This window comes from Natator depressus, chromosome 14 (assembly GCF_965152275.1).
Source record: "Natator depressus isolate rNatDep1 chromosome 14, rNatDep2.hap1, whole genome shotgun sequence".
Classification (NCBI taxonomy): Eukaryota; Metazoa; Chordata; order Testudines; family Cheloniidae; genus Natator; species Natator depressus.
In genome coordinates, this window is record NC_134247.1 from 29,195,634 (window position 1) to 29,337,430 (window position 141,797).

General features: G+C 53.9%; 1 protein-coding gene across 1 annotated transcript; it reads left to right on the plus strand.

Annotated features, from left to right (window-relative positions):
• The first annotated feature begins 25,839 nt into the window (after positions 1-25,839).
• On the plus strand, positions 25,840-114,409 carry LOC141998841 (C-type lectin domain family 2 member D-like). Its single transcript, XM_074971817.1, has 4 exons — positions 25,840-25,846; positions 26,081-26,268; positions 30,827-30,930; positions 114,259-114,409. Exons 1-4 carry the CDS (start codon positions 25,840-25,842, stop codon positions 114,407-114,409), a joined length of 450 nt encoding a protein of 149 aa, XP_074827918.1.
• Positions 114,410-141,797: the final 27,388 nt, after the last annotated feature.

Below are 141,797 nucleotides of genomic sequence, written 5' to 3' on the forward strand. Positions count from 1 at the left end.
TGAATGCTTTTTCATTGTTCTCAGATCCAAGGGTTTGGGTCTGTGGTCACCTATGCAAATTGGTGGGGATTTTTACCAAACCTTTCCCAGGAAGTGGGGTGCAAGGGTTGGGAGGATTTGGGGGGGAAAGACGTGTCCAAACTATGTTTCCCAGTAAATCCAGTTAGAGTTTGGTGGTGGCAGTGGATATTCCAAGGGCAAAGGATAAAATTAATTTGTACCTTGGGGAAGTTTTAACCTAAGCTGGTGAAAGTAAGCTTAGGAGGTTTTCATGCAGGTCCCCACATCTGTACCCTAGAGTTCAGAGTGGGGGAGGAACGTTGACACCCCTTATTTATTATTATTATGATTTTGTATTACTTCAGCTCTTAGGAGCCCCATGCCTGGACCAGGGTTGTGCTAGGTGCTGTACAAACCCAGAACACAAAGCCAGTCCCTTCCCCTTGTGCGAGAGTGGCACTGTTAGCCCCATGCAGGATTGATGGTAGGAATCATTCCTTTTGAGGTGGGTGAGACTGGAGGAGGAAGGTAGCTGGGTCCATAAGCGTGTGCCATGAACACAGCTGTGCAGGAAAGGAACAAACTGTGGATCAGGGTTTTAAAAATCAGTGTAGAATAAAGGATTAGATGAAAAGCAGATGATGCTATAAAAGGAAATGCTCTGCTACATAATGCATAATTAGCCTGCGGAACTCATTGCCCCAGGATGTTGTTGAGGCCAAGGACTTGGCAAGATTCCCAGAATAATTTTATTTGGATGAGGTGAGTATCCAGAGTTAGATACTAAAGGTTGTTTTAGTAATCACTAAAAAATTTGGGAAGGGCTGTAAACCCTCATGCTTCAGGGCACGATCCAACCTAACGAGGGTCAGGAAGGAACTTGCCTTGGGAGCACTTTTCAGAATTTGTTCATGCTCTGGGAGTAGCAAGACTGGTTCTCTCTTTAGGCAGCAGGAGTGTGGGAGGGTGGGGCCAAAAACTGGCTTTACCCAGCAAGATCCAACTTACACTCGCTCCCAGTAGGGAGGAAATTCCTACCTGCTATGAGGCCACAGTTAAAGAAAACATGGGTGCAGTTGCAAGAATATGAAATCAGGTCACATAGAATATCAGGGTTGGAAGGGACCTCATCTAGTCCAACCCCCTGCTCAAAGCAGGACCAATCCCCAGTTTTTGCCCCAGATCTGTAAATGGCTCTCTCAAGGATTGAACTCACAACTCTGGGTTTAGCAGGCCAATGCTCAAACCACTGACCTATCCCTCCCACCCCCTCTCCTTCTGCTGACACACATGCACTCTACATGCCTGTCTATAGAAATCTGGGGTACATCATGTTTGCTGGAACTCCACCCCTTCCATTCCACCCCAGTTACAGACGTTTTGAGCTCCGGGTCCCGGTACAAGTGTCACACCTGTCCCCATCTCTCATCAGCCTCACACACTCCACTCTCTAAGCTCCTCCTGGTCTCCTCTCTCCCAGGCCCAGATCAACAAGGTATTTAGGCTCCTGACCTCTATTGATATTATGGGACCCTGTCGCTCCCCCAGGGATGCAGAGCTGCCTGGCATCATTCACCTTCTAGCCTGGCCTGGCTCCTGGTGGAGTTAGTCCCTCCCTAGCAGAAGGGGCCGCGGCCCGTGCTGGCACTGAGCCCCTCGTCACAGTGGTGGAGCGGCCCACGAGGCTAGGGCCGCGACTGCGGGCGGTGCTCGGCGCTGCTAGGGAGCCGGGCCCGGCTTGTCGTAAATGCTTTAGTAGGACGTGAAGATGTTTGAAGGGTTCTGTCAACCAGGGAGCGCGCACTTTCCCCTAGAAAGTGACTGAAGTATAATGGAAGAGCTGATTTTAAATTGCTCTTAGCGAGTGGGGCTGATTTGATCGTGGGAGCGGCTCCTAGGGAGCTGGAGGCGACGTTACGGACCCCACCGATCGCCCTGGGATCGTTGACCCGACAGAGCCAGCTGCGAGAGCAGCCCAGCGGGCTTCAGCCGAAGCCGGGCTCCTGGCGGGACTCGCTTTTAGCCCGCTTCAAGAGCCCCCGATCCTGTGCGAGCCGGGCTCTGTTGGCCTAGGCTCGGGCTGCTTTGGCACTCCGGCGGCAGATGGAGGCATCAGCTTCTCCCCCTGCCCAGGCAACGCAGCCCGCGGGGCATCCTCATGGCAGCAGAGCCAGGCCCAGTGTCTCTGGGGGGAGGATTTCGCCTCCCTGCTCCTGCTCATGCGAGCAGCACAAGTCTCTGTGCGCTCTGCCTTCTCCCCTGGCCGTGCTCTGCCTTTGGATTGCACCTGCTGCGGTGCTAAGGGGAGGTGCTGCTGGGGGTCAATGTGGGGCAGCAGCCGGTCAAGGGGCCAGTGCCCCAGCTCCAGGAGGACCCCGACAACAGCGATGTGGAGGAGATGGGGGGACGGGAGGAGGAGGAGATTCAGAAGTGGGGGATTCCTGGGGCCTCCTCGACTTGGTCCCAAGAGGGCTGGCAGAATCCTCCAGCTGTTCTACCGTTCCAAAACAGATGATGTCGGTCAATATATACTGAGCAAACCCCTGCGAAAGGAAGGCAAGAAACTCTGGACCAAGGCTCCTAAGAACCAAACATTGCTAATTCCCTGAGTGCTGCCCGAGAGACTCAGACTTCTTGCTCTCGAAAAGCAACGCACTCAGAAGGACGAGGAGGAAGCAGCAGAATATGCAAATCTCTTGGCCAAACGACTGAAGAAAACCAACAAAAACCATCGGAGCAGAGAGCCAAGATACATCGACTGTCCTCATTGAAAACCTTGCTATCAGTGCCAGACTCAAGGCAAACGTCAGAAATAATCATTAAAAATATAAACAGTTCAGACTGTGTAAGAGGTTTTCTGTTCGGGACCCCCTGGGGACGGTCACTTGACACGCTGACATACCACTGAGCCTAGTGTTCTGGCAGCAAGGGCACCCCTTAATTCCCTCCTGCTGAGCCAGACTGTCCAGGTCTCCCCCAGCTCAGACCCAGAGACAGGGCCTCATCTCTCTGCAAAACACAGACAGTGAGATCCGCTCAGCCAAGGGGACACACAGGTAAAAAGGGACTTGCCAGTGTTTTTCCCAGGAACTGAAATTATGGGGGGTGTTGGAATATTCCGGAGGTGCGGGGGGCGTGAGGGCCGATGAGGGCTGACACAGTGAGGGCAAAGGTGGGCTGTATGGCACCATTATAAAAACTGAAAAATGTTTTGTGACCATTGTATTAGATTTAACTCATGTTTTAAAATCATCACAAAAATTAAAGTTGGCTATTCAAGCCTACATCTACATCTGTCTTGGTTTCTTGTGGTAATTTGGCACTCTTTGGTGTCTTCTTGTGTGTCCGTTGCTTCCAGTCCTTCATTACATGCGACATGATCGGGCAGAAGGCGACTTCTTTCAGAACACAAAATTCTATTCAATGAGGAAAAAGAACGCTCAGCTGTAGCTGTTGTGACTGAGATTAGCAAAAGATGAATTCCTACTTCTTTCATCCTAGGAAACAGAGCACAAAAATTGGGTCGAACCACTAGTGATGATGAAGAAGTTGAAGTTAAATCTTCATTCATTCATGGTATGATATTCCATTCTGTGTTCAAAATTCTCTCTTCTGTCCTGAGCACACGGCAGCCCCATTGCTGGGAGTGCCTCACTCCACTCAACTGTCGATGTTTTATAAGACAGGCATCTGTAAAAGCTACGTGGAGGTTGAGTAAAATCCAGAAATCTCCACTGTAGATTTGTAAGAATCAAGTCTGTGTACTTTTTCACCTGGCTTAACAAACACTTCTTGTCCTCTTCACTTATGGAGTCAATATAAGTACCTTCATTAGTCAACTTCTGGACTGAAGTCTTTGCTTCCAGATTTTCAATGGATATCTCTGATTGATCCAAGGATAGTTTCTAGTGCTGGACAGAGATCTACTCCTGTTGTAGCAGTTGCCTGGATGACATTGTTTAATGACCCAAGTGGTTTCAACAGTAGACTTACAAGAGAGAGAATGGCGAGAGTCTTCTCTGAACTTAGGCCTCCTCTACCATATGCAATTAGGTCGAATTTAGCCGTGTTAGGTCGCATTAAAACTCAATCCGTCCACACAACCAACCCCGTTTTGTCGACTTAAAGGGCTCTTAAAATCAATTTCTGTACTCCTCCACAGCGAAGGGAGTAGCAGTAAAATTGACCTCACTGGTTCGAATTTGGGGTAGTGTAGATGCAATTCGACGGTATTGGCCTCCGGGAGCTATCCCAGAATGCTCCATTGTGACCGCTCTGGACAGCACTTTCAACTCAGGTGCACTAGCCAGGTAGACAGGAAAAGCCCTGGGAACTTCTGAATTTTATTTCCTGTTTGGCCAGCATGGCGAGCTCACCAGCACAGGTGACCATGCAGTCCCAGAATCGCAAAAGAGCTCCCGCATGGACCAAATGGGAGGTACTGGATCTGATCGCAGTACGGGGAGAAGAATCTGTGCAGGCAGAACTCCACTCAAAAAAACAGATCACCAACATGCATGTGAAAATCTCCCGGGGCATGATGGACAGAGGCTACTCCAGGGAGGCACAGCAGTGCCACATGAAAATTAAGGCGCTCAGGCAAGCCTGCCAAAAAACAAAGGAGGCAAACGGATGCTCCTGGTCAGAGCCCCAGACATGCCGCTTCTATGATGAGCTACATGCACTTCTACGGGGGGACCCTACCACTACCCCACCTCTGCCTGTGGACACCTGCAAGGGGGGAGTCTCACAGAACAGGGAGGAGGATTTTGTGGAGGAGGAGGAGGAGGAGAGTGCACAGCAAGCAAGTGGTGAATCCGTTCTCCCCGGCTGCCAGGAACTGTTCATCACTCTGGAGCCAATACCCTCCACAACCTCCCAAGGTGGGCTCCTGACCCATGAAGCCGGAGAAGGCACTTCTGGTGAGCGTACCTTTGTAAATACAAGTTTCAGAGTAACAGCCGTGTTAGTCTGTATTCGCAAAAAGAAAAGGAGTACTTGTGGCACCTTAGAGACTAACCAATTTATTTGAGCATAAGCTTTCGTCAGCTACAGCTCACGTGAGCTGTAGCTCACGAAAGCTTATGCTCAAATAAATTGGTTAGTCTCTAAGGTGCCACAAGTACTCCTTTTCTTTTTGTAAATACAGTAAGGGTTTAAAAGCAAGTGTGTTTAGTGATTCATTTGCCCTGAAGACTTGGGATGGATTCACGGCCAGTACAGCTACTGGAAAAGTCTGTTAATGTGTCTGGGGATGGAGCGGGAATTCTCCAGGGACATCTCAATGAAGCTCTGCTGGAGCTACTTTGAAAGCCTTTGCAGAAGCTTTCTGGGTGGGGCAGCCTTATTCCGTCCTCCATGGTAGGACACTTTACCACGCCAAGCCAGTAGCAAGTCGTCTGGAATCATTGCAGCACAGAGCATGGCAGCGAATGCTCCTGGGTTTTGGGCACATTCAAGCAACATTTGTCGTTTATCTCTCTGTGTTAGCCTCAGGAGAGCGATATCATTCATGGTCACCTGGTTGAAATAGGGGAATTTGTTTAAGGGGACATTCAGAGGTGCCCGTTCTTGCTGAGATGTTTGCGTGTGGCTGATGATAGCCACGCGGTGGGGCGAGGGGTGAAGCGATCATCCCAGAGAATTGGGTTGTGGGGGTGTGTGTTGTGTTGCACATCCACCTGAAAACTGCAGGCTCTCCTTTTCAATGGCCAACCCACCAGGCATTGCTTGGTGTGGGACAGGAGGGCACCGCAGTTCGAAAGCATTCCCACATGTTAGGAAGGCGGAAGAAGCCGAACTCCGCGTGCCCCTTGGGATTACCATGGCAACCTGCAAGCCAAATTCTGGTGCCCAGCTGCGTGTGATGTCTCACACCAAACCAGCAGGCACTCAATATAACAGGCAAAACGCGACCTCCTATCGAAAGAACATGTGCTGTGTGGTTTAAATCGCTTGATTCACTCTGAAAGAGTCTCCCCTTTGTTCTCTAAATCTGCTCTCCCTTTTTTTCCTCCCACAGGTGCAAATGTTTCTACGCTCCCCCTATCATCTCCATCCCAGAGGCTATCCCAGATTAGAAGACAAAAAATCCGCACTCGTGATGACATGTTTTCCGAGCTCATGCAGTCCTCCCTCCCCACCACAGTTAGGGAACCCCACTGCAGCAAAGCCATCCACTATGACCTGCACATTTCCCAGAGTCACTACCCTTGATAGCAGCAGCTCAGTGATTGCGTTGGCTACTTGGATCCAGCAGCCCCCAAAGTTGATTTGCCCACTCCAAATTAATTCCTAACTGACCGGTAGCAGTCAGGCGTTGCAAACTTCCACAGGGCTATCGCCACTCGTTTCTCAACTGTGAGGGCTGCTCTCATCTTGGTATTCTTGCGCTTCAGAGCAGGGGAAAGCAAGTCACAAAGTTCCATGAAAGTGCCCTTACGCATGAGAAAGTTTTGCAGCCAGTGGGAATCATTGCAGACCTGCAACACTATGTGGTCCCACCAGTCTGTGCTTGTTTCCCAGGCCCAGAATCAGCGTTCCACGGCATGAACCTGCCCCATTGCCACCATGATGTCCAAATTGCCAGGGTCTGTGCTTTGAGAGAAGTGCGTGTCCATGTCCTCATCGCTCTCGTCACCGCGCTGCCGTCGCCTCCTCGCCTGCTTTTGCAGGTTCTGCACATACTGGAGGATAATGCGTGAGGTGTTTACAATGCTCACAACTGCAGTGGTGAGCTGAACGGGCTCCACGCTTGCAGTACTGTGGCATCTGCACGGGTCATCCAGGAAAAAAGGCATGAAACGATTGTCTGCCGTTGCTTTCATGGAGGGAGGGAGGAAGGGAGGGGACACTGACGACATGTACCCAAACCCACCTGCAACGATGTTTTTGCCCCATCAGGCATTGGGAGCTTAACCCAGAATTCCAATGGGCAGTGGAGACTCCAGGGACTGTGGGATAGCTACCCACAGTGCACCGCTCCGAGAATTGATGCTCGCCACTGTACTGTGGACGCACTCCCCGATGTAATGTGCTTAGTGGGGGGGGACACAATCGACGAAATAAAGTTGGTTCTGAAAAATCGACTTCTATAAAAGCGACCTAATTTCATAGTGTAGACATACCCTCAGTAACAAAAGTAGTCCCCCAGCCTCACTACTTAGATCTGTCCTCTCTTGGTGGATACTTTCCAAAGCCAGTCATAACGGTTGCAGTAATTTTAAGACAACTGCCAAGAATCACTCATGAGAAAGCCAGCAGGTTTTCCCAGGTTGGACTCATTTGAACTTCAATCCCAGGGTATCTTCTATTTGTTTCCAAAATGTTCAATCCTTTTGGACTCTTGCTGAAAAAAGAGTATAAAAAAGCCATGAAATTTGTGGCTTTTTAATGTCTTGGAGATTCTGCAGCTTGTACTAGCGCTAGTTGGCGTAGATGGCCTCTACAGTGTGTATAGGAGAGATGAGGGTGACACTTTTCTCTGAGCAGAGCTTGTACTCCACTATGTCTTCCAGAGAAGTTTGTAGCTCCATCAAATGCACAAGCAGCCATCTCTTTGGGGTTCAATTGACAAGCATTTAACTCTTCTAAAATGTCACAGATGCAGCTGATGTTTCTTCTATAACCTGAACATCTAGAATGCATCTACTGGCCTACCAGAGACATCAAGATAACATACGCAATGACTTAGTACTTGATGCCTATTTGCATTGGTGCATTCGCCAGCCATGTATGCTCATATTTTGAATATGGTGAGAGAGTTCTTCACTTTTTCAGCTCCTGAGTCTTTTACTTTTGCACCGCATGCTTCTAGAGAGTCAGCTGAGCTTTTTGCAGAAAGAAAGTGAGCATTTGCCAGTCTTGTTCAGAACCAGTGTCCAACTTCAGGATTAACAAGTGACAATGCGCTTAACATAGGCCTCTAGTTTGTAGTGTGTGGTATCTCGTGCTTAAATAGAAAGTATGATGCCACAGCCATGTTGGTTCACATAAACTGAGTTGTGTCTCCAGCATTCTTAACAGCCTTCTTAAGTTCTTCTAAAATTGGCTTTGACAGTGACTGGCTTAGAAGGCTTTCTGCATGTCGACACAGTCCAGAGGCAGCCTTTTCATGTCGATTGTCAGTATTGGCGTAGCTGATCTGTCTGGCAAACCAAGCTCCTCCACTTCTACTATGACAGGTTTCAGAGTGACAGCCATGTTAGTCTGTTTGCACAAAAAGAAAAGGAGTACTTGTGGCACCTTAGAGACTAATCAATTTATTTGAGCATAAGCTTTCGTGAGCTACAGCTCACTTCATCGGATGCATACTGTGGAAACTGCAGAAGACATTATATACACAGAGACCATTAAACAATACCTCCCCCCACCCCACTCTCCTGCTGGTAATAGCTTATCTAAAGTGATCACTCTCCTTTACAATGTGTATGATAATCAAGTTGGGCCATTTCCAGCACAAATCCAGGTTTTCTCACCTTCCGCCCCCCCCCCCCAAACTCACTCTCCTGCTGGTCATAGCCCATCCAAAGTGACCACTCTCTTTACAATGTGTATGATAATCAAGGTGGGCCATTTCCAGCACAAATCCAGGTTTTCTCACCCCCCCCCCCCCCAAAACACACACACACAAACTCACTCTCCTGCTGGTAATAGCTCATCCAAAGTGACCACTCTCCCTACAATGTGCATGATAATCAAGGTGGGCCATTTCCAGCACAAATCCAGGTTTTCTCACCCTCCCCCCCCATACACAAACTCACTCTCCTGGATTTGTGCTGGAAATGGCCCAACTTGATTATCATACACATTGTAAGGAGAGTGATCACTTTAGATAAGCTATTACCAGCAGGAGAGTGGGGTGGGAGGAGGAATTGTTTCACGGTCTCTGTGTATATAATGTCTTCTGCAGTTTCCACAGTATGCATCCGATGAAGTGAGCTGTAGCTCACGAAAGCTTATGCTCAAATAAATTGGTTAGTCTCTAAGGTGCCACAAGTACTCCTTTTCTTTTCACTTCTACTATATAAATCCATGACATGCCCACATCTTAAATACTGCATGTAGTTCTGGTCACCCCACCTAAAAAAAGAAATATTGGAATTGGAAAAGGTACAGAGAAGGGGAACAAAAATGATTAGGGATATGGAACAGATTCCATATGAGGAGAGAAGACTGGGCCTTTTCAGCTTGGAAAAGAGACGACTAAGTGTGGATACAATAGAGTCTTATAAAATCTGGATTGGTGTGGAGAAAATGAATAAAGAAGTGTTATTACCCCTTCATTTAACACAAGACCCAGGGTCACCCAATGACATTAACGGGCAGTACGTTTAAAACAAACAAAAGGAAGTATTTCATCACACAACGCACAGTCACTTTTTTGCCAGGGATCTTGTGAAGGCCAAAATTATAACAGGGTTCAAAAAAGAATTCGATCAGTTCATGGAGGATAGGTCCATCAATGGCTATTAGCCAGGATGGGCAGGGATGCAACATCATGATCTGAGTGTCCCTAGCCTCTGTTCGCCAGAAGCTGGGAGTGGACGACAGGGGACGGATCAATCGATGATTCCCTGTTCTGTTCATTCCCTCTGAAGCACCTGGAATAGTCATTGTCGGAAGACAGGACACTGGGATAGATGGACCACTGATCTGACCCAATATAGCCATTCTTACATAAAAAATAATTATAATAAAAAAAAAGTTTAGTACAGAAACTCCCCAAGATAATGACCTCTTGAGATAGCGATGATGTGAGATAATGACATTGGCAAATAACGCATTTTAAAAATCTTGGCCTACTAGGGAACATATATTTATGTAAGTTTCCCAGTCACAAATCTAGCTTCTGGAGAAAAGTCACTAAAACATAGTCCAGTGCTCTGGCTGCTGTTGTTTGTCAGGCCACCCTTCACTCTGTTGCTCTGCCCTGATAGCCCTGCGCTGTCACCTTCTGCTGCCACCTGCCACTGTGACCTCTGCGAGCTGGTCTCTCGCGGTTCCACCCAGCTCTCAGTGGGGGAACCTCGCTGCTAGTGCAGGCTGGGCCGTGTCTTCCCACAGCAGGTCTGAGCACTTAGACCAGATTCTCAGACATTTCAGCTGCAGTGGTCACTGAACAGAACAAAAGACTCTGTATGGAGCCTAATCAGCTCTGTCTTTAAACAGTGGAGAGGGACAGGTCCCCACCTTCTCTCTTGATGCCCTCAATCAGCGCAGGCTAAGTACAGTTCTGCTGCCCTTTACTCATGCAATAAGAACAACAACCTTTCATCCCCCCCCCACCCCCGCAGTCAAGTGATTTGTAACCCAGCCCCAGCCAAAATCTATCACTTGGGCAACACAGCTCTGTTTGCTGGATACCGAGGTAGATTAGGTGTGAATGTAAATACAATCTGGTCCTGTAGCCTTTCCCCCCACTCCCCAGCTCATCACTAGCTCTCAGGGAGAGCTCATTTAGACTTTGCTTACAAATCATCATTTGAAATTACTAGGTTGGCCAACGTCACTGAAATGAATGCGCTGACATCGCCACCAAAAACAACAGCTGTATAAGGAAGCTAGTCTATGTTCATACTTTTCAAATCTATTATATTTTTTCCGGTTTCAGAGTAACAGCCGTGTTAGTCTGTATTCGCAAAAAGAAAAGGAGTACTTGTGGCACCTTAGAGACTAACCAATTTATTTGAGCATAAGCTTTCGTGAGCTACAGCTCACTTCATTGGATGCATTCTGTGGAAACTGCAGAAGACATTATATACACAGAGGTATTTTCTCATACACTCTATATGCTTTTAAAGTGGGTATTAATGTTTCAATTTCAATTCAAATTTCCAAACAATCACTAAAGTGGCAACGCTGCAGGTAACTAGTTCCCAAAACTTGGGGGGGGGTGTTGGGGAAATTCGGGGGGGGGGGGTGTAGGGAAATCCCTGCCCCCAGCTTTCTCTGTGAAAGCTGGGGCTGTGAGAAGGAAGCTGGCATTATTTCTAATCCTGGAGCTGTGCTCCACCCATGCGGTGTGGACCGGGAATTGCACCTTTCCACGTTGCTTTTGAACACACAGTTGCATGAGCTGGCTTTCAGCACCCCCTACTATAAAACCAGATCGAGCCCGCTTCCCTTTGCCCCCTTCTATCCCCTGTAAAAAGCAGGCAGCAGAATCTGATTCCAAGTAAGGGCAGGCTGAGGACTGCAGCTTCAGCAGATGTTACCGAGCATGCTCAGGACAATCTAAGCAGCAGATTCTGTCAGGGAGCAGTTTTTTGACAGGACACCTGCCCCCCTCCCATGGGTGGAGTCTAGAGGGGTGGGAGGGGGTGTGGGCGTGAGGTGTTGCAAATTTTATTACAATCTTGGGCGAAGAAAAGACAATTTCCAGGGTGAAACTGGGGTGGCCAAACCTTGGGGCGTTGGCGAGATCCGATGTCGTCGCTGTAGCCGGGGTGCAGGTTCCTGGCGTCGTTAGCACTGACACAAGGTTTACTCTGACTTGGACAGGAAACCTCAGGGGGTTGGGGCATTTTTTATTGTGCAGGGGGGATCGCCAGCCTGAAAAGGCGGGAAACTGGTGGTCTGCATGATGAACAGAAAGGCCGAATGGAGGGGGGGAGGAGGGAGAGGCTAATGGGGAGGGGCATGTTCAAGGCCGTGAGGGAGAGGCTCGGTGTGATGGGGAGGATCCAGGGGCACCATTTCAGATTTTGGGGAGGGGGAACTCCAAGTCCATGAGGGAGGGGGGAGAGGAGCAAACGATGGGGGTTTGCTTCTGCCTGGTGGTACAAAACTATGACCACCCCGGGGGAATCAAAGTATGAAACCTCTGGGGAATTCAACTCCTTCCCTATGGGGTCCGTCCCCTTTTAGGGGGGCCGAGAAAAGGCAGCACAGAAGAGCTGCCCCTCGCTCTCCTGGGCAGGGTAAAGGGAGCCGATGCCAGGGTGAGTCTCTCCCTGTGGGTTCTTGTGCTATGGGAAGTATTAGTACAGGCTGGGCTGGGCCTGCCCAAAACTAAAGGCCCTGTCCCTTGACAAAGGGGGAGGAACCAGTAAGTCCAGGCTCCAGTTGATAGTGGGGGACAACAAAGGAGAAAACAGGAATGGGAGCCTGGTCTCAGGTGGAAAATCAGGGATCCGGAGGGGGACGCCGAGCAGAGAACCCCCGACAGCCCCCACTGCTCCTCCAAGGCGTCCAGGAGTCAGTGGGCACTGCCCAGAGGAACTCTGCCCGGAGACAGGAGCAGACAAGGGACCAGAAATAGGCCCCACAGTCGCAGGGCAAACCCCATCCAGCTTTCTGCTCCTGGAGTGACAGATGGCCGTCAGGCCAGCGCCAGGAGGTGGTTGAGGAGGGGATCTTATGGCTTTGTGGGGCGGCCGGGGCATGTGTGCAGCTCAGGAGGTGCAGGGAGAAATGCAGAGAGGTTCTGGAGGAGCCGGAAGAGAAGCTGCAACAAAAATGCCGTGTGCCTGGGTCTGGGTCTCTGTCTCCACAAAAGGGAGAGGCACCGGGGGAGCTGGGGAGCTGTGCCAGGTACACACCCCTGCTTATGGCTCCAGGGAGGAACCACCAACTAGTATCCTCGGCTGGCCGTGGGGCCGGACAGCGGTACTGGCCCCCCGGGGTTCCTCACGCTCTCAGGGGGCAGCAGGCCCTGCCACCCGCTGTTGAAGCAGGACGCGAGGGCGAGGACATGGGTGGGGTGAACATGAGAGGCTACAGATGTTCTATGGTGCAGTTTGGAGGTGGAACGTCTGGCTGTTCTCCAGCCGGATCAGGTGGAGTTTTTCCTAAGGGGAGAATTCAGGTTAGATACACAGGGACATTGGGAAGATAAATCCATCCAAAGATTGTGAGATGCTCCCGTACTACAGTGATGGGGTGCGGGGGACCGAAGTGCCGTAGATCGATGTATAACCTTGTCTTCACAATCCACACCCTACCTGGCCTCTCTCATTCGCTATCACCCCTAGCAGGAGCTCCCCGTCAACATTTGCAAAGCCTTCGCATTGCCCTCTTTCAAATCGCTCCTCAAAACCTCTCCTGTGCCGGGAAACCTAAAACCAACTTGACACTGGTTAGGTTACTGGGGTGTTGAGACCACAGCCTCTATAGAAATCCATGGTACGCCCACATCTCGAATACTGCGTGCAGATGTGGTCGCCCCATCTCCAAAAAGATATATTGGAATTGGAAAAGGTTCAGAAAAGGGCAACAAAAATTATTAGGGGTATGGAACAGCTTCCATGTGAGGAGAGATTAATAAGACTGGGACTTTTCAGCTTGGAAAAGAGACAACTAATGGGGGATAAGATAGAGGTGTATAAAATCATGACACGTGTGGAGAAAGTAAATAAGGAAGTGTTATTTACTCCATCTCATAACACAAGAACTAAGGGTCACCAAATGAAATTAATGACAGGTTTCAGAATAGCAGCCGTGTTAGTCTGTATCTGCAAAAAGAAAAGGAGGACTTGTGGCACCTTAGAGACAAACAAATTTATTTGAGCGTAAGCTTTCGTGAGCTACAGCTCAATTCATCAGATGCATGCAGTGGAAAATACAGTGGGGAGATTTTATATACACAGAGAACATGAAACAATGGGTGTTACTGTGAGAATGTGAGGCAGCAGGGAGAGGGGAGTGTTGACCTGGGAATGTGCCCTGGGGATGGGAGACCTGAGAGCCTGTCACCTGAGCCAGGAGGGGGAGGGGGAGGTGACACCTCTGCCCAGGAATGTGAAGACAGGCTGCGGAAGGGAGCCTGCAGGGGGGGTTTAGTTTCAGTTTGGGGCTGGGTGGAGGAACGCAGGGAACCCCAGGACTCTGCTCCCCCAGAAGGACTTGACTGAGGAGTCCTGGGTGTCCCCACAAGCTCTGTTTTGGACTGTGTTCCTGTTGTCCAATAAACCTTCTGTTTTACTGGCTGGCTGAGAGTCTCAGTGAATCCCAGGAAAAGGGGTGAAGGGCCTGGACTCCCCCAGACTCCGTGACAGATGGTGCCCCCCCCAGCCTGGAGAGGGGAAGAGGGAGGGGGAGGGGGAGGGAGAGGGAACAGAGCCACCCCGCCAGCCCGGGGAGGGGGAGGGGGAGGGAGAGTGGACGGAGCCCCCCCCCCAGCCCGGAGAGGGGGAGGGGAAAGGAGAGGGGACAGAGGACCCCCCCCAGCCCGGGGAGGGGGAGGGGAGGGGACAGAGGTTCGTCTCAAGCTTTTGTTTTTGTGCCATTGGTCGGGCTGATTCTGGGAAACACCATATGTAACACCAGTTGGATAAGAGTCTTTGCAGCCTGCGGTTTCCAAAGGTGCCAAGCTAACCACAGTTCACTTGACATCATGTCCAAATGTCAACCAACGATCCTCCTTGCATTTATGCTAATAAGGCTCCTCTCTCTCTCTCTCTCTCTCTCTCTCTCTCTCCATTGGCCAAGAGCGCCAAAAATGGGCGGGTTGTGGGGTGGAGTCACCGCGAGGTTTAAAGCGCAGCCGGGCGGAGGCCGCTGAGGCTGGGCAGGCTCCGGGCGCGGACGGTCGTTGCTGAGCCGGTGAGAAACGTGCAACCCGCGCTGGGCTCATGGGGGGAACGCCGGGACACGGGGGGGCAGGGGCTGGAACCCCCCTGAACCCCCTCCCCGCCTGAACCCCGACTCGTGGGTCGCTCCCCCTAAGGGACTCCCTCCCCCTCTCCGCGCTGGGGGGCGGGGGGGCTCTCTGTCCCTCACCTCTAATTCCCAGGTTTCTGGTGCTTGAGTTTTGCTGATGCCCACGTCCTGGAAGGGAAGGAGCTGTCCCTGCCCGGCAAGCCAGACCTCTGCCTGCATGAAGTCTCTGCTGTTTAACTGATTTCAGATTCCTGCCCCTGGTTGGAGCTGAATTCACGCTGCTGCGGGGTGGCTGGGGGAGACAGTCTCTCAGAGCCCCACAAGTCTTGTCCATCCCAGCGGCCTTTCAACCCTCTGGCTCTCTGTCTGTGCATGCTCAGTGTAGTCCAGGGGTTCTCAAACTGGGGGTCGTGAGGTTATTATGTGGGGGTCATGAGCTGTCAGCCTCCACCCCCAAACCCTGCTTCATCCCCAGCCATTATAACAGTGTTAAATATATTAAAGTGGGTTTTAATTTATGACGGGGGTTGCACTCAGAGGCTTGCTGTGTGGAAGGGGTCACCAGGACAAAAGTTTGAGAACCACTGGATAATCCATTTGGTTCTTGGGCTGGAGACACAAACCTAAAAGGAGACGCACACGCTTTTGTGTCTCCTGTTCTCCTTTTTGCTCCGGCTGGTGGGGCTGCAGGGGTAGCTGCTGCCTCTGTCCCAGGCTGGGTAGGGGGAAGGGAGGGACAAGGACCCTGGGCTGGAAGCACTGGGAATGAATTCTCAGCCAATCAGATTGTGGGGCATGACACCAGGAGCATGGGCGAGGGTATGAAGCCAGAGAACTGGGTGGGGAATGGAGGGGCAACAGCTCCGGAGCCCATTGGGGTGGCATTGGGACAGGGGTGCTTGGGAGAGACACCACTGGTCACAATCCTGTAAGTGGGGACTGGATGAACACGAGTGAACGTCACCACGTGCCTGAGGGATTCCAGCAGGCCAGGGCCAAGGACTGAAGTGAGATCCCTCTATCTGGTCCCTCCAGGGCCTGGTGAGGGGATATAAGGGGGGAATCCTGATACGGGGACCCCACAACTGGTTCTAAACAAAGAAGGCAATGTCTTGACTGACAGGTCTGGGAGGAACTGTCCGAGCTCCCCTTAGAGAGAAGCTTGCCACGTTCAGACAATCTGCATGGGGCCAGGAGGTGACCAGCCCTGCAAACCAGCTGCGCAGCCACCCCAGAGGGTCCTGATCCCAACCCAGCGCTCTCCTGGAACCCAGGTGGATCCAGCAGCTTCTCCCTCTGCCGGGGCACCGTAGCCCACAGGGCATCTTCATGGCAGGGATGGGTCTGACACAGTCCCAGGTACCGCACTTCTCTGCCCGGGACGGGGATGGGGAGAGGCTAAACACGGACCCTGCAGGGCTGAGCGGCAGCAGGTGGAGCTGGCTGGTCCCTGTGCGGATCCCCCGATTAGGATCTGCTGCAGCTGCTCTTTGGGGGACAGGGAAGGGGCCCTATGGCCAGGCAGGGGGCGCAGCTGTGAGTGCAATGGGTGCAGGGGCTGGAGTTGCGGGGGAGGTTGTGGGAACTGGGGTGGGTGAGATGGGGGATGTCACAGCAGCTGTAACTAGTAGACTGAAATGGTTCAATTGACTTTTTTTTAGGAAAAATTGGGTGTTTGATTCAAGGCAAGTTTTTCTGGAAAGTGTCGGCTTTAATAGAAAACATTCACTGTCTTCCTGGAAAATTCAAAAATCAAAAATTGTTCTGTTTTCAATCATTCTGGACTAATTTTTTCTGATTCTGGTAGAAGATTTTGGCGGGGTTGGCCATTTTTGTCAGAAGTTTTTCTTGTTCTAGCCCTCCTGGATGGGGAGAAAAGCTTGAAAAGGTGACCCCTAAAGGCTCCACCACCAGGAGATCAAGAACAGAACCCAAAGTTGTTTTCAAAATCTCATCTTGTTTCAGCCAATCTGATGGTTTTGCGGGGCTCTGACTTGTGATTTTTGGTCACTGGGGGTTGGCCACATGGGCTAGAACCAGCTTGGCCAGGATCCAGATGTTAACCCCGGTGTAGAGGGCCCTGGCAGTGGCCCATATCCAGCAGCTGTGGGGGACAGGAGAGAGCTTTGATGTGTTCCCTGAAGTTCAAATTAGCAGGAGAAGCGGCCGGGGAGACGCATTCTAAACTGGGGGATCAGTGACATTCAGGGTGAGGCAACTGTGACGAAGTGGGACTGTTCTTAATGTTTCCTCTGAATAGTGTGGGGGTGCCTCAGTTTCCCCTAGGCAGTTCTTAAGTATGTAGGTGGTGGGATAAGGGTGTACGATCAGTGCAGAGCCCTAGAGGGCAGGTGTGTGCAGGGGTCTGGACAGAGAGAATGGCCGACACCCTGTTTCCTTAGCAACTAATGGCCCGGGTCCTTCCCCCCTGCAAGGTGAGAGCTAAAGGGTGGGAGAACAAAGGAATCAGGTGACCTCCTGGCCCGGGAAAGGGACAGAGGAGGAGGGGCTGGAGGGAGTTCCAGTTTGGGGCTGCTGGGGAGTGGAGTGAAGGGCAGACGTGGTTGTCTGGCTCACTGCCCCCCAAAATGGACCCAGCTGAGGGGTCCCGTTCTCTGCACCTACAAGCTCTGTTTTAGACCATGTTCCTGTCATCTACCTCTGTTTTACTGGTTGGCTGAGAGTCATGTCTGACTGCGGAGTTGGGGGGCAGGACCTTTTGGCTTCCCCAGGACCCCGCCTGGGTGGACTCGCTGTGGGAAGCGCAGGGAGGGGCAGAGAGGATGCTAAATGCTCCGAGGTCAGACCCAGGAAGGTGGAAGCTGTGTGAGCTGTGTGTCCTGCAGACAGTCTGCTCACAGAAAGGAGACTTCCCCAGAGTCCTGACTGGCTTCATAGGGAGAAGTTCCAGAGCGTCGCCCAGGGACTCCGTGAGAACTGGTGGTAGCGGTGGGATGTACTGCACCCCATGGATGGCACTTCCTGCACTAAGTGACTGAGGAGCAGTAACACAAAGGGGGATTGACGAGGACCAGGTGTGCCGAAGGCTCAGAGAGGAGCGGTTTCGGGGGGCGGTTAACCCCTGGGAGTGTGTGATCAGCGAGAAGGTCTGTGCAGTAATGGGGTCCCCCTGGGGTGTGCGGTGAGCAGTCTCAGGGGCGGAGGAGCCTGTGGCTTGGCCCTGGGAGAGAGAAGGACTTTTGCAGTAACAGGGTTCCCCTGGGGATTGCAGCGAGCGGTCCAAGGGGCGGAGGAGTCTGCAGCTCGACCCTGGCAAAGAGGTGGTGACCTCGAGAAGGGCTGGCACACTAGGGGTTCTCCCTGGAAACCGTGGGGAGCTGAGAGCACACAGGCCTGTGAGTCCGCAACAACTTGGGAAGAGCGGAGTGATGGCCTGTCACCTTCTCCTTAAGAAGGATATTGTAACCCTGTGCAGAAAGAGGGGGTTGAGCATTGGAAAGTTCACCAAAGCAGAGTTAATTGTGCAGCTGGAGGAGGATGACCGCTCTAAGGGACAGATTCCTGACCCCAAATGGAGCTATAGCAGGATCTGGGAGGAGCTGGAGTGGTAGCCAGGCATCACCAAGACTCCAGTCCCCAACCAGAGGAGGGTCTTCACGATCGGGTTCCCCATCGGGGGATCGGAGAAGGATGGGATTGGAGCTGAGTCTGAGAGAGCAAGAGGACCGTGAGAGACAGCGAGAGCCCGAGAAAGAGCTGCAGAAGCAGCAGCAGCATGAACTGGCGGTGGGGGAGCGGAGAGGCCTAGGCCTCCCAGGGGTGAGTGGGGATAGACCCAGGGGTGCCAGCTCCACAGGGAACCTCGAGACTAAATTGCTGCCCATGGCTAAGGGGGGGGGGAATGTGGATGCCCACCTCACTGCCTTTGAGCAGGCTGGCGATTTGAACCAGGGGGACCCTGCGGAAAAGCCCCAGTGTCTAGCTCCCTTGCTGGGTCCCAAGGCCGTAGACTCCGTCAGCCAGATGGGTGGGGAGGTGGACAGGCTCCCACTCCTGACCCCAACCTATATGTCTGTGTGAAGTTTCCTGGGGCCAGGCCCCTCGGACCTCCAGTGGGAGTGGAAGGTGACGGTCAATGGGGAGACATTCCTGGGACGGCGAGGTCCTGGGACAGAGAGAACTGTTGTCAGGCCCTGGGTAGTGCAGCCTCAGATGCTGAGGGGCTGGGTGAGCTGGGTGAGGGTCCCAGGGATGAAGCCCCTCGCCCTGCCTATGGCCCAGATCCCTGTGCAGACCCAGGAGGGGTCGGGCTGGCTGGTCGTTGGCGTTCTCCAGGATATCAGCTGTGAGACCCTGTTATGGGGTGACTGTGTCTCTTTGGGACAGGATCCAGGCCCTGTTCCTGTAACTGCCAAGGGTTTGAATTTGAATCCAGGGAACCAATCGGCGGAGAGGGAAATGGGCAGTGAAAATGCAGATGACCTGGCTGGCAGCAGGGAGGAGCTGCTAGGCTCAGGCTACCTGCCTGCCTGTAACCAGCCCCCTGGGGCTGGGTGGGACAGAGAGATGCTCCCCACCCCCTTGCACACCAGAGAGGGGGCTCACACTGGCTCTGATGCAGTGAGGAAAGCAGCGAGCTTGCTGCCTACCCTACTGGGACAGTAAGGGCAGTGTTGAGCACAGTGGAAGCTGAGACCCCAGCTGAGTGGGGGGAGACACAGGCAGGGCATCTGTTGGGAGTGGCAAGGTGCTTGGTAAGGAAAGTCTGGATGAGCCTAGGCAGCCTTGTGAGCTGATGGCTGTGTCTAGGCAGCAGGGTGGGAAGGCGAGGAGAGTGGAAGATGAGTGTCCGTGGACCTTACCTGTTAGCTGGGTGGAGAATTGTGACAGTGAAGGAAATATGCCTGTGTCTGTCAGGGGTATTGACTTGCCTATGGAGGGAGCTACCCTGATCTCCAAGCAGTTGTCTGTGACCAGCCTTGTGTGCTGGGACAAGGGGAAAGAGATCCCAAGCTGTGGGTCTGGGAAAGGAGAAAGTGTGCCCAGCTCTTCTTTGTCTGTGGAGCAGACAGAAGGGGCCTTTCAGCCTGTGACGGTTGAGGGTCGTGCAGTTGTCTCAGAGCTGGTTCTGGATTCAGCTAAAGCCCAGGAAGGGAAGGGTCCTAAGTTTGGGTCTGCTCGGGAGAATGGCCCTGTAACTAGGTCGCATCCAGTCAGTGTCTCTGTAAAATCCCAGAGCCCAGACAATTCTGGTGCTTGTGTTTTGCCTGTTGCTTGTGTGTGGCAAAGGGAAGGAGAAGGCTTCTGACCTTTCATCTAGGAAGTCTGTAAGTTTGCCTGAAAGGGGATTGGGTAGGAATCCGCCGGATGGGCCAGAGGTGATTCTGGACGTAAGTGAGACCCAGAAAGAGTCTGGTGTTGCTCAGGAAAGTGTTCCTCTAGAGCAAGCCCTTGGTGAAGAGGGTAAAGGCAGAATTTCTGTGAGGGGTGAATTGTTGCACGGACAAGCCCTAGGGAAACGAATCCTTATGGAGTCTTTGCAAGGAGTTTACTGCCACTGAAGGGTGTGAAAGGGATTTAAGCAAGAAAGTCTCTGTTCCTAACAGCCAGAAATGTTCTGTTGTGAATGAAGCCACTGACTTTCCTGTTGAAAGATCCAGGGTGGAGAGCTTCGAGAAGGTCTCAGATGGAGTGAAAGCTGTTAAGAAAGTTAAACAGTCCTCTAACCAAGTGGCTGTGTTTGGCCAGCCTGTTGGGGAGACAAGGTTGTTGAGAAAGGAATATCTCCATGCGACTTCTGTCAGTGAACAGTATGTGGCCCAGGTCAAGAGGGGGGCTCTTCACCAATAGAGCCTGAATTGCACGCCTCCAGACTGGAGCGCTGTGAGAAGACCCAATTCCAGTTTGACCCCCAGGGGTTTTGGGGTGGCCAAAGGGCACAGGCCGCATAAACCTTCCCACATGCAGCCAGCGAGTGCTATCAACCACCCCCGACCTAAGGGAGGGCGTGAAACTGGAAGGCTCTGGGGTAAATCCCACCAAGGAACGGGAGAGATGCTGGGGCATCCATGGGAACATTGGTGGCTTCGAACTTCCCCAGGTCACCGGCTAAAGTGACCCCGCTCAGTTCGATCTCGAAGGGGGGAGAGATGTGACGAAGTGGGACTGTTCTTAATGTTTCCTCTGAAGAGTGTGGGGGTGCCTCAGTTTCCCCCAAGCAGTTCTTCAGTATCTAGAGGGTGGGATAAGGGTGTATGATCTTTGCAGAACCCTAGAGGGCAGGTGTGTGCAGGGGTCTGGACCCAGACAATGGCCGACACCCTGTTTCCTGGCCACTGATGGCCTGGGCCCTTCCCCCCTGCAAGATGAGAGCTAAAGGGTTGAAGAACAAAGGAATCAGGTGACCTCCTGGCCCGGGACAGGGACAAAGCCCAGAGGAGGAGGGGCTGGAGGGGGAGTCAGTTTGAGGCTGGCTGGGGACATGGAGTGAAGTGCAGACGGGGTTCTCTGGCTCACTGCCCCCCAAAATGGACCCAGCTGAGGGGTCCTGTTCTCTGCACCTGCAAGCTCTGTGTTAGACCATGTTCCTGTCGTCTAATAAACCTTCTGTTTTACTGGCTGGCTGAGAGTCCCGTCTGACTGCGGAGTGGGGGGGGCAGGACCCTCTGGCTTCCCCAAGACCCCGCCTGGGCAGACTCGCTGTGGGAAGCGCATGGAGGGGCAGAGGATGCTGAATGCTCCGAGGTCAGACCCAGGAAGGTGGAGCCGGGTGAGCTGTGTGTCCTGCAGACAGGCTGCTCCCAGAGAGGAGACTGCCCCAGAGTCCTGCCTGGCTTCATGGGGAGCAGCTCCAGAGCATCGCCCAGGGACTCCGGGACACCCCCAGAGCCCGGAGAGCGGAAGAGGGAGGGAGAGGGGACGGAGACCCCCCCCCAGCCTGGAGAGCGGGAGGGGGAGGGAGAGGGGACGGAGCCCCCCCCCCAGCCTCGAGAGGGGGAGGGGAGAGAGAGGGAGAGGGGACGGAGGCCTCCCCCCATCAGCCCGGAGAGGGGGAGGGGGAGGGGGAGGGGACGGAGGCCTCTCCCCCCCTAGCCCGGGGAAGGGGAGGGGGAGGGGACGGAGGCCTCTCCCCCCCTAGCCCGGGGAGGGGGAGGGGGAGGGGGAGGGGACGGAGGCCTCCCCCCCCCAGCCCGGGGAGGGGGAGGGGGAGGTGACGGAGGCCTCCCCCCCCCCAGCCCGGGGAGGGGGAGAGGGAGGGGGAGGGGACGGAGGCCTCCCCCCCCCAGCCCGGGGAGGGGGAGGGGGAGGGGACAGCGGCCTCCCCCTCCCCAGCCCGGAGAGGGGGAGGGGGGGAGGGAGAGGGGACGGAGCCCTCCCCCAGCCCGGAGAGGGGGGAGGGGACGGAGCGCCCCCCCCAGCCCGGGGAGGGGGAGGGGACGGAGCGCTCAGTGGAAGCTGGCAGGTGGCTAATGAATTCCAGTAAAATGTGACCGAGGTTTAAACTCCCCCTGGTGGGCGGGTTGCAGGGTTGCGGGACAAACTCATCTCTGGCCGCCCCCCCCCCTCCATTGGCCACAAGCGCCAGGATGGGCGGGGTGGGGGTGGAGTCTGCGCGAGGCTTTAAAGGGCCCCGGAGCGCGGGGGTGGAGCCTCGCAGAGGACGGGGAGGCTCCGGGCGCGGACGGTTGCTGCTGAGCCGGTGAGACACGTGCAACCCGCGCCGGGCTCGTGGGGGGAGCGCCGGACACGGGGGGGCAGGGGCTGGAACCCCCCCGAACGCTCCTCCACCCTTACCCCAACTCGTGGGCTGGGCATCGTCTCCATTCCCCCTCCCCCTCTCCGGGCTGGGGGGGCTCTCTATTCCCCCACTCCCCCCTTTCCCCTCCCTCTCTCCGAGTGGGGGGGCCCCTCTCTCATGTCTCACTCCCCCGCTCTGCCTCTGTCCCCCCCCTTTCTCCCTCTCCGGGCTGGGGGGCCCTCTGTCCTCTCTCCCTCTACTCTCCGGGCTGCGGGGGGGGGTGTGCCTCCCCTCCCTTTTTCTCCTCTCTGGGCTGGGGGGGCTCTCTTTTTCCCCCTTTCTTCTCCTCTGGGGGCAGGGCCTGTCTTAGGTGTCTGGTGGCTCTCCCCACCCCTCTGCTCTGCTCGCTGGGGATGGGGCACCTGTGTGCAGCATGGAGCTACCTGGGTCCTTCCCCTCCCATGGCCCCAAGCCGAGGGGGGGGGGGCATCAGCGCACTGTTGCCCCCTGTCCCCTGCAATGTTGGGAGGCCCCAGGCTGGGCTTCCCACAGGCATCCTGCCCCTGCCTGCGTTCCCAATGAAAAAGGGGGAAGGAAAGGGCCACTCCCACAATTTCCCCGCCCCTCCCCATCCCCCTCTGGTGGAAGTTTTGGACATGAAGTTTTAATGGTTCTGTCGCCCACTGGGTGGGCACTTGGCCTTAGAAAATTACTGAAGTGTAAATCGATAAGTTGATTAAAATTGATCATTTCAATTGAGACGTTGGACTTGGTGATTTAATTGCCTTGATTTTACTCAGTCCATCCTGGTTCTCCCCCCCTGCCCACCAGCTCCCCACTCCTGTTAGGATTCTCGACTTGCTCTCGATTGCAGGAGGTATGTGTGGGGAGGGAGGGTTTTTTCCTCCTGTCAACCCCAGCTGGGTGCCTGTCACGCGTGGGTGGTGCGCGGCGGGTGGGGTCCGTAGCAGATCAGGTCTCTGAAGCCCTGGGGGATGGAGGGGCCGATGGCGTTTAAGGGGGTTCAATCATCATGGCACCGCCTCTGGCTGGGGGTTGGGCTGTTGGGCAGGGAATGAGAAACCACAAATCGTGCCCCCCTCCCCCCCCCCCCGCCACACTGACCTGTCCTGCTGGGTCCGTCTCGACTTTCAGATTGGCTGGAGAGTCCGGAGCAGGGTGTGCGGGGAGCCAGGGCCAGGACCCCGGCCCCAGCTCGGCTTCGCTGCTGCTGAATCGGACCCAGTGATAGAGAGGAGCCGACCCCAGCCCAGCGTCTCCAGCAGAGTGTGTGGCCTGAGTGTGGCTGAGAGAGACAATGGGGGGGCCAGCAGCTGGACCTGCTGGGAGTGAAGAGCCGCTGCAGGAGTGGCCTGTTGAGGGCCATGGACACCTGGAGACTGGAGGGGAGCCAGGTAATGGGGTGTCGCTGCCTGGGAACAGGCTGGAGAGAGACACTGAGGCTGCCCAACATGGGGCCAGGCTCTCAGTGGCAGCAGCCAGTGCCCAGCAACACCCTGTCTGTGGGCAGGAGGGACTGGATCACCCCCAGGGGGTCTCAGGGCACCGATCCCTGGCTCACAGCTGCTGTCTGGCTCACACAGCGGTGGCCGTGGGGCCGTGCAGGGCCCTCCTGGGCTGGGTGTGTCAGACCCCCTGTGACAGCCCTGGCCCATCTCTGCTTGGTTCGTTCTCCCCCCTTCTGCTGTGTATGGCCAGTGTGAGACCCCAGTGTGCGGGGACAGGGGCACTCGGCAGTGTGGGCCCAGCCAGCGCTCGGCAGGGGGCAGAATGGGGGTGGGGATGGTGGGGGGGCAGTTGGAGCAACTGCCACCAGGACATGCGGGTCCTTATCTCTGTACCCCTGAGCTCACCAGGCCTCCTGGCAGCTGGGCTGGGAGTGCCCAGGGGAGGGCACTGGGCTGAGGGGAAGGAGGGGCTGTTCTGCCAGCCCCAGCCTGCCTGACCCTCCGGGCTCCTCTCCCAGAGTTTCTGACGGAAGGAGCAATCGACAGAACGGTGCATGTTCGAGTCCAGTGGTTCTCAGCCTTTCCAGATGACTGTCCCCCTGTCAGGAGGCTGATTTGTCTTGCACTCTGCTAAGTTTCATCTCACTTAAAAACCACTTGCTTCCAAAATCGGACATAAAAATACAAAAGTGTCACAGCCACTATTCCGGAAAAATTGCTGACTCTCTCTGATTGTTGCGTATTTAATTATGAAATAGATCAATTGGACTATCAACGCTGTACCTTTTCATGTATAGTCTATCGAGCAGTATAAGCGAGTCATTGTCTGTATGAAATTTTAGCTTGTACTGACTTAGTGCTTTTTATGTGGCCTGTCGTAACACGAGGCAAATCTCTCGATGAGTTGATGTGCCCCGTGGAAGACCTCTGCTTACCCCCAGGGGTACATGAACCGGTGGGTGAGAACCACTGTTCTAAGGCAGCTCCAGTCCTGGTGCCGTGGGGGAGACGTGTCCTCGTGGCCCTGCCTGACAGGTCTTTCTGTTTCAGATCCTTGTCCTAACTGCAGGAAATGTAACTATAAGACATGTACAATTGTGCTCGCAGTCGCCCTCGCAACCATGTTCTTAGTTCTCATCATTGTCCTGGCAAGTGAGTTCTCACCCTTCCCTTCCCCCTCTCTGCACATCCCATTCCCCCTGGAGCCACCACAGTCAGTCTCTCCTCCTGGCCTGTCTGGCTTCTGCCCCTGGGACAGAGGATTCCTGGGGGATGTTCCTCCAAGACCCCCCTCCTGCTCCCTCTCAGACCCCGACCCCCCTCCTGTTCCCTCCCAGACCCCTGCATCTGGGCACTCTCTGTGTCGGGACTGACATTAGCTTCCCCCAGCCCATCTCTGAGCACTCTGGGTCCAAGTCACTGTTGCCGGGCCCCAGGCACGGTCACTGATACCCATGCAGAGTGGGGGTGATTGACGGTGCAGGGCAGCAATGAGCTGGGCCCTCTGCCTGCAGCGTCGCCCTGAGGTGCCAGCCTGGCCTTCCTGCATCCCCGGGTGGTTCCCAGTGCTGGGCAGGTGCTGGCGTGTCACTGAAATGAGCTGTGGAACGCAGTACCGACACCTCCCTTAACGCAGTGTGAAACCCACACATTGGTGACCTCGGCAGGGCAGGGTCTCATCGCGCTGTTGACTTCCCCGCCTGCACAGACAGCGTGTGCGAGCGCAGATGGCAGCTGTTTGTGGTGACCGTGAACCTGGCTGGCTGCGCTGGACAGGCCGGGCAGCGGGCGTTCAGTCTCCTGAAGGGAAGGGAGTTTGTTCCCATCTTCATCTCAACCTGCCTCTCCAGGGAAGCAAAGCGCAGAGCAGGGGGAGGGGGCAGCAGTCCAGGCTAGCAGAACTCCTTGGGGTACTAGACCTGGCAAATCATGTTGAAGTTAATCTCCTACCCATTAATTATTGCCCCCCTGCTGGCCCCCTGGTAACTGTCCTCTCCCTCTGCGGCTCTCTGCCCACCCCGTGTTGTAACCCTGAGCTTGGCCCCAGCTCTCTGTCCTGGGCTTCATGGCATGAACGGTTTGTCAGCTGCATCCCTGTTGAGTGTGAACCCAAGAGAGGGAGAGCAGAGTCAGATAACCCCCCTCTGGGGCTGGATTCCCAGCGTCCTCCTGGCTCCCCCACGGCCTTTCAGTACCCACCCTGGTTCGAGGGGTCTCAGAAGCCTGGGGCGCAGGGGCTGATCTCCCCATGTTCTCCTCGTTGGCGGGTGGCTGGTCTCGCTCACAACACGTGTCGCTGTCTCATTCTCAGTGTGGAGACCTAAGCTTCCGTCAGTTGATCTGGGACCCCCTGCTGGCCTCACGTGCCCAGACGGCTGGATCGGATACCGAGGGAAATGCTACTATTTCTCTGAGGCCGAAAGGAACTGGACCTACAGCCTGACCTACTGCTCTGCGCTCAGCGCCTCCCTGGCTGAGATCAACAGTGAGCAGGAAATGGTGAGAGATGCTCGAATTGCAACGTTCTGGTCTTGGCTCAGCAGCTGCTGCAGGAGAACCTGGGCTCGAGGAGCAGCTCTGAGTAAATGAGCTTCCAGTTGCTGAATGCCAGGCCTGGCTGGCTGGCACGGGGCACCTCTAGAGTCCATGTCTGACTGCAGGGATCACTCACTGTCAGTCCTCTCAAAAGGGATTTTCTGGACAAAAGTCAGGATATGCTTCTACGGGGGCAAAGCTCTAAAGATTTAGAGCAGGTTGCACGGCGGAGCCAAGAGGCCAGTGAAGAAGCTTGGCAACATGTGACCTCCAGAAGAAGAAGGGGGAATGTCCAGGTTCCAGCAACGCAGACACAGGTAACTAACCGCTTTCATGTTCTCTCCACAGGTACCATTGCGGAGAGTGGACCAGATGATACGTCTGGGGGGAGAAAGCAGGAGACTCCGCTGGTTGGAAGGCATGAGATGCGATGTCCTGAGGTTGGGGGTTCCACGACCACCACTCCCAAGAGAAGGAGGCGGGTGGTGGTGGTTGGGGACTCTCTCCTCCGGGGGACTGTGTCATCTATCTGCCGCCCTGACCGGGAAAACCGAGAAGTCTGCAGCTTGCCAGGGGCTAAGATTCGCGATGTGACGGAGAGACTGCCGAGACTCATCAAGCCCTCGGATCGCTACCCCTTCCTGCTTCTCCACGTGGGCACCAACGATACTGCCAAGAATGACCTTGAGTGGATCACTGCGGACTACGTGGCCCTGGGAAGAAGGATAAAGGAGTTTGAGGCGCAAGTGGTGTTCTCGTCCATCCTCCCCGTGGAAGGAAAAGGCCTGGGTAGGGACCGTCGAATCATGGAAGTCAACGAACGGCTACACAGGTGGTGTCGGAGAGAAGGCTTTGGATTTTTTGACCATGGGATGGTTTTCCATGAAGGAGGAGTGCTGGGCAGAGACGGGCTCCACCTTACGAAGAGAGGGAAGAGCATCTTTGCGAGCAGGCTGGCTAACCTAGTGAGGAGGGCTTTAACCTAGGTTCACCGGGGGAAGGAGACCAAAGCCCTGAGGTAAGTGGGAAAGCAGGATACCGGGAGGAAACACAGGCAGGAACGTCTGTGAGGGGAGGGCTCCTGCCTCATACTGAGAATGAGGGGCGATCAGCAGGTTATCTCAAGTGCTTATATACGAATGCACAAAGCCTTGGAAACAAGCAGGGAGAACTGGAGGTCCTGGTGATGTCAAGGAATTATGACGTGATTGGAATAACAGAGACTTGGTGGGATAACTCACGTGACTGGAGTACTGTCATGGATGGTTATAAACTCTTCAGGAAGGACAGGCAGGGCAGAAAAGGTCGGGGAGTAGCACTGTATGTAAGGGAGCAGTATGAATGCTCAGAGCTCCGGTACGAAACTGCAGAAAAACCTGAGTGTCTATGGATTAGGTTTAGAAGTGTGAGCAACAAGAGTGATGTAGTGGTGGGAGTCTGCTATAGACCACCGGACCAGGGGGATGAGGTGGATGAGGCTTTCTTCCGGCAACTCGCAGAAGCTACTAGATCGCACGCCCTGGTTCTCATGGGTGACTTTAATTTTCCTGATATCTGCTGGGAGAGCAATACAGCGGTGCATAGACAATCCAGGAAGTTTTTGGAAAGCGTAGGGGACAATTTCCTGGTGCAAGTGCTAGAGGAGCCAACTAGGGGGGGAGCTTTTCTTGACCTGCTGCTCACAAACAGGGAAGAATTAGTGGGGGAAGTAAAGTGGACGGAAATCTGGGAGGCAGTGACCATGAGTTGGTCGAGTTCAGGATCCTGACGCAGGGAAGAAAGGTTCGTACCAGGATACGGACCCTGGACTTCAGGAAAGCAGACTTCGACTCCCTCAGGGAACGGATGGGTAGGATCCCCTGGGGGACTAACATGAAGGGGAAAGGAGTCCAGGAGAGCTGGCTGTATTTCAAGGAATCCCTGTTGAGGTTACAGGGACAAACCATCCCGATGAGTCGAAAGAATAGTAAATATGGCAGGTGACCAGCTTGGCTTAACGGTGAAATCCTAGCGGATCTTAAACATAAAAAAGAAGCTTACAAGAAGTGGAAGGTTGGACATATGACCAGGGATGAGTATAAAAATATTGCTCGGGCATGTAGGAATGAAATTAGGAGGGCCAAATCGCACCTGGAGCTGCAGCTAGCAAGAGATGTCAAGAGTAACAAGAAGGGTTTCTTCAGGTATGTTGGTAACAAGAAGAAAGCCAAGGAAAGTGTGGGCCCCTTACTGAATGAGGGAGGCAACCTAGTGACAGAGGATGTGCAAAAAGCTAATGTACTCAATGCTTTTTTTGCCTCTGTCTTCACGAACAAGGTCAGCTCCCAGACTGCTGCGCTGGGCATCACAACATGGGGAGTAGATGGCCAGCCCTCAGTGGAGAAAGAGGTGGTTAGGGACTATTTAGAAAAGCTGGACGTGCACAAGTCCATGGGGCCGGACGAGTTGCATCCGAGAGTGCTAAAGGAATTGGCGGCTGTGATTGCAGAGCCATTGGCCATTATCTTTGAAAACTCGTGGCGAACGGGGGAAGTCCCGGATGACTGGAAAAAGGCTAATGTAGTGCCCATCTTTAAAAAAGGGAAGGAGGAGGATCCTGGGAACTACAGGCCAGTCAGCCTCACCTCAGTCCCCGGAAAAATCATGGAGCAGGTCCTCAAGGAATCAATCCTGAAGCACTTACACGAGAGGAAAGTGATCAGGAACAGTCAGCATGGATTCACCAAGGGTAAGTCATGCCTGACTAATCTAATCGCCTTCTATGATGAGATTACTGATTCTGTGGATGAAGGGAAAGCAGTGGATGTATTGTTTCTTGACTTTAGCAAAGCTTTTGACACGGTCTCCCACAGTATTCTTGTCAGCAAGTTAAAGAAGTATGGGCTGGATGAATGGACTATAAGGTGGGTAGAAAGTTGGCTAGATTGTCGGGCTCAACGGGTAGTGATCAATGGCTCCATGTCTAGTTGGCAGCCGGTGTCAAGTGGAGTGCCCCAGGGGTCGGTCCTGGGGCCGATTTTGTTCAATATCTTCATAAATGATCTGGAGGATGGTGTGGATTGCACTCTCAGCAAATTTGCGGATGATACTAAACTGGGAGGAGTGGTAGATACGCTGGAGGGGAGGGATAGGATACAGAGGGACCTAGACAAATTGGAGGATTGGGCCAAAAGAAACATGATGAGGTTCAATAAGGATAAGTGCAGGGTCCTGCACTTAGGACGGAAGAACCCAATGCACCGCTACAGACTAGGGACAGAATGGCTAGGCAGCAGTTCTGCAGAAAAGGACCTCGGGGTTACAGTGGATGAGAAGCTGGGTATGAGTCAGCAGTGTGCCCTTGTTGCCAAGAAGGCCAATGGCATTTTGGGATGTATAAGTAGGGGCATAGAGAGCAGATCAAGGGATGTGATCGTTCCCCTCTATTTGACATTGGTGAGGCCTCATCTGGAGTACTGTGTCCAGTTTTGGGCCCCACACTACAAGAAGGATGTGGATAAATTGGAGAGAGTCCAGCGAAGGGCAACAAAAATGATTAGGGGTCTGGAACACATGACTTATGAGGAGAGGCTGAGGGAACTGGGAATGTTTAGTCTACGGAAGAGAAGAATGAGGGGGGATTTGATAGCTGCTTTCAACTACCTGAGAGGTGGTTCCAGAGAGGATGGTTCTAGACTATTCTCAGTGGTAGAAGAGGACAGGACAAGGAGTAATGGTCTCAAGTTGCAGTGGGGGAGGTTTAGGTTGGATATAAGGAAAAACTTTTTCACTAGGAGGGTGGTGAAACACTGGAATGCGTTACCCAGGGAGGTGGTAGAATCTCCTTCCTTGGAAGTTTTTAAGGTCAGGCTTGACAAAGCCCTGGCTGGGATGATTTGATTGGGGATTGGTCCTGCTTTGAGCAGGGGGTTGGACTAGATGACCTCCTGAGGTCCCTTCCAACCCTGATATTCTATGATTCTATGAAAAGGAGACCGCCCCTCTCTCAGGCTAGGCTGGCTTGAGTGTCTTCTGGGTGGCATGGGGCCAAAGGGGTACTGAGATCCCAGATTGACTTGAAGAGCCAGTGCTCTTGGGTAGCCAGATGAGGATCGGGGGGCTCCTCTTAGCCCTGGCCCCTTCTGGCTGAGGATTTGGTGGCTCTACTCTCATCCCTGGCCCTTCCCAGCATCCCTTATTGAGCTCAGCTGGGCTCTTTCATTCCCCTTCCCCTGTGATGGGGAGGGGAGCTCAGCTGTTCTGTAAGGTGAGGCTTTGACACAGAATGTGGCCTTCTATGGAGAGGTGCGGGGGCAGCTTAGACCCAGCAGCACCCAAGAGCTGCTCCAGCCCAGGGCAGATTGGTGTGAGGGGCAGCTGGGTTTGGGATGGGAAAGTTTATACTGAATTACCCAGAGCTGGGCAAGAGGGAGGCGAAAATCCCCAGCCGTTCCCTGAAAACAGAGCCCTTCAGTGTATCCCTGTGATTCTCTGATGCACAGAGCCTGTGCTCTGACCCCACCTCTCCCTCTGCTGTTTTGAGGCTTTCGTGCTGTGCTATAAAGGCAAGTTTGACCACTGGATTGGCCTCCGGAGGGACCCTGGGCAGCTCTGGAAATGGGCCAATGGCACCAAATTCAACAACCTGTAAGTCCTCTGTGAATTCCCTGGGCTTTGCGTCCCTGGCGTCTGAGATAGCGAGTTCAGCCGACGCACCAGTCAGTGCTACGTACTCTGTGTATTAGTGATGGGTGGAAGCAAGTGTTGTCTGCTGGGAGACTGGCCAAAGCTTTCAGATCTGTCTGGCTTTAGTGGGGCTATCTGCGTTAAAGATGCCTGATAGTCACAAATGCTGAGTGCCTGGGGCTGCCATGAGAAGTGGGGTACAGTAGAGATGGCCCAGACGACATCCCAAGAGGGATTTCAGTGGGATCTGGGTGGGATCAAATAACCAACCCCCAGTTGAGCCGATAGCAGGGTTTGACCCTGGACCATCAGCACTGAAAGAATGGCAGAGTAGGTCACGCTGGCGGGAGAGTGGCACTATATGTCCAGGAAAGCATAGAGTAAAGAACAGTAAAAGCAGCAGGAGTATACTACTGACCAGGATGGTGACGACTGAAATTTACAGAGATTTGAGAGGCTACAAAAGCAGAAAACAGAATAATAATGGGGGTTTTCAACTATCCCCATATCGTCTGGGAACATGTCCCCTCTGGATGGGATGCAGAGAAGTGATTTTTAGACACCATCAATGACGGCTTGTTGGAGCAGCTAATCCTGGCACCCACAAGGGAAGGGGCAATTCTTGATTTAGGCCTAAGCGGAGCACAGGGTCCGGTCCAAGTGGGGAATGTAGCTGAACTGCTCGGTAATAGTGACCATAATGTAATTAAATTTAACATCCTTGTGTGGGGGGGAAATGCCAGGTGGTTAGAGGCAAAAAACGAGCATCCTTTAAAAAATGTTAGGAAAGGGATAGAGAAAAAGGCATAAAATATCATCATGCCACTGTATAAATCCATGGTACCCCCACACCTGGAACACTGTGTGCAGATCTGGTTGCCCCATCTCAAAAAGGATCTATTAGAATTGGAAATGATACAGAGGCAGGCAACAAAAATGATTAGAGATATGGAACAGCTTCCATATGAGGGGAGACGACTAAGGGGGGTATATAAGAGGTCTATAAAATCATGAGTGGGGTCGAGAAAGTGAAGAGGGAAGTGTTATTTACTCCTTCACATAATGCAAGAACTGGCAGTCACACAATTAAATGAAAAAAAAAAAAAGGAGGACTTGTGGCACCTTAGAGACTAACCAATTTAGTTGAGAATCAGCTTTCGTGAGCTACAGCTCACTTCATCGGATGCATTCAGTGGAAAATACAGTGGGGAGATTTATATACACACAGAACATGAAAAAATGGGTGTTCAACATGCATACTGTAAGGAGTGTGATCACTTAAGATGAGCTATTACCAGCAGAGGAGTGGGGTGGGGGGAGAGAGAGAAAACCTTTTGAAGTGATAATCAAGGTGGGCCATTTCCAGTACATTTCCAGGAGTTAACATGAGCGTCTGAGGAACAGTGGGGGAGCGGGGGGAGAAATAAACAAGGGGAAATAGTTTTAAACACCCATTTTTTCATGTTCTGTGTATATATAAATTTACTCACTGTTATTTTCCACTGAATGCATCCGATGAAGTGAGCTGTAGCTCACAAAAGCTTATGCTCAACTAAATTGGTTAGTCTCTAAGGTGCCACAAGTCCTCCTTTTCTCTTTGTGAATATAGACTAACACGGCTGCTACTCTGAAACCTGCCACAATTAAATGAATAGGCAGCAGGTCTGACACAAACAAAAGGAAGTATTTCTTCACACAACACACAGTCAACCTGTGGAGCTTGTTGCCAGGGGATGTTGTGAAGGCCAATAGTATAACTCTGTTCAAACAAGAAGTAGACAAGTTCACAGAGGATAGCTCGACCAGTTCCTATCAGCCAGGATGGTCAGGGATGCAACCCCATGCTCTGAGTGTCCATAAACATCTGACTGCCAGAAGCTGGGTGTGAATGGGATGGATCACTCGATACTGACCCTGTTCTGTTCATTCCCTCGGAAGCACCTATCGCTGGCCAGTATTGGAGGAAAGGACACTGGTCTAGATGGGCCATTGGTCTGACCCAGTGTGACCAGTCTTAGGTACTTACAGCTGAATGGCATTTTTAAAAAAGCCCTTTGCGATTGATGGGAAGCTGGAAAATGTGCTCAGAGGAGGCTTAGAAAACAAGTCAGTTGATGACCTGTTGTTTGATCCCAGTCAGATATTTTCACATATTCCAGCAAGGATGCCCTGATGTAGGCAGCAGTCTGTCTTTGTGATTGCATCATGAGCCCATCTGTTAGCAGGCCTGTTTGGGGTCTGTCCACTCCGCAGCTGGCACCATGCCATTGCAGAGAAACTAAATGAATTCTTTGCAGCAGTCTTCATGGCTGAGCGTGTGAGGGAGATTCCCACACCTGAGCCATCCTTTTTAGGTGACAAATCTGAGGAACTGTCCCAGATGGAGGTGTCATTAGAGGAGGTTTTGGAACAAATTGAGAAACTAAACAGTAACAAGTCACCAGGACCAGGAACTCAAATGTGAAATTGCAGGACTACTAACTGTAGTCTGTAACCTATCATTGAAATCCGCTTCTGTACCCGATGACTGGACGCCAATGTGACATTGGCTAATGTGAAGCCAATTTACCCGAACTGGGTAAACAGGCATCTCAGTGGGATGTTAACACTGAAATCTGCCACCCTGTGGGCGCCCACCCCAGCAGAAGGCTCTGGGTGCATCATTGCCATCCCATCAGAGCTCTTCTGGGGTGATGCTGGTGGGGGAGCTAAATTATTGTTCCCAAAACTTTTAAAAGCTGAGCCCCCTCCTCAAGGCAAAGAAACCAATCGTGCCCCTCACCCGTCAGCAATGTGTTAGCGACCCCACCCCCGCATTTTCATGTACTCATCTTCAAACCCCACCTTTCCCACCATGGCAAGCCCTTCCCCACGCTTCAGGAGACACTGGAGTAGATGATCATAACCTTCCCCTCTAACCTTAAGACCTGAGGGACCCCATCCTGGAGCATCTTAAAAATCCCAGTTCCCAGACTCTGGAACAGGGGCTGCTTTGCCAGGCTCACCTTTCTCCCTCCGTCAGGTTGGCCGATGGGGATAATGAGCCTGGAGATCTCATTCCCGCTGCTCTGAGTGGTGCCCATGTGCACACGACCCAACTAAGCTCTTCCTGTATCCCAGGAACGTCTTCATCTTCTGGGATCCTCATGGAAGCAGTGGGATAATTTAACTGAGTCCCTTAGTCATGGGGCCTTTCTCTCTCTTTTGTTTCAGACCCAGCGTCCTGGAATCATCTCATGGTGCATGGGGTGGTGGGGGTGCTGGTCTCACTATACCTATGTGGGTTTTGAAAAGGTAGAGGGAAAGTGTTTGCCTACTCTCGACTCGTCTTCAGGAAGCTGCTGACTCATCCGTCCCAGCAGCCTGGAAGTCTGCAGGATTCACAGGAATATGAGCTCACCGCAGTGTGTGACAGGGACGGGGACTAGGCCCAGGGAATTAGAAACAGGAACCGAGACCCAGCCCTGGAGAATGGTGAAGGAGACCTGCTCATGGAGGACAGATGCTTCACCCAGGAACCCAGAGGAAGGGATCCATTAGGTGGGGACACGGGTGTGGCCCAGGAAACTGGAGTAGCATTGCCAATCCTCCAGGATGACCGGGAGTCTGCAGGAATTAAAGATTAATTTTTAATTAAAGATTATGTAATGTGATAAAATCTTCAGGAATATGTCCGATTAAAATTGGCAACCCTAAACTGGAGTGGGGGGGAGGGACCCATTAAATGGAGACAGACTTGGGCTGGGGAACCAGCTAGAAGAGCTGATCCCTCTTACGATGCCCCTCAATGGTGGGGACTAGACTGGGAGAAACTTTTCATCTAAACCTATTTTAGATTCATCAGTTTGCGAATTCATATCCAGTCTGCTGAATTGTTCACGTCCAGCCCCTCCCCCCAGTTGTTAAAAAGTCGAAGCATTTCGTTTCGACACTTTCCAAACAAACCATTTTGATTTTTCACTTTGAAACAATTTTTTGTTTAAAAATGTCCTTCAGTTTTATTTTAAAAATTCAAAACGTTACAACCCTTGAAATGTTCCTGGGTCTTTTTTTTTTTTTTTTTTAAAAGCTTTTTGGTTCATCAAAAATTTGGAAAAATGTTTTGTTCAACCTGAAGCCAGTTTTTTTCCATCTTTTTTTTTGGAATTGCCAGTGACCAGAAAATTCTGTTTGCCCAGCTCCAGGGGCGGGTGAGGATTTTAGCGGTTATATTGTGGGTCTCTGAGTCTCCTTGTTGCTCAAAGTTTTCTTATTGTAACCAATTTATTTGAGACGACGGCAGGATGGGCAAAAGCTTCCTACAAGTGGGGGGGGGGGCTGCTGGCACCCAAACTGTGGCCTAGCCCCTGTGCCATCCCTTCTCCTTGACCCCTGGCCCTCTCAAACCGCCCCTTTCCGAGGCCCCCCCTCTTGCCGCCTTTCTCCCTGAGCCCCCACTTCATGCCCCCCCTTCCCCCCACCCCGCTCCCTTCTCTCCCTCTTCATCCAGTCACTCACAGTTATGGCCAGTAAAAAGTGGTGGGCCCTGGTCCCCCCTGTTCCGGCACCCCGGCTGAGAGTGGGAGAGGATGAAGAACTCCTTTCAAATATAACTCCCCCCCCCCGCACCTCAAAAAAGCACAATTTGCCAGCAACAGCAAAACATGCACCTAACCAACCCGGGCCAGTCCCGCTGTGCTGTGTGTGACATTCCCGTCCTGGGGCGGTTTATGTCTCTGAGAATGTGAACCCCGCAGGCCTGGGTGTTTCTCTGCGTCATGTGACCTCAGGGCTCCTGACGAGAGCCGTTGTTTGTAAATGTTTCAGTAGCAGACATATTTATCATTCATGGACAGACAGACATTTATTCATAATTAGAACTGGTCAAAAATAGCGGGGGTGGGGAGGGTCATGAAAATTGAAGAAGAAACCACTTCCCCCCCCCCCCCATATTCTTCAAACTTATTTGCAAATGTTTTTAATGATCAAATTTTTGTTTAGTTTCGGTGGGAAAAACTCCGTGTTCTCTCTCAAGTGGGCAGAGAAATCCGAAATGTTTTTTTTAAAAAGGGAACTTTTTTCAAATGATCAATGTAATCCAAAGTGGCATTTTTCGTTCAAAGGTTGCATTGTGAGTGTAAAACCATTTGGAACCAGCTCTATTACTGTATAACAAGATGAGTTTATTTGTCATGCTGCATTGTTTGGGCCAAGTTCCAAGTGGTATTTCAGTTTTTGCACAGCTCTTCTCTTCTTGCGTCTGCACCTCTCATAAGCTGTGGCCTTAATCTTGGCCCTGGAAACCCTTACGTGCATGTTTCACTTTAATGACTGCTGTGAATAATTCCATTTCAATGGGACAACTCTGAGGTCGAGTTTACACTACGGCCCTATATCGGTGTAACTACGTCATTTATTTAGTTTTCTTTCTTTTATATATGAAAGTTATTGAGAGGTTAAAGCAGGTAAAATACATGAACAGGTTCGGACAGTCCAAGTTTGTCGTGCAAAGTGACAGCAGAGATGTGGTATCTGCTAGTTTTCCAGAAGTCTCTCAGGGTTACCCAGGATAACTTTGGGGATCTCTGTCTTGCATCTGGAATGTTCCCTGAAAGTGTCCAAACAGCTCAGAGATACAGAACCATTCCCTGGATCCATTCTTATAGCTGTCTTCCCCGGAAAGCAGTCTGGCAAGTGTTCCTGTCAGCTCTTTGCTAAGTTATCTGCCAAAACACTAGAGTTTTCAGGTGCCGAAGTAGCCCTTTGAATCATGGTGAAATTATCCTCCCCGTCACCACCAAAATTTGAAATGGTGCCCCTGAGTGCACGGTACCCTACCATGCTCCCCCATAGGAGCTGCATTAACAGGCAACTCTGCAAGTTCTCTGCATGCCTCTGCAAGTGACCCCCATGCCTCTCCATTTCCTTGGCCACATGTATCCTGTCCCCATGCTGGCGGCTACTCCAGAAAAAGAGGGAAAGAGCTCACCACTGCGACCACCTGAGGGAGGTGTTGGGGTGAGATCAGCTGGTCAAAGGAGGCAATAGGGACAGAATGTGAGACTTGAAGCTCCTAGAGTGACCTCTGACCTTTCCAGATCTGCCCTTCAATCAGACACAGCGATTGTAAAGTTGAATGTGATAGTAACTAGACCCATTTTAAACCCTTCACCACACAAGACAAAGCCTGTAGGATTCATCATGAACTATTTATTTCTCCTCCCCTGGCTCCCTGCAGCCACCTTGGAGCTTTCCCTCGTCTCTCCCAGGCTGGGCTCACTTGATTGCAGGAGCTCAGCGGAGGGTCCAGCTTTGCTCTTTCGCTTCCATTCTTCACGTCTTTGGGTGGCTGCATTTGCAACAGAGCAGCCTGATGGAAACACTGAGTCCTCTGTCTCGGCAGGTGTCACGGAGTCCCTGGGCAATGCTCTGGAACTGCTCCCCATGAAGCCAGGCAGGACTCTGGGGCAGTCGCCTTTCCGTGAGCAGCCTGTCTGCAGGACACACAGCTCACACAGCTTCCACCTTCCTGGGTCTGACCTCGGAGCATTCAGCATCCTCTGCCCCTCCGTGTGCTTCCCACAGCGAGTCCGCCCAGGCGGGGCTCCTGGGGAAGCCAGAGGGTCCTGCACCCCAAATTCGCAGACAGACGTGACTCTCAGCCAGCCAGTAAAACAGAGGTTTATTAGACGACAGGAACATGGTCTAAAACAGAGCTTGCAGGTGCAGAGAACAAGACCCCTCAGCTGGGTCCATTCTGGGGGGCAGTGAGCCAGACAACCACTTCTGCCCTTCACTCCATGTCCCAGCCAGCCCCAAACTGAAACTCTCTCCAGCCCCTCCTCCTCTGGGCTTTGTTCCTTTCCCGGGCCAGGAGGTCACCGGATTCCTTTGTTCTCCAACCCTTTAGCTCTCACCTTGCAGGGGGGAAGGGCCCAGCCCATCAGTGGCCAGGAAACAGGGTGTCGGCCATTCTCTGTGTCCAGACTCCTGCACACACCTGCCCTCTAGGGCTCTGCAATGATCATACACCCTTACCCCACCCCCTAGATACTTAAGAACTGCCTAGGGGAAACTGAGGCACCCCCACACTATTCAGAGGAAACATTAAGAACAGTCCCACTTCGTCACATCTCTCCCCCCTTCGAGATCGAACTGAGCGGGGTCACTTTAGCTGGTGACCTGGGGAAGTTCGAAGCCACCAACGTTCCCATGGATGCCCCAGCATCTCTCCCATTCCTTGGTAGGAGTTACACCAGGCCCTTCCAGTGTCACGCACTCCCTTAGGTCGGGGGTGGTCGATAGCACTCGCAGGCCGCATGTGGGAAGGTTTATGTGGCCCGTGCCCTTTGGCCACCCCAAAACCCCAGGGGGTCAAACTGGGATTGGGTCTTCTCCCCAACAAGCTGGCCAAACACAGCCACTTGGTTATAGGACTGTTTAACTTTCTTAACAGCTTTCCCTCCATCTGAGACCTTCTCAAAGCTCTCCACACTGGGTCTTTCAACAGGACAGTCAGTGGATCCATTCACAACAGAAAATTTCTGGCTGTTAGGAACTGAAACTTTCTTGATTAAATCACTTTCACACCCTTCAGTGGCAGTAAACTGCTTGCAAAGACTCCATGAGGATTCCTTTCCCTAGGGCTTTTCTATGCAACAATTCACCCCTCCCAGAAATTCTGCCCTTACCCTCTTCACCTAGGGCTTGCTCTAGAGGAACACTTTCCTGAGCAACAACAGACTCTTTCTGGGTCTCCCTTACATCCAGAATCACCTCTGGCCCATCCGGCGGATTCCTACACAATCCCCTTTCAGGCAAACTGACAGACTTCCTAGAGAAAAGGTCAGAAGCATTCTCCTTCCCTTTGCCACACACAAGTTCAGGAATCTTTTCCTTCTTGCCACAGATTTCCACACCCTCAGTAGATAACACAATCACATCACCTTCCTGCTCTCCTTGTGCTGTGGCTAGGATCTCACCCTGATTAGACAGAGTTGCGACACCCTTTCCCAGCCACACACTAGCAACAGGCAAAATAGAAGCACCAGAATTGTCTGGTCTCTGGGATTTTACATAGACCCTAACTGGATGCAACCTAGTTACAGGGCCATTCTCCCGAGCAGACACAAACTTAGGACCCTTCCCTTCCTGGGCTTTAGCTGAATCCAGAACCAACTCTGAGACAACGGCACGACCCTCAACCGTGACAGGCTGAAAGGCCCCTTCTGTCTGCTCCACAGACAAAGAAACACCGGACACACTTTCTCCTTTCCCAGACACCCAGCTTGGGATCTCATTCCCCTGGTCCCAGCACACAAGGCTGGTCACAGACAACTGCTTGGAGATCAGGGTAGCTCTCTCCACAGGCAAGTCAATACCCCTGACAGACACAGGCACATTTCCTTCCCTGTCACAATTCTCCACCCAGCTAACAGGTAAGGTCCAGAGACACTCATCTTCCACTCTCCTCGCCTTCCCACCCTGCTGACTAGACACAGCCATCAGCTCACAAGGCTGCCTAGGCTCATCCCCCCACTCAGCTGGGGTCTTATCTTACCCCTTGCTCAGCACTGCCCTTGCTGTCCCAGTGGGGGTAGGCAGCGAGCTCGCTGCTTTCCTCACAGCATCAGAGCCAGCGTGAGCCCCTTCTCCAGTGTGCAAGGGGGCAGGGAGCATCTCTCTGTCCCACCCAGCCCCAGGGGTCTGGTTACAGGCAGGCAGGTAGCCCGAGCCTAGCCGCTCCTCCCCCATGCCAGCCAGGTCATCTGCATTTTTACTGACCATTCCCCTCTCCACCGATTGGTTCCCTGGATTCAAATTCAAACCCTTGGCCATTACAGGAGCAGGGCCTGGATCCTGTCCCAAAGAGACACAGTCACCCCACAACAGGGTCTCACAGCCGATATCCCGGAGAACCCCAACAACCAGCCAGCCTGACCCCTCCTGGGTCTGCACAGGGATCTGGGCCATAGGCAGGGCGAGGGGCTTCGTCCCTGTAACCCTCATCCAGCTCACACAGCCCCTCAGCCTCTGGGGCTGCACCACCCAGGGCCTGACAACAGTTCTCTCTGTCCCTGGATCTCGCCACCCCAGGAATGTCTCCCCATTGACCATCACCTTCTGCTCCCACTGGAGGTCCGAGGGGCCTGGCCCAAGGAAACTCCACACAGACATATAGGTTGGGACCAGGAGTGGGAGCCTGTCCACCTCCCCACCCATCTGGCTGACGGAGTCTGTGGCCTTGGGACCCAGCAAGGGAGCTGGACACCGGGGCTTTTCCGCAGGGTCCCCCTGGTTCAAATCACCAGCCTGCTCAAAGGCAGTGAGGTGGGCATCCACATCCCCTCCATCCTTAACCAGGGGCAGCAATTTACTCTTGAGGTTCCCTGTGGAGCTGCCCCCCCGGGGTCTATCCCCACTCACCCCTGGGGGGTCCCCTAGGCCTCTCCGCTCCCCCACCGCCAGCTCATGCTGCTGCTGCTTCTGCAGCTCTTTCTCGGGCTCTCGCTGTCTCTCACAGTCCTCTTGCTCTCTCGGACTCAGCTCCAATCCCGTCCGTCTCCGATCCCCCGATGGGGAACCCGATCGTGAAGACCCTCGTCTGGTCGGGGACTGGAGTCTTGGGGATGCCCTGGCTACCACCCCAGCTGCTCCCAGATCCTGCTATAGCCCCATTTGGGGTCAGGAATCTGTTCCTTAGAGCGGTCATCCTCCTCCAGCTGCACGATGAACTGTGCCTTGGTGAACTTTCCAATGCGCGACCCTCTCTTTTTGCACAGGGTTACAATGTCCTTCTTCAGGAGATGGTGTCAGGCCATCACTCCGCTCTGCCCAAGTTGTTGTGGACTCACAGGCCTGTGTGCTCTCAGCTCCCCACGGTTTCCAGGGAGAACCCCTAGTGTGCCAGCCCTTCTCCAGGTCACCACTGCTTTGCCAGGGTCGAGCTGCAGACTCCTCCGCCCCTTGGACCGCTCGCTGTAATCCCCAGGGGAACCCTGTTACTGCAAAAGTCCTTCTCTCTCCCAGGGCCAAGCCACAGGTTCCTCCGCCCCTGAGACTGCTCACCACAGTCCCCAGGGGGACCCCACTACTGCACAGTCCTTCTTGCTGGTCACACACTCCCAGGGGTTAACCACCCCCCGAAACCACTCCTCTCTGAGCCTTCAGCACACCTGGTCCTCATCAATCCCCCTTCGTTTTACTGCTCCCCCGTCACTTACTGCAGGAAGCGCCGTCCATGGGGTGCAGTACATCCCACCGCTGCCACCAGTTGTCACGGAGTCCCTGGGCGATGCTCTGGAACTGCTCCCCATGAAGCCAGTCAGGACTCTGGGGCAGTCGCCTTTCCGTGAGCAGCCTGTCTGCAGGACACACAGCTCACACAGCTTCCACCTTCCTGGGTCTGACCTCGGAGCATTCAGCATCCTCTGCCCCTCCGTGTGCTTCCCACAGCGAGTCCGCCCAGGCGGGGCTCCTGGGGAAGCCAGAGGGTCCTGCACCCCAAATTCGCAGACAGACGTGACTCTCAGCCAGCCAGTAAAACAGAGGTTTATTAGACGACAGGAACATGGTCTAAAACAGAGCTTGCAGGTGCAGAGAACAAGACCCCTCAGCTGGGTCCATTCTGGGGGGCAGTGAGCCAGACAACCACTTCTGCCCTTCACTCCATGTCCCAGCCAGCCCCAAACTGAAACTCTCTCCAGCCCCTCCTCCTCTGGGCTTTGTTCCTTTCCCGGGCCAGGAGGTCACCGGATTCCTTTGTTCTCCAACCCTTTAGCTCTCACCTTGCAGGGGGGAAGGGCCCAGCCCATCAGTGGCCAGGAAACAGGGTGTCGGCCATTCTCTGTGTGCAGACCGCTGCACACACCTGCCCTCTAGGGCTCTGCAATGATCATACACCCTTACCCCACCCCCTAGATACTTAAGAACTGCCTAGGGGAAACTGAGGCACCCCCACACTATTCAGAGGAAACATTAAGAACAGTCCCACTTCGTCACAGCAGGCAAGCCCAGCCGCGAAAGCCAAAGACTCCCTGAGAACAGGGGGAGGTTCGCCTGAACTCTCAGGAGTGGAGGCTGGGCCCACAGGGTAGGGTTACCATATTTGAACTTTCAAAAAAGAGGACGCTCCCGGTGGGGGGGGGGGGGGGAGTTGTAGCCCTGCCCCCTATCTACTCCCTCCCACTTCCTGCCCCCTGACTGCCCCCCCCCAGAACTGCCAACCCATCCGACCCCCGCTGCTCCTTGTCCCCTGATCACCCGCTCCCAGGACCCTGCTCTCTATCTAAGCCTTCCTTCTCCCTGTCTCCAGCTGCCCCCTCCTTAGACTCCCCCAACCTAACTGCCCCCCTAGAACTTCCCCCCTACCTGTCCCCTGACTGCCCCGCCCCCTATCCGCACCCCCGCCCCCTGACAGACCCCTGGGTCTCCCACACCTATCCAACCACTCCCTTTCCTCTGACTGCCCTCACAGAACCCCCAACCCATCTAACCCCCCCTGCTCCCTGCCCCTGACATTGCCCCCAAACCTCCGCCCCATCCAACCCCCCCTGCTCCCTGTCCCTTGTCTCCCCCGACACCTCTCCATATGCCCACCCCCTGACAGGCTCCCCCCAGAACCCCTGACCCATCCAACCCCTCCTGCTCCCTGTCCCCTGACTGCCCCTTGGGACCACATGCCCCTTCTCCAGCCCCCCATACCCTGCTGCTCAGAGCAGTGTGTCTGGGGTGCGGAGCCAGACACAGTGCCGCACTCCCCCGCAGAGCGCGCAGCTCCCCTCCCACCAGCCCCAGAGTGCTGCATTGGGAGGGAAATCATGGCCCTTTGGAGAGTTTTACAAATTCCTCCCGGAGGGCGATTTAAAACCCCAAAAGCCGGACATGTCCGGGAAAATCTGGACGCATGGTAACCCGACCGCAGGGACTCCAGGATCTGCAGCTGCTGCCACCTCTATGGTGAATCCTCCGACTCATCACCAACCAGCTCTTCCCCATTCTGCCAGCCGGCCCCATGGTCTGACCGTGCAGGAGAACAGAAACCCTTTGGGACAGCAGGAGAGTCTCCTCAATGCCGCACTCTTTGCATGGCTTCCCGCGGTCACCGGGAAACACGACTACCCTGCCCCCAGCAGTCTCTCAAGGAGCTGCCGGCGCAGTCACTGGGCACCCACTCGTAATGGTCTCGGGCAGTGGCATTGCAGAGGGAGCTGAGCAGACCGTCCCTTCTGTGACTTCCTGAATTGCTGCCAGGACGGATTCTCTTCTGCGCTAGGGAGAGTCCCCGAGGAAAAGCAGCTGTGGTGGGGGAGGGGGCAAGACAAGCTCTCCCCCTGAGCCCTTGACTAGCAGGCAAGCAGGACTCTGGGAGCCAAGGGATCGGTGTGTCTTGCTGGGAGAGCAGAGCAGGAGAGCAGAAAAGGGCATTGGAGGAAATGCAGAAAAGTCAGTGTCATGGCCGGGTCATGGGCAGCCAGACCTAGTGGTCAGAGGCAGAGTCCACACTCACGAGACAGGAGTCGAGAGTGAGCTGGGTCAGGACACTGGAAGAGCAGAAGCAAAAGACCAAATTGTGTTCAGCACCTCAAGTCAGATGAGTCACCCCAAGTCCGCATGCCAGGAAATCAAGCCTGGGGAGTGGGAGCAGGAACAGCAACACACGGTCCAGAGCCGGCGAGCAGCTCGGGTGTTCAGACAGCTTCTTGTTCCTGCTGCTGGTTTAAGGAGGTCCTGGGGGCCGATTAGCTGCTCTGGGACTCTGCCAATAGGAGCCTCAAACTGGGTCTGGTCTTCGTCAGTCCTAGGTAAGCAGTTTTTTGTAGGCTTCCAGGTGGCGTGCTGGAGGGTGGCTGCTCCCAGGAACCCTGCAGACCCGGGTTAATGACCCATGGGTCATGACAGTGAGTGATCTCTCCCCGCTTAAACCTCCTGCACGAAACAGTCTCCAGGGTCCCGGCCGCATCCTCTGAGAATAAAAAAACACAGTCACGAGGACAAATAGGCTATGGAACAGGAGCCCCCTCTTTCTTGCAACAGCCCCAAGTGCCCGGAAGAGTGGACGGTTCTTACCTCCAGGAGATGCCTGGGATCTTCCATCTAAGCCTCAATGGGACCCTTGTTTCTTGGTCTGACAGGATGAGATCATCTGTCCCCACTGCTCCCTGCACTGGCCTGGCTGCAGCACACATTTGTGTAAGAGGCTGGGCCAGAGAGATGTTACAGTCAGGGGTCCAGGCAGCCCAGAAGGAGAACAGAGGGTCTGAAACCAGAAGACGAAGCAATCAAATCAGAGGATTCGACAGAGAAGTTTTCTACCCTACAGGGACATCAAAGAAGGTCTATTAGGAAAGCTGAGATGTTAGTCTGGAAACTGCTAAGGCAAAGATTGTGACTTGTTAAGATTCAGTTTAAGTCACTACAAAGTGTGTTGTGTTTTGTTTCTGTTTGAAATTTGTCTCTTTCTCTTGCTTAGTTTCACTTAAATCTCTTCTTTGTTACTGTGCTTCCCAAAGCACCTCAGGGTTGTGTGTTTGAGTGAAGTGTGAGTCTCCAGCCTACCCAACAGGCTGAGCTGTGCCCTGTCTCTCTGAAGGTAGCGAATAATTTCTGAGCGGTGCTGGGCCCAGAGTCCAAGGGCAGCTCACCAGACATCTCCTGTGAAGCCCAAAGAGACCAAAGGAGCAGGAGAGATTCAGGCCCCACTGACCCATGGGAACTTCCCACAGAAGAGGCTACACAGGGCTCCAGACACAGCCAGCAGGATCCCTCCCACAAGCTGGGCCATGTCCTTCCGCTCCCAGCCCCACAGCTTCCTCCCCACCCCAGCCTCAGGAACCCCTCCCACCTCCCTGCTCTCCCCACCCACTCTCCAATACCAGGCTGTTTCCAGAATGGAAGCAGGTGTGTACCAGAGTTCACTCACCGCTAGATGCTGTCCAGGCCTCGTGTCACCGCTTTCTAGCTGGGCTAGCAACCCCGCTGATACTCACTCTTGCAGTTTGTTGGCTGGGAACTCAGCCCTCCAACCAGGTGACTGACCTTTACTCCACTCCTTCCTGGGTCGTGCTCCTTCCAAAGTCTAAAAATGTCTTGAACAGAAACAAGGCCTTACACTCTCGTGGGGAGTTCTCTCTCAGCCTGATTTCGGCTCGGCCTGCCCTTCTTGGGTTTCTAGGGTCTTCTATGTCCCCTTCCTTAGGGACCATGAGAGAACCCAGTCCTACCCTGGACTCCAGGTTTTGGCCCAAGGCCGTCGAATGAACAGCTCGCTCTGCTTCTGTACTTTTTCTGCTGTTTCCCCTTGTTTCCTCTCAGGTGGGGCTCACTTGGTCATCAATTTGGCCTAGCCCCAGGCTAGGCAGCCATAGGCCAAGCCACCCTCTTAGATACCCTCCTCCTTCAAATCCGGTCCAGCCCAGCCGACAGGTTTGCTGAGGGGATGGTGAAACCCCATTGCTGATCAGAAGGAGGTCAGAGTCTGTTCTCTAGGAGCTGAAGGTCTGTTTGTCCTACTGCGGGAAGTGGAGCTGGAGAGCGGAGATGTTAGGTGAAAGAGACTGCATGATGGAGTTGGAGACTGAGGGATGGGAGCCTCCTCCCACAAACGCTTCCAGGAGAACAGGTTTGAGGAGTTCTCTGGGGAGTCTCTTGCTAGGAAAAGAACAAGGGTGGCACATTGATGGAGATGTCTCTGTCCCAGGGATGGGGGAAGCTCCCAGCCAGGCTATGCAGCAGAGATCCCATTTCTCCCCCAAGAAACCCATATGCCCAAAGAAGTCAATGGTTCTTACCTCCATGAGGGAGCGGGGTCTTCCCTCTCAGCCTCTTTGAGAACTACCACTGCTTGGTTTCCTCGGACCAGGGACCTGCCCCCACTGCTCCCTGAGGTGGTTCAGCTTCTGACTGCACCCATCTGGGAGGCTGTCACACACCCCACGGCCTAGAAGACATGGGGGGAGGAGGCTCCTCTTCATGTCAGACTCTGAGAGCCCAGAGAAGGGACAAAGGAAGAATAAAGGGCAGGAGATGAAGCTAGCCCTGAGCCTCTGTCCCATCCTCACCTCCTCAAATGTGGAGCTTCCTGATATTCAGTTGGGCAGACAGTCTGTAGCTCTGACACAAAGGTCCTTCTGCGCCATATGGGGCAGGAAGATCTCTACCTGGGAGCACGGAGGATGGGATGGGGGTGAGATCAAGGAAAGAGGGGAGGGGTATGGGTGTGAGGGAAAGGGCTCCTGCCCCAGATGAAAGAATTTGGGGGGCCGAGGGAAGGACCTGGCTCTACAGAGAGGGGAGAGAATTTCTGTGAGTGCCAGGGGCCTCCATTTCCTCTTCCACTAGCCCCCCATTTACAGTGAGACAGAGCAGTACCTGCAGCAGGGAGCGGGACTTGCTGAACAGGGAGGGGAACTTTTCAGAGCATCAGACGAGCCACAGCCCTTGCAGCGCCTCGGGCATCTGGTGCAAGTGCCTGATGATGTGAAGCTGGCACATGACCTTGGCTGTGACATCCTCGTGCTGCAGGGGAATGAGAACATGTCAGAGACGGAGACACTCCCCAGGAATCAGGGAGGATTAAGGGCACCTGGAACCAGCACCATCATTTCCACCCAGCAGCTGCTCATGTCTGAGTGGTGGATTCACCCTCCTGACCCCCAGGATGGAGGCTTGCTGTCCTCTCTAGTGACCTCCAGTGCCAACCCCCCTCCTTGTCGGCTGAACTTCTGCCACCTCCCCATCCGTGCCCCTGACAGCTGTTCCACCTCCAACCCACCTGGGGACACCGCTCAAGTTCGTAGAACCCTCTCCTCCACCCCTACCTCCATCCCCACCCAGGTAGGGCAGGGAGTGGGCTCTAGCAGGGTGGCTGGGGGCAGGAGGGATTCTGGCAGCAGTGAAGTGGGATGGGGAGAGCTTGAGACCTTTCCCCAAGTCACCCCAGTGACAAAAGCTGAAGCCACAGGATGGCAGGCCTGGGGAACGGGGCAGGTCAGCAGCCCCGGCTGACTGAATCCTCCCAATCTCTCGAGAGCGGGTCCAGCCCTACCAGCAGCAAGACCAGCTTCCCACGCCCATGTGCCTCAGCCCTTCCTAGTCAGTCGCCATCACCAGTCAGTCCTTGGCCTCCCAGGCTGCCAGGGAAGGGAGTAACTCTCGATGGTGGCTTGGGTGACATGGACACTAGGCTATGCGGAAATGGGTGCAGCTCTGTGGGGCAGGAAAGGTTCCCAGAGGGCACTTAAGGGACTCTCCTGTCCTTCCCAGGAGTGATAGCAGAGCACCACATCCTAAGAAGAGAAGTCCATGAAGTCCAGAAGTCCCCACTAGGCTCCTTGCCACCAGGCCAGCGAATGGCGATCGGATGGGAATGAGGCCCCAGCCCCCACCCCAAGCTCCTGAGTCGATTGCAGCTGCTTACCGTGACCCCCATCAGTTGCTGGGCTTCCCCCAGGAGGGAGTAGACGAGCATCAGCCCAGCCTGGCTGACACGCAGTAGGGGGTCGTGGATGGCCAGCACTGCTGTCTGCAGGAAGGATCTTTTCTGCCCGATGGAGAAGAATTTTCCAAAGACCTAAAACCAAGAGGACACGAGGCTCGAGCAGATTGCCCACAGCCAGCCTCCAAGTCCCGGCGGTACAATGGCCTCTAGTGCCCCAAAGGGCGGGGAAGAGAGCTGCTGTGGCCAAGGCACTTCATTCCCCAGGAGGCTTTCAGGCTCCCAGGGCTCAGGGAAGCCCCTTTATTAAAAGGTCACACATGCTTAGGGACCAAAGCCTCCAGTGGCTCTTTCAGGAGGGCAATTTATGGCAGGGGCCAGGATGGGCTGGAAATGGATCTCTAATGTGTGTGAGCAGGCCCACTCTGCTGTGCAGGGCACAGAGACCACAGGGGACCCTGTGTTGCTTCCAGCAGAGAGATCTCCTGCACCTCAGCAGCTAGAGGAGTTTGCGTGTGTTGTGGGGGGTGAGGGGGTTGGAGCTGACAGACCAAAGGTCTCTTCCCCCAGCTAAGTGATGTCTCTAGTTGCTGGCTATGGCCTCTGCAGCTCCTTGGTTTCTTCAAGGGGAATCCAACCTGCAGCCTGACAAGGACAAGGAGACTCATGGCCCAGTCCCCATCCCAGACGCTCCTTGGAGACTTTTCTTCCGCTGCAGCAATTCAGCTTGTGGGAGGCGGGACAAGCTCACACAATCTCTTTCACGGGACGTCTGTGGAGGAGCGTTCTGTCGATGCCCTTGTCGATCGAGGAGCCACTCCAAGGCCTCCTCTGTGATGTTGTGGAAATCACCCATTTCACCTTTGACTCCAGGCTGGGGGCACTGTGTTACGGTGTGTTCGAAGGTTTGGATATTCTCACCACAGTTGTGAGACGGAGGCGGGGGGGTGTCTTTGATTTTCTACTTGTGCCGCAAGTAGCCGCAACTTGGCTCAGTGACAATGTGCTTCTTTGGAACAGTGGCTGAGGTTCAGATACTCTGCTATTCCCTGGCCGGGTCTGGAGACATGAGGGGGGCGCATGTGGTCCATATTGGCTCTGGAGCTCGCTATGTCCCCTACCCAGTTCCCAGGTTGGGGCATTCTGCTTCCTGACCGGCAAGGGAATTGGGCAAAGCCCACCTCCTTTCTCTGCTTCTACAGGGTGCAGGGAATTAAACAAGGGTCTGATCAAGCAATCGTGACTGACTGACCCAGTGCTCTCCTCTCAGACACTTGGGGATCAGCCAGGGGGACAAGGAGCAGAGAGACACCCAGAGCCATAATCCTATATTAACTCACCCACCCGGGGATCCTCCTTATGCCACGTAGCAATGCAGCCATGTAAGACACTCAAATCACTGCAACTAGCGAGGTTCCAATGTGGGACCTTTAGCACCAGCCTGTCCCACTGGTTGCTGGATGAGGAACTCTGAGCTGGAAATAAGGAGGGGGCTCTTTTCCTGTCTCCAGGAGGCATCCGCTGCAGGGAACCCAGCCAGCCACACTCCCTGAGCTGTGTCATGCCCTGGCACAGTGCCCTTACCTCCCCCACTCTGGCTGTATTCTTGTAGCCCAAGAGCCTTCTGTCCTGGTGCCAGTCATAGCACCAGAGATCTTCCGCGTCATGTATGGTCAGGCCTGGAAGAGAGAGAGAGAGAGAGAGAGAGAGAGAGAGAGAGAGAGAGATAGACTTTTCTCATTCTGGTTGCACTTTCTGTGTCCTTCCAATCCCATTGGTGGCTCCACAGTGGAGTGGAGAAGAACAGAGGCAGAGAGAGACTTGTCCTCCAGCTGGGGTCAGTCTGAGAGAACTGGTCTGGGGTCCCATTATCCACCTGTGGTCACTCATAATCCCCTATTGGTTTCCGTGTCCCAGCTGGATTCCTTACCCCTCTGTTGGAGCAGCAGTTGGTAGAGCCGGTAAGTCCCCTCCCTGGCCTGCCGGCTGATGTCCTTGTCTGGATCGCTGACAAATAGAGCCAGCTGGGCCACATGGTGACCCATCCTAGGGAACTCGGCTGAGATCTAATGGAAGGGAGAGGAGAGGGGACTCCATTAGCATTTTCCTGTCAGCTCCCTGTCCCCCCTGGGCCAGAGGGCTCCTTCCCCTTAACCCCTCTGCAGGAGATGCTGGGGGAGAGGAGCTTGAGATCGACCCTTTATTTGCTCTGCTGCCAAGGGAGCCCGGAGCTGCTTTGGGATGCCAAGCAGTGGCTGGAGCATGGGCCCCTTAAAGGCCCAGGGACAACACTGAACCAGGACAAGAAGAACTTGACTCAAGCCTAGCTCAGTCCCTGCTCTCACTCTGCCTCCCCATGAAGAACCCTCCTAAGCCACAGCCCCGGCAGCAGCAGATCCTGCAGCCTGCTGGAGCCAGCCCGCCTCCACCTGGAGCCAGCAAGCTGGGCTCGGAGCTCACTTACGTCAAACTCAGGGAGGGTGACTGTGTATCTCAGCAGGGCTGTGCTGCTACTGATAGCCCTGGCTCGCTCCTGCGACACCCTGGACACGACCCACAAGTTGACATGCTGTGGGGAAAGGAGGCAGGTCAGGCTCAGTGGCCAGGTGTACCTGCTTTGCAAATGAGCCCCCCACGAACCCAGCCCTAGGGGCCTGAAACATTCTGTGCAGGGGGGAATATCTGAGTCTTTGATGGCAGAGCTTTAGAAGGGGATACTTTCCCCCAGGACGCAGCTTGTACCCTGCAGGTCACAACTTCTCAGCGTCTCTCTAGATTGGGACAATGTTCGGGGTCGGGGCTGGTCCCATCCTCCCAGAACTCGTCATTCCTGAACAGTTCACCAGAAAGGAGACTGAACCCTCGGCCCCTCCCTGCTACGAAAATCCTTGCGGGGATGTAGGGAGTGACTGAGAACACAATCCCCCCAGGAATTTCAGAGCAGATAAGAGGGAAGGGCTGATTCCCTGGGATCCTCCTGTTTCTCTAGGAAGGAGCCTGTGTCTCTTCTCTGAGAACCATCTTCCAAATCTCATGCGGTGTGTGTGTTGGAGGGGTGGGGGAAGGGTGGGTTTTCAGACTCTCACTCCCTAAGACAGCCAGGAGCCCTGTGCTTAGTGCTCAGCAGAACCAGGCAGAGCTCTGGCTTGAAGTCCCAGCTCCTTCCTCTGTCCCTCAAGAAGGAAGGACCTCACACTGCATTGCACTGACCTCCCCAACCAAGGACGGCCCACTGGGGACCCAGCTAGGAGGACAGAGTAGAAAATGCATCTTCCAGTCTCTCCTTACCAGTCCCCCAAAGAGTTATGGTGAAATGGGGCTCACCTCCAAGATGAAGTGGAGCCTGTCTGTGTCTGGAGACTCTACCAGCAGGTTCAGAGTTAGGGAACCTGGGCCTACACCTGCCACAGGATGGGAAGAGGGGTCTCTGGGAAGCACTGGGGAGACTCCCAAACACATCTCCTGGCCTCTCTCCTTCACATCCCACTGCAGGCAATTCACAAGAATTGATGACCCCTAGACCTTTGATCCATGAGCTTAGCAGGTCTCTGCAGAGGGCCTTGTAGGCTGGGCTTCTGGGCAAAACACAGCTTATGGAAGAAAGAAAGAAAGAAAGAAAGAAAGAAAGAAAGAAAGAAAGAAAGAAAGAAAGAAAGAAAGAAAGAAAGAAAGAAATCCCCCAGGGAGGGGTAATCTCTTCCCTGCTGGAGGGAAGGATCCAACCCTGCAGCTTGTTCCATCTCCGCCACCCCACCCCTAAATCTGGAGCTCCAGCAAATCAAGGGAGCAGGGACCAAGGACCACTCTGGAAAAGTAAGAGGATGGAGGAGGAGGAGGTACCTGGATGTCTGTGGTGTCCTTCTCCGTGCCCAGGGTGAAGACGGAGTGAAGGGCAGCTCGCAAGAGGTGGGTCTCTAGGGCTGGCTCCAGGGCAGGTTTCATGGTGCTGGCAAGAGAGAGGAGCTGCTATTAGACTGTGCAGTACGGGGGTGGGACTGTCGCCAACACGGACACCAACCCACAGGGATAGAGGCACAGGCTGGCGAGAATGGAAACTGAGGCACTTAGCTCGGGAATGAAAAGGCCAAGGCGTCCCAGACAGACAGTGGCAAGACAGGAATAGCTCCTGTTCCCTGGAGCCTGCTGCCCCTCCTGTATCTGAGCCAGGGAGTGAGCTCCTCCCCAAGGCCCCTGTCATGTTATGGGAGTGAAAAGAACAGCCCTGCCAGGAGAGAGTGACCCTTCCCACCCCACCATCTCTGCCAGAGGCGACACTCTTGGCAGGTGACTTGGGAGGGACAGTGACGGTGACTCCCAGCCTTGGGCCTGAGCAGCACTGGGGTGAGGGGAGCCGGCGGGGTTGGGGGGTGGGGCTGTCTCAGTACCAGAGGTTGCCCACTGCAGCCAGGGAGTGGGCGAGGACGGCGCTGGGTGACGAGTCATCGGGAAGCTCCTCGATGAGCTCCTGTGAGAGGCGAAGGAGACAAAGCAGCGTGTGAGATTCAGGCCTGACTCACACCTCCCAGTGAGGAGATGACACAGCCAGTGCCCCACATGGCCAGCAGGATCCCCCACCACCTCCCGCTCCTCCCATTCCTTCCTGCCCATCAGACTTGTCCCCCTTCCTGGATTCCTGCTCAGCTCACTCCCAATCCCCTTCTCTCCTCCTCCCTCTCAAAACTGCCCCCATTCAGCCCCATCCCGACGACCGAGCTGGGACCAGGTGATTCCTTGTCCCTCACTCTCAGCTGCCCTTCAGCCCCACAATTCCCCCCCTGCCCACTACTGACCAATCTCACAATTTCTCCCTTCTCTTATCCGAAGTCTTGAGCCCCAGCAATCCTTGTCCTCTGCTGCCACCTCCAACACCACCCAGCCCCCACCCATTAGCCCGGCCATACCCCTGCCAATCCCATGTCTCTCTCCTCCCGCCAGCTGCAGTATGGCGTGTCTCACTCACCACGATCCTCTTCACCACAGCCGCCTTGCAGCAGCGCGGCTCCAGCGTGTCCTCCCCTCTCTCCCGTGCAGCCAGACATGTGGGGTAGATGGCCTGAAGGAACAGGAGCTGTTTCCCATCATCCTGTACCCACCAGGAGTGGGGTATAGCGAGAGAGAACCTGTTAGCTAGGGACCTTCCTGCCCCACCCACACCAGCTCCAGGGCTCAGGCCTCAATGGGGGATTGTGGGGACCCGCCCATTGTCCAAATCCCCCACCACTCCTACACAAGCAGGATCAGGAACTGGGACAGTTGTGTGGGGGGAGATGACCTCGGCTGTTGTGGGACAAACACCCTCATCTTGGGGGTCCCACATCATGGATGTAAAAGGGCCCCATTAGGGGTGGTGGATCAGGAAGGACAAGACCCTCGGCAGGGGGTGGGGATGCTGGGAAGGGACAGGGCAATCTTGCTTCCAGCCCAGGTGGGGAACATTTGTACCTTATCTCTGCACTGGAGCTGCTCTCGGATGACCTTGAGAGCAGCTTCATCTTTGACCACGTCCACCCCTTCCTCCTGCTCCGAATCCAGGGGGGTCCCTGCACCAGGGAGGGAAGGACAGGGGTGTGGTGGGCAGAGCAGGATTCAAGACCCCCCTTCCCAACTCAGGCACCCAGGGCAGATCAGGCCCCAAACCTCCCTCTCAGGGATGCCTTCAGCCCCCAACAGCTGCAGAAGCCCAGAGCAGAGCCCCCCTCCCCTGCCCAGGACTCCAGGGGAGGTGCCTGTTCCCCCCACCCGGAGCAGCAAGGACCAACATGGCAGCAGCTCTTCACGCCCCCACCCCCAGGTCCCCGTGCGGAAGGGGCAGCTGTGTGACGGCTGCTGCTGTCCGTGGGGTTCGCAGGGCTCAGGCCAGACACCTGGGCTGGGGACCCCCCCATATCCCTGGGAGAGCGTCTGGGCCCAGGGTGTTCACATCCCGTCCTCAGCCCTCCCTCAACCCAGCCTGGCTCCTCACCTGGAACAAAGCAGTGGCCTCCATCGCTCTGGCTGCTGCCAGAGGCCCAGGTGCTGCCGCTGTCCCATGCTGAGCTGCCGGTGCTGGGACAGGGACCTTCCACCTCCTGGCCGGCGGGGGCTGGAAGGTCCTCAGTGAGCGGGCAGGGCGATGCCTCCTGATGGGAAGGAGGGCTGGGCTCCTGGGGCCGCTGCTGCCCACACAACAAGCCCCAGAGCCACCCTGCCCGGCGCCCCTCCTGGGCTGGGTCCTGTCTGCTAAACCGCAGCCTGGGCCAGCTCCACTGGGGCCTGGTTGGGGCCTCTCCCAGCTCGGTGCCTGCGCCGGGAGCCGGGTTCCTTTTCCAGAAGGCCGGGCACTTCCGCCGTCTGGCCTGGACGGGAGCTGCTTCCCCGCCAGTGGGGACGCAGGGCTTGCTCTGCCCCTTGGGAAGGTGGCAGCTGCTTCCCTCAGGCTCTGGGGCCACCTGAAGAGCCTTCCTCCGGAACATCCGCAGGAGCCTGGCCATCCTGGAACCGAGCGGGGAGCAGGAGTGAGTCTGGGCTCAAGGCAGCCTTTCAACCCTGGGCCTTTTCCGTCCCTCCTCCTCCCTGCTCCAACCACACCAGCCCCCTTTGCCCCCACAGGAGTGCAGGGAGTGCCATCTACACACACGGGCAGGAGTTCATTGCATGATCTGCTCTCAACGTTCCCCCTCGTAATCCCTGCTGCTGCAATAGCCAGGAAGTCTCATCCTTTTCCAGCAAGGGGGTCAGTCCCAAAGACCATCCGTTACTCTGGACAAGCAGCCCCCTCCTGTCGTCCCAGGCCACACTCCCACCCAGGCTAGAGAAGGAACAGAACCCAGGAGCCCGGACTTCTCCTGGAAAACCATTCCCCACATCAAAGTCACAAAGATCCTAGGCTGCGGAAGACCAGGGCCCTCCTCATTCCCCATTGATTTCCAGGCTCAGCAGCTCACAGGGTCTGGCCCAGCTCAGAGACTCTCAGCCTGGGAAACAGTGTCCCACAAGGGAAGGGCTGGGAGCCCCATTGCTGGAACCTTTCCAAACACACTGGAGACGGCTCTGGAGAAGCCCCTGCCTGGCCTAAGAGTGAGGGGCTCTTGGGGGCTGTTTGCAAAGGAAATCCCCCTTTGGAGATAGTCTCTCCCCCTGTTTCTCCTCTCCCAAGTCAGACAGGGGAAGCCACCGAGGAACCCGAATGCCACTCACTTGCTCTCAGTGATGGTATGATGGATGGCGGATGTTCAGGGTCAGCAGACCTCCCTCGCCCTCCTCCTCACTCTCCAAGCCCAAGGCAGGCTGGAGAGGGTGGTGACCTCAGGAGTTAGCCTGCCAAGCCAGCAGGCAGGGTGAAGACACGAGGGCGATCGACTGTCTATGAAAACAAGAGTCTGTCTTATTGCCAAGGGAACGAGAAACTCAGCCAGCAGCAGGGGGGTGCAGAACACTGCCCTAGGGCGGAGGTGACAGCGCCTCCAGGATCCTGACATCCCAGCACTTTACACACCTTCCTGGAGCCTCCCAAACCCACTGGGCTGTAGTGATGGGACCCCAACCCTACTGATGGCAAACAGGACTCAGCTACAGGCTCAGAGTCACACTGAGTGTCAGAGCCATGGATGGACCCCTTCACTAACCACTGCCACACACTCCCTCCCACAGCTGGCAATTGCAACCAGGCCCTAATGTCTGGTCCCCCTGCCTTTGAGAGGGAGGGTCACTCCTGCTTCCATTGCTGCCTCTTGATCTGTGGGACTTTGGGCAAGTTGCTTCCCCTCTCTAGGCTCTCTGGGACTCACATCCCTGAATGGGTTTTAAAAAAGACAATGGTTAAAGTTTGGCTCCAACTAGTTCTTGTTTCTCTTGACTCGCCATTTTAGCAAAGTTTAGAATTCTTGACATTCAACACCTGGAAACATCCCTTTCTCCTTTGCAGACGGCCTTAACATCCTTTATCTCACCCAGGCTCACTGCTGCCTGGAGTTAGAGAATTGATCCTGTTCCCATTGGACCTACCCAAGGTGTCACACAGCAAAGCGGTGACGGAGCCAGGAAGAGAAGACAACAGTCCTGACTCCTGTTCTAACTAACAGACAACAACCCCCCCGGAGGCAGGGATAAAGCCCAGGAAATAAGGTGTGAACATTTGCATGGAAACTGTTTTCTGTCAGAAAATGCATTCAGACGAAACCACTTTGTTTCTTGAAATCATAACAAGTAGGAGGAAAATTCTTTGCAAAAATATTTATTTGCAAAACAAGAGCATCTCCTGTCCGTCACAGGACATTAAACTGTCTCGTCGTACACAAAGGGGAGACATTATGGTCTAGAAAATTAGATGAGATGCTTCAGTCTGAGCTAAGTAGTTGCTGCTCTTCACAATTTCAAAATAATAAAATCCAAATAAAATAGAATATTAGGTCATAATCTGCTATGGCTCAGTGTGATAGGACACTCCCTAGTCTGCACTGCTCCGAGTGACACTCTTCAGTGGATCCCCAGCATCCACCCATGGTGAGGTAGGTGGGAGAGGATTGTTATTCGTTCTTCACAGAAGGAGAAACGAAGGCTGAGAAAGGAGCAGTGACTTGTCTTAGCTGATGCAGCCAGTCAGTAGCAGAGTTGCTCTCAAATGAGCTACAGACCAACAATTGTTCCTAGTAATTATTCAGCAATTATTTCCGAAGAATTGGAATATTCGAGAGGATCATGAACTGCTCCGAGACAATGAATGGAGAGCAGCGTCAACATTGGTCAAACATCTAACTGGTTGTGACTTATTTGCTTGGTCATAAAAGAGAACAACAAAGACCAGAGTTTCCTCCCTGTCAATAGCCCCCTCCTCAGCCAATCAAGGTTGGGACTTTGAGGGGTGGGAGGCTAAGGGTTCTCATCAAATAGCCCAAAGAATGGCCCTGGTCACCACCAAGGGGGTCACTCTTGGAGCACTAGTCCAGTCTCACCTCTCTGTGAGGGCCTCCCACAACCCCCCGCCCTCCGGCCCCCGCTCCACCCACAGAGCTCCTGGTGGTGGGAGGAGAGCAGAGGAAAAGGACAAAGGAAGCAAGAAGAGAAAGGTAGGAGGGACAGAGGAAAAGGGAAAACAAAAAGGAGAAACCCCAGTGTCCCCAGTAATTCTAAGGGACAAAGTCCTAGGTCGGAAATAAAATGCTGCCCCCACAATCTAATGTTTTTCTTTCCTAAAAATCAGCCGGCACCTGATGGATCAGACTGAACAGGTTCCAAACCTCTCCGAGGCTCTTACCTTCTATACAGGAACGTCTGTTTTCAAGCAAAACCACTACAAGAAAAGGAGAAAACTCCAAAGAGGGTCCTCCTTGCGCTCACGAATGTGAAAGTGAATGCTCTCTCAGTCCTCCAGGAGAGACCTCGAGAAGGAGACGTGCTGAAGCAAAGCCACAGGGATCTCCGAGCTTGCCCCTGTCCTGCACCCCTGTCCTGCCTGGCTGATGTCAAGATCTCTCTGTGAGGTCATCGCCTCCCCACCACCTTTGTCCAATAGGCTGAGGTCCTGCCAAAGGCCCTTGTGATGTCACTGCCACACCCACCCCTCCCCTGCAGTGCTGATGTCCTGCCCCTGTCCAGCTACATTGGATGTTTCAGCTGCTTCCCCTGGATCACCCCACTCATTGACACTTCCTTGTGGGGTGACACCGACTACACAGTAGAACACAGAGGTTCTTCCCCAGGCCACAATTAGGTTTCACAATTTAGTCAACTTTATGGCCAGAAGGAACCGTTCGAACATTTAATCTCATCCCCTGCGTATCCTGAGGCCTCCTGTATGTCAGAAGAGCTGGGCTTTTCTTTTACTCAAACATTTTCCAGAAAGGCATCTAGTCTTTATTCGAAGAGATCAAGAGATGGAGAAGCCATCGTTTCTCTTGGTTCTTTGTGCCAATGACGAACCACCCTCTTACAAATCTGGGTCTTATTGTCATTATACTTTTTCTGATTTCTGCTTCCATCCATGGGGTCTTGTCATGCCTTTCTCTGCGACATAAAAGAGCCCTTTTATACTCAACATTTTCTCCCCATGAAGTCAAGCAACTCACTTCTCATTCTTCTCTTGTAGATACTAAACAGATTGAGGTTTTTCAATGTCTCATTATAGGGCATCATCCCCATCATTCAGTTATGAATCTTTTCTGCACCCTCTCCAATTGTTTTAACATAATATTCAAAATGTGCACACAAGAACTGGATTCAACATTCCAACATCAGTCTCACCAATGCTCTTTCACTTCCATTTCCATCCTCACTACTCTATCCAGCCAAGAATGGCTTTAAACTTTTTTAACACAGTTTCACATTGACAGCTCATGTTGAGCAGCTCGTCCACTGTGGCCCCAAAATCCTTTTCAGGGTCACTGCTTTCCAGCGGATTGTCCCCAATTCTCTAGGGTGCCGCCTGACTCCTTTGTTACTGGAGGTATGGGGTTGCATTTGGCTTGATTAAAACCTAATTATTTAGTAAATATTTGAGAAGAACTAGCCCATTAGAGAGAGAATCGTGAATTACTCAAAGACAATGAATGGAGAAAAGGGGCAAGAGCAATCAAATACATATTTGGTTACGGCCTATTTCCTTGGTCTTAAAAGAGGGTAACAAGGACCTGAGCCTCCTCCCTCACAATAGCCCCAAGCTCCCCCAATCAGCATTGAGACTCTGAGAAGCAGAAAGCTGAGAGTTCTCACCAGATGTCCCGGGTCACCACCGGAGGGAGTCACTCTTAGAGCACCATTCCAGCCACATGTCTTTGGGAGGGCCTCCCACAATGAGAGTTGGAGTGCAACCCCTCCCGCCCCCCCTCCGTCCCCAACTCCACACCCACAGACAGGTCCTGGTGGTGAAAGGAAAGCAGGGGAAAAGGACAAAGATGCAAGAGAAGACGAGAAAGGAGGGAGAGACAGGAAAAGGGAAAACAAAAAGGAGAAACCCCAATGTCCCCAGTAATTCTAAGGGACAAAGTCCTAGGTCGGAAATAAAATGCTGCCCCCACAATCTAGTGTTTTGCATTCCTAAAAATCAGCCGGCACCTGATGGATCAGACTGAACAGGTTCCAAACCTCTCCGAGGCTCTTACCTTCTATACAGGGACGTCTGTTTTCAAGCAAAACCACTACAAGAAAAGGAGAAAACTCCAAAGAGGGTCCTCCTTGCGCTCACGAATGTGAAAGTGAATGCTCTCTCAGTCCTCCAGGAGAGACCTCGAGAAGGAGACGTGCTGAAGCAAAGCCACAGGGATCTCCGAGCTTGCCCCTGTCCTGCACCCCTGTCCTGCCTGGCTGATGTCAAGATCTCTCTGTGAGGTCATCGCCTCCCCACCACCTTTGTCCAATAGGCTGAGGTCCTGCCAAAGGCCCTTGTGATGTCACAGCCACACCCACCCCTCCCCTGCAGTGCTTATGTCCTGCCCCTGTCCAGCCACATTGGATGTTTCAGCCGCTTCCCCTGGATCACCCCTCTCAATGAGCGTTCATTGTGGGCTCAAGCCGAACACAGTAAAACATCAGAGGCTTCTCCCCATGCTATGCTCAATTTTTCATAAATTAGCAGACTTTATGGACAGAAGAGACAATTAGAGCATGTCATCCAACCCCCCGCATATCACATGCTTTCTGTAGAGCATAGGAGCTAGTTTTTGACTACACATGTTCCAGAAAGGCATCTAGTCTTCATTAGAAGACATCAAGAGGTGGGGAATTCCCACCACTTCCCTTTCTAGTTTGTTCCTTCGGTGATTCATCCTCACTGTTGAATATGTGTGCCCTCTTTCGAATATGAATTGGTCTCTTTTGAGTTTCCAGCCACTGGGTCTTGTTATGCTTTTCTCTGCTAGATTAATGAGCCCTTTAATACCAGATATTTTCTCTCCATGAAGTCACTTCAACACTTCAATGACGTCACCTCCCGATCTTTTTTATCATCTAAACAGGCTGAGCTCTTTCAATAGATCATTCGCAGGCATTTTTCTCCAGCCCTCAAAACGTTTCGTTGCTTTTTGCTGCCCCATCTCCAATATTTCCAAATCTTTTTTCAAAGGTGGACGCCAAAACTGGATGCAGGATTCCATGATCAGTCTTCCTCATGGTGTGTCACCTCCCTCTGCGCCTCACTGCTCTTTTCATACATCTAATGATGGCTTTAGCCCTGTTCACCACAGCATCACCCTGGGTGCTCATGTTGAATGGCTTGCCCAGCATGGCCCCGAAATCCTCTTCACAGTCAGTGCTTTCCTGGATACACTTCCCCACTCTGTAGGTGTGGCCTGCATGCTTTGTCGCTAGCTATAGGACCCTTCCTTTGGTTATTTTCAAACTTGTTTTCTTTGAATGGGTCCAGCTTCTCAAGGGATCCGATTTCTCTGTGTCACTGCCCTCTGTGTCACTGCCCTGTCCTCATCATTAGTTACCACTCTGCTACTATTTTATTACCCACCAATGTTAGCAGCCCGGGAAAGGGGCGAAGGGAGAGGGGGGACAGAGGGCCCCCCCCCCGCAGGCCGGGAAAGGGGGAAGGGAGGGGATGTGACGATGTGATGGAGCAGGGAGGCGGGCGTGTTGACCTGGGAATGTGCCCTGGGGATGGGAGACCTGAGAGCCTGTCACCTGAGCCAGGAGGGGGAGGGGGAGGTAACACCTCTGCCCAGGAATGTGAAGACAGGCTGCCGAAGGGAGCCTGCTGGGGGGTTTAGTTTCAGTTTGGGGCTGGGTGGAGGAACGCAGGGAACCCCAGGGCTGGGGTCTAAGCTCCCTGCTCCCCCAGAAGGACTTGACTGAGGGGTCCTGGGTGTCCCCACAAGCTCTGTTTTGGACTGTGTTCCTGTTGTCCAATAAACCTTCCATTTTACTGGCTGGCTGAGAGTCTCAGTGAATCCCATGAAGAGGGGTGCAGGGCCTGGACTCCCCCACACAACGTGACAACCCCCTTTCCCTTTCTCCCCTTTCCTGGGCTGGGGGGGCCTGTGTCCCCCCTCTCCCTTCCCCCCGCTTTCCCAGGCTGAGGGGGGCCCTGTGTCCCCCCTCTCCCTTCCCCCCCTTTCCCATCCTGGGGGGGGTCCTCTGTCCCCCTTCCCCCCTTTCCCGGCTGGGGGGGCCCTCTGTCCCCCCTCTCCCTTCCCCCTTTCCCTGGTTGGGGGGGGCCCTGTGTGCTCCCTCTCCCTTCCCCCAATTTTCCAGGCTGGGGGGAGCCCTGTATCCCCCTTCCCCCCCTTTCCCGGGCTGGGGGGTGGCCCTGTATCCCCGTTCCCCCCCTTTCGCGGGCTGGGGGGGGGGCCCTGTGTCACCCTTCCCCCCCTTTCAAGGCCTGAGGGGGGCCTGTGTCCCCCTTCCCCCCTTTCACGGGCTGGGGGGGCCCTCTGTCCCCCCTCTCCCTTCCCTCCTTTCCCGGGCTGGGGGGGCCCTGTGTCCCTCTTCCCCCCTTTTCGGGCTGGGGGAGCCCTCTGTCCCCCCTTTCCCGCTCTGGGGGGGCCCTGTCCATCTTACCCCCTTTCCCAGGCTGGGGGGGCCCTCTGTCCCCCTTCCCCCCCTTTCCCTGGCTGGGGGGGCCCTCTGTCCCCCCTTTCCCGTCCCCTCCTTTCCCGGGCCGCTGGGGGCGCCCTGTGTCCCCCCTCTCCCTTCCCCGGCTTTCCCGGGCTGGGGGGGCCCCTGTGTCCTCCCTCTCCCTTCCCCGGCTTTCCTGGGCTGGGGGGGGGGCTGTGTCTCAATTCTGCCCCTTTCCCGGGCTGGGGGGGGCCCTGTGTCCCCCTTCCCCCCCTTTCCTGGGCTGGGGGGGCCCTGTGTCCCCCTTACCCCTCTTTCCCAGGCTGGTGGGGGGCCCCTGTGTCCCCCTTACCCCCCTTTCCCGGGCGGGGGGGGCCTGTGTCCTCCCCTCTCCCTTCCCCCTCTTTATCGGGCTGGGAGGGACCCTTTGTCCCCCCTTTCCCTTCCCCCCTTTCCCGGGCTGGGGGGGCCCTCTGTCCCCCTTCCCCGGGCTGGGGGGACCCTTCCCCCCCTTTCCCGGGCTTGGGGAGCCCTCTGTCCCCCCTCTCCCTTCCCCCCCTTTCCCGGGCTGGGGGGGGGCCCTGTGTCCCCCTTCTCCCCTGCGCTCGGGCTGGGGAGCCCCTCCGTCCCCTTTCCCCCCCTCCCCTCCCCTCTCTCCTCGGGCTGGGGGGCCCCTCCGTCCCCCCTCGTCCCTTCCCCCTTCCCTTCCTCCTCTGGCTGGGGGGGGGCACACCCCCATCCCCCCTCCTCGGGCTGGGCCTGTCTGGTGGCTCCCCCCCCCAACCTCCGGTCTGCTCGCTGTGGATGGGGCACCTGTGTGGAGCATGGAGCTACCTGGGCCCTTCCCCTCCCATGGCCCCAAGCCAGTTGGGGGGAGGTCATCAGCGCACTGTTGCTCCCTGTACCCCCAACCTTGTACCCCTGGACCCCCAACCGTGGTTTCCCACGGGCATCCTCCACCTGCCTGCGTTCCCAGTGAACAAGGGGGAAGGAAAGGGCCACTCCCATAATTTCCCAAGGGGGAAGTTTTGGACATGAAGTTTTAATGGTTCTATCGCCCACTGGGTGGGCACTTGGCCTTAGAAAATTACTGAAGTATAAATGGAAAAGTTGATTAAAATTGATCATTTCAATTGAGGCGTTGGACTTGGTGATTTAATTGCCTTGATTTTACTCAATCCATCCTGGTTCTCTCCCCCGCCCACCAACTCCCCACTCCTGTTAGGATTCTCGACTTGCTCTCGATTGCGGGAGGTATGTGTGGGGAGGGAGGGTTTTTTGCTCCTGTCAACCCCAGCTGGGTACCTGTCACGCGCGGGTGGTGTGCGGCGGGTGGGGCCTGTGGCAGATCAGGTCTCTGAAGCCCTGGGGGGTGGAGGGGCCGATGGCGTTTAAGGGGGTTCAATCATTATGGCACTGCCTCTGGCAGGGGGTTGGGCTGCTGGACAGGGAACGAGAAACCACAAATCGTGCCCCACCCCCCACTGACCTGTCCTGCTGGGTCCGTCTCGACTTTCAGATCGGCCGGAGAGTCCGGAGCAGGGTGTGCGGGGAGCCAGGGCCAGGACCCCGGCCCCAGCTCGGCTTCGCTGCTGCTGAATCGGACCCAGTGACAGAGAGGAGCCGACCCCAGCCCAGCGTCTCCAGCAGAGTGTGCGGCCTGAGTGTCGCTGAGAGAGACGATGGGGCCAGCAGCTGGACCTGCTGGGGGCGAAGAGCCACTGCAGGAGTGGCCTGTTGTGGGCCATGGACACCTGGAGACTGGAGGGGAGCCAGGTAATGGGGTGTCGCTGCCTGGGAACAGGCTGGAGAGAGACACTGAGGCTGCCCCACATGGGGCCAGGCTCTCAGTGGCAGCAGCCAGTGCCCAGCAACCCCCCGTCTGTGGGCAGCAGGGACTGGATCACCCCCAGGGGCTCTCAGGGCACCGATCCCTGGCTCACAGCTGCTGTTCGGCGCACACAGCGGTGGCCGTGGGGCTGCGCAGGGCCCTCCTGGGCTGGGTGTGTCAGACCCCCTGTGACAGCCCTGGCCCATCTCTGCCTGGTTCGTTCTCCCCCCTTCTGCTGTGTATGGCCAGTGTGAGACCCCAGTGTGCGGGGACAGGGGCACTCGGCAGTGTGGGCTCAGCCAGTGCTCGGCAGGGGGCAGAATGGGGGTGGGGATGGTGGGGGGGCAGTTGGAGCAACTGCCACCAGGACATGCGGGTCCTTATCTCTGTGCCCCTGAGCTCACCAGGCCTCCTGGCAGCCGGGCTGGGAGTGCCCAGGGGAGGGCACTGGGCTGAGGGGAAGGAGGGGCTGTTCTGCCAGCCACAGCCAGCCTGACCCTCCGGGCTCCTCTCCCAGAGCGTCTGACGGAAGGAGCAATCGACAGAACGGTGCATGTTCAAGTCCAGTGGTTCTCAGCCTTTCCAGATGACTGTCCCCCTGTCAGGAGGCTGATTTGTCTTGCCCTCTGCTAAGTTTCATCTCACCTAAAAAAACAACTTGCTTCCAAAATCGGACATAAAAATACAAAAGTGTCACAGCCACTATTCCGGAAAAATTGCTGAGTCTCTCTGATTGTTGCGTATTTAATTATGAAATAGATCAATTGGACTATCAACGCTGTACCTTTCCGTGTATAGTCTATCGAGCAGTATAAACGAGTCATTGTCTGTATGAAATTTTAGCTTGTACTGACTTAGTGCTTTTTATGTGGCCTGTCGTAACACGAGGCAAATCTCTCGATGAGTTGATGTGCCCCGTGGAAGACCTCTGCTTACCCCCAGGGGTACACGAACCGGTGGGTGAGAACCACTGTTCTAAGGCAGCTCCAGCCCTGGTGCCGTGGGGGAGACGTGTCCTCGCGGCCCTGCCTGACGGGTCTTTCTGTTTCAGATCCTTGTCCTAACTGCAGGAAATGTAACTACAAGACATGTACAACTGTGTTCGCAGTGGTCCTCGCAACCATGTGTCACGGAGTGTGGGGGAGTCCAGGCCCTGCACCCCTCTTCCTGGGATTCACTGAGACTCTCAGCCAGCCAGTAAAACAGAAGGTTTATTGGACAACAGGAACACAGTCCAAAACAGAGCTTGTGGGTACACCCAGGACCCCTCAGTGAAGTCCATCTGGGGGAGCAGGGAGCTTAGACCCCAGCCCTGGGGTTCCCTGTGTTCCTCCCCCCAGCCCCAAACTGAAACTAAACCCACCGAGCAGGTTCCCTGCTGCAGCCTCCGTCCACATTCCTGGGCAGAGGTGTCACCTCCCCCTCCCCCTCCTGGCTCAGGTGACAGGCTCTCAGGTCTCCCGTCCCCAGGGCACATTCCCAGGTCAACACTCCCCCCTCCCTGCTGCGTCACATCGTCACATCTCTCCCCCCTTCGAGACTGAACTGAGCGGGGTCACTGTGACCAGTGACCTGGGGAAGTTCGGGGCCCCCTCTCCGGGACAGCGCATCCGCTATCAGGTTGGCACTTCCCTTCACGTGGACCACGTCCATGTCGTAATCCTGCAGGAGCAGGCTCCACCTCAGGAGCTTGGCGTTGGCTCCTTTCATCTGGTGCAGCCAGGTCAGGGGAGAGTGGTCGGTGTAGACGGTGAAGTGTCGCCCGAAGAGATAGGGCTCTAGTTTCTTGAGGGCCCACACCATGGCCAGGCACTCCTTCTCGATGGCCGCGTAGTGTTGCTCCCGGGGTAGCAACTTCTTGCTCAGGTACACGATGGGGTGTCTCTCCCCCTTTTCATCCTCCTGCATTAACACCGCCCCCAGTCCCGTGTCGGAGGCGTCGGTGAACACCACAAAGGGCTTGTCAAAGTCTGGGTTTGCCAGAACTGGGCCACTGACCAGAGCCTCCTTCAGCGCCCGGAAAGCCTCCTGGCACTGCTCGGTCCAGACCACCTTGTCTGGCTTCCCCTTCTTGCATAGCTCAGTGATGGGGGTGGCTATGGCGCTAAAGTGGGGCACAAATCTTCGGTAGTATCCTGCCATCCCAATAAAGGCTTGGACCTGCTTTTTGGTGTGGGGAGCGGGCCAGTCTCTGATCACCTCCACCTTGGCCGGTTCCGGCTTTAGGCGGCCGCTCCCCACCCGATGGCCCAGGTAAGATACTTCAGCCATCCCCACCTTGCACTTCTCCGCTTTGACAGTCAGCCCAGCCCCCTGGAGTCGGTCCAGCACTTGTCTAACCTGGGACACGTGGTCCTCCCAGGTCTGGCTAAAGACACAGATGTCGTCAATATACGCCACGGCAAAACTCTCCATCCCCCTCAGGAGCTGGCCCACCAGGCGCTGGAAGGTGGCCGGCGCTCCCTTGAGGCCGAAAGGCAGGGTCAGAAACTCATAGAGCCCCAGAGGGGTGATAAAGGCCGATTTCAGCCAGGCATCTGCATCCAGCGGCACTTGCCAGTAGCCCTTTGTAAGGTCCATGGTGGTAAGGTACCGAGCTCCTCCCAGCTTGTCTAGGAGCTCGTCCGGCCTGGGCATGGGGTAGGCATCCGATACAGTGATGGCATTGAGCTTCCAATAGTCCACACAGAACCGGACTGACCCATCCTTTTTGGGGACCAGCACCACCGGCGAGGCCCAAGGGCTGGCCGATGGCTGGATCACCCCCAAAGCCAGCATGTCCCGGACCTCTCTTTCCAGGTCCTGAGCAGTTTTCCCTGTGACTCGGAAGGGGGAGCATCTTATCGGCGGGTGCGACCCTGTCTGCACCCGGTGGACAGTCAGATTAGTGCGTCCAGGCTGGTTGGAAAACAGCTGTCGGTACGGATGCAGCACCCCCCTGACCTCAGCTTGCTGGGCAGGGGTGAGCTGATCCGAGAGGGGGATTGTTTCCAGGGGGGAACCAGCTCTGGTCCCAGGGAATAGATCTACTAAAGGGTCATCTCCCTGCTCCTCCCACTGACCACACACAGCTAACACCACATTCCCCCTGGCATAATATGGCTTCATCATATTCACATGGTACACCCGGCGGTGGTGGGCCCGGTTCGACAGCTCCACCACATAGTTTACCTCATTGAGCTGCTTGACGACCTTGAACGGGCCCTCCCAGGCGGCCTGTAGTTTGTTCTTTCTCACGGGGATGAGAACCATCACCTGATCCCCGGTGGCGTAGGCCCGGGCCCGCGCCGTGCGGTCATACCAGACCTTCTGCTTCCTCTGGGCTCTGGCCAGATTCTCCCTGGCCAGGCCCATGAGTTCAGCCAGTCTCTCTCGGAAGGTCAGGACATACTCCACCACTGACTCTCCATCGGGAGTGGCCTTCCCCTCCCACTCGTCTCTCATCAGGTCCAGGGGGCCCCTCACCCTCCTTCCATATAACAGTTCGAAAGGCGAAAATCCGGTAGACTCCTGGGGCACCTCCCTGTACGCGAACAGCAGGTGAGGTAAGTACTTGTCCCAATCCTGCGGGTGCTGGTTCATAAAGGTTTTCAGCATCATCTTTAGCGTCCCGTTAAACCTCTCCACCAGCCCATTGGACTGGGGGTGATACGCTGAGGCCCAGTCATGCCGGACCCCACATTTCTCCCACAAGCACCGGAGCAGGGCCGACATGAAGTTGGAGCCTTGGTCTGTCAAGACTTCCCTGGGGAACCCCACTCGGCTGAAAATGGTCAGGAGCGCATCTGCCACGGTGTCTGCTTCAATGGAAGCTAAGGGCACTGCCTCGGGGTAGCGGGTGGCGAAATCTACCACCACCAGAATGTATTTCTTCCCCGACCGGGTCGTCTTGCTGAGAGGCCCCACGATGTCCATGGCCACCTTCTGGAAAGGCTCCTCTATGATGGGCAAAGGTCTCAACGCCGCTTTCCCCTTGTCCCGGGCCTTCCCCACCCTCTGACAGGGGTCACAGGATCGGCAATACTGCCGGACGGTGGTAAAGACCCCGGGCCAGTAAAAGTTCTGTAGCAACCTCTGCCGGGTGCGCCGGATTCCCTGGTGCCCTGCGAGGGGGATGTCATGGGCCAGGGACAGGAGCTTGCGGCGGTACTTCTGGGGGACCACCAGCTGCCTCCTGATCCCACAGGACTCCCCTTCCCCTGGGGGAGCCCATTCTCGGTACAGGAACCCCTTCTCCCACAGGAACCTCTCCTGGCAGCCTCTCCTCATGGTCCGTCCCTCACTGAGGTCGGCCAGGTCCCTGAGCTTCTGCAAGGAGGGATCTTTCCTCAATTCGGCCTGGAACTCAGCGGCTGGGGAAGGGATGGGGCCCGGTTCCCCCTCCGTGGCCAGGTCTGAGGCCGCAGCCTCTCTGAGCCGTGCCCCTCGGCGCTCCCTCCCCACCCGAGTAGGGTCTCGCGCCTCCAGTGTGGTACCCTCCCCAGGGTCAGGTCGCAGTGCCCCTCGCTGGCTCTGGCTACGGGTCACAACCAGGGCGGTCTGGGGGTCGCTTGGCCAGTCCTCTAGGTCTCCCCCCATCAAAACTTCAGTGGGCAAATGGTGGTGTACCCCCACATCCTTGGGGCCCTCCTTGGTCCCCCATTTCAGGTGTACCCTTGCCACGGGCACCTTAAATGGGGTCCCGCCCACCCCCGTCAGGGTCAGGTAGGTGTTGGGCACCACCCGATCTGGGGCCACCACCTCGGGCCGGGCCAGCGTCACCTCCGCGCCCGTATCCCAGTATCCATTGACCTTCCTCCCATCCACCTCCAGGGGAACAAGGCACTCTCTCCGGAGGGACAGCCCCGCACCCACCCTGTAAACCGAGCACCCTGAGTCCAGAGCCTCCAGCCCTCTGGCGGGGCTGGCTGGGGGTACTCTTCCCTCCTGAGCAGGTGGCAAACTGGTAGCCCCCCTTTCCTGGGTCGCCTGCCCCTCGTCCAGCTGAGTCCCTACCCAGTTAACCCTGGGTAGGTTGGGTCTGCTCAGTTTGTCCCTGAGCCCGGGGCACTGGGCCCGTACGTGGCCTCTCTGGCCACAGTGATAGCAGCTCAGGTCACGTTGGTCCCCTCGAACGGGTCGGAGGGGCCCGACGCCAGGCGTTCCCCTTTGGAGGGGGTACTCCCTATTTCCCCGCTGGGAGGCCCCATGGTGACTCTCTCTCTGCATCGGGGGGGGCCTGTTCTTTTGGGACTCCTCCCGGCTACACCCTGACCGACTGTTCACAAACTCGTCGGCCAGCTGCCCTGCATGCTGGGGGTTCGCGAGCTTTTTGTCCACCAGCCACAGCCTCAGGTCGGAAGGGCACTGTTCATACAGGTGCTCCAGTACAAACAGGTCAAGCAGGTCCTCTTTAGTTTGGGCCCCCGCTGTCCACTTGCGGGCATATCCCTGCATCCTGTTGACCAGTTGTAGGTAGGTGACCTCAGGCGTTTTACGCTGACTCCGGAACCTTCTCCGGTACATCTCGGGGGTCAGCCCAAACTCACGGAGCAGGGCCTGTTTGAACAGTTCATAGTCCCCTGCCTCTGCCCCTGTCATCCGGCTGTAGACCTCCACGGCTTTGGGGTCCAGTAAGGGGGTGAGGAACTGGAGCCTGTCTGCAGGGTCAACCCTGTGCAGCTCGCAGGCATTCTCAAAGGCCGTCAGGAAGCTATCCATGTCCTCCCCCTCCTTCCGCTGGGCCAGGAAGCACTTATCAAAGCTCCTTGCAGTCTTGGGTCCCCCCTCACTCACCGCAGCCGGGGCCCCACTGCTCCTCAGCCTGGCCAGCTCCAGTTCATGCTGTCTTTGTTTCTCCTTCTCCTGCTGCTCATGTTGACGTTCCCTCTCCTTCTCCTGACGCTCCCTCTCCTTCTCCTCCTGCTCATGCTGACGTTCCCTCTCCTTCTCCTGACGCTCCCTCTCCTTCTCCTGACGCTCCCTCTCCTTCTCCTCCTGCTCATGTTGACGTTGTTTCTCCTCATGTTGACGTTGTTTTTCATGATCCTCCAGCTCCCTCATTTTCCTCTCCCTCTCCCATTCCAGCCGCATCCGCTCCAGGGATGGGGAGCTCCGCTGGGAGGATCCCCTGCTGGCTGCTGGGGTCAGGGGGCCCTCGGTATTCGCTGGGCTTCCCACAACCCCTCCCCCAGGCATAGGTAGGAAGGGTCTCGGGGTGTCCTGGGCAGCAGTCTGACCCCTCCCAGCCTGGTCAGGCCCCAGGGCCCACGCTGCGTCCGCCGGGCGGCTTCCCTCAGGGACAGGGATCGGGTCATCCAAGCGATCCCTCTCCTCCAGCTGGGCAATCAGCTGTTCCTTGGTGGACCTCCCGACGCGCAGCCCCCTCTGCCTGCACAGCTCCACCAGGTCGCTCTTAAGGCGTTTAGCGTACATCTCCCGGCTGGCCACTCGCAGGCCGGGCAGCTGTCCACGGTTTCCAGGAAAAGCCCCTAGTGTGCCAGTCCTTCTTGAGGTCACCACCTCTTTGCCAGGGTCGAGCTGCAGACTCCTCCGCCCCTGGGACCGCTCGCTGCAATCCCCCGGGGGACCCTGTTACTGCAAAAGTCCTTCTCTCTGGTCACACACTCCCAGGGGTTAACCGCCCCCTGAAACCGTCTCTCTCTGAATCTTCAGCACGCCTGGTCCCCGTCAATCCCCCTTCGTTTTACTGTTCCCCAGTCACTTACTGCAGGAAGCGCCGTTCACGGGGTGCAGTAGATCCCACCGCTGCCCCCAGTTGTCACGGAGTGTGGGGGAGTCCAGGCCCTGCACCCCTCTTCCTGGGATTCACTGAGACTCTCAGCCAGCCAGTAAAACAGAAGGTTTATTGGACAACAGGAACACAGTCCAAAACAGAGCTTGTGGGTACACCCAGGACCCCTCAGTGAAGTCCATCTGGGGGAGCAGGGAGCTTAGACCCCAGCCCTGGGGTTCCCTGTGTTCCTCCCCCCAGCCCCAAACTGAAACTAAACCCACCGAGCAGGTTCCCTGCTGCAGCCTCCGTCCACATTCCTGGGCAGAGGTGTCACCTCCCCCTCCCCCTCCTGGCTCAGGTGACAGGCTCTCAGGTCTCCCGTCCCCAGGGCACATTCCCAGGTCAACACTCCCCCCTCCCTGCTGCGTCACATCGTCACACCATGTTCTTAGTTCTCATCATTGTCCTGGCAGGTGAGTTCTCACCCTTCCCTTCCCCCTCTCTGCACATCCCATTCCCCCTGGAGCCACCACAGTCAGTCTCTCCTCCTGGCCTGTCTGGCTTCTGCCCCTGAGACAGAGGATTCCTGGGGGATGTTCCTCCAAGACCCTCCTCCTGCTCCCTCTCAGACTCAGACCCCGACCCCACTCCTGCTCCCTCCCAGACCCCTGCACCTGGGCACTCTCTGTGTCGGGACTGACATTAGCTCCCCCCAGCCCATCTCTGAGCACTCTGGGTCCAAGTCACTGTTGCCAGGCCCCAGGCACGGTCACTGATACCCATGCAGAGTGGGGGTGATTGACGGTGCAGGGTAGCAATGAGCTGGGCCCTCTGTCTGCAGCGTGTCGCCCTGAGGTGCCAGCCTGGCCTTCCTGCATCCCTGGGTGGTTCCCAGTGCTGGGCAGGTGCTGGCGTGTCACTGAAATGAGCCGTGGAACGCAGTACCGACACCTCCCTTAACGCAGTGTGAAACCCACCCATTGGTAACCTCGGCAGGGCAGGGTCTCGTCGCGCTGTTGACGTCCCCGCCTGCACAGACAGCTTGTGCGAGCGCAGATGGCAGCTGTTTATGGTGACCGTGAACCTGGCTGGCTGCGCTGGACAGGCCGGGCAGCGGGCGTTCGGTCTCCTGAAGGGAAGGGAGTTTGTTCCCGTCTTCATCTCAACCTGCCTCTCCAGGGAAGCAAAGCGCAGAGCAGGGGGAGGGGGCAGCAGTCCAGGCTAGCAGAACTCCTTGGGGTACTAGACCTGGCAAATCATGTTGAAGTTAATCTCCTACCCATTAATTATTGCCCCCCTGCTGGCCCCCTGGTAACTGTCCCCTCCCTCTGCGGCTCTCTGCCCACCCCGTGTGGTAACCCTGAGCTTGGGCCCAGCTCTCTGTCCTGGGCTTCATGGCATGAGCTGCTTGTCAGCTGCATCCCTGTTGAGTGTGAACCCAAGAGAGGGAGAGCAGAGTCAGATAACCCCCCTCTGGGGCTGGATTCCCAGCGTCCTCCTGGCTCCCTCACGGCCTTTCAGTACCCACCCTGGTTCGAGGGGTCTCAGAAGCCTGGGGCGCAGGGGCTGATCTCCCCCTGTTCTCCTCGTTGGCGGGTGGCGGGTCTCGCTCATACCACGTGTCGCTGTCTCATTCTCAGTGTGGAGACCTAAGCTTCCGTCAGCTGAACCGGGGCCCGTTGCTGGATCGGATACCGAGGGAAATGCTACTATTTCCCTGAGGCCGAAAGGAACTGGACCTACAGCCTGACCTACTGCTCTGCGCTCAGCGCCTCCCTGGCTGAGATCAACAGTGAGCAGGAAATGGTGAGAAATGCTCTAATTGCAACGTTCTGGTCTTGGCTTAGCAGCAGCTGCAGGAGAACCTGGGCTCGAGGAGCAGCTCTGTGTAAATGAGCTTCCAGTTGCTGAATGCCAGGCCTGGCTGGCTGTCCCGGGCCACCTCTAGTGTCCGTGTCTGACTGCAGGGATCACTCGCTGTCAGCCCTCTCAAAAGGAGACCGCCCCTCTCGAGGGCAAGGCTGGTTTGAGTGTCTTCTGGGTGGCATGGGGCCAAAGGGGAACTGAGATCCCAGATTGACTTGAAGAGCCAGTGCTCTTGGGTAGCCAGATGAGGATGGGGGGGCTCCTCTTAGCCCTGGCCCCTTCTGGCTGAGGAGTTGGTGGCTCTTCTCTCATCCCTGGCCCTTCCCAGCATCCCTTATTGAGATCAGCTGGGCTCTTTCCTTCCCCTTCCCCTGTGATGGGCAGGGGAGCTCAGTTGTTCTGTAAGGCGAGGTGAGGTTTGGGATAGGAAAGTTAATACTGAATTACCCAGAGCTGGGCAAGAGGGAGGCGAAAATCCCCAGCCGTTCCCTGAAAACAGAGCCCTTCAGTGTATCCCTGTGATTCTCTGGTGCACAGAGCCTGTGCTCTGACCCCACCTCTCCCTCTGCTGTTTTTAGGCTTTCGTGCTGTGCTATAAAGGCAGATTTGACCACTGGATTGGCCTCCGGAGGGACCCTGGGCAGCTCTGGAAATGGGCCAATGGCACCAAATTCAACAACCTGTAAGTCCTTTGTGAATTCCCTGGGCTTTGCGTCCCTGGCGTCTGAGATAGCGAGTTCAGGCCGACGCACCGTCAGTGCTATGTACTCTGTGTATTAGTCATGGGTGGAAGCAAGTGTTGTCTGCTGGGAGACTGGCCAAAGCTTTCAGATCTGTCTGGCTTTAGTGGGGCCATCTGCGTTAAAGATGCCTGATAGTCACAAATGCTGAGTGCCTGGGGCTGCCATGAGAAGTGGGGTACAGTAGAGATGGCCCAGACGACATCCCAAGAGGGATTTCAGTGGGATCTGGGTGGGATCAAATAACCAACCCCCAGTTGAGCCCATAGCAGGGTTTGACCCTGGACCATCAGCACTGAAAGAACGGCAGAGTAGGTCACGCTGGGGGGAGGGGCACTACATGTCCAGGAAAGCATAGAGTAAAGAACCGTAAAAATCTTAAACGAACCCAACTGTATCCTAGCATCTCTAAGAATAGGAATTCCACACTTGAAGAATAAGAATCTAGCAGCAGGAATATTCTACTGACCAGGATGGTGACTGTGAAATTCACCGAGATTAGAGAGGCTACAAAAGCAGAAAACCCAATAATAATGGGGGTTTTCAACTATCCCCATATGATTAGAGATATGGAACAGCTTCCATATGAGGGGAGACGACTAAGGGGGGGATATAGGAGGTCTATAAAATCATGAGTGAGGTCAAGAAAGTGAAGAGGGAAGTGTTATTTACGCCTTCACGTACCGCAAGGCCTAGCAGTCACACAATTAAATGAATAGGCAGCAGGTCTGACACAAACAAAAGGAAGTATTTCTTCACACAACACAGTCAACCTGTAGAGCTTGTTGCCAGGGGACATTGTGAAGGCCAATAGTATAACTCTGTTCAAACAAGAAGTAGACAAGTTCACAGAGGATAGCTCGACCAGTTCCTATCAGCCAGGAAGGTCAGGGATGCAACCCCATGCTCTGAGTGTCCATAAACATCTGACTGCCAGAAGCTGGGTGTGAATGGGATGGATCACTCGATACTGACCCTGTTCTGTTCATTCCCTCGGAAGCACCTACCGCTGGCCAGTATCGCAGGACAGGACACTGGGCTAGATGGACCATTGGTCTGACCTATGTGGCCAGTCTTATGTACTTACAGCTGAATGGTGTTTTTAAAAAAGCCCTTTGCGATTGATGGGAAGCTGGAAAATGTGCCCAGAGGAGGCTTAGGAAACAAGTCACTTGATGACCTGTTGTTTGATCCCAGTCAGATATTTTCACATATTCCAGCAAGGATGCCCTGATGTAGGCAGCAGTCTGTCTTTGTGATTGCATCATGAGCCCATGTGTTAGCAGGCCTGTTTGGGGTCTGTCCACACCGCAGCTGGCACCATGCCATTGCAGAGAAACTAAATGAATTCTTTGCAGCAGTCTTCATGGCTGAGCGTGTGAGGGAGATTCCCAAACCTGAGCCGTCCTTTTTAGGTGACAAATCTGAGGAACTGTCCCAGATGGAGGTGTCATTAGAGGAGGTTTTGGAACAAATTGAGAAACTAAACAGTAACAAGTCACCAGGACCAGGAACTCAAATGTGAAATTGCAGGACTACTAACTGTAGTCTGTAACCTATCATTTAAATCCGCTTCTGTACCCGATGACTGGAGGATAGCTAATGTGACGCCAGTTTACGTGAACTGGGTAAACAGGCATCTCAGTGGGGTGTTAACCCTGAAATCTGCCACCCTGCGGGCGCCCACCCCAGCAGAAGGCTCTGGGTGCATCATTGCCATCCCATCAGAGCTCTTCTGGGGTGATGCTGGTGGGGGAGCCACCCACAGCCATCTGCTCAGGTGGCTGTGGGCTGGGCTCTCCCTTCTCTGGGACAGATCTCACCCCGAGCCAGAGGCTGCTGGCCTGAGGGCAGGGAGATCCCGGCCTGCCCAAAGAGTAGTGCTGGGCCTCCTCCCAGCCCAGCACATGACTACTGTGAGTAGCCAGGATGGGACCATGGGGGAGGATTTGCCTGTGGGCCAGGATCCCACCCTGTTTCCAGGTGGTAAGCGCTGGCCTCCAGCTCTCACGGGAAGCTCTGTGTGAGTGGCTGGGGTCACACCATGGTCGCCGGGTTTGTGCTGCTGGCATTTCACTCCAGCCGCCCCCTGCAATACAGCCTGTCCTGACAGGCCTCTGGCCTGAGAGCTGATGTAAACTGTCCAGGGAGCCCGGGACCCAGCTCTTCTGTGCGGCGTTACTGCTGCTCTTCGCCACACTGAGAGTCACCTGGAACCTGCACCCGGGGCAGTTTGGGTGGGTTGGGCCTGCAGGGGCCCATCCAGACCCAGCTGGGTGTGCGGTGAGGGGGAGAGTAGGATCTGGGTTAATACACACCCGGCATAAATGCTCCATGGAGGTCAGTTGATCTTCGAACCTTTCCTGGCCTTGCTGCCCCACTGCCCCCTTTCTAGCTGGGGCCTGTGGCAGGTGCAGGAAGGGGAATCGTGAGGGGCTGTGAGTGCAGCAGCTCCCTGCACTGTGCGAGAGCGTCTCTCCCTGCCTGTGACTGATGGGAAATGTCCAACTCCTACCTGACACCAGCTCCCTGGCTTGTCTCTTGCAGGTTTCCAATAGGAGAAGGAGGAGACTGCGCGTATCTGAATGGTGTGAGTGCGGTCAGCAGCTTGCGATGCACCAGTGAGAGACCCTGGATCTGCACCAAACCCGATGCATTTACACAGGCACAGGAGGCTGCAGTGGAAGGGGGCTGGTAACAAGAGTATTATAGAATCTAGCCCTGGAAAAGCCTGACTGTGATTTCTTGTGACCATCACATCTGAGCAATTCCAGAATATCGGGGAATGCTCTGCGCATCACTGGGTTACTTCCCTGTCTGGCCATCCGTGTATTGTGTGCCTGATGTTGGATGTCTCTTTGCGCACTGAGACAGGTGCAAAATTAGATTGCAAAATCCACAAAAAAGGAAATCTACAGGAAGAAACTAACAGCAGGGGGCTGTGTGTGTGTCCATCTGTGGTGTTTAAGCATAAAGACAAAGGATCGGTCTGATCTCTCTCGGTGTGCAGAGACCTACTGGATCCTTCCCCTCAGAGACAAACTGACGGTATGCATGTCTCCTAAAAGAAGGGTCCGAGCCTGCCTGGCTGTAAAGTGCTGCAAGGATTTCGGGTGAGCTGTACTTGGTTAGACAGGAGAATACCTTGTTAGTTCAGTCTAGGCTCTAGAACGCATGTTATGACTTTGTTATATGTAACCATTTGTTTCCAACACTTTCACTCGACTCTTGGCTTTGTTGAACTGGGGCGTGATTTCGCTGTGAGCCTATGGCAGCGCTGTGTGTTAAGTGGAGCAGTGATCTGAGCTGGAGCTGGTAAGCTGGGGCCGAGGATGTTACTGTTCCTTTGGATATAGTGAATCTGTGAATACTACCGGTGTCCAGGGGACCAGGGACTGGATGCTCCAGACAGATTCTCAAAAGACTTGAGGGCAGAGTGGGCCTATTGCTACCCTGCAGTGACGGCAGGCCCAGCAGCGAGTGCGTGTGGCCAGTGGAGTTCGGGAGCTAACCCCTGGCAGGCACAGACAAGGCTCCCTCAGGCAAAGGGCAGGTGGTGGCGAGGTGCCTCCCAGCCCCGGGTACCCGGGTACATTGCAGGGTATTAACTTACTGCAGGTTTGGGGCAGTTAAAAATTATACCCCAAGGCCCCAGCCCAGTGAGGAGGACCGAGGAGAGGAACTGTGACTGCGCGGGGCACCTGAGTCCCAGCACCGCCCAGAGTTCTGCTCTGCCTAAAGCCACAGTCCCGCCCCGTGAGTAGGGCTTTACCAAATTCATGACCATGAAAAATGCATCACAGACTGTGAAATCTGGCTGGGGGAGAAGGGGATATGTCACAGTACTGCCACCCTTACATCTACGCTGCTTTCAGAGCTGGGTGGCCAGAGAGCAGCAGCTGCTGGTCTGGTGCCCAGCTCTGAAGGCAGCACTGCTGCCAGCAACAGTGCAGAAGTGAGGGTGGCATGGTGTGGGGGGGGAAGGGCCAACCTTATGGGTGAGATGAAGTGCAACTGCCCAGAGGACGGTGGTCAGGAGGAAACCCCGCCAACCGCCAGCTCCAGGCCCGTTTAACCTCTGAGTGCTGGACCCTGGAACGGAGGAGGGGCAGGGCTGGGAGTGTCCTGGGCAGGGGCTCCTACCGTGTGCCAGGCTCTAGCTGCAAGTTCGGGCTGGGCTGGGGAGGAACAGTACCTCGTCCCCTGCATGGGCTGCTCCCAGGGCCACATCAGAGCCACCTCCGGGAACCTCCCCCAGCAGCAGAAAGCTCCGTGGCTGCCGGCCGGGAGCCCAGCTCTGAAGGTAGCACCACTGCCAGGAGCAGTGCCGAAGTCAGGGTAGCGATACCGTGACACCCCTCCCCCAATAGCCTTGAGACCCCCCCCCCCGACCCTCTTCTGGGATGGGATCCACACAGTTACAACAGGGTGACATTTCAGATTGAAATAGCTAAAATGTGAAATTTAAAAGACTTTTAAAAATCTCATGACCATGAAATTTATCAACTGGATGGGTGAATTTGGTAGGTCCCTGAACAGGGGGGTACTTCACATTACAGATACACAAATGTGGATCCTCAGTTGCACTGTTTATATCATGGCCGCTTCTTTCTACAGATCCATTTGAGCTCCATGGCACACGTCTCAGACAGAACCTGGCTGCCTTTTATCCACCCGCAGCTATTGTACTTACATATCCGTGTATAGCGTATCGAACAGTTTAAACAAGTCAGTGTTAAAAAAATTAATCGTGATTAATCACACTGTTAAACAATAGAATACCAATTGAAATTGATTAAATATTTTTGGATGTTTTTCTACATTTGCAAATATATTGATTTCTATTACAACACCGAACACAAAGGGCACAGTGCTCACTTTACATGATTATTTATGATTACAAATATTTGCACTGTAAAAATGATAAAAGAAATAGTATTTTTCAATTCACCTCATACAAGTCCTGTAGTGCAATCTCTTTATCATGAAAGTGTAACTTACAGATGTGGATTTTTTTCTTACATAACTGCACTCAAAAACGAAACAATGTAAAACTTTAGAGCCTACAAGTCCAGTCAGTCCTACTTCTTGTTCAGCCAATCGCTAAGACAAACAAGTTTTGTTTACATTGACAGGAGATACTGCTGCCCCCTTCTTATTTACAATGTCACCTGAAAGTGAGAACAGGCATTCGCATGTCACTTTTGTAGCCGGCATTGCAAGGTATTTATGTGCCAGATATGCTAAACATTCATCTCTCCCTTCATGCTTCGGCCACCATTCCAGAGGACATGCTTCCATGCTGATAATGCTCGTTAAAAAAAATAAATGCGTTAATTAAATTTGTGATTGGGGGAGAATTGTAGGTCTCCTGTTCTGTTTTACCCACATTCTGCCCTATATTTCATGCTATAGCAGTCTCGGCTGACGACCCAACACATGTTCATTTAAAGAACACTTTCACAGCAGATTTGACAAAATGCAAAGAAGGTACCAGTGTGAGATTTCTAAAGATAGATTCAGCACTCAAGCCAAGGTTTAAGAATCTGAAGTACCTTCCAAAATCTGATCGGGACGGGGTGTGGAGCATGCTGTCAGATGTCTTCAAAGAGCAACACTCTGATACGGAAACTACAGAACCCAAACCACCAAAAAAGAAAATCAACCCTCTGCTGGTGGCATCTGACTCAGATGATGAAAATGAACATGCCTCGGTCTGCTCTGCCATGGATCGTTATTGAGCAGAACCCCTCATCAGCATGGACGTATGGCCTCCGGAATGGTGGTTTAAGCATGGAGGGACATATGAATCTTTAGCGCATCTGGCACATAAATATCTTGTGATGCCGGCTACAACAGTGCCATGCGAACGTCTGTTCCCACTTTCAGGTCATATTGTAAATAAGAAGTGGGCAACATTATCTCCTGCAAATTGTAAGCAAACTTGTTTGTCTGAGCGATTGGCTGAAGTAGGACTGAGTGGACTTGTAGGCTTGAAAGTTTTACATTGTTTTATTTTTGAATGCAGTTATTTTTTGCACATAATGCTACATTTGTAAGTTCAACTTTCATGATAAAGAGATTGCACTCCAGTACTTGTATTAGGTGAATTGAAATATTCTCTTTCTTTTGTTTTTTACAGTGCAAATATTGGTAACCAAAAATATAAAGTGAGCACCGTACACTTTGTATTCCGTTGGAATTGAAATCAATATATTTGAAAATGTAGAAACCATCCAAAAATATTTAAAGAAATGATATTCTCTTATTGTTTAACAGTGCGATTAAGCGCGATTATTTTTTTTAATCGCTTGCCAGCCCTAGTAAAAAGCCTTCAGGCTCAATGTAGTAGTGAGGGCTTTTCTCAGGGTCAGCACTCAAACAGCCGGGCACGCTGTAGGTCAGGAAAGCAAGGTGCTGGGAGGCCAGAGAGGAGAAAATTCACTCCAAGTCTTTACACGGAGTTGCTCTCTTACAAATCATCTGCTCTAACTCAGTCACAAGTTCTGGGCTCGATGCAGGAATTACCGGCTGGGAGAAATCTCTGGCTTGGTGCATTCAAATGTAATTCCTTGAGGTTTGACCGTGTGAGCTTATAAAAGCTGAACAGAGTCAGACCCAGGCTGTTTCCCAATGGGAAACCTCAAGGGAAACTCAGTGTTGAAACAAAGAAGACGGATGACACCCCCGACTAAGGCAGAACTGAACCTAGAGACTCAACCTGGCAGCTGGGGGCGCTGTACCTCTGCTGGTGTCAGGATTCAGCTGGGAATTAAAAGCAAGGTCCCATTGTGGTCATTACAAATCCTATGGCTCTTCTTTAATGGTGGAGATCTGAGTCGGTTCAAATGACAGTTCGGGGGACTACAATTTGCCTCTCTCAAATGCCCTGTGAAATTCCAATAGGTGAGTGGATTCTGCTTCAACCATTCCCCTAAGACATCGTCTGCCCGTGTTGTGTGCTGCTGAACAGTTGTGGAGTTTCACTCCAGAGGTGGCTGCATGTCAGTAGTGGGGGGGAAAGGATTCCCATGAGTATGACAAGCACTTTGGGATCCAACCTCTAGAGCAGTTGTATTCTTTATTACACTATTGTTATGATTGTCTGTGCTCCAGCAATGGGAATTCCTCTTCCCACTAGAGGTCACTGCTGCTCCTCTGCACAAACGGCTGAGAATTACTTATTGTGCTTCGCCTGCACACTCCCTGGGGAAAGGATTGTCTTTCTGTGATGTGTTTTTGATGGCATCTGGCACAATGGGGCCTCCATCCCTGAGGCAGGACTGCAGTGGAAAGAAATAGGGTAGAGCTGAGAGGTTCCTGTCCTGGATCGGGTTAGGGGTTGGTCTAGGGATGCTGCGCACAGATAGTAAGACAATCTCTGCCACAAAGAGCTCCCAGCCTGAACATCTGATGTGAAACGGGTGGAGAGAAAGAGGAGGACGGCAACAAGGCAAGAGAGAGACCAGCTGGGTAATTCCTGTTCCTGGACTAACTTCCACTGGTGGAAGATACAAACTCGGAGCTCCACAGAGCTCGTCTTCAGGGCTGGGGGAGGCCATCAGAGGAAACCCGAAGAAGAGCTCTGTGGAGCTCCAGAGTTTGTACCTTTCACCACCAGAAGTTGGTCCAAGAAAAGCTGTCAGCTCCCCGCCTTGTCTCTCTCACATTCCAGGACCAGCCCGGCCACAACGCCGCTGCCCCCGAGAAGGGAGAGGAACCCGGCCATTGGGGCACAGACAAAGGCAGCCACAGCCTGGGTCTTGCACCCACCGCCTGGGAGAGATGAAGTGAAAGAAGACAGGGGCGCTGGGGGTGACAGCGCATCACAACGGCACCCAGAGCATTCAAGCAGATTTAAAGGTGTCTCTCCCCCCGCCCCCACCCTCAACTTAAACATCATCCTGGTGGCGGACCATTGTTCTCCTGCTGGAGTTAGGAGCAGAGCGAGCCCGCCCGCCCCAGCCAGGCCAATGCAGGGTCAGACACCCTCTGCCCTTCCCCCGGAGAGCTCCCCGGCCACGCGGCCTGTTCGCAGCTCCTGCTCGCAGCCCCCGAGGGGCGAGCGCAGCTGTCGGGTTGCTCAGGGGTGAGCTTCTCTCGCCAAGGCTCCTGCAAAGACCCCGGCTACCCTGTCCCCCAGAAGCCTGCCCCCCCCCCGCCCCAGCCACGAGCATGGGACCCCATAGGTTGGAGGGACCGGGGCAGGAGGGCCAAGCGATGCGTGCCGCACTCTGGGCCAGGCTCCTCGGGAAGGGAGAAGTGGCGTCTGCACACGGGGTCGGTTTGTCCCCCGAGGGGAGGATTTGCCGGAGAACAGAGCCCTTTCTGACAGGCAGGACGTCTCGCCGACTTGGGAGCAATTCTGGGTGTTTTACTGGGTTTTCTGGCACGTCTAAAAGCTCCTGTTCATTTCCTGGAACCCCCCCCCCCAAGTCTCCCCTTAACCCAACACCTCACTTTGGGGGAAACGAAAATCTTCAAGCTCAATTTGTTGCCGAAGAATGGACACACAATTCAACAGCGGCTGCAGTACAAATCGTACGTTATTCACAGACACTGCGAGGCCCTGCAGCCTGCCTGTGGGGGCTGTAACAATAATCACAGGGCTGCGATGACTCTGGGATCTTCAGAATAACCCCCCGTCTCCACCCTAACCCCAGTCCCCCATTGCAGAGCCGGGGTGGGAGTCAGGTTCCCAGGGCACTGCTCTGGAGGAAGATCACAGCTTACCTCCTCCAGGGACTCCATGCCTGCAGCATCCTTTGCAAGGCAGGTCCCTGCTCCATCTCCCCATCTCTGCGCATTAGCTGAGCGGGGAGCCCCAACTCCCCCCTTCACACACATCATGTCTTCCCCCATGGCTCATGCAAGGGAAAGCGCGCGAAAAAGCCAGCCGCAAGGAGAATGAAACTACACAGCGCGGGGAAGATCCTACGCCTTATTAGCATATTGCTTCTGATTGGACAAGGGGCAGGAGCACCGGAGGGGGAGGAGGGTCCACTTGCTCTGGCCCAGGGCCCCAGGAAACCCTCCTCCGCCTCTGCTCATCTCGCTAATGGCCTAGTTTTACAAGGGGCTGCCTAAAAGCACCGGTGACATCAGTGCAAACCAACATTCCAGACAGTGACTTCTTCATCTTGCTCTATGGAGTGTACACCGACATGTACATTTCCAGCTGATTTATTTTATAATTATATGGTAACGACGAGAGAGTCAGCAATTTTTCCGTAATAGTGGCTGTGTGACACTTTTGTAAGCGAATGTTTTTTAAGTGAGGTGTAACTTGGGGTCTGTAAATCAAACTCCTGAAAGGGGTACAGTAGTATGGAAAAGTTGAGAGCCACTGCAATCCTTGGGCGAGCAGGGGCAGAGACTGGTGGGATGGGGGGAGAAGGGGCAAAGAAGGGCCTCTCTGCCCCGGGCACAGACTGGGGGAGGGTTGGAACTGTGACAGAGTGGGAATTTTCTGTACTATTTTGTATGAATACTATGTGCCTCAGTTTCCCCTATGTGCTGCATGGTTAAGTAGGTGGTGGGAAAAGGTTGTTTATCCTTTGTAGAGACCCAGAGATTCAGACGTGGCCGACGCCTAGATGCCTGGGCCCTGGGGCCCCATGCCCATGGAGACCCCCAGAAGACAATGGCCACTCCAATTGTCCAGACATTTGGCACCCAGCAACTAACGACCATGGATGGCCCACCCTCTGCAGGAAGCCAGTGGGATGGGACCAGCTGGAAAACAAAGGGCTGAGGAGGAAGGCCAGGGGACAAGGTTTGCCCAGGAACAAAAACAAAGGGCTGAAGAGGAGCCACGTTGGGGGTTGTTCAGTGTGGGGCCGCTGGAATCGGGGACGCTCTCCAGAACTGGGACAACAAAGGGGTCAAAGGGCTCTCGGTTGACGCGGATGGACCATGCCGGAACTCTGTGTTCTAACCAAGGACTCTCTACGCTGTGTTCCAGACAGCTAATAAACCCTCCTGCTTTTACAACAGTGGCTGAGAGCCACATCAGTTTAAGGAAGTTGGGGGTACATTGCTCCCTTTGGGGGTACAAGTCTCCCTGATGTAAGGCGACTGTTGTCCACTTCCTAAAACTCTGTGGGGGTGTTTGGGTTAGTTAGCTCCCAGTACCAAAAGGAAGGGGAAGGGTCAATGGGAAATCAGGACCCTGAGACTGCCAGTCCCCAGGAACAATGGGGAGAGGCCAATGCGCCAGGTCAGCCTGATTGACAGGGCGGGCAGGTTAATCAGGGAGTCAGGAGGCCAGGGGGGTCCCATCGTCTGTGTGAGCCAGAATTGCCTGGGTCAGAGAGAGAGGGGCCGAGCTAAGGAGAAAGCAGGGGTCCAAGCTGAGCTGGGGAACAGGGTCATGCCAGCCAGGGGGGCCAGAAAAGCAGCCCAGGGAGCACGTCAGTGCTGGGAACAGAGCCAAGAAGCAGCCAGCCACAAACCTAAGGGAACAAAGTTTCCCTGGAAAATTGTGGAATGTAACTATCACTTGCCATTCATTCTCAACTCTGCCACACGCTTCTCTCCGGAATGGGGCCAAGGAGAGACAGCCCCATAGACATCTGGGGGCAGGGAGAGACCCAGGGGTGCAGGGAAAATGGGGGTAGGATGGAGGGAGCTGGAGAAAAGTAGAGATACATGGGGGGGGTGTTATGTGTTGGGACAGGGACTGACCAACTCTCAGTACATGCTGGGGGGGTGCTGGGGTGCCATTTCAGATGGGGGGGCAACTTTAACAGTTACTACTTAGGCATCTGAAAAATCTAGGGTTTTTTTTGCAGATAACTTGGAAATTAGCTGACAGGAGCACTGTATCTAATTCCTATGTAACTGTAACCCTTCTGCACGTCAGAGTTAGCAGCAACAAGGGCCAGGATGAGTATCGAGGGGTTTCAATAACGCAATACAAAACCAGCTCGAGCCCCCACCCAGAGACCTGGGACAATTACAAACCACCCCCGGGTGCCTCCAAGAGGCAATACTTCCCCTCTCGCAAGCACAGAGTCTGAGTGTAGCAAAAGCCTTTTAATAAAGGAGGGAAACAATGCGGCATTATGCTGGGGAAACACCACCCACGGGATTCATAACACAACCCATGAGCAAAAGACCCACCCCCAAGTAAATCTGGCAGGGTCCTTTTCCCCTCAGGGTCTTGAGCCGGTGAGAAACGTGCAACCCACGCCGCTCGCTGGGGGAGCTCCGGGACACTGGGGGGCAGGGGCTGGAACCCCCCCTTCCAGAGCCCCACCCCCGCCGAAACCCTGAGTCATGGGCTGGGCATCGCCGTTTGGCGACCGCTCCCCCTAAGGGGCCCCCTCCCCCTCTTCGAGCTGGGGGGGGGCCTCTGTCACCCCTCTCCCCTCCCCTTCCCCATCTCCGGGCTGGGGGGTTCCCCCGTCCCTTCCCCCTCTCCAGGCTGGGGGGCGGGGGGGCCCTCTGTCCCTCGCCTCTAATTCCCAGGTTTCTGATGCTTGAGTTTTGCTGATGCCCACGTTCTAAGAGGGAAGGAGCTGTCCCTGCCTGGCAAGCCGAACCTCTGCCTGCATGAAGTCTCTGCTGTTTAACTGATTTCAGATTCCTGCCCCTGGTTGGAGCTGAATTCACACTGCTGCGGGGTGGCCGGGGGGGACAGTCTCTCAGAGCCCCACAAGTCTTGTCCATCCCAGCGGCCTTTCAACCCTCTGGCTCTCTTTCTGGGCATGCTCAGTGTAGTCCAGGGGTCCTCAAACTGGGGGTCGTGAGGTTATTATGTGGGGGTCATGAGCTGTCAGCCTCCACCCCCAAACCCTGCTTCATCCCCAGCCATTATAACAGTGTTAAATATATTAAAGTGGTTTAATAATTTATAACGGGGGGTTGCACTCAGAGGCTTGATGTGTGGAAGGGGTCACCAGGACAAAAGTTTGAGAACCACTGAAATGGTTCAATTAATTTTTTTTTTTTTCGGAAAAATTGGGTGTTTGATTCAAGGCAACCTTTTGTGGAAAGTGTCGTCTTTAATAAAAAACATTCACTGTCTTCTTGGAAAATTCAAAAACCAAAAATTGTTCTGTTTTCAATCATTCTGGACTAATTTTTTCTGATTCTGGTAGAAGATTTTGGCGGGGTTGGCCATTTTTGTCAGAAGTTTTTCTTGTTCTAGCCCTCCTGGATGGGGAGAAAAGCTTGAAAAGGTGACTCCTAAAGGCTCCACCACCAGGAGATCAAGAACAGAACCCACAGTTGTTTTCAAAATCTCATCTTGTTTAAGCCAATCTGATGGTTTTGCGGGGCTCTGACTTGTGATTTTTGGTCACTGGGGGTTGGCCACATGGGCTAGAACCAGCTTGGCCAGGATCCAGATGTTAACCCCGGTGTAGAGGGCCCTGGCAGTGGCCCAAACCCAGCAGCTGTGGGGGACAGGAGAGAGATTTGATGTGTTCCCTGAGGTTCAAATTAGCAAAGGAAGCGGCCGGGGAGACGCATTCTAAACTGGGGGATCAGTGACATTCAGGGTGAGGCAACATTGAAAATACTCAGCAGTGTTACAGTTACTTTGCTCTGACACTCTCAGGCCTGATGGAGCAGAGCCCCCGGCCCTTCCCTGAACACACCCACAGATACCCCTGCAATGGGGGTCCAGAGCTAGGAGCGGGGGAGGGGGACCCCTGGGCACCAACTCCTCACCGCACTCTCCTCTCCCTGTTCTCTCTCTCTCTTTCCAGATCCAGCCAGCCGGAGCGGGGTGGAAGCTCCTCCCGCCCCACAGGGACCCCTTGCTGCAGCTGTCGTGAGTAAGTGTTGGGGAGCGAACCCCTCTCCCAGGCCGGGATCTCAGTGTCTGGGGTGGGGGGATTTGCTGGGGGGTGTCTCTAATTCTGCGCTCTCACAGCCCCGCTTTCCTCTCTCTGTTAAATGTCCTGGGGTGGGATCCACCTTCCACCCCTCCGCTGACCTGCCTGTGCCCCTCTGCTCTCTCTGCCAGGCCCCTGCCTTCGCTTGGAGCTCTCGCTGGGGAGGGGCTGCTGCTGCTGACTCTGCTCTGAGCTCTGCCTGAGGATGGGGGAGATGCACTCGGCCCCTGGAGGGGTCAGGAACTGAAGGTAGAGAGCATCTTGCAGGGGTTCCTGTTTCAAACCGATCGCTGCACCCAGGGCCTGCTGCACTGGGAGAGCCATCGAGGGCCTGATTCTGGGAGCTGCCTCCTCTGAGAATCGGCCCAGAGACACCTGGGAACTAGTTCATGGTTTGAGATTGTCTAGCTTGGCATTTGTCCAACTGGGAGTCCTGACCCAAAAGGGGGTTGCAAGGCTATGGCGGGGGGAGGGGGGGGTCAAGAGATCACAAAAATATTCTCAGGGGAGGGGGGCAGGAGGGGAAGAGGGCTACAACAGCTGCCCCTCTCCAGCTGCCCAGCTCTGAGGGCAGTGCCCCGCCCGTAGCAGCCCAGAAGTAAGGGTGGCAATACCATGCGTATGTTTCTATGAGTCCGTACAGTAACTTGCTATGACTGTTTGGGGGTCGGGGGTTGTCATAGCCTGAAATACTTTCAAAGTGGGGCCAGCAAAAACAAAAGTTTGAGAAGCCCGGGTCTAGCTTATTCTGATATCTGTTGTTCCCAGCCTTCCCCCAGCTGGTTTTATAGAGCTGGTGAGGCTCTTCCTCCCCATCTAGTGTCCGATGATAGTAAAGCAAGAGGGAAAAAAGTGATCCAGGCAACTCCAGACCCATTCATCTAAGCAAAAAGAAAAGGAGGACTTGTGGCACCTTAGAGACTAACCAATTTAGTTGAGCATAAGCTTTCGTGAGCTACAGCTCACTTCATCGGATGCATTCACTGGAAAATACAGTGAGGAGATTTATATACACACAGAACATGAAAAAATGGGTGTTATCATACACACTCACTTCAGATGAGCTATTACCAGCAGGAGAGTGGAGGGGGGGAAAGAAAACCTTTTGTAGTGATAATCAAGGTGGGCCATTTCACTCTCACAAATCTTGGGAGACAGGCCAGTCCTTGACTACAGACAACCCCCCAACCTGAAGCAAATACTCACCAGCAACCACACACCACACAACAGAACCACTAACCCAGGAACCTATCCTTGCAACAAAGCCCGTTGCCAGCTGTGTCCACATATCTATTCAGGGGACACCATCATAGGGCCTAATCACATCAGCCACACTATCAGAGGCTCGTTCACCTGCACATCTACCAATGTGATCTATGCCATCATGTGCCAGCAATGCCCCCTGCCATGTACATTGGCCAAACCGGACAGTCTCTATGTAAAAGAATAAATGGACACAAATCAGATGTCAAGAATTATAACGTTCATAAACTAGTCGGAGAACACTTCAGTCTCTCTGGTCTCTTGATCTCTGACCTAAAAGTTGCTATATTACAACAAAAAGACTTCAAAAACAGACTCCAAGGAGAGACTGCTGAATTGGAGTTAATTTGCAAACTGGATACAATTAATTTAGGCTTGAATAAAGACTGGGAATGGATGAGTCATTACACAAAGTAAAACTATTTCCCCATGTTTATTCCCCCACCCCCACCCCCCACTGTTCCTCAGATGTTCTTGTTAACTGCTGGAAATGGCCCACCTTGATTATCACTACAAAAGGTTTTCTCCACCCCGCCCCCCCCGCCCCGCTGGTAATAGCTCATCTGAAGTGAGTGTGTATGATAACACCCATTTTTTCACGTTCTGTGTGTATATAAATCTCCTCACTGTATTTTCCACTGAATGCATCCGATGAAGTGAAGTGAAGTGCATCCAACTATACTCTTAGCCCAGCAGAAGAATCTGTCCTATCTCGGGGCCTCTCCGAAATAGGACAGAGGGCAGTGACACAGAGGGCTGTGACACAGAGAAATCGGATCCCTTGAGAAGCTGGACCCATTCAAAGAAAACAAGTTTGAAAATAACCAAAGGAAGGGTCCTATAGCTAACGACAAAGCATGCAGGCCACACCTACAGAGTGGGGAAGTGTATCCAGGAAAGCACTGACTGTGAAGAGGATTTCGGGGCCATGCTGGGCAAGCCATTCAACATGAGCACCCAGGGTGATGCTGTGGTGAACAGGGCTAAAGCCATCGTTAGATGTATGAAAAGAGCAGTGAGGCGCAGAGGGAGGTGACACACCATGAGGAAGACTGATCATGGAATCCTGCATCCAGTTTTGGCGTCCACCTTTGAAAAAAGATTTGGAAATATTGGAGATGGGGCAGCAAAAAGCAACGAAACGTTTTGAGGGCTGGAGAAAAATGCCTGCGAATGAGCTATTGAAAGAGCTCAGCCTGTTTAGATGATAAAAAAGATTGGGAGGTGACGTCATTGAAGTGTTGAAGTGACTTCATGGAGAGAAAATATCTGGTATTAAAGGGCTCATTAATCTAGCAGAGAAAAGCATAACAAGACCCAGTGGCTGGAAACTCAAGAGACCAATTCGTATTCGAAAGAGGGCACACATATTCAACAGTGAGGATGAATCACCAAAGGAACAAACTAGAAAGGGAAGTGGTGGGAATTCCCCACCTCTTGATGTCTTCTAATGAAGACTAGATGCCTTTCTTGAACGTGTGTATCAAAAACTAGCTCCTATGCTCTACAGAAAGCATGTGATATGCGGGGGGTCGGATGACATGCTCTAATTGTCTCTTCTGTCCATAAAGTCTGCTAATTTATGAAAAACTGAGCGTAGCATGGGGAGAAGCCTCTGATGTTTTACTGTGTTCGGCTTGAGCCCACAATGAACGCTCATTGAGAGGGGTGATCCAGGGGAAGCGGCTGAAACATCCAATGTGGCTGGACAGGGGCAGGGCATAAGCACTGCAGGGGAGGGGTGGGTGTGGCTGTGACATCACAAGGGCCTTTGGCAGGACCTCAGCCTATTGGACAAAGGTGGTGGGGAGGCGGTGACCTCACAGAGAGATCTTGACATCAGCCAGGCAGGACAGGGGTGCAGGACAGGGGCAAGCTCGGAGATCCCTGTGGCTTTGCTTCAGCACGTCTCCTTCTCGAGGTCTCTCCTGGAGGACTGAGAGAGCATTCACTTTCACATTCGTGAGCGCAAGGAGGACCCTCTTTGGAGTTTTCTCCTTTTCTTGTAGTGGTTTTGCTTGAAAACAGACGTCCCTGTATAGAAGGTAAGAGCCTCGGAGAGGTTTGGAACCTGTTCAGTCTGATCCATCAGGTGCCGGCTGATTTTTAGGAATGCAAAACACTGGATTGTGGGGGCAGCATTTTATTTCCGACCTAGGACTTTGTCCCTTAGAATTACTGGGGACACTGGGGTTTCTCCTTTTTGTTTTCCCTTTTCCTGTCTCTCCCTCCTTTCTCGTCTTCTCTTGAATCTTTGTCCTTTTCCCCTGCTTTCCTTTCACCACCAGGAGCTCTGTGGGTGGAGCGGGGGCCGGGGGGCGGGGGGTTGTGGGGGGCCCTCACAGAGAGGTGAGACTGGACTAGTGCTCCGAGAGTGATCCCCTTGGTGGTGACCAGGGCCATTCTTTGGGCTATTTGATGAGAACCCTTAGCCTCCCACCCCTCAAAGTCCCAACCTTGATTGGCTGAGGAGGGGGCTATTGACAGGGAGGAAACTCTGGTCTTTGTTGTTCTCTTTTATGACCAAGCAAATAAGTCACAACCAGTTAGATGTTTGACCAATGTTGACGCTGCTCTCCATTCATTGTCTCGGAGCAGTTCATGATCCTCTCGAACATTCCAATTCTTCTGAAATAATTGCTGAATAATTACTAGGAACAATTGTTGGTCTGTAGCTCATTTGAGAGCAACTCTGCTACTGACTGGCTGCATCAGCTAAGACAAGTCACTGCTCCTTTCTCAGCCTTCGTTTCTCCTTCTGTCAAGTACGAATAACAATCCTCTCCCACCTACCTCGCCATGGGTGGATGCTGGGGATCCACTGAAGAGTGTCACTCGGAGCAGTGCAGACTAGAGGGTGTCCTATCACACTGAGCCATAGCAGATTATGACCTAATATACGATTTCATTTGAATTTTATTGTTTTGAAATTGTGAAAAGCAGCAACTACTTAGCTCAGACTGAAGCATCTCATCTAATTTTCTAGAGCATAGTGTCTCCCCTTTGTGTACGATGAGACAGTTTAATGCGCTGTGTCGGACAGGAGATGCTCTTGTTTTGCAAACAAATATTTTTGCAAAGAATTTTCATCCTACTTGTTACGATTTCAAGAAACAAAGTGGTTTCGTCTGAATGGATTTTCTGACAGAAAACGGTTTCCATGCAAATGTTCACACCTTATTTCCTGGGCTTTATCCCTGCCTCCGGGGGGGGGGGGGGGTTGTTGTCTGTTAGAACAGGAGTCAGGACTGTTGTCTTCTCTTTCTGGCTCCGTCACCGCTTTGCTGTGTGACACCTTGGGTAGGTCCAATGGGAACAGGGTCAATTCTCTAACTCCAGGCAGCAGTGAGCCTGGGTGAGATAAGGGATGTTAAGGCCGTCTGCGAAGGAGAAAGGGATGTTTCCAGGTGCTGAATGTCAAGAACTCTAAACTTTGCTAAAATGGCTAGTCTCGAGAAACAAGAACTAGTTGGGGCCAAACTTTAACCATTGTCTTTTTTAAAGGCCATTCAGGGATGTGAGTCCCAGAGAGCCATTGAGAGGGGAAGCAACTTGCCCAAAGTCCCACAGATCAAGAAGCAGCAATGGAAGCAAGAGTGACCCTCCCTCTCAAAGGCAGGGGGACCAGACATTAGGGCCTGGTTGCAATTGCCAGCTGTGGGAGGGAGTGTGCGGCAGTGGTTAGTGAAGGGGTCCATCCATGGCTCTGACACTCAGTGTGACCCTGAGCCGGTAGCTGAGCCCCGTTTGCTATCAGTAGGGTTGGGGTCCCATCGCTACAGCCCAGCGGGGTTGGGAGGCTCCAGGAAGGTGTGTAAAGTGCTGGGATGTCAGGATCCTGGAGGCGCTGTCACCTCCGCCCTAGGGCAGTGTTCTGCACCCCCCTGCTGCTGGCTGAGTTTCTCCGTCCCTTGGCAATAAGACAGACTCTTGTTTTCACAGCCAGTCGATCGCCCTCGTGTCATCACCCTGCCTGCTGGCTGGGCAGGGTAACTCCTGAGGTCACCACCCTCTCTAGCCAGCCTGCCTTGGGCTTGGAGAGTGAGGAGGAGGGCGAGGGACATCTGCTGACCCTGAACATCCACCATCCATCATCCCATCACTGAGAGCAAGTGAGTGGCATTCGGGTTCCTCCGTGTCTTCCCCTGTCTGACTTGGGAGAGGAGAAACAGGGGGAGAGACTATCTCCAAAGGGGGATTTCATTTGCAAACAGCCCCCAAGAGCCCCTCACTCTTAGACCGGGCAGGGGCTTCTCCAGAGCCGTCTCCGGTGTGTTTGGAAAGGTTCCAGCAATGGGGCTCCCAGCCCTTCCCTTGTGGGACACTGTTCCCCAGGCTGAGAGTCTCTGAGCTGGGCCAGACCCTGTGAGCTGCTGAGTCTGGAAATCAATGGGGAACGAGGAGGGCCCTGGTCTTCCTGTGCTTAGGGTCTTTGTGACTTTGACGTGGAGAATGGTTTTGCAGGAGAAATCCGGGCTCCTGGGTTCTGTTCCTTCTCTAGCCTGGGCGGGAGAGTGGCCTGGGACGACAGGAGGGGGCTGCTTGTCCAGAGTAACGGATGGTCTTTGGGACTGACCCCCTTGCTGGAAAAGGATGAGACTTCCTGGCTATTGCAGCAGCAGGGATTACGAGGGGGAATGTTGGGAGCAGATCATGCAATGAACTCCTGCCCGTGTGTGTAGATGGCACTCCCTGCACTCCTGTGGGGGCAGAGGGGGCTGGTGTGGTTGGAGCAGGGAGGAGAAGGGACGGAAAAGGCCCAGGAGTGAAAGGCTGCCTTGAGCCCAGACTCACCCCTGCTCCCCGCTCGGTTCCAGGATGGCCAGGCTCCTGCGGATGTTCCGGAGGAAGGCTCTGCAGGTGGCCCCAGAGCCTGAGGGAAGCAGCTGCCACCTTCCCAAGGGGCAGAGCAAGCCCTGCGTCCCCGCTGGTGGGGAAGCAGCTCCCGTCCAGGCCAGACGGCGGAAGTGCCCGGCCTTCTGGAAAAGGAACCCAGCTCCCGGCGCAGGCACCGAGCTGGGAGAGGCCCCGACCAGGCCCCAGTGGAGCTGGCCCAGGCTGCGGTTTTGCAGACAGGACCCAGCCCAGGAGGGGCGCCGGGCAGGGTGGCTCTGGGGCTTGTTGTGTGGGCAGCAGCGGCCCCAGGAGCGCAGCCCTCCTTCCCATCAGGAGGCATCGCCCTGCCCGGTCTCTGAGGCCCTTCCAGCCCCCGCCGGCCAGGAGGGGGAAGGTCCCTGTCCCAGCACCGGCAGCTCAGCCTGGGACAGCGGCAGCACCTGGGCCTCTGGCAGCAGCCAGGCCGATGGAGGCCACTGCTTTGTTCCAGGTGAGGAGCCAGGCTGGGCTGAGGGAGAGCTGAGGACGGGATGTGAACACCCTGGGCCCAGACGCTCTCCCAGGGATACGGGGAGTTCCCCAGCCCAGGTGTCTGACCGGAGCCCCGTGAACCCCACGGACAGCAGCAGCCGTCACACAGCTGCCCCTTCCGCATGGGGACCTGGGGGTGGGGGCGTGAAGAGCTGCTGCCATGTTGGTCCTTGCTGCTCCGGGCGGGGGGAACAGGCACCTCCCCTGGAGTCCTGGGCAGGGGAGGGGGGCTCTGCTCTGGGCTTCTGAAGCTGTTGGGGGCTGAAGGCATCCCTGAGAGGGAGGTTTGGGGCCCGATCTGCCCTGGGTGCCTGAGGTGGGAAGGGGGGTCTTGAATCCTGCTCTGCCCACCACACCCCTGTCCTTCCCTCTCTGGTGCAGGGACCCCCCTGGATTCGGAGCAGGAGGAAGGGGTGGACATGGCCAAAGATGAAGCTGCTCTCAAGGTCATCCGAGAGCAGCTCCAGTGCAGAGATAAGGTACAAATGTTCCCCATCTGGGCTGGAAGCAAGATTGCCCTGTCCCTTCCCAGCATCCCCACCCCCTGCCGAGGGCCTTGTCCCTCCTGATCCACCACCCCTAATGGGTCCCTTTTACATCCATGATGTGGGACCCCCAAGATGGGGGTGTTTGTCCCACAAAAGCCGAGGTCATCTCCCCCCACAGGCACTGTCCCAGTTCCTCATCCTGCTTGTGTAGGAGTGGTGGGAAATTTGGACAATAGGCGGGTCCCCACAATCCCCCATTGAGGCCTGAGCCCTGGAGCTGGTGTGGGTGGGGCAGGAAGTTCCCTAGCTAACAGGTTTTCTCTCGCTATACCCCACTCCTGGTGGGTCCAGGATGAGGGGCAGCAGCTCCTGTTCCTTCAGGCCATCTACCTCCCATGTCTGGCTGCACGGGAGAGAGGGGAGGACACGCTGGAGCCGCGCTGCTGCAAGGCGGCTGTGGTGAAGAGGATCGTAGTGAGTGAGACACGCCATATTGCAGCTGGAGGGAGGAGAGAGACACGGGATTGGCAGGGGTATGGCCGGGCTAATGGGTGGGGGCTGGGTGGTGTTGGAGGGGGCAGCAGAGGACAAGGATTGCTGGGGCTCAAGACTTGGGATAAGAGAATTGAGAAATTGTGAGATTGGGCAGGGGGGGACTTGTGGGGCTGGAGGGCAGCTGAGAGTGGGGGCCAAGGAATCACATGGTCCCAGCTCGGTCGTCGGGATGGGGCTGAATGGGGGCAGTTTTGAGAGGGAGGAGGAGAGAAGGGGATTGGGAGTGAGCTGGGCAGGAATCCGGGAAGGGGGACAAGATTGATGGGCAGGAAGGAATGGGAGGAGCGGGAGGTGGTGGGGGATCCTGCTGGCCATGTGGGGCACTGGCTGTGTCATCTCCTCACTGGGAGGTGTGAGTTGGGCCTGAATCTCACACGCTCCTTTGTCTCCTTCGCATCTCACAGGAGCTCATCGAGGAGCTTCCCGATGACTCGTCACCCAGCGCCATCCTCGCCCACTCCCTGGCTGCAGTGGGCAACCTCTGGTACTGAGACAGCCCCACCCCCAACCCCGCCGGCTCCCCTCACCCCAGTGCTGCTCAGGCCCAAGGCTGGGAGTCACCATCACTGTCCCTCCCATGTCACCTCCCAAGAGTGGCACCTCTGGCAGAGATGGTGGGGTGGGAAGGGTCACTCTCTCCTGGCAGGGCTGTTCTTTTCACTCCCATAACATGACAGGGGCCTTGGGGAGGGGCTCACTCCCCGGCTCAGATACAGGAGGGGCAGCAGGCTCCAGGAACAGGAGCTATTTCTGTCCTGCCGCTGTCTGTCTGGGACGCCTTGGCCTTGTCATTCCCTAGCTAAGTGCCTCAGTTTCCATTCTCGCCAGCCTGTGCCTCTATCCCTGTGGGTTGGTGTCCGTGTTGGTGACAGTCCCACGCCCGTACTGCACAGTCTAATACCAGCTCCTCTCTCTTGCAAGCACCATGAAACCTGCCCTGGAGCCAGCCCTAGAGACACACCTCTTGCGAGCTGCCCTTCACTCCGTCTTCACCCTGGGCACGGAGAAGGACACCACCGACATCCAGGTACCTCCTCCTCCTCCGTCCTCTTACTTTTCCAGAGTAGTCCTTGGTCCCTGCTCCCTTGATTCGCTGGAGCTCCAGATTTAGGGGTGGGGTGGCGGAGATGGAACAAGCTGCAGGGTTGGATCCTTCCCTCCAGCAGGGAAGAGATTACCCCTCCCTGGGGGATTTCTTTCTTTCTTTCTTTCTTTCTTTCTTTCTTTCTTTCTTTCTTTCTTTCTTTCTTTCTTTCTTTCTTCCTTCCATAAGCCGTGTTTTGCCCAGAAGCCCAGCTTCCATCCATAACAACTTGGCTGTTTCATACTCTTCTGCCTACAAGGCCCTCTGCAGAGACCTGCTAAGCTCATGGATCAAAGGTCTAGGGGTCATCAATTCTTGTGAATTGCCTGCAGTGGGATGTGAAGGAGAGAGGCCAGGAGATGTGTTTGGGAGTCTCCCCAGTTCTTCCCAGAGACCCCTCTTCCCAGCCTGAGGCAGGTGTAGGCCCAGGTTCCCTAACTCTGACCCATGCTTTGCAGGCTCTGCACAAAGTCATCCCAGAGGTCCTGGATGCCATGCTGGGGAACCTGCTGGCAGAGTCCCCAGACACAGACAGGCTCCACTTCATCTTGGAGGTGAGCCCCATTTGACCGTAACTCTTTGGGGGACTGGTAAGGAGAGACTGGAAGATCCATTTTCTACTCTGTCCTCCTAGCTGGGTCCCCACTGGGCCGTCCTTGGTTGGGGAGGTCAGTGCAATGCAGTGTCAGGTCCTTCCTTCTTGAGGGACAGAGGAAGGAGCTGGGACTTCAAGCCAGAGCTCTGCCTGGTTCTGCTGAGCACTAAGCACAGGGCTCCTGGCTGTCTTGGGGAGTGAGAGTCTGAAAACCCATCCTTCCCCCACCCCTCCAACACACACACCGCATGAGATTTGGGAGACGGTTCTCAGAGAAGAGGCACAGGCTCCTTCCTAGAGAAACAGGAGGATCCCAGGGAATCAGCCCTTCCCTCTTATCTGCTCTGAAATTCCTGGGGGGATTGTGTTCTCAGTCACTCCGTACATCCCCGCAAGGATTTTCGTAGCAGGGAAGGGCCGAGGGTTCAGTCTCCTTTCTGGTGAACTGTTCAGGAATCACGAGTTCTGGGAGGATGGGACCAGCCCCGACCCCAAACATTGTCCCAATCTAGAGAGACGCTGAGAAGTTGTGACCTGCAGGGTACAAGCTGCGTCCTGGGGGAAAGTATCCCCTTCTAAAGCTCTGCCATCAAGGACTCACATATTCCGCCCTGCGCAGAATGTCTCAGGCCCATGGGGCTGGGGGCGTGGGGCTCATTTGCAAAGCAGGTGCACCTGGCCACTGAGTCTGACCTGCCTCCTTTCCCCACAGCATTTCAACTTGTGGGTCGTGTCCAGGGTGTCGCAGGAGCGAGCCAGGGCTATCAGGAGCAGCACAGCCCTGCTGAGATACACAGTCACCCTCTCTGAGTTTGACGTAAGTGAGCTCCGAGCCCAGCTTGCTGGCTCCAGGCGGAGGCGGGCTGGTTCCAGCAGGCTGCAGGATCTGCTGCTGCCGGGGCTGTGGCTTAGGAGGGTTCTTCATGGGGAGGCAGAGTGAGAGCAGGGACTGAGCTAGGCTTGAGTCAAGTTCTTCTTGTCCTGGTTCAGTGTTGTCCCTGGGCCTTTAAGGGGACCATGCTCCAGCCCCTGCTTGGCATCCCAAAGCAGCTCCAGGCTCCCTTGGCAGCAGAGCAAATGAAGGGTCGATCTCAAGCTCCTCTCCCCCAGCATCTCCTGCAGAGGGGCTAAGGGGAAGGAGCCCTCTGGCCCAGGGGAGCTGAGAGGAAAATGCTGATGGAGTCCCCTCTCCTCTCCCTTCCATTAGATCTCAGCTGAATTCCCTAGGATGGGTCACCATGTGGCCCAGCTGGCTCTATTTGTCAGCGATCCAGAAAAGGACATCAGCCGGCAGGCCAGGGAGGGGACTTACCGGCTCTACCAACTGCTGCTCCAACAGAGGGGTAAGGAATCCAGCTGGGACACGGAACCCAACAGGGGACTATGAGTGACCACAGGTGGATAATGGGACCCCAGACCAGTTCTCTCAGACTGACCCCAGCTGGAGGACAAGTCTCTCTCTGCCTCTGTTCTTCTCCACTCCACTGTGGAGCCACCAATGGGATTGGAAGGACACAGAAAGTGCAACCAGAATGAGAAAAGTCTCTCTCTCTCTCTCTCTCTCTCTCTCTCTCTCTCTCTCTCTCTCTCTCTTCCAGGCCTGACCATACATGACGCGGAAGATCTCTGGTGCTATGACTGGCACCAGGACAGAAGGCTCTTGGGCTACAAGAATACAGCCAGAGTGGGGGAGGTAAGGACACTGTGCCAGGGCATGAGACAGCTCAGGGAGTGTGGCTGGCTGGGTTCCCTGCAGCGGATGCCTCCTGGAGACAGGAAAAGAGCCCACTCCTTATTTCCAGCTCAGAGTTCCTCATCCAGCAACCAGTGGGACAGGCTGGTGCGAAAGGTCCCACATTGGAACCTCGCTAGTTGCCGTGATTTGAGTGTCTTACATGGCTGCATTGCTACGTGGCATAAGGAGGATCCCCGGGTGGGTGAGTTAATATAGGATTATAGCTCTGGGTGTCTCTGTACTCCTTGACCTCCTGGCTGATTGCCAAGTGTCTGAGAGGAGAGCCCTGAGTCAGTCAGTCACGATTGCTTGATCAGACCCTTGTTTAATTCCCTGCACCCTGTAGAAGCAGAGAAAGGAGGTGGGCTTTGCCCAATTCCATTGCCGGTCAGGAAGCAGAATGCCCCAACCTGGGAACTGGGTAGGGGACATAGGGAGCTCCAGAGCCAATATGGAACACATGCGCCCCCCTCATGTCTCCAGACCCGGCCAGGGAATGGCAGAGTATCTGGACCTCAGCCACTGTTCCAAAGAAGCACATTGTCACTGAGCCAAGTTGCGGCTACTTGCTGCACAAGTAGAAAATCAAAGACACCCCCCCGCCCCCGTCTCACAACTGTGGTGAGAATATCCAAACCTTCGAACACACCGTAACACAGTGCCCCCAGACTGGAGTCAAAGGTGAGATGGGTGATTTCCACAACATCACAGAGGAGGCCTTGGAGTGGCTCCTGGATCGAGAAGGGCATCGACAGAACGCTGCTCCACAGACACCCCGTGAGAGAGACTGTGTGAGCTTGTCCCGCCTCCCACAAGCTGAATTGCTGCAGCGGAAGAAAAGTCTCCGAGGAGTGTCTGGGATGGGGACTGGGCCATGAGTCTCCTTGTCCTTGTCAGGCTGCAGGTTGGATTCCCTGTGAAGAAACCAAGGAGCTGCAGAGGCCATTCCCAGCGACGAGAGAAATCACTAAGCTGCGGGGAAGAGACCTTTGGTCTGTCAGCTCCAACCCCCTTGCCCCCCACAACACACACACACTCCTCTAGCCGCTGAGGTTCAGGAGATCTCTCTGCTGGAAACAACACAGGGTCCCCTGTGGTCTCTGTGCCCTGCACAGCAGAGTGGGCCTGCTCACACACATTAGAGATCCATTTCCAGCCCATCCTGGCCCCTGCCATAAATTGCCCTCCTGAAAGAGCCACTGGAGGCTTTGGTCCCTAAGCATGTGTGACCTTTTAATAAAGGGGCTTCCCTGAGCCCTGGGAGCCTGAAAGCCTCCTGGGGAATGAAGTGCGTTGGCCACAGCAGCTCTCTTCCCCGCCCTTTGGGGCACTAGAGGCCATTGTACCGCCAGAACTTGGAGGCTGGCTGTGGGCAATCTGCTCGAGCCTCGTGTCCTCTTGGTTTTAGGTCTTTGGAAAATTCTTCTCCATCGGGCTGAAAAGATCCTTCCTGCAGACAGCAGTGCTGGCCATCCACCACCCCCTGCTGCATGTCAGCCAGGCTGGGCTGGTGCTCGTCTACTCCCTCCTGGGGGAAGCCCAGCAACTGATGGGGGTCACGGTAAGCAGCTGCAATCGACTCAGGAGCTTGGGGTGGGGGCCAGGGCCTCATTCCCATCCTATCGCCATTCGCTGGCCTGGTGGCAAGGAGCCTAGTGGGGACTTCTGGACTTCATGGACTTCTCTTCTTAGGATGTGGTGCTCTGCTATCACTCCTGGGAAGGACAGGAGAGTCCCTTAAGTGCCCTCTGGGAACCTTTCCTGACCCACAGAGCTGCACCCATTTCCCCATAGCCTAGTGTCCATGTCACCCGAGCCACCATCGAGAGTTGCTCCCTTCCCTGGCAGCCTGGGTGGCCAAGGACTGACTGGTGATGACGACTGAGCAGGAAGGGCTGAGGCACATGGGCGTGGGAAGCTGGCCTTGTTGCTGGTAGGGCTGGACCCGCTCTCGAGAGATTGGGAGGATTCAGTCAGCAGGGGCTGCTGACCTGCCCCGTTTACCAGGGCTGCTATCCTGTGGCTTCAGCTTTTGTCACTGGGGTGACTTGGGGAAAGGTCTCAAGCTCTCCCCATCCCACTTCACTGCTGCCAGAATCCCTCCTGCCCCCCGCCACCCTGCTAGATCCCCCTCCCTGCCCTAGCTGAGTGGGGATGGAGGTAGGGATGGAGGAGAGGGTTCTACGAACTTGAGCGGTGTCCCCAGGTGGGTTGGAGGTGGAACAGCTGTCAGGGGCACGGATGGGGAGGTGGCAGGAGTTCAGCCGACAAGGAGGGGAGTTGGCACTGGAGGTCACTAGAGAGGACAGCAAGCCTCCATCCTGGGGGTCGGGAGGGTGAATCCACCACTCAGACATGAGCAGCTGCTGGGTGGAAATGATGGTGATGGTTCCAGGTGCCCTTAATCCTCCCTGATCCCTGGGGAGTGTCTCCGTCTCTGACATGTTCTTGTTCCCCTGCAGCACGAGGATGTCACAGCCAAGGTCATGTGCCAGCTTCACATCATCAGGCACTTGCACCAGATGCCCGAGGTGCTGCAAGGGCTGTGGCTCATCTGATGCTCTTAAAGGTTCCCCTCCCTGTTCAGCAAGTCCCACTCCCTGATGCAGGTACTGCTCTGTCTCACTGTAAATGGGGGGCTAGTGGAAGAGAAAATGGAGGCCCCTGGCACTCACAGAAATTCTCTCCCCTCTCTGTGGAGCTGCGTCCTTCCCTCGGCCCCCCAAATTCCTTCATCTGGGGTAGGAGCTCTTTCCCTCACACCCATACCCCTCCCCTCTTTCCTTGATCTCACCCCCATCCCATTCTCCGTGCTCCCAGGCAGAGATCTTCCTGCCCCATATGGCGCAGAAGGACCTTTGGGTCAGAGCTACAGACTGTCTGCCCAACTGAATATCAGGAAGCTCCACATTTGAGGAGGTGAGGATGGGACAGAGGCTCAGGGCTAGCTTCATCTCCTGCCCTTTATTCTTCCTTTGGCCCCTCTCTGGGCTCTCAGAGTCTGACATGAAGAGGAGCCTCCTCCCCGCATGTCTTCTAGGCCCTGGGGTGTGTGACAGCCTCCCAGATGGGTGCAGTCAGAAGCTGAACCACCTCAGGGAGCAGTGGGGGCAGGTCCCTGGTCCGAGGAAACCAAGCAGTGGTAGTTCTCAAAGAGGCTGAGAGGGAAGACCCCGCTCCCTCCTGGAGATAAGAGTCATTGACTTCTTTGGGCATATGGGTTTCTTGGGGGAGAAATGGGATCTCTGCTGCATAGCCTGGCTGGGAGCTTCCCCCATCCCTGGGACAGAGACATCTCCATCAATGTGCCACCCTTGTTTTTTTCCTAGCAAGAGGCTCTCCAGAGAACTCCTCAAACCTGTTCTCCTGGGAGCGTTTGTGGGAGTAGGCTCCCGTCCCTCAGTCTCCAACTCCATCATGCAGTCTCTTTCACCTAACATCTCTGCTCTCCAGCTCCACTTCCCGCAGCAGGACAAACGGACCTTCAGCTCCTAGAGAACAGACTCTGACCTCCTTCTGATCAGCAATGGGGTTTCACCATTCCCGCAGCAAACCTGTCAGCCGGGCTGGACTGGATTTGAAGGAGGAGGGTATCTAAGAGGGTGGCTTGGCCTATGGCTGCCTAGCCTGGGGCTAGGCCAAATTGATGACCAAGTGAGCCCCACCTGAGAGGAAACAAGGGAAAACAGCAGCAAAAGTACAGAAGCAGAGCGAGCTGTTCATTCGACGGCCTTGGGCCAAAACCTGGAGTCCAGGGTAGGACTGGGTTCTCTCACCATCCCTAAGGAAGGGGACATAGAAGACCACAGAGACCCAAGACTTTGTTTGGAAGGAGCACGACCCAGGAAGGAGTGGAGTAAAGGCCAGTCACTTGGTTGGAGGGCTGAGTTCCCAGCCAACAAACTCCAAGAGTGAGTATCAGCGGGGTTGCTAGCCCAGCTAGAAAGCGGTGACCCGAGGCCTGGACAGCATCTAGCGGTGAGTGAACTCTGGTACACACCTGCTTCCATTCTGGAAACAGCCTGGTATTGGAGAGTGGGTGGGGAAAGCAGGGAGGTGGGAGGGGTTCCTGAGGCTGGGGTGGGGAGGAAGCTGTGGGGCTGGGAGGGGAAGGACTTGGCCCAGCTTGTGGGAGGGATCCTGCTGGCTGTGTCTGGAGCCCTGTGTAGCCTCTTCTGTGGGAAGTTCCCATGGGTCAGTGGGGCCTGAATCTCTCCTGCTCCTTTGGTCTCTTTGGGCTTCACAGGAGATGTCTGGTGAACTGCCCTTGGACTCTGGGCCCAGCACCGCTCAGAAATTATTCGCTACCTTCAGAGAGACAGGGCACAGCTCAGCCTGTTGGGTAGGCTTGAGACTCACACTTCACTCAAACACACAACCCAGAGGTGCTTTGGGAAGCACAGTAACAAAGAAGAGATTGAAGTGAAACTAAGCAAGAGAAAGAGACAAATTTCAAACAGAGAAACAAAACACAACACACTTTGTAGTGACTTAAACTGAACCTTAACAAGTCACAATCTTTGCCTTAGCAGTTTCCAGACTAACATCTCAGCTTTCCTAACAGATCTTCTTTGATGTCCCTGTAGGGTACAAAACGTCTCTGTCGAATCCGCTGATTTGATTGCTTCGCCTTCTGGTTTCAGACCCTTTGTTCTCCTTCTGGGCTGCCTGGACCCTGACTGTAACATCTCTCTGGCCCAGCCTCTTTACACAGATGTGTGCTGCAGCCAGGCCAGCGCAGGGAGCAGTGGGGACAGATGATCTCATCCTGTCAGACCAAGAAACAAGGGTCCCATTGAGGCTTAGATGGAAGATCCCAGGCATCTCCTGGAGGTAAGAACCGTCCACTCTTCCGGGCACTTGAGGCTGTTGCAAGAAAGAGGGGGCTCCTGTTCCATAGCCTATTTGTCATCATGACTGTGTTTTTTTATTCTCAGAGGATGCGGCCGGGACCCTGGAGACTGTTTCGTGCAGGAGGTTTAAGCGGGGAGAGATCACTCACTGTCATGACCCATGGGTCATTAAGCCGGGTCTGCAGGGTTCCTGGGAGCAGCCACCCTCCAGCACGCCACCTGGAAGCCTACGAAAAACTGCTTACCTAGGACTGACGGAGTCCAGACCCAGTTTGAGGCTCCTATTGGCAGAGTCCCAGAGCAGCTAATCGGCCCCCAGGACCTCCTTAAACCAGCAGCAGGAACAAGAAGCTGTCTGAACACCCGAGCTGCTCGCCGGCTCTGGACCGTGTGTTGCTGTTCCTGCTCCCACTCCCCAGGCTTGATTTCCTGGCATGCGGACTCGGGGTGACTCATCTGACTTGAGGTGCTGAACACAATTTGGTCTTTTGCTTCTGCTCTTCCAGTGTCCTGACCCAGCTCACTCTCGACTCCTGTCTCATGAGTGTGGACTCTGCCTCTGACCACTAGGTCTGGCTGCCCATGACCCGGCCATGACACTGACTTTTCTACATTCCTCCAGTGCCCTTTTCTGCTCTCCAGCTCTGCTCTCCCAGCAAGACACACCGATCCCTTGGCTCCCAGAGTCCTGCTTGCCTGCTAGTCAAGGGCTCAGGGGGAGAGCTTGTCTTGCCCCCTCCCCCACCACAGCTGCTTTTCCTCGGGGACTCTCCCTAGCGCAGAAGAGAATCCGTCCTGGCAGCAATTCAGGAAGTCACAGAAGGGACGGTCTGCTCAGCTCCCTCTGCAATGCCACTGCCCGAGACCATTACGAGTGGGTGCCCAGTGACTGCGCCGGCAGCTCCTTGAGAGACTGCTGGGGGCAGGGTAGTCGTGTTTCCCGGTGACCGCGGGAAGCCATGCAAAGAGTGCGGCATTGAGGAGACTCTCCTGCTGTCCCAAAGGGTTTCTGTTCTCCTGCACGGTCAGACCGTGGGGCCGGCTGGCAGAATGGGGAAGAGCTGGTTGGTGATGAGTCGGAGGATTCACCATAGAGGTGGCAGCAGCTGCAGATCCTGGAGTCCCTGCGGTCGGGTTACCATGCGTCCGGATTTTCCCGGACATGTCCGGCTTTTTGGGTTTTAAATCGCCCTCCGGGAGGAATTTGTAAAACTCTCCAAAGGGCCGGGATTTCCCTCCCAATGCAGCACTCTGGGGGTGGTGGTGGGCGGGGGGAGCTGCGCGCTCTGCGGGGGAGCACGGCACTGTGTCTGGCTCCGCACCCCAGACACACTGCTCTGAGCAGCAGGGTATGGGGGGCTGGAGAAGGGGCATGTGGTCCCAAGGGGCAGTCAGGGGACAGGGAGCAGGAGGGGTTGGATGGGTCAGGGGTTCTGGGGGGAGCCTGTCAGGGGGTGGGCATATGGAGAGGGGTCGGGGGAGACAAGGGACAGGGAGCAGGGGGGGTTGGATGGGGCAGAGGTTTGGGGGCAATGTCAGGGACAGGGATCAGGGGGGGTTAGATGGGTCGGGGGTTCTGCGAGGGCAGTCAGAGGACAGGGAGTGGTTGGATAGGTGTGGGAGACCCGGGGGTCTGTCAGGGGGCGGGGGTGCGGATAAGGGGCGGGGCAGTCAGGGGACAGGTAGGGGGGAAGTTCGAGGGGGGCAGTTAGGTTGGGGGGATCTAAGGAGGGGGCAGTTGGAGACAGGGAGAAGGAAGGCTTAGATAGAGAGCAGGGTCCTGGTAGGGGGCGATCAGGGGACAAGGAGCAGCGGGGGTTGTATGGGTTGGCAGTCCTGGGGGGGGGCAGTCAGGGGGCAGGAAGTGGGAGGGAGTAGATAGGGGGCAGGGCTACAACTCCCCCCCCCCCCCCCGCCCCCGGGAGTGTCCTCTTTTTTGAAAGTTCAAATATGGTAACCCTACCCTATGGGCCCAGCCTCCATTCCTGAGAGTTCAGGCGAACCTCCCCCTGTTCTCAGGGAGTCTTTGGCTTTCGTGGCTGGGCCTGCCTGCCGAGACAGAGGACTCAGTGTTTCCATCAGGCTGCTCAGTTGCAAATGCAGCCACCCAAAGACGTGAAGAATGGAAGCAAAAGAGCAAAGCTGGACCCTCCGCTGAGCTCCTGCAATCAAGTGAGCCCAGCCTGGGAGAGACAAGGGAAAGCTCCAAGGTGGCTGCAGGGAGCCAGGGGAGGAGAAATAAATAGTTCATGATGAATCCTACGGGCTTTGTCTTATGTGGTGAAGGGTTTAAAATGGGTCTAGTTACGATCACATTCAACTTTACAATCGCTGTGTCTGATTGAAGGGCAGGTCTGGAAAGGTCAGAGGTCACTCTAGGAGCTTCAAGTCTCACATTCTGTCCCTATTGCCTCCTTTGACCAGCTGATCTCACCCCAACACATCCCTCAGGTTGTCACAGTGGTGAGCTCTTTCCCTCTTTTTCTGGATTAGCCGCCAGCATGGGGACAGGATACCTGTGGCCAAGGAAATGGAGAGGCATGGGGGTCACTTGCAGAGGCATGCAGAGAACTTGCAGAGTTGCCTGTTAATGCAGCTCCTATGGGGGAGCACGGTAGGGTACCGGGCACTCAGGGGCACCATTTCAAATTTTGGTGGTGACGGGGAGGATAATTTCACCATGATTCAAAGGGCTACTTCGGCACCTGAAAACTCTAGTGTTTTGGCAGATAACTTAGCAAAGAGCTGACAGGACCACTTGCCAGACTGCTTTCCGGGGAAGACAGCTATAAGAATGGATCCAGGGAATGGTTCTGTATCTCTGAGCTGTTTGGACACTTTCAGGGAACATTCCAGATGCAAGACAGAGATCCCCAAAGTTATCCTGGGTAACCCTGAGAGACTTATGGAAAACTAGCAGATCCCACATCTCTGCTGTCACTTTGCACTGACAAACTTGGACTGTCCCAACCTGTTCATGTATTTTACCTGCTTTAACCTCTCAATAACTTTCATATATAAAAGAAAGAAAACGAAATAAATGACGTAGTTACACCAATATAGGGCCGTAATGTAAACCCGACCTCAGAGTTGTCCCATTGAAATGGAATTATTCACAGCAGTCATTAAAGTTAAACATGCACGTAAGGGTTTCCAGGGCCAAGATTAAGGCTACAGCTTATGAGAGGTGCAGACGCAAGAAGAGAAGAGCTGTGCAAAAACTGAAATGCCACTTGGAACTTGGCCCAAACAATGCAGCATGACAAATAAACTCATCTTGTTATACAGTAATAGAGCTGGTTCCAAATGGTTTTACACTCACAATGCAACCTTTGAACTAGAAATGCCACTTTGGATTACATTGATCATTTGAAAAAAGTTCCCTTTTTAAAAAAAACATTTTGGATTTCTCTGCCCACTTGAGAGCGAACGTGGAGTTTTTCCCACCAAAACTAAACAAAAATGTGATCATTAAAAACATTTGCAAATAAGTTTGAAGAATATGGGGGGGGGAAGTGGTTTCTTCTTCAATTTTCATGACCCTCCCCACCCCCGCTATTTTTGACCAGTTCTAATTATGAATAAATGTCTGTCTGTCCATGAATGATAAATATGTCTGCTACTGAAACATTTACAAACAACGGCTCTCGTCAGGAGCCCTGAGGTCACATGACGCAGAGAAACACCCAGGCCTGCGGGGTTCACATTCTCAAAGACATAAACCGCCCAGGACGGGAATGTCACACACAGCACAGCGGGACTGGCCCGGGTTGGTGAGGTGCATGTTTTGCTGTTGCTGGCAAATTGTGCTTTTTTGAGGGGGGGGGGAGTTATATTTGAAAGGAGTTCTTCCTCCTCTCCCACTCTCAGCCAGGGGTGCCAGAACAGGGGGGACCAGGGCCCACCACTTTTTACTGGCCATAACTGTGAGCGACTGGATGAAGAGGGAGAGAAGGGAGTGTGGGGGGGATTTGGGTGCAAGGGGGAGCATGAAGTGGGGGCTCAGGGAGAAAGGCGGCAAGAGGGGGGGCCTCGGAAAGGGGCGGTTTGAGGGGGCCAGACGTCAAGGAGAAGGGATGGCACAGGGGCTAGGCCACAGTTTGGGTGCCAGCAGCCCCCCCCCTCCACTTGTAGGAAGCTTTTGCCCATCCTGCCGTTGTCTCAAACAAATTTGTTACAGTAAGAAAACTTTGAGCAACAAGGAGACTCACAGACCCACAATATAACCGCTAAAATCCTCAACCGCCCCTGGAGCTGGGCAAACAGAATTTTCTGGTCACTGGCCATTCCAAAAAAAAAGATGGAAAAAAACTGGTTTCAGGTTGAACAAAACATTTTTCCAAATTTTTGATGAACCAAAAAGCTTTTTTTAAAAAAAACCAAAAAGACCCAGGAACATTTCAAGGGTTGTAACATTTTGAATTTTTAAAATAAAACTGAAGGACATTTTTAAACAAAAAATTGTTTCAAAGTGAAAAATCAAAATGGTTTGTTTGGAAAGTGTCTAAACGAAATGCTTTGACTTTTTAAGAACGGGGGGAGGGGCTGGACGTGAACAATTCAGCAGACTGGATATGAATTCGCAAACTGCTGAATCTAAAATAGGTTTAGATGAAAAGTTTCGCCCAGTCTAGTCCCCACCATTGAGGGGCATCGTAAGAGGGATCAGCTCTTCTAGCTGGTTCCCCAGCCCAAGTCTGTCTCCATTTAATGGGTCCCTCCCCCCACTCCGGTTTAGGGTTGCCAATTTTAATTGGACGTATTCCTGAAGATTTTATCACATGACATAATCTTTAATTAAAAATTAATCTTTAATTCCTGCAGACTCCCGGTCATCCTGGAGGATTGGCAATGCTACTCCAGTTTCCTGGGCCACACCCGTGTCCCCACCTAATGGATCCCTTCCTCTGGGTTCCTGGGTGAAGCGTCTGTCCTCCATGAGCAGGTCTCCTTCACCATTCTCCAGGGCTGGGTCTCGATTCCTGTTTCTAATTCCCTGGGCCTAGTCCCCATCCCTGTCACACACTGCGGGGAGCTCAGATTCCTGTGAATCCTACAGACTTCCAGGCTGCTGGGAGGGATGAGTCAGCAGCTTGCTGAAGACGAGTCACGGGTAGGCAAACACTTTCCCTCTACCTTTTCAAAACCCACATAGGTATAGTGAGACCAGCACCCCCACCACCCCCACCACTCCACGCACCATGAGACGATTCCAGGACGCTGGCTCTGAAACAAAAGAGAGAGAAAGGCCCCATTACTAAGGGACTCCGTTAAATCATCCCACTGCTGCCATGAGGATCCCAGAAGATGAAGACGTTCCTGGGATACAGTAAGAGCTGAGCTGGGTCATGTGCACATGGGCAGCACTCAGAGCAGCGGGAATGAGATCTCCAGGCTCATTATCCCCATCGGCCAACCTGACGGAGGGAGAAAGGTGAGCCCGGCAAAGCAGCCCCTGTTCCAGAGTCTGGTGTAACCCTTCTGCCCATCAGAGTTGGCAGCAACAAGGGCCGGGTTCAATATCTAGGGGATCCATTCCAATAACACAATGCAAACCGGCTCGAGCCCCCACCCAGTGACCTGGGACAAATATATACCACCCCCGCTGGGCGCCTCCAAGAGGCAATACTTCCCCTCTCGCAAGCACATAGTCTGAGTGTAGCAAAAAAGCCTTTTAATAACAGAGAGAAACAATGTGGCATTATGTTGGGGAAACACCACCAACAGGATTCATAACACAACCCATGAGCAAAAAAAACCACCCCAAGCAAATTGGGGCATGCCCCTTTCCCTCGGGTTCTTGAGTCCCAGCACCCAAACGTCTCTTGAGTCCAGCAATCCACAAATCACCCAAAGTCCAAAAAGTCCAGCCCCAGAGTTCAAAAGTTCATCTGCATAGTGTTACTCCCCAGTCTGGCTAAAATGTGCCTGTGTGTGGGGGAAAGGGGTAAGGGGCACCTTACGTGTCCTGAAGCTGACTGCCCCACAGGGCTCTGCTCCACCACGACCGGCTCCGCTCTGCACCGCTCGCCGTCTCACGAACAGCTCTGCTCAGCTCGCCGTCTCACGAACACACCGCTGTCTCACGAACGGCTCCACTCCACCACGACCGGCTCTGCTCTGCACCGCTCGCTGTCTCAAGAACAGCTCTGCTCAGCTCGCTGTCTCATGAATGGCTCCGCTCTGCACAGCTCGCCGTCTCACGAACAGCTCTGCTCAGCTCGCCGTCTCACGAACACACCGCTGTCTCACAGACGGCTCCGCTCCACCACGACCGGCTCCACTCCGCACAGCTCGCCGTCTCACAAACACACCGCTGCACTCTAGATCTTCTGGCTCCCCACTACTTGACACAGTGCTCAGTGATTTCAGCTCATAGTAGTGGGGGCCTTAGTGCTGGTGCACCTTAAGGCCAAAGTGAATGCAGCACAGTACCTGTAGCAAGACTCTTAATAGACCCAAAATTAGCTCTGACATTCCACAGTGGAGAGAGACAGAGGTGCAATTGGTGCTTCAGGCCCACACCACCAGGTACTAATACCTGTCTCAAGTCTCTCTCAATTCACACAGTTTTGGAACCCATGACCCTTGCCTAGCGAGTGCTACTTAGTTGATGGTGAGTCCCTCCATCATAGCAAAAGGCCAAGTACAGTTCCCATAATCAGGGTAATAACAATTTATTCTTCCTGCCCCAATAACAGAGACACTGGGGATCCCACAGCAGCCGAAGTGACCATTTGGGCAGCTATGGCCTCAGTCTAGGCGGGGTGGGTGTGCCTATGCAAATGAGATCAGCCCCTAAAGTTTTTTTTTCCACAACTTGCCACACCTCACCACCAGATGTCAGGGTGGAGCTCACCCTGACACTGCTTACATCCTCCCCCCAGCCGAGAATTTGTCGTCCCGACAAATCACACGCCCTTTATACCAACTCATTGGTTTCCTCCAAAGGGCCTCAGGAAGCCCACTTTAGCTTCCACAAGCCTGTGTGCTAAAGGTATTGGCTCCTCACTAGTCACCCCAGGTGCATCATAAGTTAACCGTTTCACTGGTTTTATCACCCTGTCTCGTCTATTGAGACTCTCTGTTGCCGAGGTAGGGGGAACATTCTCTTGAGTGACGGATGGAGAGGCTTCCCTGGAGGGTCCCTCGGCTACTGGCGTAGGCCCCTGCACTCCTAGTTCTAATGCTGGAGGGTCCAAGGTGCCCAGGGCATCCTCTACCTGTGTGTCTCCATTGTCCAATAACCTGTGTGTGTCATCACAGTGGGGTCTCATCAGCGGCACCGGGGTGTCAGAAAGGGGCCTAAATAATTCCGCCATGGGGTTTAGGGCGGAAGAGGGAAAACTCTCGTTTGGTTCAGCTGATTGAGTCTGAAATCTTGTCTCCATCCCAGGATACACCAGGGTTGTGTCTTCCTCCTCAGACTCACTCTCAGATGTGCAGAATAGGGGTAAGTTAGCTGCAGGGGGCCCGCTGTCTGTGTTGGATGGCGGCTTTGGTCTAGCACCTCTGTTCTGCCCGGCTGCCCTGTTGTGGCCCGTCTCATAAGGGATGCTTACCAATTCCCCCACAGGGAGCAAAAGGTTTCTATGCACCGTCTTTATTTGCCCTGGGCCGTCTTCAGGTTTGATCTTGTAGACCGGCAGATCTCCCAGCTTTTCCATCACAAGGTAAGGCATTGCCTTCCATCTGTCAGCTATCTTGTGTTTGCCAGCAATACCCAAATTTCGCAGCAGGACTCTGTCCCCCGGCTGGAGCTCCTGCGAATGCACTCTAGCATCATATCGATGTTTGTTGCGGTCTGCGTTCTTCCGAGCCGCAGCGGTAGCTAAGCGATAAGCATCCCGCAGCTTTTCCCTTAGTCGGGATACATATTGCTGGTGAGTTTCATAGCTATCTCCATCCTCTGATACACCAAAGCACAAGTCTATGGGTAATCTTGGTTCTCGCCCAAACATCAAGAGATATGGGGTGACTCTCGTAGCATCGTTCTTTGTGGCATTGTAGGCATGCACCAGAAATGCGACATGCTGGCTCCAGGTTGCCTTCTGCTCTGGTCGCAAAGTTCCCAACATATCTAATAGGGTTCGGTTGAACCTCTCTGGCTGAGGATCACCTTGGGGGTGATAAGGCGTTGTCCTAGACTTTTTGATTCCTGCTATCTTCAGCACCTCCTTCAGAAGGTGACTCTCAAAATCCCGCCCCTGATCAGAGTGTATCCGAGCCGGGAATCCATAGACTGAGAAATATTTGTCCCACAATACTCGAGCGACGGTGGTGGCCCTCTGATCACGTGTGGGATATGCCTGTGCATACCGTGTAAAATGGTCAGTCACTACTAGAATGTTCCCAACCTTCCTCTTGTCTACCTCTACAGACAAGAAATCAATGCATACCAATTCCAAAGGTTTGTTGCTGGTGATGTTCTTGAGATATGCAGCCCTCGTGGGCAGAGTTTTCCTTTGAACACATCGAGCACAAGTCTCACATTTCCTGCGAACATCTTCAGCCATTCGGGGCCAATAGAACCTACTACGAATAAGTTCCAGGGTCCTCTCCATCCCTAAATGCCCAAAGTCATCATGCAGAGCCCTCATGGCCAGGGCTCTGTACTTTTTTGGCAGCACTAGTTGTGCTCGTTGTTTTTGTAAAGGGTCAGTGGTCATTCGGTGTAGCACTCCCTGAATCAGTTTTAGTTTGGTCCATTCTCTCAATAGTAGTTTACCCTCCGGGTTAGGTGGGACAACCGCAGCTGGGCTTCGCCCCTCCCTTTTGGCAAGTAGTGTATCACGAATGTCAATATCTTGCCGCTGGGCTTCTTGCCAGTCAGCTGCATTGAGCATGGGCAAAGGAGATTGGTCCAATGCAATATAGTTCACTGAAGCAGAAGGCATGCATTCAGGGGGCAGGCCCAAAGCTTCTGCAACACATACCTGAAGGCTCTCACGGGCCTCTGGCTCTCGGCGACTCACACTGCAAATAGCTCTCACACCATCTGTGGGTATCACAGCAACTTCTGGAGCCTGTGGACGCCTGGACAATGCATCTGCATCTACATTGCTTCTCCCTGATCGGTACTGAATGCTGAACTCATAGCTAGCCAAGGCGGCCACCCATCTCTGCCCTGTAGCATCCAGCTTAGCACTTGTTAACACATAAGTCAGTGGATTGTTGTCTGTCCACACCTGGAACTGAGCACCATACAAGTAGTCTCGAAATTTCTCAGTGATGGCCCATTTCAGGGCCAAAAATTCCAGCTTGTGGGTGGGATAGCGAGTTTCACTATCAGACAATCCTTGGCTGGCAAAGGCTACAGGTTTACGTTTGCCTTCCACTTCCTGGTACAGGACTGCTCCCAGACCCTCCAAACTGGCATCAGTATGCAGGATAAAGGGTTTGCTTGGGTCAGCAAAAACTAGGACTGGAGCATGAGTTAGGCAAGTAATGATTTCTCGAAAAGCCCTTTCACATCTCTCATCCCACCGTGGCCCAAATGGTTCAAATGGGCCATAGTGTCTCTGCACAGGGGGCTTTGGAGACCTCCCCTTATTCTTGGACTTAGATTTGTTCTTGCTGGACTGATGTTCCCTGGTGAGATCGTTCAGAGGCTTTACAATCGTAGCATAGTTTTTCACAAATCTGCGGTAGTAGCCACTAAATCCGAGAAAGGTCTTGAGTTCTCTGTAGTTACTTGGACGTGGCCATGTAGTGAGTGCTTCTATTTTATCAGGATCAGTACTCACACCCTCTTGGGACACGATGTGACCCACATACTTCACTGAGGTTCTGCAGAACTGGCATTTGTCAATTGAAAGCTTCAGACCATAATCCTCCAACCTATCAAGCACTTTAAGAAGTCTTTCTTCATGCTCCTCTAAGGTTCTTCCAAACACAATCAGGTCATCCAAATAAACTAACACTTGCAGTAAATTCATGTCTCCCACAACTTTCTCCATGAGACGTTGAAAGGTGGCAGGTGCTCCAGAAATCCCTTGGGGCATGCGTTCGAACTGATAAAACCCTAATGGGCAGATGAAGGCTGTCTTCTCCTTATCTTCTTCTCCCAGAGGGATCTGGTAGTATCCAATTCACAATTCAAGGGTGGAGCTCACCCTGACACTGCTTACACTGGGAAGTGGGATTTTTAAGATGCTCCAGGATGGGGTCCCTCAGGTCTTAAGGTTGAGCCCATAGCAGGGTTTGACCCTGGACCATCGGCACTGAAAGAACGGCAGAGTAGGTCACGCTGGCGGGAGAGTGGCACTATATGTCCAGGAAAGCATAGAGTAAAGTACAGTAAAAATCTTAAACGAACCCAACTGTATCCTAGCATCTCTAACAGCAGGAATTCCACACTTGAAGAATAAGAATCTAGCAGCAGGAGTATACTACTGACCAGGATGGTGACTGTGAAATTTACAGAGATTTGAGAGGCTACCAAAGGAGAAAACCGAATAATAATGGGGGTTTTCAACTATCCCCATATTGTCTGGGAACATGTCCCCTCTGGATGGGATGCAGAGAAGTGATTTTTAGACACCATCAATGACGGCTTGTTGGAGCAGCTAATCCTGGCACCCACAAGGGAAGGGGCAATTCTTGATTTAGGCCTAAGCGGAGCACAGGGGCCGGTCCAAGTGGGGAATGTAGCTGAACTGCTCGGTAATAGTGACCATAATGTAATTAAATTTAACATCCTTGTGTGGGGGGGAAATGCCAGGTTGTTAGAGGCAAAAAACGAGCATCCTTTAAAAAACGTTAGGAAAGGGATAGGGAAAAAGGCATAAAATATCATCATGCCACTGTATAAATCCATGGTACCCCCACACCTGGAACACTGTGTGCAGATCTGGTTGCCCCATCTCAAAAAGGATCTATGAGAATTGGAAATGGTACAGAGGCAGGCAACGAAAATGATTAGAGATATGGAACAGCTTCCATATGAGGGGAGACGACTAAGGGGGGGATATAAGAGGTCTATAAAATCATGAGTGGGGTCGAGAAAGTGAAGAGGGAAGTGTTATTTACTCCTTCACATAATGCAAGAACTGGCAGTCACACAATTAAATGAAAAAAGAAAAGGAGGACTTGTGGCACCTTAGAGACTAACCAATTTAGTTGAGAATCAGCTTTTGTGAGCTACAGCTCACTTCATTGGATGCATTCAGTGGAAAATAACAGTGAGTAAATTTATATACACACAGAACATGAAAAAATGGGTGTTCAACATGCATACTGTAAGGAGGTGATCACTTAAGATGAGCTATTACCAGCAGAGGAGTGGGGTGGGGGGAGAGAGAGAAAACCTTTTGAAGTGATAATCAAGGTGAGCCATTTCCAGTACATTTCCAGGAGTTAACATGAGCGTCTGAGGAAGAGTGGGGGAGCGGGGGGAGAAATAAACAAGGGGAAATAGTTTTAAACACCCATTTTTTCATGTTCTGTGTATATATAAATTTACTCACTGTTATTTTCCACTGAATGCATCCGATGAAGTGAGCTGTAGCTCACGAAAGCTTATGCTCAACTAAATTGGTTAGTCTCTAAGATGCCACAAGTCCTCCTTTTCTCTTTGCGAATACAGACTAACACGGCTGCTACTCTGAAACCTGCCACAATTAAATGAATAGTCAGCAGGTTTGAAACAAACAAAAGGAAGTATTTCTTCACACAATACACAGTCAACCTGTGGAGCTTGTTGCCAGGGGATGTTGTGAAGGCCAATAGTATAACTCTGTTCAAACAAGAAGTAGACTAGTTCACAGAGGATAGCTCGACTAGTTCCTATTAGCCAGGATGGTCAGGGATGCAACCCCATGCTCTGAGTGTCCATAAACATCTGACTGCCAGAAGCTGGGTGTGAATGGGATGGATCACTCGATACTGACCCTGTTCTGTTCATTCCCTCGGAAGCACCTACCGCTGGCCAGTATCGCAGGACAGGACACTGGGCTAGATGGACCATTGGTCTGACCCATGTGGCCAATCTTGTGTACTTACAGCTGAATGGTGTTTTTAAAAAAGCCCTTTGCGATTGATGGGAAGCTGGAAAATGTGCCCAGAGGAGGCTTAGGAAACAAGTCACTTGATGACCTGTTGTTTGATCCCAGTCAGATATTTTCACATATTCCAGCAAGGATGCCCTGATGTCGGCAGCAGTCTGTCTTTGTGATTGCATCATGAGCCCATCTGTTAGCAGGCCTGTTTGGAGTCTGTCCACACCGCAGCTGGCACCATGCCATTGCAGAGAAACTAAATGAATTCTTTGCAGCAGTCTTCATGGCTGAGCGTGTGAGGGAGATTCCCAAACCTGAGCCGTCCTTTTTAGGTGACAAATCTGAGGAACTGTCCCAGATGGAGGTGTCATTAGAGGAGGTTTTGGAACAAATTGAGAAACTAAACAGTAACAAGTCACCAGGACCAGGAACTCAAATGTGAAATTGCAGGACTACTAACTGTAGTCTGTAACCTATCATTTAAATCCGCTTCTGTACCCGATGACTGGAGGATAGCTAATGTGACGCCAATTTACGCGAACTGGGTAAACAGGCATCTCAGTGGGGTGTTAACCCTGAAATCTGCCACCCTGGGGGCGCCCACCCCAGCAGAAGGCTCTGGGTGCATCATTGCCATCCCATCAGAGCTCTTCTGGGGTGATGTTGGTGAGGGAGCCACCCACAGCCATCTGCTCAGGTGGCTGTGGGCTGGGCTCTCCCTTCTCTGGGACAGATCTCACCCCGAGCCAGAGGCTGGTGGCCTGAGGGCAGGGAGATCCTGGCCTGCCCAAAGAGTAGTGCTGGGCCTCCTCCCAGCCCAGCACATGACTACTGTGAGTAGCCAGGATGGGACCATGGGGGAGGATTTGCCTGTGGGCCTGGATCCCACCCTGTTTCCAGGTGGGAAGCGCTGGCCTCCAGCTCTCACGGGAAGCTCTGTGTGAGTGGCTGGGGTCACACCATGGCCGCCGGGTTTGTGCTGCTGGCATTTCACTCCAGCCGCCCCCTGCAATACAGCCTGTCCTGACAGGCCTCTGGCCTGAGTGCTGATGTAAACTGTCCAGGGAGCCCGGGACCCAGCTCCTCTGTGCGGCGTTACTGCTGCTCCTCGCCACGCTGAGAGTCACCTGGAACCTGCACCCGGGGCAGTTTGGGTGGGTTGGGCCTGCAGGGGCCCATCCAGACCCAGCTGGGGGGGGGGCGCGGGGGAGAGAGTAGGAATTGGATTAATACCCACCCGGCATAAATGGTCCATGGAGGTCAGTTGATCTTCGAACCTTTCCTGGCCTTGCTGCCCCACTGCCCCCTTTCTAGCTGGGGCCTGTGGCAGGTGCAGGAAGGGGAATCGTGAGGGGCTGTGAGTGCAGCAGCTCCCTGCACTGTGCGAGAGCGTCTCTCCCTGCCTGTGACTGATGGGAAATGTCCAACTCCTACCTGACACCAGCTCCCTGGCTTCTGTCTTGCAGGTTTGTGATAAGAGGAGGAGGAGACTGCGTGTATCTGAATGATGCGAATGGGGTCAGCAGCTTGCGATGCGCCAGTGAGAGACCCTGGATCTGCACCAAACGCGATGCATTTACACAGGCACAGGAGGCTGCCGTGGTAGGGGGCTCATAAGGAGAGTACTGTGGAATTAGTCCCGGAAAAGCGGGACTGATCTCTTTACAAGATCACATCTGAGCAATTCCAGAATATCGGGGAATGCTCTGCGCATCACTGGGCAGAGCACTGTGGATGCAGGTGAAAACCAGAGATGCTATTTGCACATCTTGTCCCCCCACCCGCGCCGTCTCTTTTTCCGCCAGTGGAACGGCTCAAATCCAGCCTTTCCAGCCTACCTCAGCTGGACCAGGAACTCTGCCTAACTGAGCCAAGGCAGCAGTCTCAGCTTTCACTGCCCTGACATTCCCCCACAGAAGCTTTTTACTCTAGAAAATTATCTATGGAATCTTTTAAAAATATTCATCATTCCCATTTTATGGTCTGGAGTAGAGCTGAGGGAGGATGTTTTCAATCCCCCCCCCCCCCCGCCCCGCCCCAGCAACTTTTTAACAAGATTTTTTTATGGGTCAGTTTTTGGGGTGTTTTGAAAACCCAATTGATTTTGAAGTTTGCAAGTTTACACCACCCGTTCCTGGTTTTTGTTGCCAGATATTGCTTTTGGATGAAAGCACGAACGTTTTAATCTGGTTTTAATTTTCCACTTTTAGTTTTAAGAGCGCTGCACCTGCCAAGGGAGGGGCCTGGAACGTAGGAGTAAGAGGAGAAATGTCTGTTCTCTCCCTTCCTGGAGCCCAGTGGGCTTGAAAAGGGCAGGGAGGGGATCGGTGTGACACGGACAGACCAGGTGCCAGGTCATGCCAAAGTCCCCATGTCTCAAGGGGACCCTGAGAAATACTCAGCTGGGATCAGGCTGGCTCACCTGTGTGTTAAGATAGGTATTAGCGTTATAAGACTGTGTTCAGCCTTTATTGAATGCTTGTGAGCTGCTGCAGCATTCATCTCATTTCTTCTGACCTCTGTATCCCACATTGTAAGGTAATATTGGAGCATTTGTTTTGGGAGCCTCTGTGACTGTGTAAATCACCAGACAGGAGAGTGAATGAAGGCATTAAGGAGTATGAAGTGCTGATCTCCAGCAGCTCAGAGCACAGGGGAGGAGGTGGGATACAAGAAGGAACTGAATCTAGCTCGTTGATGCTGGGGGGCAAGGTTTTCTAGGCATAAGCAAGAGATCCCCACCTGCTTAGCCTCGGTTAGCCCTAAAGGACACAGAGTTTATAATGGACCAGTGATACACAGACTGCGGCTCATGAGCTGCAAGTCACTCTTTAATGTGTCTCCTGCCGCTCTTTGTAGCACATGATATTAAAACACTGTGATTTAATTGTTAACCAGTCAGGATGCTTTTACTATGTTATTAGCCACTAAGTTATTTGCTGCAAGCATTTATATAAAAAACTAAATATTTCCCTTGTTTAAATAGGAGTAGTACTATAGTAAATGAAACAAGGAATTCACGCTACTGTGGCTCTTTTGGGTAAGGTTGATCACTAATTTCGCTCCTGAACCACTGAGCTCAGAGCGTCACTGCTATAGATGCTTCTGTTACCTTTTTGAAACTTTGTAGCTGAGTTGTGTAGATATGTTCACCCGCTTTAACCTTGTAAATAAATCTTATTTCCTTTTTAATAAATTATCCTAGAATAAGACTGGCTACATGCGCTGTCTTTGGTGTGATGTCTAAGGTGCAGTTCACCTGGGGGTCCTGGACCTGTGGGACTGGGAGTAACCTGAATACTGTTGTGATTCTGAGTGCAAGAGACCATCTGTCTCACAAAGGCAGGCTCACCTGGGTTGCGAGACAGCTCGGAGTACCCAAGGGGACTGCATGGCTAGGCTGTTACGATGCCAGAGGAGGTTACCCTGCATGTTTGGTTACTGAAATCTATGTCTAGAATTCTCAGCCAGTTTGGATTTGTGCCCTGGTTCCCAGCAGTCTGCCCTGAGGTTGGCGCGCACTCTCTCAAGACACTGCAGACAGCGCTACTGCACGGCCTTGGCTCCAGTTCCCTCCTTCCAGGAGAGAGGAGCTGAGCCTGCCCAGAGATGCAGTTTGGGGGAAAGACGTATGTGACCCGGGGACCCCTTGGTGCCAAGTGGCAGGCAGCACAGAAGGTTTTACAGGAATCCCCTGGGTCTGATCTTTACATCAGTAGTTTTAAACCTTTCCAGATGACTGTACCTCTTTCAGGAGTCTGATTTGTCACCTCACTTAGAAAGTGAAACTCCAGTTTCATCTCACTTAAAAACTACTCGCTTACAAAAACAGACAAAAAATACAGAAGCGTCACAGCCACTATTACTGAAAATAATGGCTGACGTTCTCATTGTTACCATATAATAAAATAAGTCAATGGAAATATAAATATTGTACTTCCATTTCAGTGTATAGGCTATAGAGCAGTGTAAAAAAGTCACTATCTGAAATTTTAGTTTCTACTGACTTCGCTAGTGCTTTTTATGTAGCTTGTTTTAAAACTAGGTAAATATCTGGATGAGTTGATGTATCCCCTGGAAGACCTCTGCATATCACCAGGAGTACATGTACCCCGGTGGAGAACCAGTGGTCTACATAATAGTTCACCAAAGGGGGCATGTGAGGTCTGTATCAAGGGCCAGTAACCCAATGGTCACCATAATCGGAGCAAGACCTCTGTACAGATACTATGTAAGGAGCTGTGTCTCTAGACTGACAATGGTGCCCTTAAGGTCTTGGAGTCAAGGCCGGCCACGGGAGGTGATGTACCTCAGATCCTCCTTTCAGACAGGAGGCAACTGAGGTTACCTCCCTGTCTGGCCATCCGTGTATTGTGTGCCTGATGTTGGATGTCTCTTTGCACACTGAGCCAGGTGCAAAATTAGATTGCAAAATCCACAAAAAAGGGAAATCTACAGGAAGAAATTAACAGCAGGGGGCTGTGTGTGTGTGTCCATCTGTCGTATTTAAGCATAAAGACAAAGGATTGGTCTGATCTCTCTCGGTGTGCAGAGACATGCTGGATCCTTCCCCTCGGAGACAAACTGACAGTACGCATGTCTCATGAAAGAAGGGTCCGAGCCTGCCTGGCTGTGAAGTGCTGCAAGGATTTCGGGTGAGCTGTACTTGGTTAGACAGGAGAATATCTTGTTAGTTCAGTCTCGGCTCTAGAACGCATGTTATGACTTTGTTATATGTAACCATTTGTTTCCAACACTTCCACTTGACTCTTGGCTTTGTTGAACTGAGGCGTGATTTCTCTGTGAGCCTATGGCAGCGCTGTGTGTTAAGTGGAGCAGTGATCTGAGCTGGAGCTGGTAAGCTGGGGCAGAGGATGTTACTGTTTCTTTGGAAATAGTGAATCTGTGAATCCTGCCAGTGCCCAGGGGACCAGGGACTGGACGCTCCAGACTGATGCTCAGAAGGCTTGAGGGCAGAGTGGGCCTGTTGCTCCCCTGCAGTGAGGGCAGGCCCAGCAGCGAGTGCGTGTGGCCAGTGGAGTTGGGGAGCTGACCCCTGGCAGGCACAGACAAGGCTCCCTCAGGCAAAGGGCAGGTGGTGGCGAGGTGCCTCCCAGCCCCGGGTACATTGCAGGGTATTAACTTACTGCAGGTTTGGGGCAGTTAAAAATTACACCCCAAGGCCCCAGCCCAGTGAGGAGGACCGAGGAGAGGAACTGTGACTGCGCGGGGCACCTGAGTCCCAGCACCGCCCAGAGTTCCGCTCTGCCTAAAGCCACAGTCCCGCCCCGTGAGTAGGGCTTTACCAAATTCATGACCATGAAAAATGCATCACAGACACTGAAATCTGGTCTCCCCTGTGAAATCTGGCTCAGCGGGGGAGGGGGGGATATGGCACAGTACTGCCACCCTTACGTCTACGCTGCCTTCAGAGCTGGGCAGCCAGAGAGCAGCAGCTGCTGGTCTGGTGCCCAGCTCTGAAGGCAGCACTGCTGCCAGCAACAGTGCAGAAGTGAGGGTGGGAGGTTGGGGGAGGGGGGGGAAGGGCCAACCTTATGGGTGGGTGATGCGAGCAACTGCCCAGAGCACGGTGGTCAGGAGGGAACCCTGCCAACCGCCAGCTCCAGGCCTTTGTAACCTCTGAGTGCTGGACCCTGGAACGGGGGAGGGGCAGGGCTGGGAGCGTCCCGGGCAGGGGCTCCTACCGTGTGCCAGGCTCTAGCTGCAAGTTCTGGCTGGGCTGGGGAGGAACAGGACCTCGTCCCCTGCATGGGCTGCTCCCAGGGCCAGATCAGAGGCACCGCCAGGAACCTCCCCCAGCAGCAGAAAGCTACGTGGCTGCCGGCCGGGAGCCCAGCTCTGAAGGTAGCACCACTGCCAGGAGCAGTGCCGAAGTAAGGGGAGCAATACCATGACACCCCTCCCCCAATAGCCTTGAGACCCCCCCCTTGACCCTCTCTTGGGATGGGATCCACACAGTTAGAACAGGGTGACATTTCAGATTGAAATAGCTAAAACTGTGAAATTTAAAAGACTTTTAAAAATCTCATGACCATGAAATTTACCAAACTGGATGGGTGAATTTGGTAGGTCCCTACCCATGAGACTAAACAGGGGGGTACTTCACATTACAGATACACAAATGTGGATCCTCAGTTGCACTGTTTATATCACGGCCGCTTCTTTCTGGCAGATCCATTTGAGCTCCGCGGCACACATCTCAGACAGAACCTGGCTGCCTTTTATCCACCCGCAGCTGTTCCCACCAGCAGAGCCTGAGAAGCTGCAGAGTGAGAGAGAGTCCGTGTCACTGTGGGTCCCTGTAACAAGGAAAGGCCCAGGGGTGAGTCTTTCCTTCCCCTCCCCGTAATGGGAAGCTGGACTCTGGTATTGTCCTTCATCTCTAACTTTCCTGCAGAGGGTCAGTCGAGAAGACGTCCCAGGCTGTGAGGTGAGTTAGGGCAGTGGCTCTCAACCTTTCCAGACCACTGCACCCCTTTCAGGAGTCTGATTTGACTTGCTTACCCCAAGTTTCACCTGACTTAAAAACGACTTGCTTAGAAAATCAGACCTAAAAATACAAATGTTGCCACAGCCACTATTGCTGAAAAATTGCTGACTCTCATTTGTACCATACAATTATAAAATAAATCCACTGGAAATAAGTATTGTACTTACATATCCGTGTATAGCGTATAGAACAGTGTAAAAAAGTTAGTGTCTGTCTGAAATTTTAGTTTGCACTGACTTCGCTAGTGCTTTTTATGTAGCCCGTTGTAAAACTAGGCCAATATCTAGATGAGTTGACCTACTCCTCGGAAGACCTCTGTGTACCCCAGGGATACGTGTAGCCCTGCTTGAGAAGCACAGAGTTAGGGGGTCTGGAGCAAGGACCGTACGAGGCTGAATCCCATGGGGTGGGCAACTTGGTACTTGTTCATTGGAAGCGCTACCTTGATCTCCTGCATCTCAGCTTTCCTTTAAAAACAAAGTCTGATGGGTGAGAGGAAACCTGCACTGTGCGACCTGCGTAACGGGAGAGCTGCAGGGAGCTGAGGACTTGTCCCGATGAATGGTTAGGGCTGGATTCACAAAGGGACTTAAGAGGCTAATGGCCACTTCAGGCACCTCTATCTCTTGGAGTGGGAAGTTCCTTGGAGAATTCCACTGGGTGGGAGACTCAGCTGTGAAGGGAGGGGGCGGGCAGGAGCATCTCATCAACCCAAGATTGGAATAACTGAAGTAATGTTCCTTTTACACAGAGCCTCAGCTCTTTGGAACCGCTGCAAACGCTTTAGCCACGTGTTTAACTCCATCCGTAGGAGTAGCCTTGGATGGCAGTGGGAGGGCTCAGGTGTGTAAGTGTTTGCATGGTGGGCGCTCAGGGCAGTCCCTGACGCCAGGGCAAAGCAGATGTGAAGTGCCACTGTCTGGATTTGGGAGCCTGCCTGCACACCGAACTCAGTAGGCGCTGGGTGCATGACTGCAAGGCGCTGGGCTGGGGAAAATCAGCCCCGGTGGTTATTTCGAGTAGAAAACCAGAGCCACTTCTGGGGTCTTTCAGCTTCTAATTTCAGCGTGTGATAAAATCCCTCTCAATGCCAAGTCAGTGCCATAAATCACTGGACTGGATGCAGGAATCAGTAGGCGACGTTCTCTGGCCTGGGTTATGCCAGGGCTCAGACTAAATTATTCTTCCCAAAACTTTTAAAAGCTGAGCTCCCCCCTCAAGGCAAAGAAACCAATCGTGCCCCTCACTCGTCAGCAATGTGTTAGCGACCCCACCCCCCCATTTTCATGTACTCGTCTTCAAACCCCACCTTTCCCACCATGGCTAGCCCTTCCCCACGCTTCAGGAGACACTGGAGTAGATGATCATAACCTTCCCCTCTAACCTTAAGACCTGAGGGACCCCATCCTGGAGCATCTTAAAAATCCCAGTTCCCAGACTTTGGAACAGGGGCTGCTTTGCCAGGCTCACCTTTCTCCCTCCGTCAGGTTGGCCGATGGGGATAATGAGCCTGGAGATCTCATTCCCGCTGCTCTGAGTGCTGCCCATGTGCACACGACCCAGCTCAGCTCTTACTGTATCCCAGGAACGTCTTCATCTTCTGGGATCCTCATGGCAGCAGTGGGATGATTTAACGGAGTCCCTTAGTAATGGGGCCTTTCTCTCTCTTTTGTTTCAGAGCCAGCGTCCTGGAATCGTCTCATGGTGCGTGGAGTGGTGGGGGTGGTGGGGGTGCTGGTCTCACTATACCTATGTGGGTTTTGAAAAGGTAGAGGGAAAGTGTTTGCCTACCCGCGACTCGTCTTCAGCAAGCTGCTGACTCATCCCTCCCAGCAGCCTGGAAGTCTGTAGGATTCACAGGAATCTGAGCTCCCCGCAGTGTGTGACAGGGATGGGGACTAGGCCCAGGGAATTAGAAACAGGAATCGAGACCCAGCCCTGGAGCATGGTGAAGGAGACCTGCTCATGGAGGACAGACGCTTCACCCAGGAACCCAGAGGAAGGGATCCATTAGGTGGGGACACGGGTGTGGCCCAGGAAACTGGAGTAGCATTGCCAATCCTCCAGGATGACCGGGAGTCTGCAGGAATTAAAGATTAATTTTTAATTAAAGATTATGTCATGTGATAAAATCTTCAGGAATACGTCCAATTAAAATTGGCAACCCTAAACCGGAGTGGGGGGGAGGGACCCATTAAATGGAGACAGACTTGGGCTGGGGAACCAGCTAGAAGAGCTGATCCCTCTTATGATGCCCCTCAATGGTGGGGACTAGACTGGGCGAAACTTTTCATCTAAACCTATTTTAGATTCAGCAGTTTGCGAATTCATATCCAGTCTTCTGAATTGTTCACGTCCAGCCCCTCCCCCCGTTCTTAAAAAGTCGACGCATTTCGTTTAGACACTTTCCAAACAAACCATTTTGATTTTTCACTTTGAAACAATTTTTTGTTTAAAAATGTCCTTCAGTTTTATTTTAAAAATTCAAAACGTTACAACCCTTGAAATGTTCCTGGGTCTTTTTGTTTTTTTTTAAAAAAAGCTTTTTGGTTCATCAAAAATTTGGAAAAGGTTTTGTTCAACCTGAAACCAGTTTTTTTCCATCTTTTTTTTTGGAATTGCCAGTGACCAGAAAATTCTGTTTTTTCCCAGCTCCAGGGGCGGGTGAGGATTTTAGCGGTTATATTGTGGGTCTCTGAGTCTTCTTGTTGCTCAAAGTTTTCTTACTGTAACAAATTTATTTGAGACGACGGCAGAATGGGCAAAAGCTTCCTACAAGTGGAGGGGGGGCTGCTGGCACCCAAACTGTGGCCTAGCCCCTGTGCCATCCCTTCTCCTTGACGTCTGGCCCCCTCAAACCGCCCCTTTCTGAGGCCCCCCCCTCTTGCCGCATTTCTCCCTGAGCCCCCACTTCATGTCCCCCCTTGCCCCAAACCCCCCCTCCCCGCTCCCTTCTCTCCCTCTTCATCCAGTCGCTCACAGTTATGGCCAGTAAAAAGTGGTGGGCCCTGGTCCCCCCTGTTCTGGCACCCCGGGCTGAGAGTGGGAGAGGAGGAAGAACTCCTTTCAAATATAACTCCCCCCCCGACCTCAAAAAAGCACAATTTGCCAGCAACAGCAAAACATGCACCTCACCAACCCAGGCCAGTCCCGCTGTGCTGTGTGTGACATTCCCGTCCTGGGGCGGTTTATGTCTCTGAGAATGTGAACCCCGCAGGCCTGGGTGTTTCTCTGCGTCATGTGACCTCAGGGCTCCTGACGAGAGCCCTTGTTTGTAAATGTTTCAGTAGCAGACATATTTATCATTCATGGACAGACAGACATTTATTCATAATTAGAACTGGTCAAAAATAGCGGGGGTGGGGAGGGTCATGAAAATTGAAGAAGAAACCACTTCCCCCCCTCCACATATTCTTCAAACTTATTTGCAAATGTTTTTAATGATCAAATTTGTGTTTAGTTTTGGTGGGAAAAACTCCACGTTCTCTCTCAAGTGGGCAGAGAAATCCAAAATGTTTTTTTTAAAAAGGGAACTTTTTTCAAATGATCAATGTAATCCAAAGTGGCATTTCTAGTTCAAAGGTTGCATTGTGAGTGTAAAACCATTTGGAACCAGCTCTATTACTGTATAACAAGATGAGTTTATTTGTCATGCTGCATTGTTTGGGCCAAGTTCCAAGTGGTATTTCAGTTTTTGCACAGCTCTTCTCTTCTTGCTTCTGCACCTCTCATAAACTGTGGCCTTAATCTTGGCCCTGGAAACCCTTACGTGCATGTTTAACTTTAATGACTGCTGTGAATAATTCCATTTCAATGGGACAACTGTGAGGTCGGGTTTACATTACGGCCCTATATCGGTGTAACTACATCATTTATTTAGTTTTCTTTCTTTTATATGTGAAAGTTATTGAGAGGTTAAAGCAGGTAAAATACATGAACAGGTTGGGACAGTCCAAGTTTGTCAGTGCAAAGTGACAGCAGAGATGTGGGATCTGCTAGTTTTCCATAAGTCTCTCAGGGTTACCCAGGATAACTTTGGGGATCTCTGTCTTGCATCTGAAATGTTCCCTGAAAGTGTCCAAACAGCTCAGAGATACAGAACCATTCCCTGGATCCATTCTTATACCTGTCTTCCCCGGAAAGCAGTCTGGCAAGTGGTCCTGTCAGCTCTTTGCTAAGTTATCTGCCAAAACACTAGAGTTTTCAGGTGCCAAAGTAGCCCTTTGAATCATGGTGAAATTATCCTCCCCGTCACCACCAAAATTTGAAATGGTGCCCCGGAGTGCACGGTACCCTACTGTGCTTCCCCCATAGGAGCTGCATTAACAGGCAACTCTGCAAGTTCTCTGCATGCCTCTGCAAGTGACCACCATGCCTCTCCATTTCCTTGGCCACATGTATCCTGTCCCCATGCTGGCGGCTAATCCAGAAAAAGAGGGAAAGAGCTCACCACTGCGACCACCTGAGGGATGTGTTGGGGTGAGATCAGCTGGTCAAAGGAGGCAATAGGGACAGAATCTGAGACTTGAAGCTCCTAGAGTGACCTCTGACCTTTCCAGACCTGCCCTTCAATCAGACACAGCGATTGTAAAGTTGAATGTGATCGTAACTAGACCCATTTTAAACCCTTCACCACACAAGACAAAGCCCGTAGGATTCATCATTAATTATTTATTTCTCCTCCCCTGGCTCCCTGCAGCCACCTTGGAGCTTTCCCTCGTCTCTCCCAGGCTGGGCTCACTTGATTGCAGGAGCTCAGAGGAGGGTCCAGCTTTGCTCTTTCGCTTCCATTCTTCACATCTTTGGGTGGCTGCATTTGCAACTGAGCAGCCTGATGGAAACACTGAGTCCTCTGTCTCGGCAGGCAGGCCCAGCCGCGAAAGCCAAAGACTCCCTGAGAACAGGGGGAGGTTCGCCTGAACTCTCAGGAATGGAGGCTGGGCCCATAGGGTAGGGTTACCATATTTGAACTTTCAAAAAAGAGGACACTCCGGAGTGAGGGGGGGGAGCTGTAGCCCTGCCCCCTATCTACTCCCTCCCACTTCCTGCCCCCTGACTGCCCCCGCCCCAGAACTGCCAACCCATACAACCCCCGCTGCTCTTTGTCCCCTGATCACCCCCTCCCAGGACCCTGCTCTCTATCTAAGCCTTCCTTCTCCCTGTCTCCAACTGCCCCCTCCTTTGACCCCCCCAACCTAACTGCCCCCCTCGAACTTTCCCCCTACCTGTCCCCTGACTGCCCCGCCCCCTATCCGCACCCCCGCCCCCTGACAGACCCCCGGGTCTCCCACACCTATCCAACCACTCCCTGTCCTCTGACTGCCCTCGCAGAACCCCCGACCCATCTAACCCCCCCGATCCCTGCCCCTGACATTGCCCCCAAACCTCTGCCCCATCCAACCCCCCCTGCTCCCTGTCCCTTGTCTCCCCCGACCCCTCTCCATATGCCCACCTCCTGACAGGCTCCCCCCAGAACCCCTGACCCATCCAACCCCTCCTGCTCCCTGTCCCCTGACTGCCCCTTGGGACCCCATGCCCCCATACTCAGAGCAGTGTGTCTGGGTGCGGAGCCAGACACAGTGCCGCACTCCCCCGCAGAGCGCGCGGCTCCCCCGGCCCCAGCCCCCAGAGAGCTGCATTGGGAGGGAAATCCCGGCCCTTTGGAGAGTTTTACAAATTCCTCACGGAGGGTGATTTAAATCCCCAAAAGCCTAACATGGCCGGGAAAATCCGGACGCATGGTAACCCGACCACAGCGACTCCAGGATCTGCAGCTGCTGCCACCTCTATGGTGAATCCTCCGACTCATCACCAACCAGCTCTTCCCCATTCTGCCAGCCGGCCCCACGGTCTGACCGTGCAGGAGAACAGAAACCCTTTGGGACAGCAGGAGAGTCTCCTTAATGCCGCACTCTTTGCATGGCTTCCCGCGGTCACCGGGAAACACGACTACCCAGCCCCCAGCAGTCTCTCAAGGAGCTGCCGGCGCAGTCACTGGGCACCCACTCGTAATGGTCTCGGGCAGTGGCATTGCAGAGGGAGCTGAGCAGACCATCCCTTCCGTGACTTCCTGAATTGCTGCCAGGACGGATTCTCTTCTGCGCTAGGGAGAGTCCCCGAGGAAAAGCAGCTGTGGTAGGGGAGGGGGCAAGAAAAGCACTCCCCCTGTGCCCTTGACTAGCAGGCAAGCAGGACTCTGGGAGCAAAGGCATCGGTGTGTCTTGCTGGGAGAGCAGAGCTGGAGAGCAGAAAAGGGCACTGGAGGAATGTAGAAAAGTTAGTGTCACGGCCGGGTCATGGGCAGCCAGACCTAGTGGTCAGAGGCAGAGTCCACACTCACGAGACAGGAGTCGAGAGTGAGCTGGGTCAGGACACTGGAAGAGCAGAAGCAAAAGACCAAATTGTGTTCAGCACCTCAAGTCAGATGAGTCACCCCGAGTCCGCATGCCAGGAAATCAAGCCTGGGGAGTGGGAGCAGGAACAGCCAACACACGGTCCAGAGCCGGGGAGCAGCTCGGGTGTTCAGACAGCTTCTTGTTCCTGCTGCTGGTTTAAGGAGGTCCTGGGGGCCGATTAGCTGCTCTGGGACTCTGCCAATAGGAGCCTCAAACTGGGTCTGGACTTCGTCAGTCCTAGGTAAGCAGTTTTTCGTAGGCTTCCAGGTGGCGTGCTGGAGGGTGGCTGTTCCCAGGAACCCTGCAGACCCGGGTTAATGACCCATGGGTCATGACAGGGAGTGATCTCTCCCGGCTCAAACCTCCTGCACAAAACAGTCTGCAGGGTCCCGGCCGCATCCTCTGAGAATAAAAAAACACAGTCACAATGACAAATAGGCTATGGAACAGGAGTCCCCTCTTTCTTGCAACAGCCCCAAGTGCCCGGAAGAGTGGATGGTTCTTACCTCCAGGAGATGCCTGGGATCTTCCATCTAAGCCTCAATGGGACCCTTGTTTCTTGGTCTGACAGGATGAGATCATCTGTCCCCACTGCTCCCTGCGCTGGGCTGGCTGCAGCACACATTTGTGTAAGAGGCTGGGCCAGAGAGATGTTACAGTCAGGGTCCAGGCAGCCCAGAAGGAGAACAGAGGGTCTGAAACCACAAGACGAAGCAATCAAATCAGCGGATTCGACAGAGAAGTTTTGTACCCTACAGGGACATCAAAGAAGGTCTGTTAGGAAAGGTGAGATGTTAGTCTGGAAACTGCTAAGGCAAATATTGTGACTTGTTAAGATTCAGTTTAAGTCACTACAAAGTGTGTTGTGTTTTGTTTCTCTGTTTGAAATTTGTCTCTTTCTCTTGCTTAGTTTCACTTAAATCTCTTCTTTGTTACTGTGCTTCCCAAAGCACCTCTGGGTTGTGTGTTTGAGTGAAGTGTGAGTCTCCAGCCTACCCAACAGGCTGAGCTGTGCCCTGTCTCTCTGAAGGTAGCGAATAATTTCTGAGCGGTGCTGGGCCCAGAGTCCAAGGGCAGTTCACCAGACACCTCCTGTGAAGCCCAAAGAGACCAAAGGAGCAGGAGAGATTCAGGCCCCACTGACCCATGGGAACTTCCCACAGAAGAGGCTACACAGGGATCCAGACACAGCCAGCAGGATCCCTCCCACAAGCTGGGCCATGTCCTTCCCCTCCCAGCCCCACAGCTTCCTCCCCACCCCAGCCTCAGGAACCCCTCCCACCTCCCTGCTCTCCCCACCCACTCTCCAATACCAGGCTGTTTCCAGAATGGAAGCAGGTGTGTACCAGAGTTCACTCACCGCTAGATGCTGGCCAGGCCTCGTGTCATTGCTTTCTAGCTGGGCTAGCAACCCCGCTGATACTCACTCTTGCAGTTTGTTGGCTGGGAACTCAGCCCTCCAACCAGGTGACTGGCCTTTACTCCACTCCTTCCTGGGTCGTGCTCCTTCCAAACAAAGTCCAAAAATGTCTTGAACAGAAACAAGGCCTTCCACCCTCGAGGGGAGTTCTGTCTCAGCCTGATTTCGGCTCGGCCTGCCCTTCTTGGGTTTCTAGGGTCTTCTATGTCCCCTTCCTTAGGGACAGTGAGAGAAGCCGGTCCTACCCTGGACTCCAGGGTTTGGCCCAAGGCCGTTGACTGAACAGCTCGCTCTGCTTCTGTACTTTTGCGGCTGTTTCCTCTTGTTTCCTCTCAGGTGGGGCTCACTTGGTCATCAATTTGGCCTAGCCCCAGGCTAGGCAGCCATAGGCCAAGCCACCCTCTTAGATACCCTCCTCCTTCAAATCCGGTCCAGCCCAGCTGACAGGTTTGCTGAGGGGATGGTGAAACCCCATTGCTGATCAGAAGGAGGTCAGAGTCTGTTCTCTAGGAGCTGAAGGTCCGTTTGTCCTGCTGCGGGAAGTGGAGCTGGAGAGCGGAGATGTTAGGTGAAAGAGACTGCATGATGGAGTTGGAGACTGAGGGATGGGAGCCTCCTCCCACAAACGCTTCCAGGAGAACAGGTTTGAGGAGTTCTCTGGGGAGTCTCTTGCTAGGAAAAGAACAAGGGTGGCACATTGATGGAGATGTCTCTGTCCCAGGGATGGGGGAAGCTCCCAGCCAGGCTATGCAGCAGAGATCCCATTTCTCCCCCAAGAAACCCATATGCCCAAAGAAGTCAATGACTCTTACCTCCATGAGGGAGCGGGGTCTTCCCTCTCAGCCTCTTTGAGACCTACCACTGCTTGGTTTCCTCGGACCAGGGACCTGCCCCCACTGCTCCCTGAGGTGGTTCAGCTTCTGACTGCACCCATCTGGGAGGCTGTCACACACCCCACGGCCTACAAGACACGGGGGGAGGAGGCTCCTCTTCATCTCAGACTCGCAGAGTCCAGAGAAGGGCCAAAGGAAGAATAAAGGGCAGGAGATGAAGCTAGCCCTGAACCTCTGTCCCATCCTCACCTCCTCAAATGTGGAGCTTCCTGAGCTTCAGTTGGGCAGACAGTCTGTAGCTCTGACACAAAGGTCCTTCTGCGCCACATGGGGCAGGAAGATCTCTACCTGGGAGCACGGAGAATGGGATGGGGGTGAGATCAAGGAAAGAGGGGAGGGATATGGGTGTGAGGGAAAGAGCTCCTGCCCCAGATGAAGGAATTTGGGGGGCCGAGGGAAGGACCCGGCTCCACAGAGAGGGGAGAGAATTTCTGTGAGTGCCAGGGGCCTCCATTTCCGCTTCCACTAGCCCCCCATTTACAGTGAGACAGAGCAGTACCTGCAGCAGGGAGCGGGACTTGCTGAACAGGGAGGGGAACCTTTAAGAGCATCAGATGAGCCACAGCCCTTGCAGCGCCTCGGGCATCTGGTGCAAGTGCCTGATGATGTGAAGCTGGCACATGACCTTGGCTGTGACATCCTCGTGCTGCAGGGGAACGAGAACATGTCAGAGACGGAGACACTCCCCAGGGATCAGGGAGGATGAAGGGCACCTGGAATCAGCACCATCATTTCCACCCAGCAGCTGCTCATGTCTGAGTGGTGGATTCACCCTCCCGACCCCCAGGATGGAGGCTTGCTGTCCTCTCTAGTGACCTCCAGTGCCAACCCCCCTCCTTGTCGGCTGAACTTCTGCCACCTCCCCGTCCATGCCCCTGACAGCTGTTCCACCTCCAACCCACCTGGGGACACTGCTCAAGTTCGTAGAACTCTCTCCTCCACCCCTACCTCCATCCCCACCCAGCTAGGGAAGGGAGGGGACTCTAGCAGGGTGGCGGGGGGCAGGAGGGATTCTGGCAGCAGTGAAGTGGGATGGGGAGAGCTTGAGACCTTTCCCCAAGTCCATACTGGCTCTGGAGCTCACTGTGTCCCCTACCCAGTTCCCAGGTTGGGGCGTTCTGCTTCCTGACCGGCAATGGAATTGGGCAAAGCCCACCTCCTTTCTCTGCTTCTACAGGGTGCAGGGAATTAAACAAGGGTCTGATCAAGCAATCGTGACTGACTGACTCAGGGCTCTCCTCTCAGACACTTGGCGATCAGCCAGGAGGTCAAGGAGTACAGAGACACCCAGAGCCATAATCCTATATTAACTCACCCACCCGGGGATCCTCCTTATGCCACGTAGCAATGCAGCCATGTAAGACACTCAAATCACGGCAACTAGCGAGGTTCCAATGTGGGACCTTTAGAACGAGCCTGTCCCACTGGTTGCTGGATGAGGAACTCTGAGCTGGAAATAAGGAGTGGGCTCTTTTCCTGTCTCCAGGAGGCATCCGCTGCAGGGAACCCAGCCAGCCACACTCCCTGAGCTGTCTCATGCCCTGGCACAGTGCCCTTACCTCCCCCACTCTGGCTGTATTCTTGTAGCCCAAGAGCCTTCTGTCCTGGTGCCAGTCATAGCACCAGAGATCTTCCGCGTCATGTATGGTCAGGCCTGGAAGAGAGAGAGAGAGAGAGAGAGAGAGAGAGAGACTTTTCTCATTCTGGTTGCAGTGTCTGTGTCCTTCCAATCCCATTGGTGGCTGCACAGTGGAGTGGAGAAGAACAGAGGCAGAGAGAGACTTGTCCTCCAGCTGGGGTCAGTCTGAAAGAAATGGTCTGGGGTCCCATTATCCACCTGTGGTCACTCTCAGTCCCCTATTGGGTTCCGTGTCCCAGCTGGATTCCTTACCCCTCTGTTGGAGCAGCAGTTGGTAGAGCTGGTAAGTCCCCTCCCTGGCCTGCCGGCTGATGTCCTTGTCTGGATCGCTGACAAATAGAGCCAGCTGGGCCACATGGTGACCCATCCTAGGGAACTCAGCTGAGATCTAATGGAAGGGAGAGGAGAGGGGACTCCATCAGCATTTTCCTCTCAACTCCCCTGGGCCAGAGGGCTCCTTCCCCTTAGCCCCTCTGCAGGAGATGCTGGGGGAGAGGAGCTTGAGATCGACCCTTCATTTGCTCTGCTGCCAAGGGAGCCTGGAGCTGCTTTGGGATGCCAAGCAGGGGCTGGAGCATCGGCCCCTTAAAGGCCCAGGGACAACACTGAACCAGGACAAGAAGAACTTGACTCAAGCCTAGCTCAGTCCCTGCTCTCACTCTGCCTCCCCATGAAGTAACCTCCTAAGCCACAGCCCCGGCAGCAGCAGATCCTGCAGCCCGCTGGAGCCAGCCCGCCTCCACCTGGAGCCAGCAAGCTGGTCGCGGAGCTCACTTACGTCAAACTCAGGGAGGGTGACTGTGTATCTCAGCAGGGCTGTGCTGCTCCTGATAGCCCTGGCTCGCTCCTGCGACACCCTGGACACGACCCACAAGTTGACATGCTGTGGGGAAAGGAGGCAGGTCAGACTCAGTGGCCAGGTGCACCTGCTTTGCAAATGAGCCCCACGCCCCCAGCCCCAGGGGCCTGAGACAATCTGTGCAGGGGGGAATATGTGAGTCCTTGATGGCAGAGCTTTAGAAGGGGATTCTTTCCCCCAGGACGCAGCTTGTACCCTGCAGGTCACAACTTCTCAGCGTCTCTCTAGATTGGGACAATGTTTGGGGTCGGGGCTGGTCCCATCCTTCCAGAACTCCTGATTCCTGAACAGTTCACCAGAAAGGAGACTGAACCCTCGGCCTTTCCCTGCTACGAAAATCCTTGCGGGGATGTAGGGAGTGACTGAGAACTGGGTTTTCAGACTCTCACTCCCCAAGACAGCCAGGAGCCCTGTGCTTAGTGCTCAGCAGAACCAGGCAGAGCTCTGGCTTGAAGTCCCAGCTCCTTCCTCTGTCCCTCAAGAAGGAAGGACCTCACACTGCATTGCACTGACCTCCCGAACCAAGGACGGCCCACTGGGGACCCAGCTAGGAGGACAGAGTAGAAAATGGATCTTCCAGTCTCTCCTTACCAGTCCTCCAAAGAGTTACGGTCAAATGGGGCTCACCTCCAAGATGAAGTGGAGCCTGTCTGTGTCTGGGGACTCTGCCAGCAGGTTCCCCAGCATGGCATCCAGGACCTCTGGGATGACTTTGTGCAGAGCCTGCAAAGCATGGGTCAGAGTTAGGGAACCTGGGCCTACACCTGCCACAGGATGGGAAGAGGGGTCTCTGGGAAGCACTGGGGAGACTCCCAAACACATCTCCTGGCCTCTCTCCTTCACATCCCACTGCAGGCAATTCACAAGAATTGATGACCCCTAGACCTTTGATCCATGAGCTTAGCAGGTCTCTGCAGTGGGCCTTGTAGGCAGAAGAGTATGAAACAGCCAAGTTGCCATGCATGGAAGCTGGGCTTCTGGGCAAAACACGGCTTATGAAAGAAAGAAAGAAAGAAAGAAAGAAAGAAAGAAAGAAAGAAAGAAAGAAAGAAAGAAAGAAAGAAAGAAAGAAATCCCCCAGGGAGGGGTAATCTCTTCCCTGCTGGAGGGAAGGATCCAACCCTGCAGCTTGTTCCATCTCCGCTACCCCACCCCTAAATCTGGAGCTCCAGCGAATCAAGGGAGCAGGGACCAAGGACTACTCTGGAAAAGTAAGAGGACGGAGGAGGAGGAGGTACCTGGATGTCGGTGGTGTCCTTCTCCGTGCCCAGGGTGAAGACGGAGTGAAGGGCAGCTCGCAAGAGGTGTGTCTCTAGGGCTGGCTCCAGCGCAGGTTTCATGGTGCTGGCAAGAGAGAGGAGCTGGTATTAGACTGTGCAGTACGGGCGTGGGACTGTCGCCAACATGGACACCAAGCCACAGGGATAGAGGCACAGGCTGGCGAGAATGGAAACTGAGGCACTTAGCTAGGGAATGACAAGGCCAAGGCTTCCCAGACAGACAGTGGCAGGACAGGAATAGCTCCTGTACCCTGGAGCCTGCTGCCCCTCCTGTATCTGAGCCGGGGAGTGAGCCCCTCCCCAAGGCCCCTGTCATGTTATGGGAGTGAAAAGAACAGCCCTGCCAGGAGAGAGTGACCCTTCCCACCCCACCATCTCTGCCAGAGGCGCCACTCTTGAGAGGTGACCTGGGAGCGACAGTGATGGTGACTCCCAGCCTTGGGCCTGAGCAGCACTGGGGTGAGGGGAGCCGGCGGGGTTGGGGGTGGGGCTGTCTCAGTACCAGAAGTGGCCCACTGCAGCCAGGGAGTGGGCGAGGATGGCGCTGGGTGACGAGTCATCGGGAAGCTCCTCGATGAGCTCCTGTGAGATGCGAAGGAGACAAAGGAGCATGTGAGATTCAGGCCCGACTCACACCTCCCAGTGAGGAGATGACACAGCCAGTGCCCCACATGGCCAGCAGGATCCCCCACCACCTCCCGCTCCTCCCTTCCTTCCTGCCCATCAGACTTGTCCCCCTTCCCGGATTCCTGCCCAGCTCACTCCCAATCCCCTTCTCTCCTCCTCCCTCTCAAAACTGCCCCCATTCAGCCCCATCCCGACGACCGAGCTGGGACCATGTGATTCCTTGGCCCCCACTCTCAACTGCCCTCCAGCCCCACAAGTCCCCCCCTGCCCACTACTGACCAATCTCACAATTTCTCCCTTCTCTTATCCCAAGTCTTGAGCCCCAGCAATCCTTGTCCTCTGCTGCCCCCTCCAACACCACCCAGCCCCCACCCATTAGCCCGGCCATACCCCTGCCAATCCCGTGTCTCTCTCCTCCCTCCAGCTGCCGTATGGCGTGTCTCACTCACCACGATCCTCTTCACCACAGCCGCCTTGCAGCAGCGCGGCTCCAGCGTGTCCTCCCCTCTCTCCCGTGCAGCCAGACATGCGGGGTAGATGGCCTGAAGGAACAGGAGCTGCTGCCCCTCATCCTGGACCCACCAGAGTGGGGTATAGCGAGAGAGAACCTGTTAGCTAGGGAACTTTCTGCCCCACCCACACCAGCTCCAGGGCTCAGGCCTCAATGGGGAATTGTGGGGACCCGCCTATTGTCCAAATTCCCCACCACTCCTACACAAGCAGGATCAGGAACTGGGACAGTGCCTGTGGGGGGAGATGACCTCGGGCTTTTGCGGGACAAACACCCCCATCTTGGGGGTCCCACATCATGGATGTAAAAGGGCCCCATTAGGGGTGGTGGATCAGGAGGGACAAGACCCTCGGCAGGGGGTGGGGATGCTGGGAAGGGACAGGGCAATCTTGCTTCCAGCCCAGGTGGGGAACATTTGTACCTTATCTCTGCACTGGAGCTGCTCTCGGATGACCTTGAGAGCAGCTTCATCTTTGGCCATGTCCACCCCTTCCTCCTGCTCCGAATCCAGGGGGGTCCCTGCACCAGGGAGGGAAGGACAGGGGTGTGGTGGGCAGAGCAGGATTCAAGATCCCCCTTCCCACCTCAGGCACCCAGGGCAGATCGGGCCCCAAACCTCCCTCTCAGGGATGCCTTCAGCCCCCAACAGCTGCAGAAGGCCCAGAGCAGAGCCCCCCTCCCCTGCCCAGGACTCCAGGGGAGGTGCCTGTTCCCCCCGCCCGGAGCAGCAAGGACCAATGTGGCAGCAGCTCTTCACGCCCCCACCCCCAGGTCCCTGTGTCAAAGGGGCAGCTGTGTGATGGCTGCTGCTGTCCGTGGGGTTCGCGGGGCTCCGGTCAGACACCTGGGCTGGGGGACCCCCCCCCCGTATCCCTGGGAGAGCATCTGGACCCAGGGTGTTCACATTCCATCCTCAGCCCTCCCTCAACCCAGCCTGGCTCCTCACCTGGAACAAAGCAGTGGCGCCCGTCGGCCTGGCTGCTGCCAGAGGCCCAGGTGCTGCCGCTGTCCCATGCTGAGCTGCCGGTGCTGGGACAGGGACCTTCCACCTCCTGGCCGGCGGGGCTGGAAGGGCCTCAGAGACCGGGCAGGGCGATGCCTCCTGATGGGAAGGAGGGCTGGGCTCCTGGGGCCGCTGCTGCCCACACAACAAGCCCCAGAGCCACCCTGCCCGGCGCCCCTCCTGGGCTGGGTCCTGTCTGCGAAACCGCAGCCTGGGCCAGCTCCACTGGGGCCTGGTCGGGGCCTCTCCCAGCTCGGTGCCTGCGCCGGGAGCTGGGTTCCTTTTCCAGAAGGCCGGGCACTTCCGCGTCTGGCCTGGACGGGAGCTGCTTCCCCGCCAGCGGGGACGCAGGGCTTGCTCTGCCCCTTGGGAAGGTGGCAGCTGCTTCCCCTCAGGCTCTGGGGCCACCTGAAGAGCCTTCCTCCGGAACATCCGCAGGAGCCTGGCCATCCTGGAACCGAGCGGGGAGCAGGGGTGAGTCTGGGCTCAAGGCAGCCTTTCACTCCTGGGCCTTTTCCGTCCCTCCTCCTCCCTGCTCCAACCACACCAGCCCCCTCTGCCCCCACAGGAGTGCAGGGAGTGCCATCTACACACACGGGCAGGAGTTCATTGCATGATCTGCTCCCAACATTCCCCCTCGTAATCCCTGCTGCTGCAATAGCCAGGAAGTCTCATCCTTTTCCAGCAAGGGGGTCAGTCCCAAAGACCATCCGTTACTCTGGACAAGCAGCCCCCTCCTGTCGTCCCAGGCCACTCTCCCGCCCAGGCTAGAGAAGGAACAGAACCCAGGAGCCCGGACTTCTCCTGCAAACCATTCTCCATGTCAAAGTCACAAAGACCCTAAGCACAGGAAGACCAGGGCCCTCCTCGTTCCCCATTGATTTCCAGACTCAGCAGCTCACAGGGTCTGCCCCAGCTCAGAGACTCTCAGCCTGGGGAACAGTGTCCCACAAGGGAAGGGCTGGGAGCCCCATTGCTGGAACCTTTCCAAACACACCGGAGATGGCTCTGGAGAAGCCCCTGCCCGGTCTAAGAGTGAGGGGCTCTTGGGGGCTGTTGGCAAATGAAATCCCCCCTTTGGAGATAGTCTCTCCCCCTGTTTCTCCTCTCCCTAGACAGACAGGGGAAGACACGGAGGAACCCGAATGCCACTCACTTGCTCTCAGTGATGGGATGACGGATGGCGATGTTCAGGGTCAGCAGACGTCCCTCGCCCTCCTCCTCACTCTCCAAGCCCAATGCAGGCTGGAGAGGGTGGTGACCTCAGGAGTTACCCTGCCCAGCCAGCAGGCAGGGTGATGACACGAGGGCGATCGACTGGCTGTGAAAACAAGAGTCTGTCTTATTTCCAAGGGACGGAGAAACTCAGCCAGCAGCAGGGGGGTGCAGAACACTGCCCTAGGGCGGAGGTGACAGCGCCTCCAGGATCCTGACATCCCAGCACTTTACACATCTTCCTGGAGCTTCCCAACCCCGCTGGGCTGTAGCGATGGGACCCCAACCCTACTGATAGCAAACGGGCCTCAGCTACCGGCTCAGGGTCACACTGAGTGTCCAGAGCCATGGATGGACCCCTTCACTAACCACTGCCGCACACTCCCTCCCACAGCTGGCAATTGCAACCAGGCCCTAATGTCTGGTCCCCCTGCCTTTGAGAGGGAGGGTCACTCCTGCTTCCATTGCTGCTTCTTGATCTGTGGGACTTTGGGCAAGCTTCTCCCCTCTCTATGGCTCTCTGGGACTCACATCCCTGAATGGCCTTTAAAAAAGACAATGGTTAAAGTTTGGCCCCAACTAGTTCTTGTTTCTCGAGACTAGCCATTTTAGCAAAGTTTAGAGTTCTTGACATTCAGCACCTGGAAACATCCCTTTCTCCTTCGCAGATGGCCTTAACATCCCTTATCTCACCCAGGCTCACTGCTGCCTGGAGTTAGAGAATTGACCCTGTTCCCATTGACCTACCCAAGGTGTCACACAGCAAAGCGGTGACGGAGCCAGAAAGAGAAGACAACAGTCCTGACTCCTGTTCTAACAGACAACAACCCGCCCCCCGCCCGGAGGCAGGGATAAAGCCCAGGAAATAAGGTGTGAACATTTGCATGGAAACTGTTTTCTGTCAGAAAATCCATTCAGACGAAACCACTTTGTTTCTTGAAATCGTAACAAGTAGGATGAAAATTCTTTGCAAAAATATTTGTTTGCAAAACAAGAGCATCTCCTGTCCGACACAGCGCATTAAACTGTCTCATCGTACACAAAGGGGAGACACTATGCTCTAGAAAATTAGATGAGATGCTTCAGTCTGAGCTAAGTAGTTGCTGCTTTTCACAATTTCAAAACAATAAAATACAAATGAAATCGAATATTAGGTCATAATCTGCTATGGCTCAGTGTGATAGGACACCCTCTAGTCTGCACTGCTCCGAGTGACACTCTTCAGTGGATCCCCAGCATCCACCCATGGCGAGGTAGGTGGGAGAGGATTGTTATTCGTACTTGACAGAAGGAGAAACGAAGGCTGAGAAAGGAGCAGTGACTTGTCTTAGCTGATGCAGCCAGTCAGTAGCAGAGTTGCTCTCAAATGAGCTACAGACCAACAATTGTTCCTAGTAATTATTCAGCAATTATTTCCGAAGAATTGGAATGTTCGAGAGGATCATGAACTGCTCCGAGACAATGAATGGAGAGCAGCGTCAACATTGGTCAAACATCTAACTGGTTGTGACTTATTTGCTTGGTCATAAAAGAGAACAACAAAGACCAGAGTTTCCTCCCTGTCAATAGCCCCCTCCTCAGCCAATCAAGGTTGGGACTTTGAGGGGTGGGAGGCTAAGGGTTCTCATCAAATAGCCCAAAGAATGGCCCTGGTCACCACCAAGGGGATCACTCTCGGAGCACTAGTCCAGTCTCACCTCTCTGTGAGGGCCTCCCACAACCCCCCGCCCCCCGGCCCCCGCTCCACCCACAGAGCTCCTGGTGGTGGGAGGAGAGCAGAGGAAAAGGACAAAGGAAGCAAGAAGAGAAAGGTAGGAGGGACAGAGGAAAAGGGGAAAACAAAAAGGAGAAACCCCAGTGTCCCCAGTAATTCTAAGGGACAAAGTCCTAGGTCGGAAATAAAATGCTGCCCCCACAATCTAATGTTTTTCTTTCCTAAAAATCAGCCAGCACCTGATGGATCAGACTGAACAGGTTCCAAACCTCTCCGAGGCTCTTACCTTCTCTACAGGGACGTCTGTTTTCGAGCAAAACCACTGAAAGAAAAGGAGAAAACTCCAAAGAGGGTCCTCCTTGCGCTCACGAATGTGAAAGTGAATGCTCTCTCAGTCCTCCAGGAGAGACCTCGAGAAGGAGACGTGCTGAAGCAAAGCCACAGGGATCTCCCAGGTTGCCCCTGTCCTGCACCCCTGTCCTGCCTGGCTGATGTCAAGATCTCTCTGTGAGGTCATCGCCTCCCCACCACCTTTGTCCAATAGGCTGAGGTCCTGCCAAAGGCCCTTGTGATGTCACTGCCACACCCACCCCTCCCCTGCAGTGCTGATGTCCTGCCCCTGTCCAGCTACATTGGATGTTTCAGCTGCTTCCCCTGGATCACCCCACTCAATGACACTTCCTTGTGGGGTGACACCGACTACACAGTAGAACACAGAGGTTCTTCCCCAGGCCACAATTAGGTTTCACAAGTTAGTCGACTTTATGGCCAGAAGGAACCGTTCGAGCATTTAATCTCATCCCCTGCGTATCCTGAGGCCTCCTGTATGTCAGAAGAGCTGGGCTTTTCTTTTACTCAAACATTTTCCAGAAAGGCATCTAGTCTTTATTCGAAGAGATCAAGAGATGGAGAAGCCATCGTTTCTCTTGGTTCTTTGTGCCAATGACGAACCACCCTCTTACAAATCTGGGTCTTATTGTCATTATACTTTTTCTGATTTCTGCTTCCATCCATGGGGTCTTGTCATGCCTTTCTCTGCGACATAAAAGAGCCCTTTTATACTCAACATTTTCTCCCCAGGAAGTCAAGCAACTCACTTCTCATTCTTCTCTTGTAGATACTAAACAGATTGAGGTTTTTCAATGTCTCATTATAGGGCATCATCCCCATCACTCAGTTATGAATCTTTTCTGCACCCTCTCCAATTGTTTTAACGTAATATTCAAAATGTGCACACAAGAACTGGATTCAACATTCCAACATCAGTCTCACCAATGCTCTTTCACTTCCATTTCCATCCTCACTACTCTATCCAGCCAAGAATGGCTTTAACCTTTTTTAACACAGTTTCACATTGACAGCTCATGTTGAGCAGCTCGTCCACTATGGCCCCAAAATCCTTTTCAGGGTCACTGCTTTCCAGCGGATTGTCCCCAATTCTCTAGGGTGCCGCCTGACTCCTTTGTTACTGGAGGTATGGGGTTGCATTTGGCTTGATTAAAACCTAATTATTTAGTAAATATTAGAGAAGAACTAGCCCATTAGAGAGAGAATCGTGAATTACTCAAAGACAATGAATGGAGAAAAGCGGCAAGAGCAATCAAATACATATTTGGTTACGGCCTATTTCCTTGGTCTTAAAAGAGGGTAACAAGGACCTGAGCCTCCTCCCTCACAATAGCCCCAAGCTCCCCCAATCAGCATTGAGACTCTGAGAAGCAGAAAGCTGAGAGTTCTCACCAGATGTCCCGGGTCACCACCGGAGGGAGTCACTCTTAGAGCACCATTCCAGCCACATGTCTTTGGGAGGGCCTCCCGCAATGAGAGTTGGATGCAACCCCTCCCGCCCCCCTTCCGTCCCCAACTCCACACCCACAGACAGGTCCTGGTGGTGAAAGGAAAGCAGGGGAAAAGGTCAAAGATGCAAGAGAAGACGAGAAAGGAGGGAGAGACAGGAAAAGGGAAAACAAAAAGGAGAAACCCCAATGTCCCCAGTAATTCTAAGGGACAAAGTCCTAGGTCGGAAATAAAATGCTGCCCCCACAATCTAGTGTTTTGCATTCCTAAAAATCAGCCGGCACCTGATGGATCAGACTGAACAGGTTCCAAACCTCTCCGAGGCTCTTACCTTCTATACAGGGACGTCTGTTTTCAAGCAAAACCACTACAAGAAAAGGAGAAAACTCTGAAGAGGGTCCTCCTTGCGCTCACGTACGTGCAAGTGAATGCTCTCTTAGTCCTCCAGGAGAGACGTCGAGAAGGACACGTCCTGAAGCAAAGCCACAGGGATCTCCAAGCTTGCCCCTGTCCTGCACCCCTGTCCTGCCTGGCTGATGTCAAGATCTCTCTGTGAGGTCATCGCCTCCCCACCACCTTTGTCCAATAGGCTGAGGTCCTGCCAAAGGCCCTTGTGATGTCACAGCTACACCCACCCCTCCCCTGCAGTGCTTATGTCCTGCCCCTGTCCAGCCACATTGGATGTTTCAGCCGCTTCCCCTGGATCACCCCTCTCAATGAGCGTTCATTGTGGGCTCAAGCCGAACACAGTAAAACATCAGAGGCTTCTCCCCATGCTACGCTCAGTTTTTCATAAATTAGCAGACTTTATGGACAGAAGAGACAATTAGAGCATGTCATCCGACCCCCGCATATCACATGCTTTCTGTAGAGCATAGGAGCTAGTTTTTGACTACACATGTTCCAGAAAGGCATCTAGTCTTCATTAGAAGACATCAAGAGGTGGGGAATTCCCACCACTTCCCTTTCTAGTTTGTTCCTTTGGTGATTCATCCTCATGGTTGAATATGTGTGCCCTCTTTCGAATACGAATTGGTCTCTTTTGAGTTTCCAGCCACTGGGTCTTGTTATGCTTTTCTCTGCTAGATTAATGAGCCCTTTAATACCAGATATTTTCTCTCCATGAAGTCACTTCAACACTTCAATGACATCACCTCCCGATCTTTTTTATCATCTAAATAGGCTGAGCTCTTTCAATAGCTCATTCGCAGGCATTTTTCTCCAGCCCTCAAAACGTTTCGTTGCTTTTTGCTGACCCATCTCCAATATTTCCAAATCTTTTTTCAAAGGTGGACGCCAAAACTGGATGCAGGATTCCATGATCAGTCTTCCTCATGGTGTGTCACCTCCCTCTGCGCCTCACTGCTCTTTTCATACATCTAATGATGGCTTTAGCCCTGTTCACCACAGCATCACCCTGGGTGCTCATGTTGAATGGCTTGCCCAGCATGGCCCCGAAATCCTCTTCACAGTCAGTGCTTTCCTGGATACACTTCCCCACTCTGTAGGTGTGGCCTGCATGCTTTGTTGCTAGCTATAGGACCCTTCCTTTGGTTATTTTCAAACTTGTTTTCTTTGAATGGGTCCAGCTTCTCAAGGGATCCGATTTCTCTGTGTCACTGCCCTGTCCTCATCATTAGTTACCACTCTGCTACTATTTTATCACCCACCAATGTTAGCAGCAGTGATTTTTTATTTGGGTTGCAGTTCATTGATATTTATTTTCAAGAATTAGTCCCCGACAGCCTCTTCATATCCCTAGTGCCTAGATCCTGCTCTACACAGCACAGTGAGAAAAGGCCGCCCGGCCCAGCTGTGCCCTAGGGGCTAAGCACAGAACAACCTTAGGAGCTTCTGTCATCCATAGCTTCTGAACAACATGTGGGGGTCATCAGCTTACAAATACATTCTAGACCGGTAGCGTAGACAGGCCCCGAATGTATCTAAGTGTCCCGCCTTGAAAAAGAGGAGAGAAAAAAACAGAACCTTGATTAGCTTTATTTTATAGTCATGGAAACTGAGGCACAGAGAAGCAAAGAGATTCGCTCATGGTCAAAAAGCCAGGAATAGAAAACGGCAGATCTGCTGGTAGTCAGTCCTGGGCCCTAGCCGTGTTTGTCCTGGCCTCTCTGCTTCAGCTCCAGCAACAACCCGAGTCGAGGTTTTCTTCATCTCCATGTCCTTTAACTTCACGTCACTGCAGAAGAAAGATTGTTTCTGACCAGCTGGCTCTAATGCATGGAGATGTCTTTCCAGAAGACGTGCTCTGGCTCAGTCCCATGTCGTAGGTTTTCTGGAGGAAGCGCTCGGTGATGTTCTAGGGCCTGTGTTACACAGAAGATGGACAGAATGGTCCTTTCTGACCTTAATTCTTTTCTTTCGCTAGGAGGGTAACGCTGGACATTTTCTCTCATTCACTTTCCTTTGGAATAATTTCAATCCAGTCCAAAGGATTTCCTCTTCCATTGTGTCTTCAGCACCTTCCCTAGCAAACAGTTCCTGTTCGAGCACAGGTTTCCAGTTTCAGGCTGTCCCAGGGTGAGATGGCCATGAAAGGGGTAGTAGCTCAACTGAACCTATCCCCAGGTGAAGGGAATAAGTGCAGGGGCAGAAGGAGAGGCCCCGAGATAGGACAGATTCTTCTGCTGGGCTAAGAGTATAGTTGGATGCACTTCACTTCACTTCATCGGATGCATTCAGTGGAAAATACAGTGAGGAGATTTATATACACACAGAACGTGAAAAAATGGGTGTTATCATACACACTCACTTCAGATGAGCTATTACCAGCGGGGCGGGGTGGGCGGGGTGGAGAAAACCTTTTGTAGTGATAATCAAGGTGGGCCATTTCCAGCAGTTAACAAGAACATCTGAGGAACAGTGGGAGGTGGGGGTGGGGGAATAAACATGGGGAAATAGTTTTACTTTGTGTAATGACTCATCCATTCCCAGTCTTTATTCAAGCCTAAATTAATTGTATCCAGTTTGCAAATTAACTCCAATTCAGCAGTCTCTCCTTGGAGTCTGTTTTTGAAGTCTTTTTGTTGTAATATAGCAACTTTTAGGTCAGAGATCAAGAGACCAGAGAGACTGAAGTGTTCTCCGACTGGTTTATGAACGTTATAATTCTTGACATCTGAT

Bases quoted from the DNA above. Each gene is read 5' to 3' on its own strand.
- LOC141998841 (XM_074971817.1), top strand. The intron at 26,269-30,826 runs GTGAGAGATGCT...TGCTGTTTTGAG, and splicing joins TCAACAGTGAGCAGGAAATG to GCTTTCGTGCTGTGCTATAA. The intron at 30,931-114,258 runs GTAAGTCCTCTG...TCTGTCTTGCAG, and splicing joins GGCACCAAATTCAACAACCT to GTTTGTGATAAGAGGAGGAG.